Source organism: Orbicella faveolata, unplaced genomic scaffold (assembly GCF_042242905.1).
Source record: "Orbicella faveolata isolate gen_17 unplaced genomic scaffold, um_ofav_v1 contig_24, whole genome shotgun sequence".
Lineage (NCBI taxonomy): Eukaryota > Metazoa > Cnidaria > Anthozoa > Scleractinia > Merulinidae > Orbicella > Orbicella faveolata.
The window spans coordinates 6,004,591-6,146,155 of NW_028301552.1; the positions used below are offsets into that span (position 1 = coordinate 6,004,591).

General features: G+C 39.2%; 12 protein-coding genes across 14 annotated transcripts; 9 read left to right on the top strand and 3 right to left on the bottom strand.

Moving 5' to 3' along the window:
* Nucleotides 1-2,286: 2,286 nt before the first annotated feature.
* LOC149110102 (uncharacterized) lies at nt 2,287-11,587 on the bottom strand. Its single transcript, XM_089292105.1, has 6 exons — nt 11,435-11,587; nt 5,286-5,578; nt 5,057-5,171; nt 4,673-4,709; nt 3,290-3,416; nt 2,287-2,932 (listed from the first exon to the last, which is right to left on the bottom strand). Exons 1-6 carry the CDS (start codon nt 11,499-11,501, stop codon nt 2,408-2,410), a joined length of 1,164 nt encoding a protein of 387 aa, XP_089148231.1. The 5' UTR covers nt 11,502-11,587; the 3' UTR covers nt 2,287-2,407.
* Nucleotides 11,588-18,512: 6,925 nt separating this feature from the next.
* Nucleotides 18,513-28,373, top strand: LOC110056361 (TNF receptor-associated factor 4-like). Its single transcript, XM_089291716.1, has 7 exons — nt 18,513-18,742; nt 20,363-20,414; nt 21,101-21,199; nt 24,143-24,307; nt 24,752-24,826; nt 25,901-25,978; nt 26,368-28,373. Exons 1-7 carry the CDS (start codon nt 18,570-18,572, stop codon nt 27,034-27,036), a joined length of 1,311 nt encoding a protein of 436 aa, XP_089147842.1. The 5' UTR covers nt 18,513-18,569; the 3' UTR covers nt 27,037-28,373.
* Nucleotides 28,374-30,658: 2,285 nt separating this feature from the next.
* LOC110050601 (TNF receptor-associated factor 6-B-like) lies at nt 30,659-35,909 on the top strand. The gene is made up of 6 exons (XM_089291717.1): nt 30,659-31,074; nt 31,388-31,489; nt 32,008-32,172; nt 32,719-32,793; nt 33,000-33,077; nt 34,098-35,909. The coding sequence occupies exons 2-6, from the start codon at nt 31,409-31,411 to the stop codon at nt 34,872-34,874; spliced, it is 1,176 nt and encodes a 391-aa protein (XP_089147843.1). The 5' UTR covers nt 30,659-31,074; nt 31,388-31,408; the 3' UTR covers nt 34,875-35,909.
* Nucleotides 35,910-39,535: 3,626 nt separating this feature from the next.
* LOC149110103 (uncharacterized) lies at nt 39,536-46,356 on the bottom strand. Its single transcript, XM_089291539.1, has 4 exons — nt 46,113-46,356; nt 45,772-45,886; nt 40,389-40,523; nt 39,536-39,626 (listed from the first exon to the last, which is right to left on the bottom strand). Exons 1-4 carry the CDS (start codon nt 46,354-46,356, stop codon nt 39,536-39,538), a joined length of 585 nt encoding a protein of 194 aa, XP_089147665.1.
* An 8,511-nt stretch (nt 46,357-54,867) lies between these two features.
* On the top strand, nt 54,868-63,654 carry LOC110050561 (TNF receptor-associated factor 6-like). The gene is made up of 7 exons (XM_020756488.2): nt 54,868-55,103; nt 56,853-56,916; nt 58,065-58,166; nt 59,292-59,456; nt 59,782-59,856; nt 60,504-60,581; nt 62,772-63,654. The coding sequence occupies exons 1-7, from the start codon at nt 54,934-54,936 to the stop codon at nt 63,483-63,485; spliced, it is 1,368 nt and encodes a 455-aa protein (XP_020612147.2). The 5' UTR covers nt 54,868-54,933; the 3' UTR covers nt 63,486-63,654.
* Nucleotides 63,655-69,750: 6,096 nt separating this feature from the next.
* On the top strand, nt 69,751-78,160 carry LOC110050590 (TNF receptor-associated factor 6-like). 3 transcript variants are annotated; one of them, XM_089290987.1, is made up of 7 exons: nt 69,751-70,004; nt 72,043-72,106; nt 72,616-72,717; nt 73,757-73,921; nt 74,684-74,761; nt 75,817-75,894; nt 76,607-78,160. In XM_089290987.1, exons 1-7 carry the CDS (start codon nt 69,835-69,837, stop codon nt 77,324-77,326), a joined length of 1,377 nt encoding a protein of 458 aa, XP_089147113.1. In that variant the 5' UTR covers nt 69,751-69,834; the 3' UTR covers nt 77,327-78,160. The 3 variants fall into 3 exon arrangements, with proteins under 3 accessions (XP_089147113.1, XP_089147114.1, XP_089147115.1); XM_089290988.1 differs by lacking the exon at nt 75,817-75,894; XM_089290989.1 differs by lacking the exon at nt 72,043-72,106 and having other exon boundaries at nt 69,891-70,004.
* Nucleotides 78,161-79,591: 1,431 nt separating this feature from the next.
* On the top strand, nt 79,592-93,387 carry LOC110050602 (TNF receptor-associated factor 4-like). The gene is made up of 7 exons (XM_089290991.1): nt 79,592-79,931; nt 84,888-84,951; nt 85,972-86,073; nt 86,626-86,790; nt 88,469-88,543; nt 89,651-89,728; nt 90,464-93,387. The coding sequence occupies exons 1-7, from the start codon at nt 79,762-79,764 to the stop codon at nt 91,166-91,168; spliced, it is 1,359 nt and encodes a 452-aa protein (XP_089147117.1). The 5' UTR covers nt 79,592-79,761; the 3' UTR covers nt 91,169-93,387.
* A 298-nt stretch (nt 93,388-93,685) lies between these two features.
* LOC149110104 (TNF receptor-associated factor 6-A-like) lies at nt 93,686-95,775 on the top strand. The gene is made up of 2 exons (XM_089291563.1): nt 93,686-93,868; nt 95,682-95,775. Exons 1-2 carry the CDS (start codon nt 93,693-93,695, stop codon nt 95,773-95,775), a joined length of 270 nt encoding a protein of 89 aa, XP_089147689.1. The 5' UTR covers nt 93,686-93,692.
* Nucleotides 95,776-100,757: 4,982 nt separating this feature from the next.
* Nucleotides 100,758-114,247, top strand: LOC110050535 (TNF receptor-associated factor 4-like). The gene is made up of 7 exons (XM_089290990.1): nt 100,758-101,113; nt 103,317-103,380; nt 103,672-103,773; nt 104,704-104,868; nt 107,046-107,120; nt 110,112-110,189; nt 111,170-114,247. The coding sequence occupies exons 1-7, from the start codon at nt 100,944-100,946 to the stop codon at nt 111,875-111,877; spliced, it is 1,362 nt and encodes a 453-aa protein (XP_089147116.1). The 5' UTR covers nt 100,758-100,943; the 3' UTR covers nt 111,878-114,247.
* Nucleotides 107,201-109,628, top strand: LOC149110105 (uncharacterized). Its single transcript, XM_089290993.1, has one exon. The coding sequence runs from the start codon at nt 107,889-107,891 to the stop codon at nt 108,687-108,689; it is 801 nt and encodes a 266-aa protein (XP_089147119.1). The 5' UTR covers nt 107,201-107,888; the 3' UTR covers nt 108,690-109,628.
* A 728-nt stretch (nt 114,248-114,975) lies between the features above and the next one.
* LOC110050538 (TNF receptor-associated factor 4-like) lies at nt 114,976-130,574 on the bottom strand. Its single transcript, XM_089290992.1, has 7 exons — nt 130,374-130,574; nt 128,814-128,877; nt 125,769-125,870; nt 121,508-121,672; nt 120,155-120,229; nt 119,021-119,098; nt 114,976-117,996 (listed from the first exon to the last, which is right to left on the bottom strand). Exons 1-7 carry the CDS (start codon nt 130,544-130,546, stop codon nt 117,442-117,444), a joined length of 1,212 nt encoding a protein of 403 aa, XP_089147118.1. The 5' UTR covers nt 130,547-130,574; the 3' UTR covers nt 114,976-117,441.
* Nucleotides 130,575-132,288: 1,714 nt separating this feature from the next.
* Nucleotides 132,289-141,101, top strand: LOC110050536 (TNF receptor-associated factor 4-like). Its single transcript, XM_089291965.1, has 7 exons — nt 132,289-132,494; nt 134,389-134,452; nt 134,999-135,100; nt 135,381-135,545; nt 138,309-138,383; nt 139,460-139,537; nt 140,042-141,101. Exons 1-7 carry the CDS (start codon nt 132,325-132,327, stop codon nt 140,729-140,731), a joined length of 1,344 nt encoding a protein of 447 aa, XP_089148091.1. The 5' UTR covers nt 132,289-132,324; the 3' UTR covers nt 140,732-141,101.
* The last annotated feature ends 464 nt before the right edge of the window (nt 141,102-141,565 follow it).

Consider the following 141,565-nt stretch of genomic DNA (forward strand, 5'->3'; position numbering starts at 1 on the left):
TAACTCTTACTGTGGATTGAACTGCTTTATTGTTTTAACAAACTCTTGGATTGTAATCGTCAGTAGCATTCACAATTTTGACCCAGAAACTCAGCTCGCGTTGCTTTATGATGAACAGATTGAAACCATCTATCAACTGTCAAACCATCACGAGCTAGAAAACCATGTCCACGCAAAGACTTGCGCAGTTCACTATATGTGGAATCACGCATGCGCACAAGTCTCATTTGCCTTATTTCTCTCAATCGAAGAAACAGAGTCGAAACCATTTACTTTCCAAATTTTTGCTATGGTTCCAAAATTAACTGGCCAAAATATAACAACAGGAGCAATATAGAAAAATTTCTCAGGTCATAAATTACAACAGCATTTATACAGAAAAACTTAGACCGAAGGTAGTTATGTAACAAGTACAAGCATAGATTGTTCAAATAAAAGGGAAACTCTGGATCTCTGGAGTCAGCCTTTTTCCTTAAATTATGTTATAGAATTATCAAAAGATGATATCTTGAGATAGTTCAACCAACCTGACTGCTCCATTTGTGAAACTTAGTGTACAAGTAGAATTCTACTACAACTCGATAAAACACGGAAAATGTTTTTTATTTCGTTAATATCAATCAAATGCTCTTCGCACTGCTTTTAATTATTTGTTGCAGTTGAATACTGATTATAAAGCACAAGCAGTTTTCATCGCACATCAAGGTTGTGAACTCGATCTTTCATAGTCGTATGGTAACACATATTCCACTAAATATACTGCTATGAATTACAAATAACTGAAGGTATATATAAGTATTTCCCTAACATATATAGAAGTATTTCTCTCACATACAATGACTATTTGGGTATACTTATTTTTTGTCGTAGTCTTTCTCCACATGGGGGACATCATGTCTGTTTTTCCAGTTCCTGTTGAAATGGTAACTATGGCTAACACTATGATAGAAATGTCAAATATACAAGGTATTCATCTTGTGTTTTAGTCAGTCAAAGAAACCAACAAATGAATAGCTAATCTAGAAAATGAAAACCTCCTTACTTCAACTGCGGTTTATGTCTTAAGACGGACAATAATAAGGTTATTTTCTTTACTAAAAAAGGTGAACGTTTCATAAGTCAGCCCATAAACTGTTCAGTCTTCTTAGCTTATCTACAGGATTCAAGGTGGTTTGCAACAGTTTCCAGCATTTTCAGCACTTCTACTTTGTTGGATCAATACTACAATTCTTTTTCAACAATTAAGGTAGGCAGGTAGGTAGGCATGTAGGTAGGTAGGTAGGTAGGTAGGTAGGTAGGTAGGTAGGTAAAGCCACGTGGCTCATCAGGCCGGAGCTTATCTCCTGTTTCAGTAGCATGAAGCGACTAGGAGTATTTCTACTCCCCCCTGGATGGGATGCTAGTCCATTGCAGGGTTTCCACCAGCAATAAAATTCGCCGGTACTCATTTATACACCTGGGTGGAGAGAGGCACTGTGAGAGTAAAGTGTTTTCATCAAGAACACAACACAATGCCCCCGGCTAGGGTTCGAACCCGGACCGCTCGATCCGGAGACAAGCGCACTAACCATGAGGCCACCGCGACTCCCACAACAACAATGGCAGCAAATAACGCCCACAAATTTGTTTTTAAATTGTTTGGCCAATCCTCTTGTAACCTGATGTGTCTATGGTAAGCAGTGTTGTATTCAAGTTTAGTGTTTCAAAATTTTAAATTTATGTTCTGGAGAGATCTTAGATTTTGTAGCGATTTTAATGATCAAATCTTTCCAGTTTGTTGAATTTTCATATTCTTTTTGGATTTTTCTATATCAGTTTTTTAGTTGTTCTTGCATTTCTGAAAAAAAGTATTGAAATCTAACATTTTTTAAAATCTAACAATTTACCTATTTCTTTAGTGTAGAAATAAAGAAGTAAAAAAGAATTGAAATCTAACATGGCGGATCCAAGATGTCGGATATTTTTAAAGATGACATCATTAAGGTGTATGAGAAGGTAGTGGATATTGACTTCATATCATCAGTTCCTTCTTACTGCACTAATATGTAACCAATAGCTCTGATGTGTTTGTCGCCATTATCTGGTAACCATAAAGCCTCGTTTCCACAGGTGTTGGAGTCATCACGATACTCTCCTGTACCAAACCCGATTCTGGAGTTACAACTGGAGCAGTGATTCTGCTGGTCACTAATGATACCTATTCTTTCTTTGGAGTAAATTTCGGCAGGCACAGCATTGAACCCCTCCTTGCCACAGTTGAGCTGCAATGAGGCCTGAGAACCAATCAGCGTCTTCCACGTGTTATTACTTTTTATTTCATATTTGGTCTACAGTACACTTATTCTCTAAAAATGGAAGTTTTTATGCGAACGATTCTTTGATAGGACGTCATCATACAAAGTTCTCATCACTGGACTAAGATATAACCCATGGCTTTGATGTGTTTGCCTCCATTATCTGAACTCGGGTGATCTACAGCCTCGTTTCCACACGTGTTGGAGTCATCATGATATCCTCCTGTACCAAACCCGATTCTCGAGTCAGGGGTGTTGCACACGTCTCCATTGTTACCTAGGAAGCCGATTCTTGCTTTAGAATAGCCCTGAACGCTACCTGCAGCATTGAATCCTTCCTTGTTACAGTCGTTCTGTAAGGAGGCTTGTGAACCAATCAGTGACCTCCACATGTTACGACCCAGTGAGGTGGCGCGGTATTGCCCGTCAGCGATCAATGAGTACAGAGAGATGGCCTTCTTGTTGATGACAATGAACTTGATCTGATTGCCGATCTTCATACCAAGACAGATCTTGGAGAAGGATGTGTTCCAGTAGGTCGGTAACTTGGTCTCTTGTGAGTCAAACCCAGTCTCCCCTCCAGGAAGGTTGTATTCAGTTTTATTACTCCAGTACCCCGAGTCGTAATGAAATGTACTCTGAGCAGAAAAAGTATAGATGTTTTGTTCATTTTAAAATATAAAATGCCTCTCGTATATAAAGAATGATGCTCATTTAATCATCTAACTTTGGAATTCTTACAGAGTACTGTTTTGATGACTTCGTAAACATAACATTTTGTTGTAAACAATTTTCTTGTCTAGACGAATCCGCAAAACCAAAGGATTGCGAGAAACGTCAAACATTATGTTGAGAATCTCGACTAACTGAGCTGAGTTACTCCTGCTAAATCCCATCAAGAATAGTGAGTTCATTGCATTCCACCTGTAAGCAGCCATTTTACTTTTGCAGATCATGATTCTTGGCGTGTACGAGTAGAGAGGTGAATGTGATACCTTGTTGCCGTCAATCTTCATGACCAGCGTCCATCCTCCATCTCCACATCCAAAATCTCCCATGTGACAGAGAACAGAAATTGGTTTTGAGTCTATGTGGAGCGTGACCAGCTGACTCACGCTGGACCTGTTGGATGTGAATAATAACAACAGCTATTGAATTGAAGAAACCTGAGATTGAGTTTCAACACTGCTTACTTCTTAATATAATATTTAGAGCTTAAATAGATAGTTTGCTTGTTTTGCCTGAGAACTCGTCTAAATATGACGGCGGCAGTACAAATTTAAAGTTCATTTATCTGAACTTGAAGTTGATAAAGGGAGCGAGTTAGTTACGCTGATGTTTAAATCGTTAGTCCTTCCGTAGCTAACAGAGGGGAATGGTTATGAAAAACGACAAAATTCTTTGTTGTATGTTTTTGTTCACTTTTTTGGCTTTGACCGTGCACAAGACACAATAGTTGTTTACTCTGTACCGAGGAACTAACCAACAGAAACGTATTGGTTACGTAATTCATACATAGAGCACGAGCGCAAAACAAAAGATTGGGCACGGTCGAGGACCTTCCAACATAAATCTTGGCATATTTGTTTTTTCCTTTGATGTTTGCTGCGCTTCATAACCAGTCCTCTCTATTAACTATGGTCCTTCGTCTCAAAAAAAAACGTACTATTATCATATGGCTGTGTCTCCCAAGGACTGGAAACTATCAAATTCACGCGGTGCGAATATGATTGGCTTAAATCGATAGTGACCGCAGTCTAGATTTTCCCTTCTAGACCGGTATCTAGATCAATCTATCTTTTGCTTTCGTCCTGAGAAAGTTGCAAACAATAAATACAAAATCATTTGCTTGATAGGTGGCCACATTTTGTGAAATCTGGTTTGTTTTTAGGGCTGTTTTCAAAGTTTACCTCAACGCTCTAATTAGGAACAGTTAACAGTTAGGTTTAAAACGTAGTGCTTAACAACCACTTTCAATTTCCATCGTCGTTACTTGACTAGAAAATTACCTAATCGTGATTGGCTGAGAGCAGGCCAATTTATCGAAAACTTTTAATTTGCCCCGCAGGAGTGCAAATCCCTGAAACGCGCGCGAGTTAGAAATTTTCTTAGTCAGATAATAAATAAGTAATCGTATGATTCACTCTAGCTACTCGTGACATATTTCAAAATTCTTACAAACTGCATTCGCCTAAAGGCTCGCACAATTTTGAGAGAATTTCCAATATCACTTGTAGTGTAAATGCTTAACTGAACACGCATTCATACGATTACCTAGAATGGAAATAAGGAAAATAAGAACTAAAATAAGGATTCTTAACTAATGGTAATCATGAGAACTTCTTTAAAATGTCTAACATTTGAAATTATTGACTTACTTGTGTACGTTGTACAGTTCTTTGCATGACGTCACAGCTGCAAACAGAAAAAATATTTAATTTTTAGAACCACTGATGGTTAATAGTTGGTTTCCATATCAGGCAAATGATTGCTACGATCACTGAATAACGTTCAGCTGATCATTGCGCGGACCATATGGAAACAATTCTCTGACAAACGTAGCGATCGTTGGTTGATCCAGGTCCTCTCAGACAGTATTTTTATTCTGCAGCGATTGAAGCGGTCATATGCACACTGGTAGTCGGATGTAGTCGTTCAACCAATTCTGGAGCAATGTCAACATTCGTAGCTACCGTATGGAGATGACCACGTTAAAACAGTTCAAATGAAACAAATCTAATTGAATAAAGTTTGCAGTCTACCTTTCTCACAATATTCACCAATGAATCCTTTGTCACAATGGCATTCAAAACTGTCATACTTGTAACTCGTCACACAGGTACCTCCATTTTGACACGGCATGGAAGAACAGGGCGACTGAAATAAGAAGAAATGATTCATGGTTATAAACGAAACTTGGTTTGATGATTTGGAGTAAAGTAGCAATATCAGTGTGGTAAAGAAACGTATGTATCAGAAACCAGGCCCTACCTTAGTGAAAAAGTGATGCGAAGTCATGTTTTCATTGTACTCTCTGAAGTTTCTGTACCTATCAGAAGACAGCAGATCGCACCAAAGTTTTCCATCTTCTCCTTTGGAGGCAGCCAAGTTAAAAGAAAGGCACGAGGGACTGCTGAGGCATTCAAAGATGCAATCAAAGATGTCGTACACGGTGAATGTTCCAACTCGAGTCACATTCAGATAATGGAACTCGTCCTTTGAGAACTGACGCTGTTTAAAAGTCTGACTGAAAGAAGAGTCATCTGGTTGAAAAGCATTTGTTCCTGGGGAAAGAACAATAATATATGTGCATTGTTAAGAGCAAACAAGTGAATAGAGCTCACATCTCGTTCGTTGTTTTACCCGGCCCTAAAAGAGCGCTATTAGAAAACTATCATAACCGCAGATTACCTGAGTAATTCGTCTACAAAAAATTAACATTGAGGACAAATTTGTTACAAGTTTGAGCGGATTAAAGCTTTCAAGTATATAAAAAGCATCTTGCTGTTGAATTTTAAAACATTCACGACAGTGCCAAAATAGAAATCATTTAGGTTTTAATGACAAATTAGTAAACTTAATTATTTTAATAGCAGATAACTGGCTGAAGAAAAGTCGACTCACGTGAAAAATATTAACTGCTATGGAATGCTCTGGTCAACATGTATTTATCTTGGAAAACAATATTTTAGTCGCTTGTGGATTTTTTCCCCAATTTTTAAAAGAATGTGTTTCCTACAAACAGTGCACATAAGTTTTGGCTATTATCAGGATTCATCCATGGTTCAGAGTTTTTAGGTTACAATATTACACTCACCTTCTCTTGTTTTGCAGTTGGCAAGTAAAAATGTAACAATGAAATGTTGTTGTAATTTGTGTTCTTTCTCAACTTAGCCGTATTAAGTCTGATGCGGTCTTAGCTTTAAAGTGCCGCCTGCCCAGCTGCCTGCCTACCTGTCGAAGCGCAGTTTCAAAACCCGAAACGCTAGCTGCTTTAAGGATTCTTCCTATCGTGCGCTTCGAAACATTTAGTTCAGATTTAATTCTGTAGCATTTTGCTTTCGTCCGAGTAAAAAGAAAAGTTACCTAAAAACTAAGGGAAGTCTTCAACTTGTAAGCAGATGTGGAGTAGTAACCCCACAAGAAAAGTAAACTGAAGACACTTCGGCAGATGGAAGGTAGCAGAATCTTTATGAATGTAGTTTTAACGTAGCATGAAGTCGTTAATTTGTTTCACGAATAACCTTGTTAGCTGAGTCATTTTGTACCCCGCGAATCCAACAGAGCTTGTCGGCAGGCGAGTCACCCTGCCTCGAAGCATGCATGGCATGGTTCTGGCAAACGTAAATCCCGAATGTTTCGACGCGCGATGGTCTGTATTTAGTTTGCACTGAAAGTCGAGCGTTTGAACGGCGGAGAGTGGCCTCGTGATTGTTTAGTTTTAGGCAGAACAGTTTACTCTAGATCTCATGAAATACAACTGTCAATCATTCGTAAGCGAAACTGCAGCGATAGCAATGCTCATTCGATTTCAACTTTATGAAAGACCTTAACAGTCGCTTATACATCGGAAATCGTAATCAAGCGTCAACATTGCATGCTCCGAAAGACTCGGCTGACACAGCATGCAAAGTAAGATTGCTTTTCCTCTCTGAGGACGGTTTGTTAAGAGAAGAGGTTTAAGAAGAAATCAAACCTCCGAAAAAAGAATTCTTTCATTAATCATATCTTAATCAGTGGCGGATCTATAGAGGGGCCCGGTGGCCCGGCCCTCCCCTTATTTTGGGTATAAAAAGAAAAAACCACAGAACGAAGAAAAGCCGGCAGGGCAAACAAAACAACAACGCCTCCCCCCCTCTTTTAGCTCAAGGTATGGATTCGCCACAGTTCATGAATTGTGTAACACCTCAACTGTCTTTGAGCATTTGTTTTTAATTAAGCAACTAGCGAGAATCTAACCCGTGTATTTTTTTTGTAGACAAGATACTTTACTCTCACAGTAACGGTGGAGATCACTTCGTAGTAGAAAACATACAAAAGTCACACAGGTTGGTGACAGTCTTCTTTGAACCACAAAAAAACAGATTAATAATGCATCGCACTTTGACAAAAGGACTGATTAACTGCGTCTGCCGAAGGATTCTGAGAGACTTCACCGACTCAACAGACAAGTGTATAGCGTCGAAGTCTCGTCATAATTAAGACAAAGCAAAGCATGTTCTCTTGTAGAAAAGGTTAATATTCTTTGCCACATATATAACTTGACTTTAAAGGGTACTGAACACAACATCTGTCTTCAAACATAAGAGTTTTATTAAGCGACTAAAGATCTAGCATCTAAACTGAGGAACAATTGGCCCTTGTTATCAGAGAAGACAGAAAGAGAAAAACACAATAGATGGAAACAGTGGACATGATCAATAAGACGATTCATTTCGTAGGCTTTAAAATTTTAAGCCAATAGTTATAATTGAATATGATAATGTTTCGTTATTATTAATAATTTATACAAAGAACTGTCTAGTGTCACGGCTGGTTAGTTAAATAAAACAAAATGAGCGAGTTTTTATAAACAGGCCTTTGAAAATTCATTAAATATCAAGGGATGTACCGTTAATATAGAACCAATTTGGTAAAATGTGTTATTGATATTGAGGTGATGTTCATAAATTTCTGTTCGTCAGTTTGCCTAATCGGGTGTCAGTGAAGACAAATGCGCCGCCATGGCTTATTTCTAGCGTTATTCCTTGACCTGAAGTTAAAATTTGGTCAGAGTTGGTTTGTTATGTTATCGTAACTTTTATTCAACCCTGGAATAACATTCGAAATGAACATTCCTCTTGAATTTCTGTAGTCGTCCTGTGATGTGTTTTATGATTGTTTTCCCAAAATAATTCCATAATCGCATCCCTAACACGAGAAAAGTTCACGAATCGTAACTTTTCAATAAAAACCCGATGTGTTTGTAGTTTTCATTTGCAAAACAGTTCTGCGCCAATTTTTAACTCGTTGGTGAATGAATATTTTCCAGTTCCGTAGGTTTTACTTCGCCAATAATTATCATTTAGCTGATGATATTTCGATCATCATTAATAATTTAGACAAAGAGCTGTTTCTAGCGTTGTGGCTGGTTTGCTATATAAAACAAAATAAATGTCTTTATAAGCAAATGATAATTCATTAAATATCAAGAGGTACACTGTTATTTGACCAACTTTGGTAAAATGTGTTTTTAATATGCAGTGATGAAGTGCTTCAGAGGATGTAAATTTCTGTTCTTTAGTTTATCTCAATAGGCGTGAAGCAAAATGTACCGCCATAGCGTAATTCCAGCGTTATCCCTTGGTCAGACCTTAAAATCCTGCTGGGTCAGAGTCGCTTTTAAATGTTATCTGAACTTATAATCAACCCTGAAATCACGTACTATCACATTCGCACTCAACGTTCCTCTTGGAGTTCTGTAGTCTTCTAAAAAACCGTCTCACGATGTTTGTTGTGATGGTTTCTTCAAAGTAATTCCATAAACGCTCGCTCGGATACCCTTGTTCCAGGCCATCACTCTTTTTTTAAAGTGAGCTATTGCGAGTGTTTCGGAAGCTGTAAGTCTTCTTATTTTCCATGCGGGGAAGTTACATTTAGCAGGACGTTGTTTAATACGGCTGATGGGCATTTTTTTTCGCTTGTAAGTTTATAATTTTCGAGCCTGGCGAGTGAGAAAATGGAAGCTTATGTTATTATACAAAATTGTTAAACAATGCTATATCAGCGGTATAATAAAATGATTTTACGGTATTTTATTTTCGATGGAAATTAAAAAAAAATAAAGCGCTTTTCAGTTAATCCCAGCCTTGCAGTATATCGTTAGCTCGCTCAAATTAGCTTTCAATGGAAAGCGGAACTTTTTCTTATACAGGTGACTTCGATTGTTAACGTCGGTTTTCAAAGTTGTCTTAAAGCACCAGGTTCTTCCTACTCCTTTGAACGGCAGGGACGGTATTTACCAGATAAATCGCTATCCAGTGAGATAAGTGTTAACAAAACAACCCGCGCTATCTACCGCATAGTGAACTATCTGGTGGATAGCGTTATCCACCTTTCGAGCAACCCAGGCCAGGAGACTTACTTTGTAGCTTGCAAGGAAAGCTTGTTGGCAGGCGAGTCACCTATCCTCCAAATAAACGGAATATTGATCACGGTGGTATGGTTCTTTTAGACGTACATGTATGTACGTAACGTTTGGCTCGTGAAAGCTAATGGAGTGTTAAGAGAGGAATCGTTCGACCACACGACCAAGCTAAGGTTTTTTTAAATTAATAAGATTGCTACAATCTTTGTATTGCGCGGGAACTGAAAGGTGAGACTTTAAGCGAGAGTGGCCTCGCTCGTGATTGTTTCTTTAGGTTGTTTCTGCAGCGGTAGCAATACTTACTCACCTTTATAAAGATTTTAATAGTCGCTTACACATCGTAAATCGTAATCAAGCGCCAGCATTGCATGTTCCGAAAGAGTCGACGGACATGGCATGTAAAATATGATTGCTTTTTCTCTCTGAGGTTTTCGAAAGAGAAGAGGAAAAAGAAGAAAACAAACTTCTTCGAAAAGGGATTCTCTCTCAGTGAATTATGCTTAAAAGTATTGTCTGACATATGTTTGCTTTTTTTTTTTATACAGTTGAATGCTATGAAACAACTAGCAAGAATGTGGTCCGCGTTTTCTATTGTAAACAAGGCACTTTTAACACTTTTCTCTCACACTAACGGCGGAACACTTGTAGTACAAATCATACAAGATGTTTGGGTGTGTAGCAGGATTCTTTAAACTAGAAAAGGGGATTAAAAATGCTAACTAAAGCTCCTCTCAATTTACTTCATTTCCTTCAAGCTTTGAAACAGGACCGATTCAAGGCGCCCGCCAAGGGACAACTCCGAAAAAACTCAGTCCACGGAATCAACAGACAAGTGTATAGCATTGATAATTTCCCTCGTCGAAGCCTCGTCATAATTAAGACAAAATAGGACATTCTCTCGTGGAAAAGAGATTTATCCCTAACCATTTCTATATAACTTGTTTTTAAAGTGTGCCGGACACAACACCTGCCTAAAAGCATTAAGAGCTAAACATTATCAAGCAACTAAAGTTTTAGAATCTTACCTGAAGAACAATAGGTCCTTGCTATCAGAGGAGACAGCAAGAGGAAAACACAAAAAAAGGTAGACATGTTCGTTTCCTGATGAAAGTCGACAAATTGCTACAATGGACGGAACTGCGATAAGTTTGTGTTTTCCAGTTTCAAACAGATCAGTGTCAATTTTAACGTGTTTGAGAATAAGCTTCCGCTTACATAGGTTTTACTGAGCCAATAATCATCATTTAGCTGATAATGTTTCGATTATCACTGGTAATTTATATCTGTCTGTAGTGTTGTGGCTGGTTAGTCAAATGAGACAACATATGTCTTTATAAACAGGTGAAAACTCACTAATTAGATAGCATTGCATGTTCCCCAAGAGTCGACCGACATGGCGTGCAAACTGTAAGATTGCTTTTTGTCTCTGAGGTTTTGGAAAGAGAAGAGGAAAAAGAAGAAAACTAAGGAATTCTCTCTCAGTGAATTGTGCTTTAAAGTATTTTCTAACATACAGTTGAATGCTATCAAACAACTAGCAAGAATTAATGTGGCCCGCGCTTTCTATTGTAAACAAGATACTTTTGACACTTTTCTCTCACACTAACGGCAGAACACTTGTGGTACAAATCATAACAAGATGCATGCTTGGGTATGTAGCAGGATTCTTGAAACCAGACAAAGAAATTAAAAATGCTTGCTAAAGCTCCTCTTAATTAACTTCATTTCCTTCAAGCTTTGAAACAGGACGGATTAAAGGCGCCCGCCAAGGGACAACTCCGAAAAAACTCCACTGAATGAATACGGACAAGTGTATAGCATTGATAATTTCCTTCGTCGAAGCCTCGTCATAATTAAGACAAAATAGGACATTCTCTCGTGGAAAAGAGATTTATCCTTAACCATTTCTACATAACTTGTTTTTTTAAAACAAGTTATATGTGCTGGATACATCACCTGCCTAAAATCATTAAGAGCTAAACATTATCAAGCAACTAAAGTTTTAGAATCTTACCTAATGAACAATAGGTCCTTGCTATCAGAGAAGACAGTAAGAGGAAAACACAAAAATAGGTACACATGATCGTTTCTTGAGGAAACACGAGAAAAGTCGGCAAATTGCTGCGTTGGAAGGAACTGCGATAAGTTTGTGTTTTCCAATTTCAAACAGATCAGTGTCAATTTTAACGCGTTCGTGAATAAGCTTCCGCTTACGTAGGTTTTACTTAGCCAATTATCATTTAGCTGATGATGTTTCGATTATCATTGGTAATTTATATCTGTCTGTAGTGTTGTGGCTGGTTATTTGAATAAGGCAGCATATGTCTTTATAAACCGGTGAAAACTCACTAATTAGATATCATGGGCTGTAGCTTTATATGACCAGATTTAGTAAAATATGTTATTACTCACCGGGTATGAATTGCCTGAGGTGATGTTCATCAATGTCTGTTCTTCAGTTAATCTTATCGGGCGTGAAGACAAATGTACCGTCATGGGGTATTCATAGCGTTATTTTGAGACTGAGAGAATTGCTTCAATTAAGTGGCTGTGAGCAGGCCTATTAATCGTTAATTTTTAATTTGCCCTGCAGTGCAAATTGGCGCGCGCACATTTGCAATTTTTTTTTATTTATCATACAACTAAGATATGGTGCAAAAGTACCGAATTATGATTGGCCGAGACAAAAGAGATTTGTTTCTTAAGTTTTTGTACCTCGAGGGCAAAATTGACTGAAAATGATTGGCCATCAGGTTGCTAGGCAACGATAAAAACCTGCTTTGATATTGTTTTGCAACAATGGCGTCTCTTTTCGAGAAAGTTGAGCCGGGATTAATTTATTGAAGAACTAATGGAAGTGAGCGAAAATGTAAACACTAAAACGAAAACATGCAGACTGAAAGAACATTTCTATGAAGTGGAGAAGTTGAAAACTGACGGAAAAAAGATAAAAACGAACAGCCAGTTACCTTTGCGTAATCGATCATTTGTCCCGCCTCCCCAGGGGGAAGCTTATAAATAAAAAAATATATGCACGGATATTTGTCCGCGGACATTATCTGTTCCGAGAAGCGAACAGTTTCCCGAGAGCGTAGCTCGAGGACAACTATGAGCAGTTGAGGAACAAATAATGTCTAAGGACAAATAGCCGAGCATATTTTCGCGCCAAATGGAGGCTATTGCGTTTATTATCCTTCAAATAATTTCCACAACACGAGCGGTTTTGAAAATTGGGGAATATCACCCAGATATTCCCCAGTTTTAGCTGGGGAATGCTCAGTCACGTGACGCGTTTAGACCAATCGGGGGCGAGCAAAAATATTTGATGGATTATAATGTTGGTTAACCTCATTCCAGCAGTGTTCTTAAGTAGGTATGTCAAAGGGGTATCTTTTTTAAAAAATGAAAGGTAAAGGGGTCGCTTTTCTGTCAAAATGGTGAACAAAGGGGGTAGAGGTTGAACCTCGGGGTGGAGATTCCCGACATGAAACTTTCCAGAGTACCTCATAGGTCATTTGTTGATCTGGTACAAGAAACCTCAAATGAGCATAACCACTAAAATTACCATCGGCACTACCAGCCTGATAGGGCACTTGGCTCGTATGCAGGCTGTAATACCATGTTTACAATTCGTCATGCATGTACGGGAATTTACTTGTGGCGCTATTTTAATGCCGCTTTACCTGAGATTCGGAACCAATTACATCTTTTACAAAATTGCATGTAGCTATCGGTTTTCCTTCGAGTGGAAATAATTTAGTGTTCAGTCGGCTTGCAGCTGGTTGAGTACGTTACACCAAGAGAAAATGAGGGTCCCTCATTTTCTCTTGGTTACACTTATATTTAAGCGTGTGCTGCAACAATATTCAACTTACATTTTATTACAGCCTGATTGTTGCAACACGTTAAAAAGAAATTACGGCATTTGCGACATTTACAGTGGCGATGAATTAGGGCTTGAAATGTTAATTGTTTTAAAAAATTTTACGGCCATTACCCTCATTTACTTTATCCTTTTCAAGTTAATTATGAGTTAAAATTTCTCTTTAACACGGCTCAGCACAGTAAAATGGCGTGATGTAACACTTAATTTTTTTTAAACTGCAAGACGCGTGTCTTAAAGAATTAAAGGAGACGTATGGCCAAACTCGTGGATTAAGTAATCTAGAGATGAAACATGTTGGCGAACTTGCAATTATTGGTGTATTATTAAAGGTGGTTAAAACATGTTGGGTCGCACTTATCTCACAAAGCATAGGCTTTTTTCGTTGGCTTTTGTTGCACACATACTACAAACACATACGTCCAGAATAGCTAGGGTGGCAAAACTGCAGCTGAACATGGAATGGTAAAGGTTAAGGGTTCTTGGGTCACAGAGGACACTCCTACCAAAACATTCATAGAGTACTCTTTGTCTACCTGCCTACTTTCCACGTATTCAGGCCGTACGAGCTTACAGACCTTTTTCATTGCATTTCACTCAAGGCTATAGGTAAGGTTTCTTATGAGACAGCACTTCTTTTCCAATGTGGGACTGCTTGTCTCTATATATATTGCATGTAAAATACATCAAAATAAGTAGCCTCTTTTCCAAGCATTTTCAGTGTTGATCCAAAAAATCTGTCGACACATAAATATGTGTTCCAACAAGCTCACAGGGGGTTTCTTTCCCTTTGTTATCTTTTCAATCAGGAAGCAAAAGTGTAATCAAAAGAAAGGGTAAAAATAATTTGAGCTTACCAAAATCAAGTATTTGTTTATGTGCATTTCACATCCCACTCAGAGTTCAGATCAATAACAGCAGCGACAGTGTAGCGACATGGTTAAACAGATATATCAAAGTTACCTCCAGTTTACCGTAAACTAAACGTTAGCACCAAATTTGGTCAAAAGTACGATAAATGAACTGACTTTACTTCGTTTTTAAAATCTCCCGCGCCGTCAGCAACATCCTTCATCTTTTCTGCTACCCAGCGTGCCCCGCGTGAATGCGTGCTCAGTCTCATTTGTCAGCGGTTTGCCTAAAGGCAAGAAAAATAGGCGCACTTTGTTCCTCTTTACATGACGCAATTTTTTTTCCCGCTTTGTTCGAAAACTGTTTGCGTCAGTTCCGATCTGGCGCGCGTTGCTCGTTTACAAATCTTGAATTTGCTTGTTTTTCTTTCTTTCTTTCTTTCTTTTTTTTTTTTTAGCTCTGGGCCTGCTATATTATAATTTCTGGTGGAAAAATGCAGCAGGAAAGGCAGGGGGAAATTGAACAGATTGAACATGAGGTCTCGATGGAAGAAAATTCTGGACCAGTGCTTTTATTTATTTTATTTTTATTTATTTACTACAATTTATGGCATACAAAAACAGAGGCCAAGGGATAAAATGCAAAAGAGTCAAAGACCGGTAGATTACCAATGGTGCTAAAATGAAAAATTATGTAAATTAAAACATGGTAGTAATAAATATTAAATATTAAATATTATGATAAGAAAAACATTTAAAGAATATATTAATCCAAAAAAACTTTTTGACCAAAGCTTTAAAAGAATTTACACGTGAGTTCACTTGCCTTGCGTTCAGCCGTTCGAACAGATACCGCGAGGAACGTTTTCGCGTGAGAGGTCAAATATTTGGCGATGCGTTTTTGTGTTGAATCGGCAGCGTTCTTCTTTTAACGACGCTTTTAAGGTCGAGAAAGTGAAATTGGCGATGTACTTTCTTCTTTTTACTAGTGAGGTGGCTTAGGGAAAACATCGTTACCGACTGGAAGAAAGCATAAAATTTGGCACAGAAACTCATTTTGGTCCTGCGAACAAATTTAGGCTGGGCGCCACATGATCCGATTACCCGGGGGGGGGGGGGGGGGGCGTGACACGCAATTCAATTTGCGACATTCTTTGCCAGCATGAAAACGAGGCTTTTATATTAAAATGTTGTAAAATAATCAGTTAATATTTGTTTAAGAACATTAGAAATAATCATTTGGGTACTCTATTTATTTCAGAAAGATTTAATAGTAATTATGATGTAATCACCTGACAATCACACCTCGAGATTTTTGTTTTCTCACACATACTGAATACATAACAAGAATGTCATTACAGAATGGAGTAAACTAAGAAAAGCACACACATCCCGTGCTTATATTTATATCGTAAACTGCAAGTCGTACTACGAAAATATTATTTATGACAAGCTTGAAAAAACTCAAATCGCGGAGATGTGTCGCGGGGGGGGGGGGGGGGGGGCGTCTGAGGTTACCAGCTATCAAGAAAACTTTGAAAACTGGCTGGCAACACGTAATTTGAAACACATTCTAGTAAGATCAGGTTAATGTTAATTATTATTGCATTCTCCTGAACACTGACATAACCCTGTGCAAGGGAGGTTAGCTTTGATACATTTACATCTGCCAGCACATTCTTGTTTCAGGAAGGGTCCAGACAGGTTTCCACGTGCCATCCATGTCACACCAACCCCATCCCTCGGATGAAGGAACCATCTGAACGGCCTGCAGGCTTGTGTACCAGATGCTACTTTGGTAAACTGCTTTTAAAGCGTGCTGTAATAGCGAGTCCTACATACAGTAAGCAAAATTAGAATTCAGTTTTGCTACTTTTGTCCCTGTCGTTACACATTTATTACTACAGAAACGCGGCATGAAATAAATAAGAACATTAGAATAAGTCGAAAGCCTGAATTTCACTCCTTACAAAATGTTGCGAACTCAATTTACCTGTGTGGGAGGGATGTTCTCTAGGGTCCTGTTCCCTTTGGTGAAAATTTCTTTGCGGGCTTCATTTACATTGATCACATTGCTGGCCTTGTCGTAGAGAACTACGATAAATCGCTCCAGAAGTTTGAAGATGGAATCATCCTTGTCCAGCTGGTAATAAGGGTGATCTTGCAGGAACTTTAATGCCTCTGTCACGTCAGGGAGTGACTTCCATGCGTCCTAGGCGGAATTCTTACCCTTGCCAAAGAAACAGGAGGTCGTGTCGCATCTAGTGAATGAATGAAACATAGGGAGTGCCCGAGACGTTTCAGGGCCAGGAAATTCGCAGGTGGCATTCACACTGATGTATTGCACATATTTCCCCATGCCCAAACAAATCCAGATGGCTGTAGACGGATACAAAGTGATCAAGTCATGAAAAATCCCTATCATTATGATAAGAACATCCGTATCCACTGTGCGGACAAAAACCTGACTGCATCCTTTGTTCAGCGCGTGTTGAACATGTACAGTAATTCTTGTGTCGGCTTCCTCGTGGTCACATCTCTGTATATCGGTAGAACCTTTGCCTGAGACTACAGATTCGTCTGAGGTGATGTTTACTTCCTTGTTCTCGGGAAACTGGAAGTTTTAAACTCTGCTTGTCAGGAGGGCAAAGAGAACTTTCTTGTCGTTATTGTCTTGAAGAAATGCCTTCCAGTTTGGAGGAATCTTGGTGTCACCTGTTACTTTTCTTCTCTGATCCTTACCTCTCTTTCGGTTGAATCCTTGATACTGTTCGCCTTGTACGTATCTCAAACAATGTCCACTCGTTTACTTGATTGGAGATGATTCAGAATGAACGGGATAAAGACGTTTTCAGCTTAGCTATCAAAGGCGGAAACAGTTGTGGATGGAAGGGCGTGAACAACAGCTGGTCCATCAAAGATCTTACAATCGTAGAGTGGAGGTGGATCAGGCTGCTTTGTACTGGCAGGCTTAACACCTGTCAAGAGGTCTGACTTCTTCCCGAATATTAGCTTTCCAAACTCAGAGAGAGAGATGGTGGGTAGGGCTGGTTTTCGTGCATAAAAAATTCGTCTAGGTCTCCGCTTCGATGCTGGGTGGCAATGTACAAACGGCTGAAAAGGTTGCAATCGCTTCCCAGTGCACTTACTTGCTGCTTTGACTTTGTTTTTGGCTTGGACTTTTGTCGTTTAAACAGCGGCAGAGAATTTTTCTTGATGGTATCATGAATCGATACAGTTCTATCTTCGATCACCGTCTTTTCAAAATTCTTGTACTGATTCTGGCCCACTCTCTCGATAGACGATAGGCATTTCCAGTACTTGATTGTTGGGAACTTAAAGCTGGTGAAGTTTCATCGTCGCTTGGTAGTCAGGTTCTGAACTTCGTTTAAAATACCGTTCGGAAATTATTCTTTTTTGCCGTAATAATCAGTTAACAGTAGCCCGAAGAATCTGAATTGAATTAAATAACTATCTACACAAAGTAGAAACCAAGCATTCTGTTCATTCTGTTCAATATAAATAGAAAGTTGGCCTCTTAAAATTAATCTATTTCGCCGGCCATCTCAAGCTCAGATTGCATCGTCAGGTAATCAAATATTCTGTCTGTCTTACCTCGTGTTCCCTGAACGAAGTTAGCTCAAGACTAAAGGTAGTTTACAGATCACACTTTCGACATAAACCCAAAACTGATCCTCAGCTGAATTCCTGGACTCGCGTTTCCCGTATTTGGCGCCTTTTGCATATTTTCCCACGCTCGGCACCGGTTGTATATTATCCTTTGCATACGCGGCAGCGATTGCATATTTTTCTATTTCCTCAGTTTTTCATTCGCTTAATGAAAAACCAAAGTAAAACTATGTTAAAAAAAAAAAAAAAAACGATTTCAAACTCAACTGCATGCTCTGAAGTCAGATCATTTAACATGAGCGAAAAAGCAAGAAACATGCTATTTTCACTTGACATAAACACGTTAAGGCTATCTAAGTGAACCACACAACCTAATTTACAAGCTGTTGACGTATTTTGGTTTAATTTGGTGATCAAAAGCATAAAAGCTATGGATTGATTTATCAGCCTCGTTTTCATGCTAACGAAGCTTATCGAGAATTGAAATGACATGTGTTCTCCCCCCGATCATCGAATCAAGTGGCACCCAGGCTAAATTTGTTTCTTATACCAACAAGATTCTTTGTGCCAAATTTCATGCTTTCTTCCACTCTGTAACGATCTAGCCTTAAAATCAAGCTAAGCCACCTCACTATACGTGACGCGTGATCAATGAAGAAAAAAAACAAAAAAAAAACGCTAGCCTCGTAATCGCCCATGTTCGATACATGGTATCGAGGCTCCATGCAAAACTGGTCCTCTTTCAGCCGAGAGAAACTGGGTCAGGGCACAGGTCGAAGAACAACATGGCTGAGGAAATTGGCGACTCTGCCGTTCCTTCTGGGTACGACTATGATTTTATTTCGCTCATAGACGATGATTTCATTTGTCAGATATGCCACCTGCCTCTGAAAAAGGCCGTATTAACAAGATGTGGTCACAGATTTTGCAATGAGTGCCTCAGCGAATATTTCAGGAGGTAAGGTTTTATAAATTCTTGTTCTCTGCTCCAAGACTGAAGGTTGAGCTGTAGTTGTTTCCATTTATGCTGCTCCCAAAATAGAGTGTAATAAATAGAAATGCAGAATGTCTTTTCCTGTGTGTCTTGCCAACTCAATGGGGATGATGGTGATGACTTAAGTGCAACAAGGCCTGTTTTTAAATAAAAAGCAACCAGAGAACCTCCACATTCCTGTAGAAATATTACGAATTTAGTATGATTTTACTTACTTATTTGTTTTATTATGCTCTCAAATGTGTACCGCAGTCCGGTAATGTTATGTATTTTTGAAAGAGTTTGTTTATGGTGGTATTGATAGATCTACATTATTTCTCCGATGATTATTGTTTGGTCAATGAATTGCACGTTACACTGTATGTATAAGTTTACATGCATATCAATTGCGGTTGCCTTTAGTGCTGACAGTGCTTAGAGAGTCGTTCCCATATTTTGGAGTTCCTCTATGTAACTACAACACTGTGGCAATCCATAACCTATTTCAGTTTTAATTTTGAGCCTTATTTTCAGGTGTAGTCAATCGATAAACCAATATTAATTGATGACAATCAATAAATATATTAAGTGATATCAATTGATAACAACTGACTGCTGATAGCAATCGATGAAAATCGATGAAAAAAAGTTGTGGGTTTGATTGTTGTCGATTACCAATAGTAATCAATAACAGTTGATTCATTGATTGGTATTGATTGTTAATGATTGTTATTGGAGATTATTGTTGTCCTTTTACAAGTTACACTCATCTGATAAAATGTTTGAAAAAATTTGTCTGTAATGGTTTTGATGAGTCATTTTATCATAGCCTGTGTATCTTTTACAATCATCGACAAAATAACAAGTCAGAAACAACTTACAGAAACATTTTGGGCTTTACATCTTTCTTCACTACAATGTAGTTTACAACACTGGAAGTGGTTTACAACACCAGAAGTTGATTGCACGTTACCAAACCAAATAATTTACTTTTGGGGGCTATTAAAATACTACATGGCTTGCGTATTTGTAAACTGCGCATGCTAAATACATCTGTGAACTCCAAACATGATGAAAATGGTGGAAATGAATTTGCAGTTGTCTTCTTGAAACCACAGCTGATCCAAGTGTAATGGATTTCCTTTTGAGCTGCACTTTACATTGTTATTTGTTGTTGTTTTTTTTCAATTATTATTTGTTGTATCACTTTGACCATGCTGGGATTTGAATTTGTGACCTACCTTTAGGAATTAACTTTGTTGCCCTACTTAAGTACAGTGAAGTCAAATTTTTTAGGGACTTGCATCACTGGTTGGTGAGAGTTGAAACCTGTTTCTCATAGTCCCTCACATGCCTAGTTTGCAGGTATTTGAAAGGTTAATTAATACAAGTTCATGAACCAGAAAAAATTGCCTAATGGCCAAAATAAGTTATCAAAGCTGACTTGGTACACAGCTCAAGTATTATTGTTTAATAATTATTTTTTGTAACCCAAGTTCAAGCTGCCTATAAATTTGCAACAGATCTAGATCTGTTGAATAGATACGGTATGGTGCTATTGCATGAATTTTCTATGTGTTTTTTATAGTTCTTGTTTTTCAACAGGAGACGTAATCCTGACTGCCCATGTGACAGAGAAAAATTGGACAAAGAAAAGGTGCAGATGAGTGTAAAAATTTAATTTGTACATAGCCCTAATGATTGTAACTCTTTCTAGGTATCCCCAATTAGCAGCAATGCTAAATCTCATTGACACGTAAATAAAGTTATTGTTACCAACAGTTTCACCTTGTGTGCAATGATTTTAATTCATTTTTTTCTCCCTACCGTGCCTTGCAATGTCTTTAAAACTGCAAAGCTGGGGATTTCTCTAGGAGCCAGCTGCTCTACTAATTCACCAGCTGAAAGAGAGCTTAGAACTGGCTGAAAGTCCACTGATCTGGAGAATTTTGAAGTTTGAACTGATATTTTCATTTTTTTTTCTTAAATGTCAGTGAAATTTGAAACAATAATTCTGTTTCTCCATTTCATTTCTTAATTTGGGTGTGTCAAAATTAAATCAAATTGGGAACTTTCAATAAATTTGTTTTCCAATGTCTGAGAAATATCAGTGAATCCAGCAGTGTTCTCCTAGATCCAAGTAACATAACTATTATACTAGTAATTACACACGTTGTAACATAACGACTGTATGATGTTAATCACAGCAAGATGACCAGTATATACATGTATTAAAATTTAAGTAGGGAGTGTCCTTGATAAGGGATAACCTGTGAAGTTTCCTGTCATGTTTTCTTACATATTTATCAATTTTGATTGTCTGATATTATATTGCTTTTGCAGGACATTTTTCCAGATAAAGCAAGTGAAAGGAGAATTCTTTCTTACAATGTCAGATGTCCTTGTGGTTGTCCGTGGACTGGAGAGCTCCGTGATGTAGAGGTACGTGCTGAGATCATGCAGAAAAACGTAATGGTTATTTTGCAGAATGTACCCGTATAAAGCTTAACATATGAGTTACCGCATTAATATAGGATTGATCAAAATGTAATGGAATAGGGATTAAGAGTTCTTGAAATAACAATCATTCACTGGACATTGTTGAACAAAATTTTCAAGTATCTACATGCACTAACTAATTTTACCTTAAAAATTTCCCAAAAGACAACAGTAACTCTAACCCATTATTATGATTATTATGATTATTATTATGATGATGATGATTATTATTTATAGTCATATCTATAACAAAATTCTCGATCGTGATTGGTTCCCCGTGTCTATTTGTCATGTGAACGGCCCGCGATAATTTGGTTGTCCAATTACAGGTATCCAATTTGACCTTTTTGTAATTGGATACCATTAATTGGATACCCATGTGATTTGCATGTCAACTACCCACGCTTTAATGGCTTCCTTCGCAATGTTTCCTACGGTTATCAAAACTCACGAAAAGTGCTACTAACGCTTTCGCTCAAAAGTACAGTTCTCAGAAGACATTTTTAATTCTGAAATTTGTTATAGATATGATTAATTAGCAATTGAACCTTGTGTTGTGCAATTCAGTCAGTAATTTTGCTCGTAATTTCAAATCGGCCTCGTGCTTCACGCTTGTCCTATTTTGAAATTACTTACGCGATTACTCCCTGAATTGTACTTCACTCGCACTAATTATTATTACAAATTATGATTATTATGATTATGATGTAAATGTACAATGTAAACTTTTTTCTTTGTGGTTGGACATCATGTCTGAGTGCCAAAATGACTCAGCTTATACATGTAGTTGTGAAGAGCTTGTTTATAGACCATGTTTGTTTTGAAACAAGTTAAAATTCATAAATCGTATGGATCTATGTTCTCTGCCTCTTTAATAGCCTCTTCAGACTTGCATAAGCAATCCTTCTATTAATAGCATTGATTTACACATGATGATTAATGTGCAGCTAATATGCCCATGTGGATCTGTTATCGAGAAATTAAATGCAATTTTGATCAAAATAACAATAACAAATATGATAAAACAACACCAAAAGCCATTTACATAAAAACTACAGTGAAATTTTCTGTGCTGAAAAATACAGTTTACATCAAGAAAATCATCAGTAAAAGATGGACTAGTCTTTGCTCTTAAGCTTGGTATTTGTTTTTGATCTTTAAAGCTATTAAAATCTTTGCTTTTACATGTATTAAGTGAATCAGCTGTTTAAGAGCCACTCGCCCTAACCACCGCGTGAGGGGCGGCACAAGTTCGGAAAAATGGACCCCTTGATATTTGGTCCAGAGATAACCTAGGGTATGCTAAGAATCGTGATATAAGTTTTAGGTTCTAGAGTTTTTACATTTTTGAGAAAATTACAAAAAACCCTTGACAACCCGTGAAGCCGAAAAATCACAGAAATGAGGTCCAATTTCACGATCAGATAATCGAACTCGTGTGAAGGCACATTAGCAATTATGGTTTTCCTTGGTTTAGCATAGGAGGTATTGCTAAGCAAAAGAATTTCTAGACTTTGAAAATCAAGAATTCCATACCGTTTTCAAACATCTCAAAACATACTCGGTATTAAGTAGAATTCTTTCAAAATTAAATTCTAGCAAGTACAAGAGCTGTTTTTGAACGTGATACAATTTTTTTTTTGGCAAAAGTTATTTCTGAGGCAAGCGGTTTCATGCAAGTTTACCCAATTTGACCTTTCAAAGAGATTTTGTTTAATCAGGAAATGTAAGCAACTCGACTAGCCTAAACTTGCTTTCTGAGCAAACCGTTGAAAAACCCTGCCATTTCTCATTAAAACTACCCACAAACCTGAGATAATACTTCGATGACAGCTTACCTTCCAAATGGGTGTTTGAAGGCAAATAATTTTGATGTTCTCAGTTAATTTTTCCATTGCTCTCTTGTTGCTGTGCTTTATAATTTAGGGTCATATCTTGATATCGAGCTTGCTGATAGGTGTGTGGACGAAATATCAAGGGGTCCATTTTTTTGTGCCACATTTCTTCAGTCTCACTTGGTCCCTATAGAGAGTCGCTCTTAAGTGGTTCAAAGGTGACTGCCTGTGAAGGCAATATTGATGTTTTTATTTTGGAACCTCTATATAAGGAAGGGCCAAGGGTCTGGCAAAATCAAGGTTCTTTTCTATGTGTTTAGTATTACTTGGGTGAGGAATATTGTTTGTTTTACAGAGGACTTTTATATAGAGGTTTGTTGAATCAAGGTTCCCCTGTATTTCAGTTTGTGGTGCAGGAAAATTTTATTTTCACCCCTAATGGATAACAAAATGTCTTACCTTTGAAAGATCAAGCAGAGGGAGTAACAGATGTAGTAGGTCTGTGCGCTGTGAATGCAAGTTTATATTTGTTATGCCAGTCTAACAGATGTCACTTCACCTCACCAACATGTACTTTGAAAACTGCCCCATAATGCAGTGATAAACATTCTTATTAATTCATGTATACAAGTCATGCTAATGGAATGAGCCATCAGTTTTTTTGTGCAGACCAAATGTGTAATAATATGTCTGACCAAAACAGAGATTTGAAAGGACACCTCTAAGTACATGCAAGACAAATTTTTTCCTGCCTTGGCTCTACATGATCTGTTTTTCCTCTGCATTCAGTGCAGATGGTAGCGGTGAGAAATCTGCTGGAGTTGCTTCTGTGTTTTGGAGACTGGGGTCAGCGTCATTTTGGTATTAAAACCAATAAGCTTGTAGAAAGACTTCAGCTAGAGTTTCATGATCACTTTGATCAGCTGTTGCACTTGTTTTGGGGAAATTGTTTTAAATTTTAGAATTTTGGATTCTTAATTGACATTGCATTATCATTTTAGAAATAAACTCTGAATTTTTGAACATGTTGAGATCACTTATTGCCTTTCAGAACCATCAAGAGAGGTGTCCTTACAAGATTGTCCAGTGCCCAAGTCTAAACTGTGGTGTTAAACTGGCCAGGAACCTGATTGAGGAGCATTTATCGACTGCCTGCCTGTGGAAAATTGTTACTTGTCAATTCTGCAATGACAATCATCCAAAATCCCAAGAACATGTAAGGAAATGAATTTAGCATTTAAGCTTCTTCTTTAAAAACAGACACCCCCTTCTTCCTTCTTTCCTTTTTCTTTGCAATCCTTCCTTCTGTTTTTCCTCCTTTGCACTGTGTGTGTGAATCCATCACTCTTGCTACCTCCCACCTTCTCTTGTCTCCTCCCCATCCATCCTTCCCTCTTTCTGCCCTTCCCCCATTCCTTCTGCCCTTCCGTCTATGTGTTCTTCCGTCCCTCTGTCTTGATCAGTACTTCCATTCAACAGGCTTCAAAAATTTCTTTGCTGATGCAATACATCCAAAAACTGAAAAAAAAAAAATGAAATTACTAGAAAGAATACTGGATACTGTTCAAAAAAAAAAAACAAAAAAAAAAAACTGCATACCTTGTGGACACTTTTGAGATGAAGATTGTGTTTTGATGTTGTAATTCTTGTTACTTGTCAGATGCACAATGAAAGCTGCCCCATGTTCCCTGTCAGTTGCATCAATGGCTGCGAAAAAATAGTCCCAAGAGGACAGGTGAGACAATTTGCTATCCCAGTAATGTATGTTAGGTGTGCAGGGGCAGAAATTAAGCATGCAAAAAAAAAACAAAAAACAAAAAAAAAAACAGTCAGGCTTGAATGAGATTCAAACCCAGGACTGGCCATTTGCTAGGCAGGTACATGTTCAGTGCTCTATCAACTGAGCTATCAAGCCAGCTGGGAGCTAGAATTATTATTTTTTTTTTTCAGAAGAGTAAAGAATGTTAACCTCTTGTATGTGGATGATGTGGAAGGCATGGTTGCCTCATGGTTAGTGTGCTCGACTCTGGATCCAGTGGTCTGGGTTTGAGTCCTGGCCAGGGACATAGTGTTGTGGTCTTGGGCAAGACACTTTACTCTCACAGTGCCTCTCTCTACCCAGGTGTATAAATAGGTACCAGCAAACTTATTGCTTGGGGCGGGGGGGGGGGGGGGGGAGAGGAACCCTGTGATGGACAAGCAGCCTGTCCATGGGGGAGTAGAAATACTCCTACCTGTAGTTAAAAAGGTAAAGGTAAAATCTTTATTTAGACACGGTAATTCCTTCAGGACTATACACTATTTAATTTAAATAAATCTAACTACCTAACTAATTTAATATTGTAAATAACTACTAGAATAAGAGAAATGATAAAAAAAAACCTGCTTTACAAGGAAGCCGTGTATAAAAACAAAATAAAATTTATATAAGACCACTGTCAAAATCATAGTTCTTCAACTTAGATTTAAATTGATTAAGGGAGAGCGATTGTCTAATATTCAAGGGCAGACTATTCCATAGTACAACTCCGCTGTAAGAAAGACTTCTTTTACAGTAATTAGTGTGGGGCTGTGGGATAGCAAGCGTACCATCACTATCTCTTAGCTTATAAGTCAAAGTATCGGAACGGAAGACAAAGCGTGAACAAAGAGTTGCTTCATGCTACAGAAACTGGAGATAAGCATCAGCCTGATGGGCCACTTGGCTCGTACGCAGACCACCTTTTACCCACATGTACGTGGATGAACCTTGTTAAATTCCTCTCAGCCCTCAGTTAGTATGTAAAATAAAATTGCTTTGCTTTATCAGATGCTACAACACGTGGACGCGGACTGTCTCCTCACGCCTTTGTCATGTCCTTATCATGACCTGGGATGCAATGGCAAGGTATACTCTTGCATTATTTCCTTGTTTATTTTATTTCTCTGCCATGTTTACTTTTGAGGAGCAGGGAAGCAGGGATTCAGGGCAGCAGGGTTGGTGCAGTGGTGAGAGCGCTCGCCTCCCACCAATGTGGCGCGGGTTTGACTTGGGCTCGGTGCTCTCAGGGTTGTCCGATTTTCCTGCCTCGACAAAAACCAACACTCCAAATTCCAATTCGACCAGGATGGAAGACCCGCATGAAAACCAGCCAAGGCTGATGTGGCTTCCTCTCTAAATATTGTATTTTTTTTTTTACCTAAAACTGAATATTAACCTGTGGGGTTATATTCAGGCTCTTTTTGGAAAGAGTTTTGGGTCTAAAATTTGACGACTGAATTGTGTTGTGTTGGTAGGTAGAGAGAAGGCATCTGGAAAGGCATATTGAGGATCAAACCACAGTTCATCTGGGCCTTGCCTGCAAGAAAATCGTCCAGCTTAACCGAGAATTTGATCACGAGAAAACCAACCTCAGGAAACAGCTTGAAGACCTGAAGAAAGAAAACGACAACCTCGTCCTTAAGGTATCTGTTCAAGAGAAAGAAATGCAAAAGACGAAGACTGAATCGCCGATATTTTTATGGAAGATAACGGGCTTCAGCGAAATGTTACGTCAAGCCAAGAGTGGCAGAAACAACAAAATGGACAGCGAACCTTTTTACACAGGGCCATATGGTTATAAACTGAAATTGTCAGTCAACCCCAATGGTGACGGCTCTGGAAAGAATACACATCTCTCAGCATTTGTTATCGTCATGAAAGGTGAATACGACGCTGTATTGTCCTGGCCTTTCCACCAGAAGGTCACTTTCACGCTGATTGACCAGCAAGATAACACAGACGAGCGTGAGAACATTGTCATGCACTTCAGAGCGAACCCTAAACTGGAGAACTTTGCGAGGCCCACCGCGGAAGAGAATCCCGGTCGTGGATACGCGAGGTTCGTGTCACACGAGAGACTGCGGTCACGTCGCTACCTCGTGGATGACTCGTTATTCATTCGAGTTGATGTAGACTCACCGTGAGGTTAGGTCCAGAGTATTGAAACTAATCCTACTTAGACGCTATTTGGGCTCGTCATGCGAAGGATTGGGAATGGAGGGAATGCGTGACAAGCCCAAAGAGCGCATGCGTGTGAGGCTTACGAAGTTTCTGATTTTTTATGAAAAAAAAAACAAACAAATATTTAAGCACCTTAGCACCCCTTGATATGGTAAGAGCATATTCCCGAGTTAAAGGTTCGAAAAGAACCCGGGAATCTTGAAGAAAGCATACAAATTTTCTGACTAGTTTAATGCATAGTGCACAATTGGGATGGCTTAGAGGCCGCCGTCCGCTAAACGGCTTAAGTTTTAAGCATTTAAAATAAATTGCTAATGTGTTAACTCTGATATCTGTTTAATTTATTGATCTCAGATAATTAGGAATAAAGTATGGAGAAAATCATGAACTAAAAAGTATCGTAATAGTTCCATTTTCTTTTAGAATTAATGTCAAAACAATGCTTAGCAGTAGCTAAAATAGCTAGCAAATAGAACCCTCTTTTATCTGCTCTTTTTCACGTCTGAGACTGGACCCGAAAAATTCCATACTGATAACATAGTTTTACAGCGATCCACGCAGTGTCTCTGATTGGCTGTTACACGGTTTTGAATTTTCGCGCACAATTAAAAACCAATCAGCATCACAAAGGAGCCAACATGTGACAGCAGACGCTCGGATTACACATGATTTCTCTGACGGTAAAATAGAAGCAAATTTATTTATACAGTACTAGCTAGGATTAAAAGCTTTGACCTGAGACATCAGTGTCTCATAGTGCTCTTAAATGAAGAATTCGCTTTAGGGGTGGAAGCAGTGTGCTAAATAATTGGTGGACGTAGGGTTGCTTCAGCCTGCGTGCAGATTTCTATGTTTTCCCAGCTTCACGTCTGCAGGCAAGCTGGCCTTACTCATAGTATTGAACATTTTGTAATTAGTCTTTGATATGTTTCAGTCGATGTTACCGTAAAAGGTGATTTGTGAAATGGTTCGCCTGAACCTAATTGTCAAAGCTTCTACCAGGCTTGTTTAGTTGGTAGCCTATACCCAAACTTCGTTAGGATACTCCTCAGATTTCGCTACACGCGATGTACGTTGGATGACCTCATTTCAGAATGAATTTCACGTTATCTAGCTCAAAGTGTCGGTGGGTGTTTATGATAAATTCACTCCTAAAAACACTTATGTAAATAAAGCTAGATTATTGTTGCATAGCAAATGGTTGGAAGCTTATACGTTGTAATATGAAAATGTGCAAATAAGAATTAATAACTTTCTCTAAACCAGTGAACACTTAAATAAATAAACTGAAATATAAAAATTTTGGCTTGTCTCTTACTACAAAGGGCAGCAAGTGTGGAATGAGAAGTCCATAACGATTTCACAGGAACATTTTTTTTCTATAAAGCGCGGTGATAACATTCAGTGCTTCAGTAAGAAATGCCGCTCCCCTGCCACCCTTGTAGTGGAGAACCTTCGGTACTTATTGTTCGCTAACTGTTGGGTATACGAAAGGTCCTAAAATGTCTTTGCAAAACGCCGAGTGTATACTTAAGGCATAGTGGCCTTGTGGTTCGCGCGGATCAAGACGTTTGGGCTCGAGTATTAGCCGGGCAAGACTCTACTCTCAGTGCCTCTTCCCTATGCTGGTAGTCCAAGTGTATGAATGGGTAGCAGCAGATGAAATGGTGAGATAAGATAAGGGGAACCTTGTGATGGACCAGCTTTATAGCATCTACCCCAGGGGGGGGGGGGGGGAGGTAAAGATACTCTTAGTCGCCTCTTGCTAGGGAAACCGGGATCTGACGGACCACTAGGCTCGAATGAAGCTTGACTATGTGTATGCAGTATTTGCTTAATATGTCTCAGAAGGATAATGGTCTTCCCAGGTAATTAAAATGAAAATTATTTTGATGAACATGGCCTTGTTACGACCATATAATATTGATATTCACGAATCTTGCATACATATCTCAGGAGTCAAATGACATGTCACCTACATTCATACATTCACGAACCGTGTTCCCGTTTTAGTAAGTTTTATTTCTGTCACTCCTCTGCTGGTTACTCTGGTTTACTTTGACGAAATTTGTGGCCTCATCCGTAGGCTCCAATGACAATGTAGCTCAAATGGGGTGACTCCAAAACGAGTTTGATCGCAAGCTGTTCAGCTCTCGCCCTCATCACCCCACAATAACACAATATAAACCCTTTACTACTCTACATAAAACTTATGTGACGATAAATTTCTTCGTGAAATACGCTAACGTCAAATCCGCCTCCTACGTCAGGCAGACATGACACTGTTTGGCTCATCACGCATTCTCCCTCCGTCAATGTTTGGGAGGAATACGTGACGAGTTAAAGGCTAGAAATCCTTGCGCGAGTCTCTTACCATGTGATTAGGCAAGGAGCCCGTGGCCGCCCGGAGAAACGCCAGTTAACAGACCGAGTCGACTCCAGTCCTTAAGTAGTGCCCATCCCCCATCCCCCATCCCCCGGGCATTAGCATTTTTTTTAAACCTAATCCCTGGGGTGGGGACAAAGTGAGACGGTAAATGCCCCGACCCCAGTATTGTCACCTTCCAACACCTCTGCAGTTTTTTTGTTAATGAATAAAATGTTCCACTTTTCAGTATTTTAATGCAAATTATGGTAAGACTTCAAGGACAACAGTATATGGTAGTTGATTCTGATTATATTTCTTTATATTTTGTTTTTAACAATTTGCTAGGGGATAGCGATAGGATACCAAGATCTGTCTTAAAGATGGCATCACTTGAATTTGCAAACCTTAAGTAGTTTAAAGTGCTTTCCAAGTTGACTTTCATGAATTTAAAAAATGCGAGGCTAGTTTTGAATGTGAAATAGTCGTGTTGTTTCCGATCTCTCAATATGTGATAAACAAAATATAGTTCAAGTGGCTGCTTTTATTTATATGCGTACAAGTAATAAAGTAATATCTAAAACTGAGAAAAATTGACTGCTTCAGAAGAAGCATGAAACTCTGAGTGGCAAGTAAATAATGTCTTGGACCACCTAATCCAGCTCTTTACTTCTGTTGTTATATAATTGAGAAAACATACCTTTAAAAACATCCACAAGTTTGTCCAGTCCCTGACGGACTAGCCAATCTTCAACAAACGCCTCGTCTTTGCTGATGAATTTGTCTATGGCACTTTCGAAAACACGTGTGTCAAATGCCTGTGGGTTGCCCAGGGGTATGCAGGCTATGAGGCGGTGGGGAGGGGGGGGGGGGGGGCGATGGTCACTGCTGGAATTGAGTGATGCATAAAGCTTGAGCCATGCCCAGATTGATCTTCTTTAGTGGGTTAATTCAAATGTTACAACAATGTTTACAAGCATCCTGACCTTTTTACGTACACCAGACTCCCTTCCGGGCTACAACCCTTGCCTGGAAGGGAGACTGGTGTGCAGGATTTTATACAATGTGTTTCCAGAAAATATCCATACCCACCGCATGGAAATTGGAAATTCTAAAGGTGAGGGAATTTTAAGAGGGATTTGAGGGGGCTCAAACCAAAGAACCCTCTGTGGGAGGGGTATGGATATTTACTGGAACAGCTATTATTATATATATTTTTTTCTTTTTCTTTAACCATAGTTAATAGAGGGGAATGGTTATGAAACGCAACAAAGTTCTTTGTTGTATGTTTTTGTTCTCTTTTTGGGCTTGACCATGCACAAAACACAATAGATGTTTACTACTGACCAAGGAACTAACCAGTAGAAATGTTTTGATTATGTAATTCATGCATAGCGTATGAACGCTTAACAAAAGATTGTGCATGGTGGTGGACCTTCCAACATAAATATTGGCATCTTTGCTTACTCCTTTGATGTTTGCTGGGCTTCATAACCATTCCCCTCTATTCACTATGCTTTAACCTTTGTGCTATTTAATCTCTTTGGCTTTTTTTGATTTTGTTGTAAACAGGCAGGAGAGACAGACTGGGTCTTGTGCTTGTCCTTTGGACAGAGAGAACCTGGTCCGTAATGAGGTGAGTGTACAAATTATTATACTGAAGGGCATGATATAAACTGCCAAAATCAGTTGGAGCATCTGAAGACTGCAAATAATTATTGCATAAGACTGAAAATTCTGGTCTGTAGAATTTAGTAACGTACTTGTGTGTGCAACAATTACTGCTAACTTACATATTCAATTTGTAATCAAACTAATGATTTCGTTTATTTCAAAACTGCATTTTTAAATTTATACGATTTTACTTGCGATTCATCATGTCCTTTTCCCTACAAGGGAAATAGGGCCTAATGGGGCCTTGTTTGCGATTGTCAATGATTATTTTGCAGGATATTTTTCCAGACAAAGCAATGGAAAGGAAGATCCTTTCTCTTGCTGTTAAATGCCCAAGTGATGGTTGTGAATGGACTGGTGAACTGAGGTACAAAGAGGTAAAGCTAATACAAGCTATTCACAGTACAAAGTAAATCATCTAGTAGTGAAAACAGGAGCTAACATTGGAAATAACTGGACTCAAAATATATATGTCAGCATTTTACTAAAAGCTGCTTAGTGATTGCAGTCAGTAGGTAAAAAAGGTAGAGTCTGCATGCAAGCCAAGTGGTGCATTAGGCTGGCATTTATCTTCGGTTTCTGTAGCATTAAGTGACTAGGAGTATTTCTACTCCCCCCTAGATAGGATGCTGGTTCATCACAGGGTTACCCCCAGCATTATATTTGCCAGTACCCATTTATAATAAACCTGGGTGGAGAGAGCCACTGTGAAAGTACTGAGTGTCTTGCCCAAGAACTCAACGCAATGTCCCCAGCCTGAACTCGAACCCGGACTGTTCGATCTGGAGGTGAGCGCTCTAACCACGAGGCCACCGTGCCTCCACTGTTGTAATCAGTTAGGATATGTATATTATCTTTTGGACTTGTGACTGAAAGGCTTTCTTCTCTGAAACAGAGTCACTTGCGCTCTTGTTCTTTCAAACGTGTTTCCTGCGCCTATGAAAACTGTGAAGCAATTGTGCCAAGAAAAGATCTTGAGGAACACATTACTGCTTTGTGCGAATGGAGGATTGTAGAGTGTGGTCACTGTAGTGAGGCACATCCAAAATGCCTTGACGAGGTACAGTGCTTTAACAATGTAGATAAATTTGTTTTAAAATTATACTGAGGTGACTGAATTTTATTAGTTAGGTCACAATAAATTGAGAAATTGATGTGCAAGCAATATCCTACTGTTGAAAATTATTTTAAATAAACATACAGCAATAATATTTTAAGCAATGAATTATTTTGTGAGTCAGTGTGTTTTTATCTTCAGAGATTTTAGTGAACATTGAAAATACATGCAGTCTCTAAGAGAGATGCTGTGACACTGACAAGATTTTAAAATGCACACATCAGGTAATTTATGCCAAGAATTACCATTGGCTACACACTGCTACCCTCTCTGATTTTTTTTTTGAAAAGAGTAGGCAGCTGTATAAACAAACAAATTGAATATTAAGCTGATTTATGCAGTGTTCCTATTATCTGTGGATGATCCATCAAAGAAGGTCAAAAAAAAAAACCCACTACAAATTTCTCACAAAATTTATGCAGTGAATCTACTTTGACAATGCTTAAAATGTGTGCACATTTAATTTTTTTTTTTCTGTTCCTGTTTCAGAAACATTTGGAAATATGTAAAAAGTTACCTGTGGAATGCCCAGATGGATGTGGCTCAATTGTTGTGAGGGAAAAGGTAGAAGATGTCATAAAAATTGACACAAACTGTCCTCAAATTTTAACGTCCACAAGGGCAATCAAGTCACCAATATATGACCATCGTGAACAGAAACAAAAATCTCAGAAGACAATACTTTGGAAATACTATTAAAAATTCTATTCGGTACATACCATGTATGTTGGGATGCCAAAGTTTTTATTTAAGTATTTTGTGTCTTTCAGATTTCGGACCATTCAAGTAAGGACTGTCCACTGACAGAAATATTTTGTCCATATTCTGAGATGGGTTGTAACAAAAAGGTATTTTACATGTACATGTGGTATTTGTGAAGAGATGACGTGCCAATCTGTTATAATCTATTATTTTTTAAATAGTCCATTCCAAGTAATCCTTGAGACTGAATCCTTTAAAATCTTCTTGATCAATCCACTGACAGACTAGCCTCCTACGCAGACACTCTTTGGGGTTCCTACCCCACGTGGGGGAGAAAGATTGTGTGACGAGCCGTAAGAATGTCTGCGTTGGAGGCTACTGACAGACTGATTGACTAACTGATTGACTAATTGACTGATAAATTGATTGATGGATTGATAAATTGATTGATTGGTTGATTAATGGGTTGGTGGGTTAGTGGGTTGGGTCGAGTGGGCTGGATCGTGGGGAGGAAGATTGTGTGATGAGCCCAAAGAATGTCTGTGTTGGAGGTCAAGGACAGACTGATTGACTGACTGATTGACTGATTGACTGATAAATTGATTGATTGGTTGATTGGTTGATTGATGGGTTGGCGGGTTAGGCAGTTGGGTTGAGTGGGCTGGGTTGTGGGGAGGAAGATTGCTTGATGAGCCCAAACAACGTCTGTGTTGGAGGCTATGGACAGACTGAATGACTGACTGATGGACTGATAAATTGATCCATTGGTTGACTGATGGGTTGGTGGGTTAGTGGGTTGGGTCGAGTGGGTTGGGTTGGGTGGGATTTCATGGGTACCGAGTATAGAAAGGGTTATAGAAACTCTCATTTAACTTTAATTCATCCTATTATTCTAAAGGACTACTCATTTTAAGGGTATAGATAGGAATGGCACAATGTACACCCTGTAAATGTGTGAAAGAGGTACCATACTCTATGAAAGGTGTTTTTTTTAAAAAAACCTTTCCTTGCAAAATGGTAGATTAAAGGGTAAGGGTTTAGACCATGGGGTGGGGTGAACCTATTAAATAACTTTGTGGAGCACTCTCCTACAGCTGCTTTTTTGATTTGTTACAAAAGGGTAAAAGTATGAATTAGTATATACTGAGACAGGTTTCTTCCTTTAGATAGAGAGACAGCTACTTGAAACACATTTGGAGTCTGCAGCAAGACTTCATCTTGACTTGGCTTGTGTGAAGTTGTACAGAACACAGGAAGAGTTCAAAGAAACAACAAGAAAACTTGAAGAAAAGGTGGATGCCTTGGAAAAGAAACTTCAAGAGACAGTGGATGAAAGAGTTAATACTCTTCAGAAGAAAGTTGAAGCGAAAATAGATGGAGTTCAGGCAAGCCTAACTTCAAGAATTGAAATCAATGATTACCTCTATGACTTAAGGCTTGAGAGAGAAGCCGCCAGAGTTTCTGATGACAAGAGGGAATCACCATCTTTTATCTGGAAGATAAATGGCATGCATAAGATTTTAAGGGAAGCCAGGAGGAGCACAGACGTTGAGAGTGAACCATTTTTCTCTGGGGTAAATGGCTACAAGTTGAAAGTACTCATGGAACCGAGTGGTGATTTGTCAAGGTCGGGCAAAAATGGTTATGTTTCCCTCTTCCTTGTGATCATGAAAGGTAAATACGACGCTATATTGCCCTGGCCTTTTAGACGTACCGTGACATTTAGATTAATCGATCAGCAAGAAAACCCAGATTACAGAGAAGACGTTGTGATGAAGCTTGATCCCAGTGACGACGATAGTGAGTCATTCCTCCGGCCCAGAGCAGAGGAGAATAACGGTTACGGCTTTGCAAAGTTCATTTGTCATGACAAAATACGAAGGAGGCGATACATTGTAAATGATACTGCATTTCTTGAAGTTCAGGTCAGTGCCCCATCTTGATTTTAGCCAATCCACTTAGATGTTGTGCAACATTTTGCATTGGCTTGTCTCTGCTTGTCTTAGCTTTATAATGACCCAGGCTGGCTTTGACCTTTGTGATTTAGAGCTTAGGTCGTCTCTTAGTTAAAAGTTAAACAACACATAAACTGTAACTATTGTTATTAACATTGTTAAAATCAATGTAATGTACACTTTTTGTTATGTACTACTATTGGTAACAGCCCCGTGGGGGACTCCCTGATAAAAAGGACGGGGGTGCTCGTTGGAAACTTTGAAAAGAACCCCTTAGAGGTACCAATGTTTTTTGGGCGTGGCACTAACTGACACTTCTATATTTTTTTAATGGCAAGAAAGGTGATTAGCTACTCGTGAAGTTAATCGTCAAATACAGTGTATCTCCTTTCATATTCTTTTCGGCTCAATACCCTAAAAGCTTATGGTACCATGAAAACTCCCGCTGTGGACCTGTTGAGGCTTAACAACCCAAGAGGTACATGTACCAAAATCCTTTTTCAACCCCTGAAAGGCACGACAAGGCCCCCCCTTCCCCCCCTCCCCCGTCCTTTTATATGGAAGACCCTCCAGCGCTTGTTTGGTTTTTGCTCTTCCGAGCGCTAAACACACTAGCAACTCCCTAGCAACGTAACCTACTGACTTTCCCGCCATTTTAGGCGCCGGTTATACGTTTTTCCGTAATTGGCACCCGCCTCATGTTCCGCCCAGGATTCGTTCATTTCGCTATATCCGTTTGCTGTTATTGGCCAGATTTGTTTCTTTGGGTTTAGATTTATTCGAGTTGTTAAAGCTAATTTGCTACGATTTGTCGACCCGACTTGGCTCACATTTGATAAGAAAATGTGAGGGTAACAAAAAATCGGCTCGATTTTCTCACACACGATTTGAATACACGGCAAAAAACTCGGGCCGACAATTCGTAGTTTGCAAATTGTCTTGATATAGGCTGATCTAGGTTTTGTTCTTGGAAGAAAAGAAAAGGCAAACAAAATTAAACAAAGTTATTGTTTGTAAATGTGACGCAGTTCAAGTTTGGTTGATTTGCAGACGAGTGGCGTTTCTATTGTAAAGGGGAGGAGGGGGTGGGGGTGGGGGGGGGGGGGGGGCACGGGGTTACAAGGTGTTCTCTTAACGATGAGCAGAAGATTCTCTGCGGTGAATGAGTTTTGCAGAACCGGTTTCATACCGTGTCATCTAGAAACGGTTTGGACTTGTTACTCGAGGTTCGTTGGGTAAAAGGAGAAAAGAAGAGATAACACATCAAACGTCCAATGTATATCGTGAACTTCTACCTCGAAATACTGTAAGATCACATCAACACTCTGGTAGACCTTGTGGTCCACACAATAGGAGCTTAGCTTGTCACGAATTCTGTGTGAAGATGTGAGTGGGGTCATTGCTACACTTCTTATGCCTCTGCCAAAAGGTCATCTTCGAGTTGCCTTTTGCCTCTGGGCCAAAACGAGTGTTTGTGCGATACCATTCATATGAAAATGTGTTCCACCTACACGTTCATTTTCACGGAAATCACTCATTTTCGTACGAAAGGTTTTGCGCGAGGACTCGTTTCAAAACAGAGGTACAAGGAAACTCCGGTTCATTCTGCAGGTACACATTTTTCCCATCCCACTCCTATCGGGCGTTTGTCGGACATACTTATGAGGGGCGGACTGGGTCTGAATCAGGCGGAGAGCTGGTCACGAGCTACGAATTACACAGGAGATCATCGTTGCTCTCTCGAGTCTTCGTCAGTTTGTTTAAGGTAGCCAGACTCACATCGACGTATTGGGGCTTTTAACTCGGACTGATTCAAATTGACACTAGACATTTCAGTTGAAGGTGCGCAGTATATGAAAGAGTTCTAGTCTGTTTTTTTTTTCTCCCCTATTACATCGATCTTGAAAGACTTGATAGATGATATATAGACAACAATAAAAAGAAAACGTTGGCCACATTGGTATATGTTTTTGCAACTTTGACACTCGTGTAACAGTGTCTAAGCGACAGTTTGATGCAAAACCTTTGTAACGTTTTTGTAGAACTGGACAGACCTGGACAGCGATTACGATTATTTTTGGACTCAATTTTCCCCAACACAGGCTAAAATGAAAGTGAACAACAACAACAAGAACAAACAAAGGTTTAGGTACCTTAACGTGACTATATACCGATTTAGCCGCGTTGGAATCCCATAAAATAAAAAAAAAATATTCAAATCTTTGTGACTTGAATGAAATGAGAGCAACACAAAACGTACACAAGTAAGGAAGCGACTCCCTTTATTTCTACTTAACTTACGTACGATAAATTGTTCTCTAGTTTCTTTCTCAGTTTTGTACAAGATTGATAAAGAAACTCGTGTTTTGGTAGAATAAAACTTCAGCTAAGTACATCGGTTAATCTGTAAACACGACAACTAATGTTCGAACACTTGTTTGCTCACGTCAATAGCTGTATAATTAAGGGTGCTAAGACCGTACCAGTTCTTCATGTGTCTACAGCAGACGTCGCCGATTCAGTTGGCGCTTACCGGCTGTTGGAAAGTTTGTAATCAAGAAATTCTCTCAGAAGAAACTGACAGCAAAGTGTCTTCGAAATGAAAACAACTAGAATACCGTAAAGTCTCTGTTTATCCCTTGAGGGACTTTAAGTTTAGAACTTAATAGGGGGTTAGTAGTGAAGGGGATGGGGATAAACTGAGGTTTCTTGGGGACGGTGGAGTGGGACAACAGAGCTTTTACGGTATTCACAGTAACAAATGCTTTCATCACTCAAACACTAACGGGATCATCTGAGCACTGACCAATTGAAGAACTAGTACGTGTAGCCAATGGCAACCTTAATCAGCCACTGTTGGGCTTTAGTCGATGAAAGTACTATCGTGAACAATCTACCGTAGGAAAAAAAGATGGCGGCTGTACATTTTACCGCAATGCCTTGCGAGCCTAACACAGCCTACAGGGCACAAAGAAAGACAAAGTTTTACAATATTTCTCCCTGTACCAAGGACATTGAGCAGCTTTGGTTTGAAGATTTTGTAACGTTTCTGTACGTTTTTATGAACGTTGTTACGGTTTTCGTGAGCTAAGAATTATGGGTAAATGTACCAGTCGCCATCATTTTTTCCTACAGAGGATTTTGGAACGGAAAAGATCTCAAAAAAACACTTCGTGATGTCATCTTTACAGCTTAACCCTGAACATTAGATTCTTGTTTGACGGTTGTTTAAAAAAACAGGCGTCTCTTACTTAATTACTTATTTCTGAAGATGAATAGAACTGATATATACAAAACAAGAAAAGGATAGTAAAATATCGGAACAGTGAAAATAAATAGATATTCTGTGTGCATTATATTAATAAGTTACAGGTAAAAATTCCCTTTCCCTCCCCCCTCCCCCCCAAAAAAGTGAATGCTTTACAAGCATTGTGTCACGGCTTCTGGGATGCCTGAAAAATAAAAATATAAAACAACGAAAGTTGTTAGTTTCCTAAGGAAATCTTCTAGATCCTTACTTAATTAGGTAAACAACTAAATTTTGGCGAGGTTTGTGGCAAATTTAAGTTCATTTCTTTGCCCTTGTTGTGTTTTCTCAGAGGTAGCTATCGTCTCCATGATCTAATAAAAAATCCAGAGGCTACATAATTACATGCATACATTTTTATTCAAATTCATAAATTAAGAGAATATATAAACTGAAAAAAGGGAGTCTCGAAGTGAATTATCTCTATGTGAAAGAAATTCCCCTAAGAAAGTTACAATAATGCTAACTAAAAAAAAGGATAAAACTCTACATCATAATCAAAATACTAATTAAGGCTTGTTCATGAGTGAGTTCAAATTTATCGTCTTGCAGCAAGCTGGATTTGTCCTCGGTGGACATCGAGGGAACCATATGCATGGACCTAATAGCCCTTTTCACGGTTAATTTTTCTCATTTGCATTACAATGTAATCCAACGTGGATGCGAGGCATTTTGGGGCTAAAACTACAAAATAACCCGAAATTGCCTCACATGCATGCTAGATTTTATTGTTTTGCAAATGAGCAAAGGTAACCGTGAAAAGGGCTATTGATTTCGCAAATCCCTTCCGCGCGTGCGCAGTATTAGTGACTACTCTACTGCTACAACTTTGCTACAATCTTGGATAACCCCACTAAATTTTTCTTTTGCTGATTTTTGCGCCAGAGAGTCCATAATTGAAGTTACCAGCTGTTTTCGGGTTTTATCGATCACAGTTCTGCTAGCTTACAAGCGCTGTTTTCGTTTCCAAAGAGCCATATTCGTATTCTCCGAATAAAACCTATTGTAAATCAGTAATTGTAAGCCGTCCCAGAAATTACTAACAAAATGTACGAATAACACTGTTCTCTACATCCGCCTTTAAGTCTTACCGTATTTTTCTTCCAGATTAAACCGCGATTTGGCCACGACAATCTTTTGCCTCATTTCTCTTCTAGAAAATGTACAACACAGAAAATAGGTTTCACTCGGGAGAAAAAAATGCGGTTGTTTTTGTGATGCAAAAATGTTCATGTAAAGTTGTTTTCAACAAAATTGTTCAATTCCAAAACAGAACTTGAAGTTCAGTTATGAAACATAATGATCTTTGTTGAATTTCAACAATTCTAACAAGTCAGTATACTTACTTCATAAATGGGCGCCGGAGATTAAGAACAGCTCTCAGTTTAAACTGAGGTTTGTAGATAATGCAGTTTGCAAGTCGATCTGAGAAGCTGTAAACAGAAAACAACGTTTTACATGCACGTTTTAGGAATATACAAAGAGCAGTGTTGATGTTCATTTTGGTGACCACATCGGGCAATTGGTAGCTGTTCGATAGCAACAGGATAAGAAAAATAAAATTTCTTAAAGGGATCGATACTATCGCAGTGATTTGCAGTATTTTTAGTCAACGCTAAATCATGACTGAGTAACTTTTCTAGAACGTGAAATGCTAAGTTTAAAGAAAAAAGATGAACATATTTTCAAGTCTACGTACAAAACGTTTTCAATATGACATCACAACCTTGTGAATGCGTAATAAATATCCCTCTTCTTAGCACATCAACACACGTGTATCGTTCTTTTAAAGAAATCTAGACTACTGAATTAAAGTTTTTCTATCAATAAAAAATATATGTCTTTTAGGTTTTGATTGTTTTGAAGTCACAGCCATAATAGTGATATATATGGCCCGATTTTTTGAAATTTCGATATACGTATATAAAAAGAATATTTAATCGTACGTTAACTGGTACGCTTTCATGTTATCAGGCTCTTTTGGTTTTGCCATGGTTACCATGGTTACTTCGGCTCGATGGCGACTCGCGAAAATACGAACCACGGCTTAACCAAACTCACCTGGTAAGGCGCCTGACTGTACCGAAAAGGTTCGATTAGGTGTAATTGTATTATAACAAATGCCCTGTTGGTCGATATCCTTTCAATGAATAACTAACTGACACATCGGGAGCCGGGAAAGTTTCATTACTTACCTTTCCTTCAACAACTTGTAAATCTTTTTGCCCATCTGTGAGCTTTTCGTCCTGCATCTGGTGTCATCACCAGGATGTACAATGAACACAAAGTGATGTGTATCAACATACGCATTTATGAAAATGCCGATGTACCTATGACAAAATGATAAACGGAAGGACTTACTTGTTATGATTGAAAATGAACTAAAGAGAATTGCCGCATTTTCCTAGGCTGTTACTGATAATACGTCCAACATTAAAGTCTTCTAAGTAAACACGAGACGTTATACCTTGTTGAGTTGACAAATTGAGCTCTTGAGAGAAAGACCAAATAAAAATTCACCTTTATGGATTCGTCGAATTTGCCGAATTTGGTCATTTCACGTTGTTGTTTGCAGAAGGAAGATATAAGAGTTACACAAATTTATCGTCACAGGTGCATGATGACAAAATAAATATTGGGAAAAAGAAACAGTTTGAAAAAATATTCACAGTAAAACTATTTAAAATGTCTAATAATGCTAGAAAATTTAATTAAGAGCCAGTGCTCATAATTATGGACCAAACAACGGCACAAGTCGAAAAATCGATTTTGCTCATTTTTTGCCCATAGATTGGCCCTAGCTAGTAAACAAACGGACGATAGTTAGTTTCTGCTAATGCAGCTTTTTTGGGGAGAAATTTGCGAAAAACGATTTTTTTCCGATTAGGCTCAAAATCTACTTCCGGTTTTGCTGAATTTTCCGAATATTTGTTTGCTTCGCGCTCCGCAGAACAGCTGCTTGAGAATCTTTCAATGGTCTTTACATTCAGCTCAGGTCTTCATGGTATGACTGAGCGAAAAATAAAATAAATCGAGGCTTCGTTTCAGCCTGAAACGAGATCGAACACGAACGGAAAATATTACGATGTGTTTCAAACGAATTATAGCACTAAAATATCGCCATATTTTTCTATGGGCTATAACTTTAAATGCCATAAAAACACTTTATACGGGTTAACTGTACACCCACCTGTTTGAAAATCAAAAAATATCTCTGGGCAAATGGTTTTAAGTGGCCCGCCTTGGCCTGTGCTTCTCATGAATTTTTCCCTGAACCGCCGTGAGAATGTAAACAATTGCGTGACTCTGGCGGTCACCCTGAATACATAATTCGTTTCCAACAAACCGCAGATGGCTATCTTAGAACATTTGGGTGAAAAAAGGAAAACATAATGGACCACTTTCAACTTTTATATTTTGAAAGTCATCGCTTTGGAAATTTCGTTAATTAAAAACGCCAATTAAAAGCAATTTACTCGGAGTTCGGGTGTTACTGCTATGTCGTTTTAGGCTGTCGTTCTTTCTCTGATCATTTTAATTACAAGAACGAGTTCTAGAAAGAAAATCGTTCTAAGTTCATTTGTTAAGCGTAATGAAAAGTTGATATTGTTGGTTTGTAGCCTTACGTCATCTGAAGGAACGCTACAGTGATTAAATTTGCATTTGTTGATTTCGACGGATCGATTTTCGGTTAAACCTTTTTATTTGTGCCAGCACATTTAGTGCTTTTTCTCCTGCTAAAAAGTCGGAAAAAGTAAAGTAAACAAATCCTAAAAGTCATAAATAAGAGGCATCGACAGTGCGAGTGTCTCGGTAAGCTGTTAATTTGAACAATTACTGTGCTGGACGGATTGCTTTCCTGGTTACCCACGTACTATACATAGTTCATTGTGCGCGAATGTTTCTGTTTCAAACAACTGAAATGCTCAGTGCTTTTTCCTTTTTTTCTTCAGTCTTAAAACTTAAGGTTAAAGTTAGGCTAAACCCTAAACTGTTTTGGCGGCCAACCTATTTTGGCTAATTGCTTAATCACATTATATATATATTTCATTGAAATTCGCTCCTCTGTGACCGACTTCCGCGAACAAAACAAGATGGATGTTCGCTGTTCATTTAAGACTACAATCCTGGTCAAAAGTGTTGGGACAGTTACGGCAGATGACTTCACAGGCAGCCTCTCTTAAGACCAAAACCGCGCAAGGCCGCCTACCCCCTCCCCCTGTCAATGTTGATAAAAATCTTGAAGAAAAAAAATCCTTGACAATAGCCTCAGAATAGCCTCGTTTCAAGAGTTGTTCGCCTCCTAGAACAGTATTCTCGAACTAAAGAGACGATAAGATAGATATTCACGTCTTATTCCAATAATAGCGATTTTTCAGCAATCGCGTTTGGTTCCAACACAACTGTGTAACCACTTTCTATTGTCCCTTTTTCCTTTTTTCCCACATCCAATCTAGTCTTCAGAATAGCTTCATTTTCATGCAACATTGCTAGGGGAGAGGGGGGGGGGGGGTCAATTGTACTTGCTTCCATTCATCTTTTGTTCTAAAACGTTAAGGACGTAGTTGAAATCGTGGGTTTCAGCGCGCAAAAATGGGAGGTGTCCCAACAACTTATGGCCAGGATTGCAGGTTTACACTAGAGGAAATTGTTCCGGATTCGTGATGAATCCAGAATGTTTTAGTGCCGGATTGATTTTGCCATTTACACAAAAGTGGACGAAACCGAAATAAAAACCCCCCGGTTTGGTCGTGTCTCCGGAGATTTTGAATCCGGAATTTAAAGTGGGAACTTTGAATCCGAAAACTTTTGAATCCGGAGAGTTTTGTCGTGTGAACGATTTTCTCTCGAATCCAGATATTTTTCCGCCTGTGATCTTTTGAGTTTGCGGTGGAACGAAAATGGCGGATTACATGATCCAGTCGTAGTCGAGTCGTAGGCGCATTGATGGCCATTTGATGGCGGTCGCTGGGTGATTACCTCATGCTGTTTCAGGTGTAGGTAATCACTTTTATAATGGGTAATGCCATACTCCTCAGAAACCGTGCCCAATTTATACTTTACTGCGCAGATGACGACGATGGCACGATCGAAAACCTCGACGGTTTTCGACCCTAAACCCTAAGTAAATACCTGGAGGAACCTGGCATGATGGACAACAGTACCGTGGTCAGCGAGTTGAAAGAAAACTTCAGACTGTCTCAACCTACCCCTAGCCTTATTTTCGGAGGCATTTTGTTTCTCGTTGTCGATGCAACAAACTGCTTGTTAACCATTCCATCATGAATGTTCCCGGAGTTATCGTCGTGTGTAAGCGATTAAGAATCCGAATATCCTTTCACTGTAAACCCCTACTAATCCGAATACTCTAAAATTGATGAATTCGGGAACTCCTTTATTGTAAACCTAGTCCTAGATCGACCACTGTAATGTTTATTTGTCTACCAGTGTTTTGATCTGCAAATTTCAGTTAATTGATCAAACAACCAAAGTAGAAAAGATGGATTTTTTTCCCAGTATGATTGCAACTTAAACGCAATTTCTTCCTCGGCTAATTCAATTCAAGAAATTCCGGGTTTTCTAGCTGAGTTTGAGCATATTGTGTAGGTACAAATTTTCTACACAGCTAGAAGAGCTGACATGCCGTCACGCAGTTAGTAGTCTATAGAAATTATGGTATTTCCACTTGACTTTATTTGTCAGTCAATGATTCAGTTGCCATAAATCATAGAGGATTGGTTAAGTGTATCTCTGAAACTGCTACTGTGTTGTAAGTTATCAGTGAAATCAATAAAATAAACAAGTGTTAAAATCATTTCCCGGAGTACTGTAGTAACGTTCTTTATCATGGATGTCGTGGGTGTCGCAATGCAAATGAAAAAACATATATATTTATACTAAGTTAAACAAAAAAAAAACAAAAACAAAAAACAACAACAAAAAACATTTTCCATTATTTTATCCACACAACGTTTCAAAAATTGCTTTCATCGGATTGCTGGAAACGAATATTTTACTCGAGAGTGGCTATCCGCGTCACGCAATTGCTTACATTCCAACGGCGGATTTTGGGCAAAATCTATGAGAAACACAGGCCAAGGCGGGCGACTTGAAACCATTTGCCCAGAGATATTTTTTGATATCCTAACAGGTGGGTGTATATTTAACCCGTAGAAAGTGTTTTTATGGTATTTAAAGTTATAGCCCATAGAAAAATATGGCGATGTTTTTAAGCAATAATTCTCTTGCGACATACTGTAAAATTTTGCGTTTCAGTTTTACCTCTTTTCGGGCTCAAAACTAACTTTGATTTATTTTATTTTTCGCTCAGTCATACTACCAAGACCTGAACTGAATATAAAATCCATTGAAAGATTCTCAAGTAGTTGTTCTGCGGAGCGCGAAGCAATCAAATATTCGGAAAATTCAGCAAAACCGGAAGTAGATTTTGAGCCCAGTCGGGTCGAAATCGTTTCTGGCGTATTTCTACCAAAGAAAGCTGTATTAGCAGAAACTAACTATGGTCCGTTTCTATTCTTACTAGGACCTATCTATGGACAAAATACAAGCGAAATCAATTTTTCGACCTGTGCCATTGATAGGCGATTTAGGTCCATTTTTATAGGCATTCACTCTTAACAAATAAAGATGCCTCGTCTGTGCTCTGTTCTGTTGTAAAGCACGCAGGAAGCGGTAGAACACGAAAGAAGTGTGTGGAGAAACACGCGATGTTCCCTCCTTGAGTGCTCTACCGCTTCCTAAGCTATTATTGTCTATATTAGGCAATTATAAATTGTATCCAGTCCTAATTGGTTTTGGCCATTTCTGATTGGTTGACAAAGTGGCAAGTTGGCTGTCAGGGGTTACTAAATCAAAGAAACGTTTTGGAAGCCAATTACAGAGTTCGAAGCGGCAATTTAACACAAAACAAAAAGTGGCACATGTTTGCTAATAAATTGCTGGGCATGAAAATATAAATCGAAAATGTAAATGAAAATTATCAGTGCCAACTGCACGATGAAGTTATGTGTTCTCTGTTTCTAGATAATGAACTTGAAATTTAGGACTCTCGGCTTGTGTGGAGGGAGGAAACCCACATAGAGAAAAACCCTCGCTTCAAGGACGAGAATCAACAACAAACTCAAGCCACCTATGACGTCAAATTCAAGATTCATGGGAGTTCTTTTTCCTCAGGGTCCAACTCCTTAAACTTGTATTTTATTTTATTAACTCCTGAATAAATCTTGTATGTATGTATGTATCTTCAAACCCAGGCCAAATTTAATTTGTGAGAGGTGAGTGCTCTCGCCACTGCGCTCTAGGAAACCGCGAAATACTTACGAAATCAAATTCTTTGCTGCCCCGTCAAATTCTTTCTTGTTTCTGAAATTTTCCTTCCGTGGAAGCTTCACTGCATCCAACATAATTATGTCATTTCCGTTGGACGCAGGAAACCAACTCAACCCACTTATGACGTCAAATCCCTAGATTCAAATCCAGGCCACATTTGTGAGAGGGGAGTGCTCTCTCCACTGCGCTATCGCTCCCTTGCTCCCCAGGAAACAGCGAAATACTTACGAAATCAAATTTCGTGCTTCGTTGTCAAAATCTTTCTTCTTATCGAAATTCTCCCTCTGTGGAAGCTTTCCAGCGTCTAACAAAATTATGTCATTATCGTCGGCATCTCGGGCACCTTTAGAAGTATAAAATGTTTATATAAGGACCTACAAACAGCCATGTCATTTCTGAGACACTATTTAAACAAACTTATTGCTCCATCCCTTTGGCGTCCGTATTAGAGAGGTTCAGCTGTTAGGGTTAAACGATCCACTAATTCAAGTAAGAGAGTACGAAGTCCTCTGAATCTAAAGTCTCTCCTCCCCTCATCTACCTGTTTTTACATACTTGTTACACCTTACCTATACGGAAAATGGCATCCTTGTACGGATGGTCGTCTGTTTCGTCAGGAAATTTTACGTGACTTTTATTGGTGTCGTGGTTGTTAGTCACAGTTGATTTGCTCCTATTTCCTTTCGCCCAGGCTGGCTCGGCATCAGTTTTGTCCTCAACGGATTCAAGCATTATGGTTTTCGACGGGGAGGAGTTACCTTTATAGTCTAAAAATTGAAGGAAAAAATATCTACTTGCATTGTCAATGCGCATCGAAAAGGTTATTTCAGACTTTGATTATACAACACCATTATTTGTTTCGCTCCTCCCACCTTATGACCCGTACTGGTCAATGGTCAGCCAAACAGACTGATTGACAGAATGATAACCGACCAACCAAGCCACTGATCTAACGACCAACTGAGCTACAGACCGAGCAACTGGGCATGACAAACAGACCGAGCAAATGACCAACTAAACAACTGAGTAATTAATTAAGTAACGCACAAACTTAGTGACCGACTGACCGAGAAACTCCAAATAAGCTGAATGAGTGACAAACCGAACGACTCACGCATGGACTGACCGACCGACCAAACAAGCTTTGTAACATACCGACATGCAACTGGCAAAGGCCCCCCGGAGAAATTTGAAAACGCAGCTAAATAATTCTAAACATGTAATGTCAATCCAGGACTTACAAATGGGGCCGTTCATGTTGGCGCAGCCATAATGAGCAAGAGGTTTCTTGCCTTTAGATACTAGGAATGATAAAGAGTAAAATAGTCAGATATTCTGTTTTTAATATGTCTTTCCAATGGCTTTAAAAATGGGAGTTGTCTTCACGTTCACTCTAACCGTAATATTTGAGAGTAGACTAAGAGTATAGTGATCTAAACTGTTATAAGGTCATAAACTGACTAACTGACCGACCGACGGGCTGATTGACGGACTGACTTTCTGAGTGACTGAATGACTGACTGACTGACTGACTGACTGAGTGTTTCGGTCTGTCTTGGTGACAGACTGGATGACCATCCGACCGACTGACTGTTGACTAGGCAATGTAGGGAGCAAATTATTTATTGGCTCTGTAGTTTCTCTAATTATTTGCATGTTTCGATGAATGATACATTGCATTGTAGTTCACTGATAAACAAAACACTTACTAAGTCCATCTGCGTCAGGCACAATAAAGGAACCACCCAAACCCAGCAAGTCCAAAGCTCTCTGTAACTTGTCCTGTAAAAACAATGACCGTGATAAGTATCCTGAGACATCGACCCGATGTCTAATCAAGTTTCACCGAATGAAGAGTTTTTACGATGGCATCTGTGTTTTCAAGACCAGTCTGCAAAGAACCTTAGACAATAAGTGTAAAGACCTTTGCAGATGGTCCTGTAAAAACAATAATGATGACAAGTATTCCAGAGATATCGTCTCATCACACAATAAAGTTTCATATGATCTGTTGTTACATAGAGTATATTACACGGCGGCATGAAGATATGAATTTTATCTTCGAGTGGTAAAATATTTTTTTTTACACGAGAAAACAAAATTTATATCTTCAAGTTACCGTGTGATTTTCCTTTTTGTTATATAGGCAAACTGACTGTTTGCGCAAAAAAAAAAAAAACAATAAAAAGCGGGAAATGACGTCATCAATATCCTCACTACACATTTATAGTCAAGTTTCAGAGGTACGCCGAAGGGGGGCGGGGGATATTCCCAGCAATATTGGGTTGGGGTGTGTGGCCCGCTTCCCAAAACCCTTGCGCTAGCTATGACTAAAATCTGCTATTTTCCCTACCCTATTTATGACCTTAAAAACTGCCTTCTTTTAAAAAAAAAAAACATACCGAGCTCAAAACTAGAGTGCAAAAACCCTATTTATGACCAATATGGCCAAAATCGATACTCAATTATGGTCAAAACGGCTGAAAAATCATACCCTTTGGGGCCATACATACTTATATGATAATCCAAATAAGGGAGTACACCTCCCTGGGGCGGGGGGGGGGGGGGGAATCGAGAAAATGGATGTTGGCAGGCAAAAACTTAAAGCAGTTTTCTTGACCACGAGCCCCACAGTAGCTCAGACTGATTACTTCAAATCTCTAACCCAATGTATTGCATTTTTTTCCTGTGCATCACTCTCTACCAGAACACAGCTAAACGACGGTACACTGTTTACATTTGTATTTTAGTTCCGCGCTGTGACTCGAAGAAGTGGTCTCATGCAGTCGATATTCGTTTTACTCTCTACAGAAAGTGTCTTGAAAAACATTTTTAAGCTCAGTCAATGTTTCAGACAAAGATTTGTTTTCGACGAAGCGCGTTAACCGAAACCTTGATTCGTTGCTCTATGTAATATAATAGGCGGTAGCTTTTGGCATCCATCCATCCAGGAATAAAGATAAGCCAAACAATAGAATGACCTTCACCCTGTAGATTAGCCTTCGGCCTTCGTCCAACTCACCTCATCTATCTTCATGTACTGTAATTTGTTCTCCTGGGTAGGCCCCTCCTCAGCAGCTGGCGTGGGATCTTCGTCGTCGCTAGTATCGTCACTGTAAGTTTCCCATCTCACCTGGCTGATATTCTTCTCTTCAACTGTAAGTTGCTTCACAGCAGCTTCGGCGCCAGTTTTACAGTCCTCCTCTTGATTACTGACTTTAGGTGTTTTACTCAGTTCTTCACCTTCGGCGCCAAAACCAGTTTTACAGTTCTCCTCTTGATTGTTGACTTGAGTACTTTCCTCAGCTGGTAATTTTATTCCAACAGCTTGGGTCTCGAGGTCTTCTGTCAAAGGTACATTTTTTAATTTTTTTCTTTTTTGTTTACAAATAACTGAATTAAAGAAAAACACGTTTAAAATAAAAAAGAACATAGGATGCATCAAGTTGCAAAACAAGAGCCACATATATAGCAAAAACGTTGTACCAAAAAGTTTTTAATAGATTTGTAATTTGCTAGCGGGAAGTCTCTATCAAGAAAAACTGACCATGTCCATCAAAATCATTTCCTACAATAGCTGGCAAATTTATTTCGTGATATTGACTATTTTTTCCTTTCGATTTAAGAAATTGACTTATCGAGCAGTTAAATTCGTGTACTCTTTTACGATCTTGTTAAACCTGGTAAATACTTTACTTAAACGTAACAGCAAACAGCATCTGTGTACGAACCTTGATTTGTTGTGTCAGAGGAATTCTCGTGATTTCTCGTTGTAGCGTCATTGTTAATCACATCAAATGTGGCCCAGGCTTGCTCGGCATTACTGTTGTCATGGACGGATTCAGGCATTGGCGCTACAGTGGCTGCTGATTTTCCTCTAAATTCTAGAAACCGTGGACAATGATGTTCAAAAGATTGTAAGTTAGTCTAGCATGTTTTAGTCCACTTAAGTAGTGTGTGGCCTTGAGTGACCGTCACGGTATTTTAGCTTATTCTGTTTACTTCGGTTAGCTATGAGTCCTAAACTTCAGATTAGCAGAGCAACAGTCTTAATGGGTAATTTAACGACCACATAGCAAACAAGGATGATATCTATCTGTCCATTATAGTTCGAACTTTTATTCAAATTGAGACTCATATAAACTTGAAAAACGTCGGCCCGATGGTTTTCAAGTTTGCTCGAATGCAATCCGTCTCAACCTTTTCCAAATTTACCCAGCCATGTGCTTTTTTTTTAGGTTTTCAGTGTTTATTTTGAAGTCTTTATTGTGATGTTGCAGTTATTCTGTGACTGGTTCATGAGCTCTAAAATTCCATGACCTAGCTATAGCAGCCCCTTTCATGTATGCTTTAGATATAAAATTAAGATTGTTGTAGAAGTTGGTCTATTACCAGACACTATGAAATTAAAACACCCCGGGCCACTTACAATATAAAAGTTAAATCGGTGAACCTCTTTCTTCTAAAATTTCAAACAAGGCCATTTTTTGGTCCTAAAACCACTTGTTTACAGACTAATCAGACAACCAGATTGACCGACCGAACGACAACTGACCAACCGTGCGACTGACCCACCGATCAACTGCGGAACAAACCGAACAAGTGGATAATTGACTGACCGAGTGACGTAACGTGACCTTAACGTGAACAAACCGAAGAGCCGAAAAACTGTTAGACCGCTGACCAACTGAAGGGTAACAAAAAGCTAAAGATCAGCTGTGCTCGATCAACTAACTGAGCGCTTGTAAAACTGAATGAATGGTAGACTTACTTGTGGACTGTCTTACTGTTCGGACTCTCGAAGAATCTGCCGGTGTTTTCTAAAAAGATAAATAATATCATTCGGTGGCTGTGAGACTACCTTGATACACCTCTAAGGTTAGAAGTGTCTCACTAGTTTCAAAAATCCACATAATCCAGAAAAATAGAATTGCCTTCGCCCTGTAAAGTGGCCTTTAATTCGTTATGTTCTCAACTTACTTCCGTTTTCTTCTTCTTCTGCTTCAATTCGTTCTCCTGGGTAGACCCCTCTTCAGCAGCTTGCTTTGAATCCTCTTCCTGAGTATCGCCATCGGGCGCTTCCTTCCCCGCCTGGCGGACTGTTTTTTCTTCAGCCTTCAGTTGTTCCGTAGTAGCACCGACGGGTTCAAGGCTGCCTTGAGCAACATTTCTCTCATCGGCTGTTAACTGGCCACTATCAGCTTGGATGTCGAGGTTTTCTGCGTCATCCATACAGTCCAAGTGTGATGGAGGGTTTTTCAGTTCTGACTTCTTTTGTGGCTGCTCAGGTGAAAAAGAACAGAATAGAAATGAATACAATAAAATGAAATGGAATGGGACAAAATTAAGTAGAAAATAAAAGATAAACACGCAGTAGAAAAATATGTCCTATCGGCTTTCTTGATAAAAAGCTGTGGCTAGTCTCATCTCGCAATTACCTGGAGGATTGCTACCGTAGGAACAAAGCTATATTGCCGTCCCCAATAACGATCCCACAAGGCACTGCGAGATAAGACTCGCCCAGTTTTTTTCTCATTTCAATTCTAAAGTGGGGAATAACAAGACACTACATCCATTTGAAGTCCGCACAGGGCATAATGAATGTTTTTTGGCGAGAATAATTCTTTTAAACTTAATTTTTTTTTGTATAGGGCGCTAAACCAATGGTGAAGAACTTTGGGCGTTGGACATTGCCTCTTGATAACAGCGTGTACTGATTACATGGAAAATCTTCTTTGATTATCGAGCCAGGCAATGTGATATTGTCTCAATTTTTCGTTCATAGGTAGACGCTAATTAAAAAAATAACTGTGTTTTCTTCTTGATCTGGATTGGCTTTATTCTGCAGGGAAAAAAGTCACTCCAGAGGCCCTGAAGACCACGAAACGAAGAGGGCGGTGTTCAAGATTTGAAGAACTTTCATTCTGGCTTAAAATTTGGGCAAATTTTTGCGTGTGTTAGGTTTTGTTAGGAACGAACAAATAACTTTAAAAATAAGTTTTGGATATCAAATTTGTAACAAATCGAGAACTCAGCCGTACGAAACGAATACGATTTTGAAGCAGTCGTCAGTTTTCAACAGCCGAAACTCGAATGCACATACGTTGTTCAAATTCAACTGTGCAGCTGTTTGTGCTAGAACGAAAGAGAAACAACAACAAAAACAACAAAAACCACTTACCTCCATGATTTTGTCTAAGCTTTGATTTCGTTTAAGGATAAAAAGAGCGCGTTTATCTCAGTTATAAGACGTCTTGCTATCAGTACGACCGCACGATTGCAAAGTGACGAAAACTATTTTCCTTCCAATTAGTTACGTCACATTGTCGTAACAATGCGAGCAGCAATGATGACTTAATTACTTAATTATCAGTTCGCCATTGATAATATGATGAATGGCCTTATGTTGGTTTATTTTACTGCGTTTTAAAAGAGTCCTTTCAAATTGGTTATATGAACGAGGATAAAATAAGCAAGCAAAATGGAACCCGAAAGACGCACACAGAAAATGTGCACTGACAACAGACCTGAGCGTGCCATAGCACGCGCGCGAATTTTGACCTAGAAATGATCAACCTCATTCCCATGACTTATTCTCGGGGTGGGAAAAGACCATGGGAACGAGGTTGAGAAATGATGATCTTTAGAAAAACAGAGCAGTTATTGTTACAGGAGTTTAGACCAGGGAAAATAACAATTAATTTCTCAGTTAGTTTCGCAAACTTGCAGAGGTCCGTCAAGGAAAACGTTATTGATAATGCGAGGTAAAGTTGGTCATGAAAATGTCAAATCCAGTTACACATAGCAAATCTGGTTCGCACAAAACTCAAATTTTGAAGATTTTAATTTTCTTTTACTGCTTTTGTGGATGTATCGATTGCCGGCCCTGAAAATGTTTGTACTTTCATTTTCGATCTAATTCTTTTTGTGAATTGAATAACGCGCATCCAACATGAAATCATGAAAACATGAAATCCTTTTGCTTAGCCCATTATGACCATTATCAATATGGCTCCAGTTCAATAACATTTACCATCTTACCTATCCAGCTATGAGAAGCTATCAGAATCGTTCAGAAACAAGTAGACAACGAATATCCTAACTAGTGCATTTGAAGGTAAATTGTAATGGATATTTACCGAGCCGCGAACTTTCTGGCGATCAACAGATATCTTACCTCGCCATCAAGGCTACCTTTCTAAAACGGCCACTTTCCTCTGTCCTCAAGGTGGCCGTTGTGGAGACGTTCCACTGTAATTGATCATGAAATCATTAGAACACTTCCTCTGTTGCTATTTTGCTTCATCTAAATGCCGATGCTACAATGAGACCGGAGGTTTTTACCCTGCTACTCTGGGCTGAATTCTTCCGGTGTCCTAAACTAGAAAAGAATGAAGTAAAGGCTTATTAAATGTTTCTATTAGTTGTGCTCTGTTCTTGTTATTTTGTTAGTAATTGTAAAAGATACCCAGGCTATGAAGATAAAATGACTCAATAAACCGTTTACAGACAACTTTTGTCGATCATTTTATTAGTGTAACTTGAAAATGGACAAAAATTAAAAATGATTTGCAATAATAATCGATACCAATCGATGAATGAATCGTTATCGATTATTATCAGCAATCGATAACAATCGAACTCACAACTTTTTTCTCAGTATCGATTTTCATCGATCGCTATCTGGGCAATCAATCTTCGATTGATATCTATTGTTATCGATTGATATCGATTATCAGATTTACGATTGACTACACCTGGTTTACCCAAATGGCAGCCATTTTTGGTTAGTTGTGGTCATATCCAGAGCCGTGAACTAATTTTAGAGGTGTCAAATGAGGTATCAATTTTTAGCTCGGTCCTGAAATAGGGTATGGAAAATCACTTTTTTTGTGTGAAATTGGTTTAATAAAGGGTTCAAGATTAGGGAGTACTTCCCCGGGCACCTTCTGGACTTTTGCGCGCCCAGTTCCAGCGGCGGGGCGAGGAATTCCTATTTGAAAGGGCCTGGGTTGCTCGTCGTCCGCTTTGCGGTATAAATCAAGGATTCTGGTCTCATTAAGAGTGTTGATGACGAAACGCCACTTTCTTCACCCGTGAAAGTTTCTTTTTGAGCGTGCCCGAAAAAAATATTAATTAAAGAAACGCTGTTATTTCCTTTTTTAGGCTCGATTTCCGGTGGTCTCTCCAGTCCGGTCTACTAGCATGGGCTCCTGCTTGAACCACGCCCATATTGGTCTCCAAATTTATTTCTGATGAGCATCCCCGACCTTTCATTTGGGAATCCCCCCCGGGTCCAGTTATTGGTGTCCGCATTATAAAAGCTAAATCCTGGTTCTTGTATAGATATGAAGTAAATTGGAGCATTGTTAGTTTCGCAGGTTTAATTAAGCCCTCCAGGTAGCATTTCACATGAGTCACATCTCATCACAGTCACCCCAACTCAAGCTGTGAGCGCTGGTCATCTTGCGTAATAGAGTGTGTTCACGTGACGTCATCAAATTCTCAAATCCAAAACTAAAGAGCCCCTAAAGGTTTTATCCTCATCAGGCATAAGAAGTACTAAATTTATATCTCTTTACAACTTTCCAGCTCAATAGCATCCTTCGTTTGGAAACCAGCGCATTTTGAATTTCGTAGTTATAGCATTGCGTGGCTAGTCTCTTCCAGGCGTTCAGTTAGTTGGGGCGAAGCGCGGAAAACAGCGCGCGAAAAAAAAAAAAACAAAAAACAAAAAACGCGCCGAGAGGAAGCGAAAGAAGTTCTTTCGCTTCCTCTCACCACGGTTTTCTTTCGCTTCCTCTCGGCGCGCTTTTTTTTTTTATTTCTTTGCGCCCTGATTTTCGCGCTGCGACCCAACTAACTGAACGCCTGGAAGAGGCTGGGGATCGCGTTTGTCGAAAAAACATACACTTATCTCGTGATTTTTAGCCATTCTAGGACTTAAAGTATTAGGAAAAGTGCTTGTGTAAATGTTTTTTGGTTCGGTTCAGATGATCAGTTGTCTAGATAGCCAAAGTAAGTTCCAGATGTCTACACTATTTTCCGGCCACCATATTGGAGGACTAAGGAGGTCCTCCAACATGGCGGCTTCATACCAGGCCCTATCATTTTGCGTGAAACATTTCGACGAATATCTCAACTTTGGGACAACGCACACACCTTAAACTTGGAGAACTATCTTCTTTATTTATCGCCTATAATATCACACTTTTTTGACTCATTCATTGAATGGGCTTTGATTTTATTTTTTAATGCGTGACAATGAACACAGCGGCAAAACACTTTTGAGCTTGGGCGAGCTTGCGTAACCTGTGGTGACATCCGGTTGGTGGCGCGAAAACGTCGCGCAACACGCAGCACCCTCGCAGCAGTCTCGCAGCAGCAAAGATGGCGCAACGAATAATTGGACCTCTTTCTGTTGGTTACGACGAGGAGTTTGTAAATCCACTTGAGGACGATTTTACGTGTTTAATTTGCCAAGTAGCATTACGAGAGCCAGTTCTCACAAGATGTGGCCATAGATTCTGCAGACCGTGCCTCGAACAATGTTTTTCCTGGTGAGTGTCACGATTCATTTCAACGAAACTACAAGTAGTATAAGCTTCGAACGGTAACAGTAACATTTTTTCGTCGCGGTTGTTAGTCACTAGAAAACGAAATATTGCGAAAGGAAGCTGAACAATATAGTAAGCTTTGGATAAACGTTTCGGCGCGTTCAAGCCTCACTGATTTGAGGACTTGCGCAAGCTGCCGTTTTGTTTACTGAGAGTTACTGACCGAGGTGAGACAAAAAAATCATAGTTATATAGCGCTTTTCACCTTCAATAATGCCACTGTTGGTAAAATAAAGGTGTGGGAAATGTAGCTAAAGTGACAATTTCAAAGGAACTTTTTTGACTTTTAGCACGAAATCACTCGAAAAGTTGAAAGTGGAAAATTAACAACACATGTCTTCGGCGTCACGGCAGCCACGTTGGTGTCCAAAACAATGAAACGGCGGCCATATTGGTGTCCCAAACCAATTCTTGGGGAGTTGAACTCCATTCTTATGTAAAGACTGTCTTTTGGTCTAGCTTTCTTATTTGCATCAAACGGGAATGCAAGGCAATTTCAGGACTGCCCAAAATGCTTGCATGCAAGTTTAGAATGGATTATGAGAAATGTCAAAAATAAAGTTAATAGTAAAGGGTATTATTAATTTTTATGAACCAGAAAATTCTTGAATAAGAGAGGTCAGAAACCAGTTCACTAAATTTTGATTAAGTGCGTGTGGCTGGCAGCCTCTCATTGTCATCAAACTGATACTAAAATGGCCAGCAGTCTGAGTTGTTATTCTGTGAAGAAGGGTGCTGCCGTAGATCTCATGTTTATGTTCGTATGTGCCGGGCATATTAATACAAAGCCATGAGTTGTGACACTTAGACAAACATTTTGTTAACATCAAATGCTTCCACCAGAATTCATAATTGCGTATGTAAGACCTTTTGGGGTAGGCAAAAATTCTAGGGATTTCATTAAGTGTGGGCACCGGGGAAATTAAACCAGCTGTGAGGATAATTTTGCCCATGTGGTTTGACCATCTAGGGGAACGTTTCTCTCATAAAGAAGTTCAGCTCGAAATGTTTTGCCTGGCTGTGAAAATAGGTTGTACTCCTGCTGAAAAACCCCGTGCAAAAATACCAATAGTCACCGCCTTCAAATAAGCACTTCACTCCTTCACAACAAATGCCAGCTTATTCAAAGCACCTGAGCTTGATCTAGAGCAAATGCAGCTTCTATGTTTTGTTCAAAGTATGCTGTTTCTAACGAGTTTTCTAACTATAGCATGATTGGTGTGACTACATGTACCTCCCCTGAAAAAAGGGCTGCCCTCAAATATACAATGCAGCAGACTGGCTTCAAGCAGTCTTGATAATTCTAGCCTATAGCAGTCCGCAATTTACCAGTAATTTATTGTAATTTATTATTGGACTCCGACGTGTGCATGTACATGTAAGCTCTTGGCACACCAATCATGTCACAGATCAGGGAAATGAAGAACCAAATATGGCAATCAAGAACTTGGATTTGATTACACCCTGTAATATTTATATAATAATGTTCATTGTTGCTATCAGTTGAACAAATTAGAAATTAAGGGTTGATTGTTGTGGTATCATTAAATGAGCTCTGAAATGAGTTCTTTTCCAGGATGTATTGGCTGATTATAAAAATAAGAGAGAATGGCAAAAGTAGTTGTGAGTTAACAGAGCCTTTAAATTTGACAAATGTAATGCTACATTATTCTGGTATTTTGTTGCAAATAGGCAGAATGGTCAGCGTTGCCCTTACCCTTGTCCCGTAGACAGAGCAGAACTTGTGTATGAAAAGGTAAGCAAAATAAAATGTTCGTTTTGTCAGTGAATTTCGTGATCTCCACTTAACACATTCTTATGTTGACATGATGTAGTTGATGTTTTGCTAGTTGGATTTGTAACTGACTTTTGTCTGAGGGCATTAAAGGACCCTAGTCGGCCTCGGGCATTTTCGATGCCATCAAAATGATTGATATTGCGCGGTAGAGCAAAATCTTATTACTTTATTGTAAGTTGTGTTCCTGAAAGTATATTCAATTATCTTAAGTAGTTTGATGGGGATTTCCCTCATTTTGACATGCTCCGAATAAAATATAATAGCCAAATTCGTGAATGTAAACAAAAACAAAGGTGTGGCTGCCTAGGGTCCTTTAAATGTATTTTTTTCCCTGTGTAAACAGACTTGTAAGAATATGCTCTTTGACAATATATTTCAGATGTAACATATTAATGACATCAGTGCCATCGTCAAAATCAATGAACAATCAATGGATAATCAATGGGTACTCAGTGTATTAATGTATATAAATGTAATTGATAGGCCACAAAATTCTTATTTATTTCATCAATTAACTACTGATGGCATTTCATAGGACATTGATGTGATTGATTTCTCATTGATACAATCCAGTAGCTACATGGAAACAGTAGCTGGTTAATTTGCGATTGCTCATTGATCATCTCCAACTTTCAATGACTAATCTGACTGGTCGAAAACCCATGTTTTATCAGAGTATAAAACATAGAAAAAGCGTGTTTTACTGTTTTTTGCCACATTACTTCTATATCATAAAGCAAACGAAGAAGCCTAAGCCGTGTATTACGCTGTGATAAAACACTCCGGACTTTTGAGAACACTTGAGAAATGTAGAAAACACTTGTCTGCAGCTCATGTTTTCTACATGTCCCTCGTGTTCTCAAATGCCTGTCGTGCTTTATCACAGTGTAACACATGGCTTAAGCTTCTTTATTTGTTAACTCATTTATGTCACTGATCATTGATTTGTTGCACCTGTTAACTTGTAAAAAAATGTGATCAAGATTATGAAGACTAAAAATAATGTTGTACTGTAGTCTAAAGAAAACTGGGGGCTGTTAAATGGAAAAAAAATATTCATAAAAGTCCTCTTGTGTTTTGAATGCTTTATTATTTTTCTCCTGTAGGATGTGTTTCCTGACAAAGCAACAGAAAGGAAGATCCTTTCTTTCGCCATCAAATGTCCAACTGAGGGCTGTGCCTGGACAGGGGAACTAAGACAGAAACAGGTAAGACAGGGTCGGAAATTAACTTTTTTCGGCAGGCGCCAACTGGCAACTGAAATTTTTTTTTTTCAGTTGCCATATGGAAAAATGTGATCACCAAAAAGTGTTAATAAAATTTTTCCTTTGCAGCCAAACAAAAACCAAAATTTTTGGTTGCCACGGGCTTGCCAGCAAAATATTTGCAATCGATGTACTCGGGAATCAAACAGTGCTGAAGTCATCATTTGACCACTTTGACAGATCTACATTTCCACCTTTTGACGCCCACAGAATGTAAAAATCTTCATCTAATTTCTTCGCGGATGTTCCGTCTCCACTTTGTAATAAATTACGGAAAGATTCCAGAACATCTTTGGACACCACATCGCCTGATAAATATTCATGGCGCCTCTTGCGCCCGCAATACGTATGTTATGGGACACCGCTGAAAAAACATGGCGGGGAAGCTTCGCACTGGTCGTAGCTGTAAAACGTTGTGGGAGATTTATAATAACAGGAAAATCGATTTTATACTTCAAAAGCAGCGGAAAGATAAAAAGGAAGTGACCACTTGGCTGGCGGCTTTGAAATTGAATTTTATTTTAATTGATTTGGCTGAAAATCAAAGTTATTGCATGTTTGTGTAATTATCGTGGCATGAAATAGTTAATCACCCGCTGGCGAGCAGTTGTGAAATTCTGGTCGCCAGTGCAAAATGTTTAGTCGCACTGGTGACCAGGAAAGTGCAATTTTGGACCCTGTAAGAGTACCCCTTTGATAACAGTACTCATGTACTGAAGGGTTATCCTGTATAAATACATGTATTTGTTATTATTATTTCAATTATCACTACCACTACCACTACCACTACCACTGCCACTGCCACTGCCACTGCCGCTACCACTGCCACTGCCACTGCCACTGCCACTGCCGCTACCACTGCCACTGCCACTGCCACTGCCACTGCCACTGCCACTGCCACTGCCACTGCCACTGCCACTGCCACTGCCACTGCCACTGCCACTGCCACTGCCACTGCCACTGCCACTGCCACTGCCACTACCACTACCATCTTTATTTAACAATTACATGCACAGATAGTTCCGATTTTGTGCAATCTAAGTAAGTTGAAATGTATTTGCTCAACAGAACCACTTGTTATCTTGTCGTTACAAAGCTGTCTCTTGTACCAATCAAAACTGTAAGGTGACTGTGTTAAGGAAAGATCTGGATGAACATGTGGGTTTCCTGTGTCCGTGGCGGTTTACGATGTGTACATACTGCAATACACCACTTCCGAAGTGTCAGGAAGAGGTCAGTTTATGCTGAGATATTTAAGGCTAGAAACCTCCCAGGGTGAAGTCTCAAGTGATGTGGTGCAACTGTTTGGGCCAGTTTACACGAAAGGAACTGTTGTTGGTGACTGACGTTTCAACTGAACTACATGTACTGGTGCACCTGGTTTCAAACCATTTACTATGTTTAATGATGGTTTTTTTCACTTTTTCTAGTTTAGGGCTCCCTACAAGCATCTTACTAGAGTAGTTACTTGGATTGCAAAAATTCCACCATTTTATCATTAGGCTTCCAGCTGAAGTTCTGAATACTAGATACTCAATACTTGCTCTTTATTATTCAGGAACATTACAGAGAATGTAAGAAGTTCCAAGTGGAATGTCCGCATGGTTGTGGTGCCAAGATGCAACGAGAAAAGGTGAATTGTGACATGCTTTGTGTTTTATCCCTCAATGGTTATTTTTACTATTTTTTTTTCTAATTTAATATGTTTTGAGACCATATGTTATTTTTTTGATTATCTTTTTCCTCAATTCTTGTTGAAAAATCACTGGCAGATTATAAATGGAATCAGAGAGTTAAAAAAAATGACATCAACTGGTATTTATTTAAGTTACATGTAAAAACAACCTTATTACAGTGTAGGTTAGGTGTACCTCATTAATTCCATAATCACTTGGTGTGCACTCATTTTCTCAACCCAGGATTGGAAAGGGTAATTCATGTTTCAGGTGGGATTTTATAGGACCTGTACTCCTGTAGAATGATATCAACACAGGGCTGTTGATATAGTTTTGATTCAACTGTAGTCTTGATCTTTATACCCGCAACAAACTTGTTACCTTTTCAGTGAACTGTATCAGCTGTAGTATGTTCACCTGTAATATCAAGGGCCCATCAGACACAATCAGCTGTAGCAGGTGTTACAGGTTACGGTCCTTATTAATAGCCCTGCACCATCACTGTATCATTACTGAGTCTCTTTCATTCCCGTTTAAAGCAATTGTTTGCCTCTGATTTATGTGCTTGTTTATTGAACGTGTATGCTGTTGATTTTTGTTGCAGTTGTCACATCATACTGGAGGGGAATGTCCACATGCACAAGTCCAGTGCCCATATCATCCAATGGGGTGTGAAGTGATGGTAAAAATTATTATTTTTGATTGTTTCTGTTTTGATACAGCACAGGCATTTCAGTGTTATTTAGTATATACCACATAAGTGAATAGTGCTTTTCGTGCGCTCTGATTGATAACTCGGAGGTGATTAGCAAGTACTATTCACCTTCAAGCAGCCAGCGTGAAAGATTTTAAAATTTCCAACCACTTGTCACGCATAAAATAATATTTCGGTCCGCTAATTATTCAGCTTGTGTGGTATATACTAAAAGAATTATTCACCTCAGTGTCGGTGAAAGTGATGGATATTTACCTCCACTTCGGTGAATAATTGTTAATTATTGCGATGTACATGTTACTTACCGCAGAATAACAAGGGAAGAGGTTTGCATGAAGCAAACTCACATCTGTGTTTTGACTCAATTCAATTGGACATTGTTAATCTGAATTTGGACTATTCATTTCAAACTGAAGTGGAGAATGAAATCAAGTTCCTGTTAGTGAATTCATTTCTTTGTTTTTGGCAGGAACTTGTAACCTGTTTTGACTGTAAAACCAAATGATAGATGAGTAGTGTGTGTTTGAGCACTGGCCAGCCCAGGGTCACTGTTTTTGTCCAATTGTGTTCTTGGGCAGGGCACTTTGCTCTTACAGTATCCACCCAGGTGTACAATGTATGTCTGGGTACTGGAACCCAGAGATTACCAGTGGTCGACTATCATATCATCCAGGGGGAGTAATGATAATCCATGTCACTTCTTACGGCAGAAACTGGCGTGAAGCCCAGCCTGATAAGCCTTCTAAGGCTTGTAGTCATAGATGTACATGTACTTTAGTACCCATAACCTCTGCCCTTCGCTGTGAAATACTCGTGAGTCTCTGTCTTAAGGTGGTTCCCTATAGTTTAACGATCGCACGCGCGCCAAGAACGAAAGCTCAGGTAATCTGCCCACGCTCAAGGGAAAACGGCGGTGTTTTTCGATATTTTATGACGTCAACAAGGGCACAAAAAGCAAAACTGACAGTCAATTTTCTCGCGTTTCCTTCGGTGAAATTCCGTAAAATTTGGCAGACTGGTAGTCAATATTTTATTTTAGTCGGAGCTCGCTTTTCAGGGAAAACTATAAGACCAGTTTTTTCGCAGCGGTAAAAGACATGAATTTGCAAAAACTGAAAAAACTACCTTTACAAGCCCTACTTTTTTCCTGTTTAAAATTCGTATTCCGCTAAATGCGATTTGCTGTGAAAATTTTGGAAGATTTCACCGAAGGAAATTCAAGAAAATCACAAATAAAGCCATAAAAACGGCAAAAAAAACGTATTTGTTTGGGCCTTTATAATTCAAGACTAAAGCCCAAAATTTTAACAGAGATGATAGTAAAATACTATTTAATCATTGGTTATTACATGTAATAAGTTTTAGAGGACTGGGTGTAAAAATGAATGCAAAAACAGCATTCAAAACATAACACTTGCGCGCGGAACGCCATAAATGAATACCCTGTGGAGCCACCTTAACCTACTCTGGGGCCCGTTTCTCGAAGGTCCCGAAAAGTTTCCGCACCCAGAAAGCCGCAGCAAAATCTCAAACCTTATGATTACGGAGCTGTTTTATTCACATATTCTTAATATAAACAGAGGTTCCATTCAGTACAAAAAATTTTTGGGCGTACACATCCCTCTGTCTTTAAGTAGCGATTAACTAAAAATGGCGTTTCGGGCCCGAAAAGTTTCCGGGGCTCTCGAGAAACAGGCCCCTGGTGAGGTGATTTATTGTGGGCAGGTCTTTGCTCTCTGGTATCTTTAGCAGGGCTGCCACCTCAAGAAATGGCCTTAAAAAAATTTGTTGAATGGCAGAGAAATGAAAAAACAAGAGAAAATTGAAATTTTAAAGAAAAGTTATGGAAAATTGAAGTAATTTAACATGGCTAATTTAATGTCATTGAAGGCTGGAAGGAAAAGTTGGGATCACTGTGAGCTCAACGGTGTTTTTCGTTAACGAAGAAGGAAAATTTGTTGAAAACTGATTAGTCTTGATGAATGGGTAGAGAGGACGGCTGTGAGGGGAGGCTCGGAAGCTGATATCTGACATTTTGTATTTATTTGGTCAGGGAAATTGTATTTTTTTTTTTCAGGAAAAAGTCAGGGTATTTTTATGTGGCAACCATGTTCGCAAAGGAGAAAGCGTCATTCTGACACTGATTTTTCTTTCCAGGTACAGAGAGAACAACTTGAATCACATTTAGACTCTTCTGCAAGACGCCATCTTGACTTGGCTTGTGCGAAACTAAACACCAATCAAGAACAGTATAAAGAAACAACCAGAAAACTCGAGAGTAAAATCGAGGCACTTGAGAAGCAGTTCAAGGAGAAATTCCAGTTATTCGAATTGCAAATACAGTTAACAACAAATCTGGGTACAAGGCGAGATAACGAGATTTCGAAGCTAAAGGAAGAATCACAACCTTTTATATGGAAAATCGAGCATTTCAGAGAAATTTCAAAGGACGCCAAGAGGGGAAGAAACACCGTTATATCTAGTGGTAATTTTTACACAGGACCAAATGGCTACAGATTAGTCTTGGATATGTACCCAAATGGTAATGGTGTGGGTAAGAACACACACATTTCTGTTTATGTTAAAATACTAAAGGGGAAATACGATGCTGTATTGCCCTGGCCCTTTCGAAAAACTGTGACTTTTACTCTAATTGATCAAGAAGAAAATCGAATGCTCAAGGAGAATCATGTCATGACACTTTCCTACAACCAGCGTTATTCTGACGCGTATGCTCGGCCCGTAACAGATTCTAACATTGCAAATGGGTTTTCCACCTTCATATCGCACCAAGAGCTTCGAAGGAGACGCTACATTGATGACGACACACTGTTTCTGCAAGTGCAGACTGGTCCTCCATGGTATTGTTGAATTCTCACATCATGTAATGTTACTTTACTTTTCTTTTCTGGCTAGTTTTCTTAGCAAAACGTAGATATTGTGCATTCCTGTTTATTGCGGACACTGAGTGTTGTAAGATTTTGTCCAGAAAAGATTTTTTATGGGAAAATAAAAAGGTTTTGTTTAAGAAAAAAAAAAAGATTTTGTATGAGAAAAGAAAAATATTTTGTACGAGAAAAACAGGTTTTGTTTGCTCTTCTTAAAAATAAACTTTTTTAAAACTTTTATAAGCACTTTTGTTGGTGTTCATTAATTATTTCAATCTGGTTTAGACTAGCGAAATTTGGTAACAAACAGGCTTATTAAGCGTAAAGAAAATATCAGCTTTTTGCTGATGTCGTCACTAGGGTCCTGTGTTGTCCATATTGGTGAATACGGGTTCGGCAAGAGGTACACGTTTCCCATGTTCAGGGTTTCCACAGGTCAGGAATTGGTTAGGGAAAAAAGAAATTCTTCAAGGTCAGGGAATAGTCGGGAAATTTTATTTTGAGTCGGGGAAAATTGACATTTTGAAGAAAAGTCAAGAACAACTGAAATAATTTAGCACGGCTACCGTCGAAGTCTGGAAGGAACATTTGGGGTCACCGTGATCTCAACGATATTGTTGAAAACGTATCAGTCCGTTAATGAACGAGTAGGGAGGACGGCTGTAAGTTGAGGCCAGAAGCCGCTACTAGATGTGACATTTTAAATTTATTTGGTCAGGGAAATATTAATTTTTTCAGGGAAAAGTCGGAGAGTTTTGAAAAGTGACGTTTGTGGCAACAACGCCGGTTGTTTGCGTAATACGTGATACTTATCAAGGACTGACAGATCAGGGTACGAAGACGAGATCGAGTTAACGAGTAGGAATCTTGGATTTTTTACATTCAAGTGACGTTCGCAGAGTTCTCACTCCGCCCTCATTCTGAGCAGTTGATTTGAAGATCATTGCGGGATACAAGTTTGGATGAAAACCTTGTAATCGAAAGCATAGCTAGAAAGTTTGAAAGTCACTCACACCTCGATCTGAAGGTCCCTAGTTCGTCAGTGTGAACCAGGCTTTGAAGTTGACCAATGCAATTATAGACTGTTCACAGCCTCTATTCACGGGCGCGAAAGAAAAAGCGAGCGAAGAGAGCGTGAAGCACGCGTTTTGGGCTGGCGTCTAGTTCTCTCGCGATTCTATCCGTGCGTTCAACGATGGAATAAAAATACAGTCGAGCCTCCCCATACGTTTCCTGTGTACCGACAATATTCTCATATTACGGACACTTCGGGGACACTTCGGGGACCAGGTTACAGGAGCTATTGTTGTTGTTTAAGAGTGAAGTTAGGTCTTTTTTTCCTCATGTTCTTTTTAAGACTCAATATTCGAGGAGCCTTTCAATTTATTATCTAGTTTCGACCATATATGAGGTCCTTGATATCTAACTTTTAATACGCAACCGTCCAAGACTGATGGATTGATTAACGTTGTTTTTGGAAGAAAAGAAAAGGGAAAAAAGTCAAATGAAAGCCGGCAACTGCAAATGTAGAGTAGTTAAAGTCTGTTCAGTTACTAATTAAACAAGTGGAGTTTCCAGATAGTCGTCCTGTCATCTAAAAAACGTTTAAATTTTGTACTTGAGGTTCAAGCGGTTGCGTACAATTTAGAGACTGAAGAGGAGAGACATGTCAAAAATTCCGATGTTTCAGTCGTTAACTTCGTTTTTCTTTTCAAAATCGCATGAGAAAACCTTAGCACTACGGCAGACCTCGGAGGAACCTATCCCGAGTTCTGTAACTGCATGTGGTTATTGCTACACTGGCTTCTTATCGCTCCGTAGTTCCAAGAGCGAATTCCCCCCCCCCCCCGCTCCCCTCTCCTTGGGCCGGGCATTTGTCTGGCATCAGGCAGGGGACATTTTAGAGAAGGAAATCAGCGTTGAATTAGTGTAACATTCTCTCCTGGGTATTGTTATTAATGACATGGTAATAAGTTAGGGACCGTTCATTTTTTATGAGGGAGGGGGGGGGGGGGCTGGTGGGATTTGGGAAGCACCATTTAAAAATCGCATGACCCCCCCCTCAGCTTACCAATTTTTTCACATGGCCCCCCCTTATAGCGGTCATTTTTTGGGATGACCCCCCCCCCCAAAAAAGAAATTGAAAACCAATATTTAGATTCAACTTTTTTAATATTTCTCTTTTATCCCCCTACTTCACGTTATTGTGCTCACTATGAAGACAACATTTACAATCCCTATACTACAGAGAGCTGTTGTTTAAAAAACAAATCAAAAGAAAGAGAAGTCAATTTCGGATCTCCTAGTTATGGCTCGCCCTGAGCGTGTGGCATTTGGCCTCTCATTGGCACCTTCCTCATCTGAATCGATGAATGCAAGAATGACGTCACTTGAGTCATCTTCTCCCCCAGAGTCAATGGCATCACTGTCATACTCATCATTGTCACTTTCATCCGTTTCACTGTTGTCAGCACTTGCCCTGTTGTCATTTTGTGTCAATGTCCTGGCATTTCTCAGTGTTGGCTGGCCAGCTCTGAGAGGACTCTTCTGCTGCAAGCATGAACGTCTTACATTTGCCTTTACTTTCTCACTCTTGCTGCTTTTCAAATGCTGCTTTAGCCCGTGGTGGTTCAAGTACTTGTTTAGTTCTGGAACACGTGGCTTTTTAAGCTTGGTTAGATCTTCGCACAACTCAGTCCAAGGATAATCCTCATATGATTTATCTTTTGCGTCCCTACTTAACTTTGCCTTTTCTTCTGCTCTCTTTTCCCTTTTAAATTCCAGCACTTCAAGATGCTGAAGATAATCCACCACAAACTTTGATTTGACAATAAACTTATCTGCAAATAGAACAACGCTCTTTGGGTCAGATAAAACCAGCCTGTCACTTCCATGCTCCTCCTTCGCTTGGACCCTTGGCTGCCAGTCATCTGGATCACGCCCTTCTTTTGGGGTCTTCTGGTAGGAGAGGTAGTGGTATTCCGGTAGGCAGGAATGGTCAGGAACTGGTTTAGGGTATCTTTCTATGGGTGGTCCAGTCCATTCACAACAAAAAGAACAAATTTCTCCTTCCTTTTCTTGACAGGACAACTTTAGAAACTCCCTGTAGTTCTCCCCCTCATAGTGCTCATTCATAAACTTCTCAATCTTACGGAAGTAACAGTGGCCTGGAACAGAGTCTTTCCTTGCTCCTGCATTGTGATACTGAACCAAGTACAAAGTGTTGTGAAAAAACTGGAAATCTGTTGATGTGTTGTGTGAAACACATTGTTACATTTAATTTACAGATGTATTGATTTGGAAGGTTTTTACCTCTACTCTAGTGATAGGCATGTATAAATGTTGCCCTGTGCAGGTAAAACAAAAAGCTATGAGTGTTCTCAAATCTTGCAAATAGTGGATTACTTTTTATAAATTTTAGCATACTTGTTGTGGTTTAAATTTATCTATGGTTTAAAATTTCTTAATTTTCAATGTCTCAAGTTCATTGTCATAATTCAGAACAAAGAGAAATGAAAATCCAATTGGTTTAAAAATTTTAGCCAAAACTAGATTTAAACCACAACATACCCATGAAGGGCTTTTCCAATCGGGAAAAGAGCGCATTACTACATGAGCATCATGAAAGAGGCTCATTCCAAAATGCGCAATAACGGCGAAAGCGACGAGTCGTTTAAGAAAAGGTTTACAGCTGAACGATCCAGGCAGTTCGACATCTTACAAGCAAAAGAAACAATCTTTCTAAGTGCGGATGGCTGTTCAGAAAGGGCGAGTGAGTTTTCCATGCCAGGGTACCAGTTGAAGCCCAGTGATGGAAGAAAACTGAACTTCTCCATCAAAGAGCACAGAGCAATGGTGGAAAAGTTGAATGTCATATTGAAAGATGTAAAGGAACACGATTCCACACTCTTTCAGTCCACTGGGCTTGCTTTAAAGCAGGGCGAAGAATTTGCCCACAGTTTTAATGTAAAACAGATCAAATGTATGGAAGCTAAGTTGACGAAGGTCACGCAGAACATGGAAGCACTAGAAAATAAGAAGAGCAATTATAACAGCATATTCAAGGGCATACTCAAACAGCACATCAACAAAAGGAGAAGGAAAAAAGAAAACCGCAGAAAGTCAAATGAAAGAAAGAGGAAGCGGACTGAAAACAACGTCCAACGAGTTTATGGAATCTGTGTTGGAAACCCGCTAGGAAATGATTTTCCACAATGCCTTGTGTACCCTCCTAGAACGGCCGTCCCGGAAGAGTGTATTAAAGTTGAGGATGTTGCCACGTCGTTATTTAGAAGAGATGGGCCATACATTGCACAGCTCTTGGAAGGGAATTATTTCACCAATGCTGCAAGAAGCAGAATCACCACAAACCTTGAGCAGGAAGTCAGAGATTATGTTTACACCTTCATGTACCCTGAAGAGTACACTCTGACGGAAAGCATTGCTGCTTCTTGCAGCATTGGTGGAAGAGACTCCCACAGCAGCACAAGCGGTTACGAAGAACTCGACGACAGCGAAGATGAAGATGAGTGCCAGTGAAAGTTGCATTCGAAAATAACAGTGTTAAATACTTCTTTTCAGTAGCTACAAATGCTTTTTGTCGCCAAACGTTTTTTTAAAACAGAAGGAAAGTTTGTAATAAATTTGTATCCTGCCTTCTATGTTTATTCTATAGCAATTTTTTTGATATTCAAACATTATGCCATTTTAAAGTTTTGCTAAAATATTTCACACGACCCCCCCTTTTTCCCTTATTTTTTTGGGATGGATCCCCTCGAAAGCCATTTTTTTTCGCATGGCCCCCCCCCCAAATCCAACCAGCCCCCCCTACCTTATAAAAAATGAACGGTCCCTTATGGGGGAATCGCTATGGCCTGGGACAAGCCCAATTGCAAGACCAGGTGAAAATTGAAGCGGACAGCTAGATCAAGCCCGACTTACTCGTTGGCGGGAGGGTGGGTCGCCAAACTTCTCTCTTTCGCGGCCTAAATTAGAGTGATGGGGTGGAACACGTATAAATTCTTTTATACTTTGCCCAATCCCCGGGTGACAATTACCAATGCAAATGGAGTTTGCATAGTGACAATTTTAATGCAGCCACCATTTATTTCTTACCAAGCCTCCGCCGGCTAAGTTGGGACAGGCGGCTCTGGGGCTTAGCTTGATCCCAGTCCTCTCAGTCAATGAACAACAAAGGTAACGCATTGCAACCTATTTGTTTAAGGTGGCTCGTACCAGTTTCCAGGTTTTTGACGGCTCATAACTTCCAAAAGAATTTTCAAGACCTGATTTTTCGCTTATGCCACTAATAACTAAAAAATTAACCCGGTGATCCCGAGTTTTTTTTAATCAATAGTTTTTGGCATCTGAAAATGAAAATGCACGACAATTTTAAAACAATTTTACGAAGCCGATTTCTTGTAAACCTGGAAAAACGACAATTTGAACAAAGTGCAAATTTCCTTATGTAGAATTTTTTATTTTTTTTTCTGACGCTTCCTCTCAATAATAATATTATATTAAAACAATAAAACGAAGGGGTCACCGGGCTTGTTTTCATGTAATAGCCTTCGCGAGTTCCGTTATTCCCACGCACGTAGACACGCATTCAAAAATCCAGACTTTACAAGATCAGCAGTTGCTCATGAGCTGTTTTGACTACCGCTGACTGCTTCGTATGCCCACGCGGGCGAGCTGGCTCTGACAGGCGTTTTGTTTTGTTTGCTGTCGTTTGCTACTAAAACATCATTTTCAGTTGTAGTTGTCGTTAAAGAAAACCTCCTGGGCTTACTTTGTAGGATTTTTAAACAAATTCTGGGTAGATTTGCTATGTCTTACGAGTCCTTTATAGGCACTCGGTGGCTGCACGATCGATCGAGTTTCCTTTGAAACTTGGGAAACAGTGGATTCCCGAAACAATTTTTCTTAAATACACAGAATTGACATAAGTTGTTGTAGCAGGTGAAGCCTCCTCTATATGCGAATTTCGTCTCCAACAGTACAAAAGTGACCTTGCGCGAAAAAAACCGCGCGCCGCCATATTTGTTTTGGTCTTTCGGGTTTTAAATCTCGCGCCTCTATCGTGCGTGTTTCTCACGCGTGAAGCACAATGGTGATCTACTCCCTGCGCGAGAAAACTGGTACCAGCCACCTTAAATAGCGTGATGGTGGTGCCACTGGCGCTATCAGAGGTCAATCACATGACGTCCGTGCATGTTGACCACACGTCATTTTCCTAGAATATTTAGTACATTATTTCTAGAATCGTTATCCTTCTGGGGAAGTTCATCTGTTACCAACTGAATCACGTTGGACGTACACTTCCGTTCTGAATGCTAGAAATGGAAAGCGATAAATTGCCCTGTGGTTATGATGAGGTCTTCTTAACTGTATTCGATGAAGATTTGCAATGTCTAATTTGTCACCTGCCGTTGCGAGAGCCGGTTCTGACACGATGTGGCCACAGGTTTTGCCGACAGTGCCTCGTGCAACATATGTCAAGGTTTGTGTTATATTTTTTTCGAATTTTTAGTCCCGTTCGCTATGAGAAAAACTTGGAAAACTATTAGACGATCGCAATACATTTCCCAAATCAGTGAGAACTGCTTAGATTTTCCGCTTTTCATCACGCAAGTTGTTAGTTTCTAAAGCATTTCACTGGGGAGTTTTTAAGTTATATTAAAGTAACATAGGATTTGTGACGAGAATTATCAAATACTCGGAAGGCAAGACTAACACTGTTATCACGGTTGTCTTTCGAGCCTGTGGGCTCAAAGTTTTTAAGGCCAAACTACATCTGATTTTACGTGCACCGAGAATTGAATCTGTAGAAAAATAAGCTCCATCTTCGCCTATCTCAGTTATCTCCTCCCGTCTATGATAGCGTCGGGCATAGTTGCTATAAATAGATTACATCACCAGAGGCCCCCACATGATCAGTAGAAGGTTTTGTAGGGGCGCGTTGTATTCTAGACCAGAAAATCGGGCAAAAAAAGGAAAGACTGGTGGCTCAGGTTTTTGATGAGCTTAAATAGTGTTAGAAAGCAAACAATGCTGCCGAAGGTAATGTAAAATGGATTCAAGGTGTCCAGAAAGGAGCCTAAATAGACTAAATATCTGTCGAACCTCACCATCAACGTACCTTATTTTATTTATTTTTACTTTCTAAAGTCAAACAGTGCGTCAACGAAACAGGCGGAAAATATGCAAGGCGTGACATATTTTAAGCGTGACATGATTATTCGGGCCCACAGTTTTAGAACTGTTTAATAGTGCAGACTACAAACTTAGCGAAACTTGCGTAATGGTTAACAACGCGGGGCGTTGTGGTTTTCGGTTTTACGGTTTTGGCCAATTTTACATCGGTCTTTCGATTTTTGCACTCGAAATATCCACTACGTTTTGCGGTTTTGGTATCTATTACGGTTTTCAGTTTTATTACATAAGTGCATTCGGTTTTTGGTAATAAGAAGAGCAGTCTTCGGTTTTATTTATTTGCGTCGGTAGTTCCTAGGCCTCATTAGTTCAAACCGTGTGAGTTCACGTTGTGTGCCATATTGATGTAGCAAATGGACCTTTTCGGCTATACGGTGGCCATTTTGAATTATATTGTTTCAAATAGCTATTATGGGATGCTTAGGGGGCAAATGAGTATGTATTTTCCCCCTGAGCATCCCGGAGAGGTCCATTAAATTATCGCAAGAGACGAGGGTCGTCTTTTAATTAACGAGAGACCGTACTTTAATAATTGATGCCTCTAGTCCTCTAGCAAGTCCCTGCGTGACAACCAGATTTGGTACAGATGTGTTCTATGCAAATAATAATAATAATAATTAAAAAAGAGGAGTGTTTATTGTGACAAAAACTAGAGCTAAGCTTTACAAAAATTTAATATTAATAATAATAATAATAATAATAATAATAATAATAATAATAATAATAATAAAACAACAACAAATCCATTTGGAGATCAGCGTCATCCTGAGTAGAATCATCTTCTCTATGTCACGAAGTGGAAAGAAATTAATGTTAATTTGCATGCTCAAGTGAGGTTTTTGCTGAGACAGCCGTTTGTAGCATTTAATTGCTCTTTTATCGAAAAGCTATTATTCAAGGGTTAAAAGTAATCCAAAAAGGCAATGATTTTAAATGAAAATGTCTTGATCCCTCAAAAGAGGAGGAATACACGTCTCTCGCTGTTGCAGCAAGCTTGGTAGATTCACGTATGTGAATTTTCAGTTTTAATCATTTTGAACGATTTTGATGGCGGTTTTTCGGCTTTCAGACATTTTGATCGGTTTTCGGTTTCTAGTAGGGCCCTCCTCTAAAACAGCAAACTGGTCCAAGATGAAAAGGAGACTATTGATTGGTTGTCTGAGCGCTCCAAACTTTGTAGTACAGATCATTAATGAACCGCTCACTAATTAGGTTGTGCAATGTTTTGAAAAGCAATTCGTCCTATACGGACAAAATAAGTTAGTTCAATAATATATATTTCTTATACTCGAACATTCTAACAAGTCTTAACTGTCTATGAACAGGGAAGCAGGCCAGCATGAATTATGCACTTGTCCTGTTGACAGCGAGGAACTTGACCGCCATAAGGTAACAACAACAACGACTTCAAGAACAAAAATACAGCAAAAACGTTTAAATTAATAAGAATAATGAGCTTAATAATTTTGAAAAAACTGAAAGATCACACTCTGGCAAAATATAGAAGTTTCTCTGAATGTCTTCATACCTACTAATCAAGCCAAGTAATGATTAAAAAGACAGATATCTTTGTTAAAACCAGAAATGATTAATTATAGATATATTTAAAAAAGATTTATTTCTTCAAATGCTTCAACACGATTCAACTTGGTCGTCACAAACATTCATAGTTAGAAATCGTCCCTGCGAAAAGTGTTGGGTGGGGTGGGAGTTGAAAAGGACGCCTTTTAGCTATTCTCCTGTAGTAAACCTACTATGAAGATACCATATGCCTCTGATTCCATTTTATTCCTACCTCCGTATGACCTCATCACTGGGCATCACTCCATGATACAGGCAGCTATACATCTGTTTCGTCACTGTTAAAAAAATGTGACAATTTACATATTTTTTCAAAGGACATATTTCCAGACAAAGCTACTGAAAGGAAGATTCTCTCGTTTACCATAAAATGCTCCAGCGATGGCTGCGAGTGGACTGGTAAACTGAAGGAGAAACAGGTACGGTATACGTTGTGCTCTATGACGTGTTCTTGATTGACTGTTTGTCGCGCATATTACTGGTTGGCAGCGAGTATCTCGTGTTCCAAGTTAAACGTTTGCCGTTTAGTCAGCTTCGTCAAAGATTAACTTATTTTATTTCATTTTACTGAATGAGTTCCTCACCACAATACAAGAACAAACAAATTCAGATATAGACAAACAACTAACTTCAAATAAGCAAATAAATTCAAAATAGTAGGGGATGTGACGGAGGGAAGAACTTAAAGAAGCTCTGTCGTGGTATTTTGAGTTATTTTGGCCACATACAAAATTACCTTTAAATGGTAGGAAACCTGAAAATAACAGTTTAATAAGATAGAAAAACACTAAAGACAAAATGATAAACCATAAAGGAACAAGGATGGCTAAGGATGGAGAAGATTGACACGGATTGCAAACGACACATTTGAAAAATTGAGGCTAAACTTTTCAGTATGCTCAAACCGTGACCGAGCTCCTTTAAACGTAATGAATGAATTAATTGCTTTAGTACCGGATGGAAACGAGTTTAACTACTTAAAATTAGATGATTCAGTTTAGTTGAGTCCATGATCAGATGAACATGGATTTTCAGCTTCTGCGAAATAAACTATCTACTATGATATTGTCTAGCAAAGAAATAAAGGAAGACAAGTCAGTCTATCAGTTATCTTCTATTTAAGGCAGTTAATGGACTTGTAACCGTCTTGTGAGAATGTCTTTACGCGACGTCGAAGCCTTGGTCGCTGATGGAGTGAGAGATCGATAGAAAACGTTTCACCAGAAAATTTTTCCCGAACTATTTATTTTTAAAGCGATACATGAAGAAAATGAAATCGCAAATTTGTGTTAAGAATTATTTATCTCTAAAGTGAACACAACTCAAACCCAACACGAACGCCATGTCTTGAAAATTACCAAACGAAGGGAGAATGGGACATCATTCCTTTATACTCTGTCCTTGCGTTGTTAGTTGTATGACGGTATTGATTATATATTAACTTAATTGCTTTAACAGGATCACCTATCATCTTGCAATTTCAAACTTGTTTATTGTACCAACGAAAAGTGTCAAGTTATAATTCAAAGAAAAGAACTAGAAGAACACGTGATAATTGCATGCCAGTGGAGGATTGTAGTCTGTGATCACTGTAATGAGCCACACCCAAAGTGTTTGATTCAAGTAAGTTACAACTAGTTTGATAAGATTGACACTAGCTTCCTCAAGACCACGCAACTTAATTCTTGCAACTGTCAATACTGCATGGGGAGCTAGTCTATCGAAGCTTTCTTCACCGCAGTCAGTTTGCCTCAACAAGTTGCTGGTACCGATTTACAATTCTGGTTGGATAGAGGCTCCCTGGTACTTAATTCCAGGGTGAAATCTGTTTCACTTTCACCTATCTAGACCATTAAAAGAGACAAAAACGTTGAGTAGATAAATAAAAGAGGAATAGGAGATCTTGTGGAACCCCCATTAAGCGGGGCCCCTTCTTTATTTTATGAGGAAATCCGCTTCAGTGAAGTCTAACACTAACTTAAGTTTCGCGGGTGTCCGATGTTGTGTAGATTATTATGTAATACAGAAAGGGTAAAAGTAGTCCTTGTCACTTCTAGCAACAATTACACCCTGAGATGCGCAGATGTGTTATCTGGCTTCTTGATTGCCTTGATTGGAAATGACTTCTTATTAACTTTTTGGTGCGCGCATTTTGTGGCTCAAAGTTTTGAATGTAAATACACTTTAAAACTTCCCTTGGAGACCGACTGTGAGCTGTGGACCGGAAATTAAACAAAAGCAAATGGTCCATAACGAAGAGGACTTAGTTATATCAAGATTAAGTTAAAGTAACTCCAAACATCGCACGGTTATGATTTCCTTTGTTTAACTTGATAAATTATTAATGAGTTCGAGAATTAAATGTATTTCTATTCACTTCCGTAGGATCATGTTGATAATAAGTGTAAGAAGAAGCCAGTGGAATGTCCAAATACCTGTGGCAAGATTATTGTTCGAGAAGAGGTAGGTCCCAGGTGGCACCCCCCCTATGAAGATGACGGGGTTGCCTGTCGGAACTTGTGAAAAGAACCCAAATGTCGTTTTGTAGGGGTGGCAGTCAATTTCATTTTTATGCTGAAATGTACCAATTGACTCTAGAACAACTAATAAACGTTATTTATTTCTGAACCCCATGTTGAATGAAAACTTTCACAGTAAAATAACTGAGTCGAGTAACTTATATCCTAACTAGGGTCATTTCAGATGCAAACATCCCAAACATCCCATCCTAAAAGGGCAACGTGACTGCGCCGCGAACTGACTCAGGCAAATTTCAATACACGTTCTTTGCTCTTTTGAGGTGTGCTTTTAGCTTTAGTTTTAACTAAACCTCTTGGGATGAAATTGGGAAAATTTCAAGAACGACAAACTAATTATAGCTCCTTACGACTGAGGCCAAAAAAAATTGAACATTTTCGTATTTTCGGTATCGGACTGGAACTAGCTTGCAAGTGAGGCTAATGCGGGGAGTCTTTTCAAATGCAAATGACATTAATCTCTTTTTAATGATATTCACCCGCATGAGCCTCCATTGCAAGCTAGTTCCAGTCCAATACCGAGAATACAAATATGGCCTATCGTTCCTAGGTATAACAACCCTCTAGTACTTAACATTGGTGACTCTAGGAAAGAGATAAGCGGGCACGATTCTTCTTCTTTTGTTCACACGAAATATAAGTAATCCGAATTCTTTTCGGGTCGCAAGTCCAGTTTTTCAGACAAGTCAGTGCCTCTTCTTTTTTGTTTTACTGAGTTGAATTAGGGGAAAAGTCCCGCTGGACTCACTCTAAGCACCTGTGGATCTGTCACTGCAAGTACACAACGCTACAACTGATGTAACTGCCTCTGACAGACACTCAAGATTTTGACGGTACACGATATGGAACTGATCAGGAGAAAATTGCATGACGTTAGACTTAATATATACCTTTTTTTAAATTTATACCTTTATCAACATGCTAGGAAAAACCTGGAGCTTAAATGAAAGTTAGATAATAAAATCTTGTTATTTAAACTAGATTGCGTCTCACACCAACAACGACTGTCCTCTGTCCATGGTCTCCTGTCCTTATGTTCAGATGGGTTGCAATTCAAAGGTCAGCAATCTAAAATAGTTTATAGCACTGAGAGAAATCCATTTCGGTTTGTGACCATATCAGGAATTGAAGAATTTTTTTATTTATAGCGAGTGTAAAAAGTAACGACGCAGAATGAAGCATAGGTCACGTAGCAATCGGCTAATTTTATGATGGCAGGAACGGCGCAGTAGAGTAACGCCTGGTTTACACTAGCACAAGCGCAAGCATAAGTGTTTATGCTAAGCCTCGAACGTCGACCGACATAAGAATAAGCACAAGCAGAAGCGAACTTAAAATTCACTTTTTCGTTTTCAAACGGCATAAAGCGAATGTAAGCACAAGCGCAAGCACAAGAAAAGGAAGTGTTTTGATGCTTGTGCTTGTGCTTGCGTCGAGGCCGTTTTCACAGTGCAAAAAAGAGCTGTTATGCTTGCGCTTGTGCTTAAACCAGGCTTAAGGGACTGAAAAGTATCAGTATGGGTCGGACGTAAGATACGTACGGCGAGGATAGTCAAATTTAGGTTGCTGGTGTTTTTATAAAGAGAAGTTGTTTTATCAGTCAATTTTGTTCGAAAATTGAAGGGTGAAGCCTGTTTCCCCTTTCCCGAGTCCCGCCATCATCGCTTCGCTGGGTCTCATTGGGCGCACCTTTGTTAAATTCTGCGTTTACACGCGCACCTTTGTTAAATTCTGCGTTTACACGTGCACCTTTGTTAAATTCTGCCTTTAGATTCAGAGAAAGAAAGTCCAATCCCATCTCCAGTCCAAGATGCAACGCCATCTTGACTTAGCATCTACAACGTTTAAAGAAACTACTGGAAAGCTTGAGGAAAAGATGAACGCGCTCGAGCTGAAGCAAGAAGAACTTGACCAGGAAAGAATAACACTAAGGGAGCAAGTGAAAGAGTTGACAGCGGCAAACGTCGCTCTTGATGCGAAGGTGGCCGCTCAAGAGAAGGAAGCGTCAGAACTAAAAAGTGAATCCTCTGGATTTGTGTGGAAGATAGGTGGCTTCACTGAGGTCTTACAGCAAGCCATGAAAGACGGCAACAAGAAAATATACAGTAGCCCATTCTCCACAGGACCACATGGCTACAAACTCATAGTTGGTATGAAACCACTCGGCGACCGGACATCGAATAACAGGTACGTTTCTGTATTCCTTGGTCTCGTGAATGGTAATTACGACGCTATATTGGCCTGGCCTTTTCATCGTAAAGTAACATTTACCTTAATCGATCAACAAGATGATCCAAAAAAGAGGCAAAACGTGGTCTGCGCTTTGCTCACAAGCACAAGTGATTCCTGCTGTGCCAGGCCCGGACCCACTTCATGTATTACTGAATTGCCAGGCATTGCCAGGTTTGTATCTCACAAGAATCTGAAGACGAAACGATACATTGTTGACGACACATTATTTCTTCAAGTTGAGATTGGCCTTCCACAGTAAACGTGATGGTTTGTGTCTAAGCTGACATAGTCTTTCTGTATGACGAAGTAATACTGTTAAGCTCTGACGAGTTAACTGAGTACAAAATGTCGAGAAAATCGTTTCTTAGTAATGCGAAAAATAAAGAATTTCACTGTAAAAATATTACAATTACGGATCACTTAACTCGAATGATAAGTTTACTCGACTTTTAGGACTTTTTTTCCTGGTAATATTTATTGTAATTTACAATAAGTCCATAGGGCTTTGATTTTTATCGTTAATTTAGTAGACTGTGACCCTGCGATGAAGAAGCACCCCACCCGGGGAGATAAGGGCGGGTAGAAATACAGCTGTACTCTAGTCTCCTCATGCCACTAATACTGGAGATAAGCGCTGGTGTGTCAGGTTACCGGCTTGGATATAGACTTCACCTTTTACTTTATAGTGATTTGAGCTTGCAAAGCCGTTAGTTGATGTTTTCAGGTCCAATTCTTTTGATTGTAATAGCGAATAATTCATCACAATTTATTTTCCCAACACACGTTAGCAGCTATATGGTAAGCCATATCTCTAATGAAAGGGCATGAAGTAAGCTTACAAGAATTGCGTTATGTTTTGAAATCTTTATAAAATTTCATTAATGTTCAAAAACTAGAGCGAAAGTTCCACAAAATGTTGATAATAAAGAGACTTATTTCAGAGTGATAAAGGGTTGTGAGAAATAGTTAAAAACAGAAATGTTACTTGTTATGTTGGCAATGTTTCCAGCAGATGTGGCTGGAAAGAAGTTAATTAATACTGAATTTACTAGAATTTATTTTGTGACACTGTAATAAAAAGACCAAAAACATGTTTAATTGACCACATCTTTTCTTCCCTATTTTCTCAACGGATATATACGGATATGTAGTTTTTAGTGACTGCTCGCGGATTTGAAACCCACAATGTTTAGCACAACAACAATCAGAACACTCAGCCACCCCTCCCGCCCAACAGATTTTTTACCACCAGATTCTGGGTGGTCACGTGACCAGCCACAGCTAGGGTGGAGGCAGAGGAGAGAGAGCCTGGGAAGGACCATTAATTTTCCTAGAATCTAGGACGTTTTAGCATATTTACTGTGAAAGTCAAAAGCCGTAAACACTTTGAATTGATTTTGACATGACGATTGTGTAGCCACCAATCAAATGCGAGATAAAACGACAAAAAAAGAAACACATAATTAACGGTCTCTCTCGATCAGACACGAAACTACGCTTCGATCATTTTGTCTTCCAAAAACCATCGTTTCCCCGTAGTTTTGACATTACAAAATCTCAACCACTTTGCAACCTCTCGACTGACTGACTCTTCGTAAATAAACCTCGCCTGGATACCGCCACATCAAAACGGCGCGAAAAATCGAGAGCCTTAAATTTGCATACTAATAATTCGCATCAACAGGTTTTCAGTGTCACTCTTTTGATTGAAGGAGCGGATCTGCTGTCACGAGTTCGAGAAAAATTTCGCTTTTTCATCACATAGACGGCCGAATTCATTGCGTTGAAGATGAGCAAAATTACCATACACGACTGCGTTTATATGAAAGGAAATCGTATCTTAATGGTGCCGGTCTTGCCTTCGAATTTTGCGAAGTCGTTAGAAAATGCGTAACTTGCATAAATTAGATTCTGCTTGCCGCAGTCGCTTTCCAGACTTCAGTCTCTCCCTGCTGCATTTCTGCCAGATCCTTGAATATTTTTTCTTCCCCTGGAACTCTCATTGAAAGCTTCTTTTTTACCTAACATATCGGTTTATTTACAGAAACCCATAATTCTGGTGCACAATACAATAATCTTTAATAAATTAGGAAATTATCACGTATGGTCGGCAGCGCGCATTGTCACATGTAGTTGCGTATTATTTACAAGAGATAATATTCTGCTCTTTATTTATTTTGCTCCTTACCCTCGTTTCTTCCCAAATCTTTTCACTTTCTATAGAAATTGATCTTTTTAGTTTGGAGTTATTAGGGTTCTTTATAATTTTTATCGCCAAATATAGCAACGGATGAAGTTGAATATAGAAGAGCTGTCTGGTTTTGTAGCCTTAGGCTGCAAGTTCGCGCGTGCAGGTTTGAGCCACACGTCATTTAAAGTCGCTCGAATTTCCAGTTTGCTTACTCAAATAGAACAGGTTAAATTAGTAATTATAAAACTACAGGGTAACAGCCATTCTTTGGAAGGAAAAACGATCGAAGTGTGGTTTCATAACTGATGGAGCCACCGTTAGTTTGCTTTTTTGCGGTTTTATCTCGCATCTGATTGGTGGCTACACAATCGACATGTCAAAATCAAATCAAAGTGTTCACGGTTTTTTGACTTTCACAGTAATATTTCTAAGAGTCGTAATATTCTCGTAGTAGCTCGTCTGTTTTCACGTTAGACTGAAGATTTCATACCGTTAGATCCAACATGCTGGAAACGGAGAGCATTAAATTACCTTGTGGCTACGAGGAAGACTTCACGAGTCCAGTTGACGATGACTTGCTATGTTTAATTTGTCAACTACCCTTGCGAGAGCCAGTTCTGACGAGATGTGGTCACAGATTTTGTCGGCAGTGCCTCGAGAAACACATGGCAAGGTTAGTTTTATTATTATTATTTGTACGTGTGCATCTTATCCAAACTAATTTGCTGTAAACCGTGAAGAAAACGGATATACGGCGAAGATGTGCTGTTCAATGATTGTTCCACTCGTATTTATTTCTGGCTAGGAACACGAGGAAAAAACAAAACTATCAATTTGTATTGTTACAAGTGTGAACTACATGGTAGATTAATTTAGAGGAAAACAGTCTTTTACTTGAATCATTTTGCAATTGTCGCCAGTATGAGCCTGGCTTGAGATTGATTACGCCTTTGTGGAAAGTTGTTTCTATGGAAATCCATTTGCAGCGAGGCCCTCGCTCACTTTATCAACTAACTCAATATTGTAGATGGCGATTATGATTCAAAAACAGTTTTATTCAATAAAACATACTCGCAGTGTTTCAAAATAATCAAACAAGTGTTTATGACTGAAAACACTGTGGATAGGTACGTTCGTTGCTGTGTCTTGAGCGCTTTAGGGCCTCTTCATATGAGCCCGGCCGGTAAACGGGCTGGCTCCGTTACCGGGACGAATTTTGTTGTCTGTTCATATGGCAAATTTCGGTCCGGTAGACCGGGATGAAATCCAAGAAACACAAGCAAAATGGTGAACCATAAACTTGTGTCGTTCGCGGCTGTCGTAGCTTTCTGGACTCCCTTAACTTTACTAATAAAGCTAATTCGCATACTCCTAATGTGGAAATACATACAAGACGAAAGTTAAGTCAGTTTGGCCGCTATGTTGCGAAAGCGAAGCTATTTTGTCGAAAAAGTTTCGTCCCGGTTAACCGGGCTGGAGTGTTCATCGGGAAAAATTTTCATCCCGGTTACCGAGATCTCGGTTGCAAAAACCGGGATCTCGGTAACTGGGCCAGCCCGGCTTCTCATATGAACACATCGAAATTTTTACGGAGGAAAGAGTGGCGAGGCGAGATCTCGGAAACCGAGCCAGCCAAGTTGACCGGGCTCATATGAGGAGGCCCTTAGTTTCAACTTGTCTGATCAAATTTGCATTTACGAGATTATTCGGCGAGTCACAATAGGCTTGAATGAAAATCCTCTAGACTTTCTGTTAATTCGTCTAAAACAAAGTTGTATTTTTCCTTGATTGAGCGTGTGCTTTTAAAGTCAAAACTTTTGATATAATATTGCGCCCTGTATAACCGAAAGACACTTGATTAGCATGTTAAAACACAGGTCCTTGCTTGAATAAACACACCAGGGTAGACAAAAAAAGTTATCAGCCGAAACATTAATTTAAATAAATTACGTATTTGATGTCTGAATCGAAAGAGCAGAGGTGCTTTTAAAGCGGAGTTCTAGTTATAAGATCCGAGCAAAGCCCCACTTGGCTCAGTATACATGCGTTACAATCCAGTGATGCACTCTTGTGGTGTGAACAAAGTTAACTTTGCTTCGACATTTCCATTAGCAGTGATACAAAACAATTGGTTCATGTTTTTTCAGCCGTGCATCATCGAGTTACGATTCACTTGGAAAGCTCACGAAGGAAGCTAGAGTTGCCCAGTCTCTCTGCGCTTCGAGAAATTGCACACTACTTCTTTCGGCTCTCCAAACTTGTCGCTGACGTCATCACGCGATGACGCACGCTAAAGCCTGAATCAAATGTTAAGAGCGGAGCTCCGACGTCCCGAAGTGCCGTTAAGCGGAGCACCATAACTATAGGAACAGAACCGCATGCATGTATAGAAATAATAAAAAAAAAACATGCAACTCTTTTTCGCATGGTCAACATGGCTAGCGGCATGGATTGCGGGCGCGTGCGCCCAACGACGAAAAACGACGACGACGTCGCGCAACATGGCGCACATCTTATATATTGGACATCCATATTATGGTCAATTAACACCTGTTAAAACAAGGTATCCGCTGACTAATATCATGTGGCCATATGCGGGCTCTGGATTAGACAAACAATAGACAGCAAGGCTGATACTACATGATATACGCTTCGAGGCCTCACCCCGGCTCCGCCTCCCTGGTTCAGTTTGGCACGTGCATGGCAAGAGCACGCCGTTCGAAGTCAAGTCGCGCTATTGCCGTGCGGAACGGCATTAGGCCTGCCGTGCTATAAGTAGTCGCGCCGACTTTGATTCAGCCTGCCGAACTGAGTGCATGCATGGTTTCAAATGTCGTGCTATTGCCGCGCTTGAGTCGAAGTTCTCGGTACTCGTACTGAAACAATTTACAAGACTAGAACACCCGATAAACTAAGCATATTGAAAGCTTTATATTAAAGTAAATTTTGAGGGATTCCGTCGACTGTCGAAGAATTCAAGCCCCTATGGAAACGGCAAAAATTGCGTAATTTTACGGGCTTAAGAGGCGTTTTAGTTTGCCCAATATCGGATCGAAATAAATACTTTGATTAAGTTTTGGTCTTCTTCAATCAGTATTTGGAACAAAAAATCTGGGCAGTGAGAACACGCACCAGCAAACAAACGCTTTTAAGGCTAGGTGAACGTTTTTGCATAATTGACGAAAATTGAAGTCTCTTCATAGAATGACTACTGGATATATTTCTAACAGCGTTTTTTTTTGTCGTTGTTGGTGTCTTCAATTACTTAGCCTTAATAGTTTCCAAATAATAAAGAAAGAGGGAAAATCGATGGTTAAACTGACAACCGTTTACATAACACATTATCCCCTGTCATATTTTTCGGCTCAATCCCCGTAAAAGATACCGCAAAAGCTCTCGCGGTGGACCTTCTAAAGATTAACCCCTAAAATGTACGACGAGCACCCCCGTTACTTTATATGAGTGTCCCTCCCACCTCCCACGGGGGGAGAATGAATAAAGTTTGCATGGCGTGTAGCGCGACTTGGCTTCGGCGTGCTCTTACGTACCGTGCCGAACTGAATTCATAACCTGCTGCATCAGCTGCCGTTGCTAATATTTGTAGCATTTAAAATGGCCTTCAGCAAAGTAAGCGTCTTCCAATCTTCTGCGCGACTGATTGAACTCGACGTTTGAAATCACCGCTGTTCTCTTGTCATTGCCACTGCCGGGACAAATTTATTTGAGATCGGAACGGCAGAAACGCGACGTTTGGAATAGGCCGAATTCCAACCGAGGTCAGATCGCGGGATCGATTTCACACAGTCATACTCTATTTTTCAAGAAAACTTGCTTCCTTGGTCTGGCTGGATCACGTTAATAAAACCTCTTCGTTTCATTTGGTGTATTTAATTAATTCGTTTTCCATCAAGATCAAAATCGAGACACATGCTAAAATTTATTATAAAAAACCCAGTCTCCTTTCGAATATTTGCAGACTAATCGAGTGTATATGAACGTGAAAGACAAACCCTGATATGTCTCTATTATAAGCAAGTGTCTAAACCTCAATAATCTAGTAATTCCAATTAGAGCTAACTGAAAATATATCTTACGTGACGGCAGTCACGGAATACATGTAGCTTGTTTAGTCCAGGTGACTTTGAACTTATATTTTGGGCTTTTTTCTGTAGTTTTATATACCTTGCGTGAAATAATGAAACAATGTTGTAATAACGACACGGATCAACTCTCTTTTTGTATATTTCCCACAAAGCATGGCCCACAAATGGAACAAAAACAGACTAGAGTGATCAACAACAGAGTTCTCTGAACATACCGTATTATGCAAATTTGAGAAGAGACTGTCGCGAACTTTTGCATTTTACCTGTGTGAACCAGCTCGATTGCCCAGAAATGTTTTTCCATATTATTATAGTAGAAACGACTCTTTTGCACAGTACTTGTGTTAGTTCCATATCGGACATACCAAGATGCGTTTTAAGCCCGTAAGTTTTGTAAATTGTTTCAATGCGAATACCGAGAACTTTGTCAATTTTCCAGATATTTTTTGCATATTTAATGAGGCAAAAAGCTATATTTTCGTTTTTTGCGAATTTCTCGAAGATTTTAAATTCTAAGAAAATCGGAATAATATTTTCGAAAGTGGCTCCCTAAAAGCGTTCTTTAGGCAAAGTTTCAGGATTTTCGATTTTTCTAACCTGGCCAGCCATTCTCGATATTTCCAGTCAGTGACTCTTAACATTCAACCGCATGGCCAGTACCATGCTTTAAAAACGCAGCATATTGGATCTGAAATGACCTACGGTCCGAAAATACAGATGTGAGAAACCAGAAACTGCAAGGGACCGCATACGATAAACGCTGCCAAAGTAGGATCTACAAGAGAACTGATCAGCCAAAAAAATGTATGAAGACAAACAATAGACTGCAAGGCTGATACTACGTGAAAAACGTTTCGAGACACCAACATGGCAAGTGCCGATAATGGTACTGGCCATGCGGTTGAATGTTTAAATGTTTAGGCTGGCCTTGTCCTTTTCCTTGCAATTTATGTACGTTGGCTGTTGGGCTGGCGTTACATGTCTTCGCTACACAGTGCCGACGAGCCCCAAGAAGGGCGAAACAGCTGTCCACTCTTGCGATCCTACTTTATCGGTTCTTGTCATGTTGGTGTCTCGAAACGTTTTTCACGTAGTACCAGCTTTGCAGTCTATTGTTTGTCTTCATACAGTGTTTTTTTGGCTGATCAGATCTCTTGTAGATCCTACGTTGGCAGCGTTTGTCGTATGCGGTCTCTTGCAGTTTCTGGTTTCTGGATTAGAGCTCATGAGGTCACGTGTTTTTTGAAGTTGGCCGCTGACCAGATCGCAGGTTCAAGCCATATTACTTTATTATAATCAGGAGCTCCGCTCTTAGGCTTGGCTAAATTTAGATATTATGATATATTATTTTACGTTGCCAAAGCCTTCGTACAAGTTTTCAAAAATTCTTTTGAAGCCTGGTTGCCCTTTCCCATGAAATACTCCGTTTCCCATCACCTGCTCTCTCGTAAACAAGTAACACGTCATAAATATAGTCGCTCGGTCAGTTAAAAAACGTCATAGCAATTCTTAATGTTCGTTCACAGCCAAGAAAGCCAGCAGAAAGAGTGTAGTTGTCCTGTTGACAGAGAGGAACTTGACCGCCAAAAGGTAACAATGTCATTATCAACAAGTTAAAACCAGTCGGAGAAAAAAAAAAACAAAAAAACAAAAAAAACTAGTTTGCACTGAGTCGTTTAAATCCTTGCGAACTTAACTGACTAAAAACGTCGACGTGGGAGGGTAACTCCCTACGAGACATTGGGGAAGAACATTGATAGGGTTATGGAAAAGGAGAAAAGAGGAAATGCCTGCAGTTGTTACCAGTGATTTTGCAGAAAAACTCAACGAGTCTCCTGTCATGGGGCGCGACCTAGCTATAGTCCAGGAAACCCCAATATTTAAAACCTCTTTACTGTACTACCACCCAGTCGGGCAATTGGATTAATGGTTTCACTCAAACGTCGTGTTTGTCGAGTCCCGCAGCGAAACGGTATTTTGCGGTCGGGGAAAATATTGATGACCCCAGATAATTGCCGAGTTTGAATTCGTAAAAAGCAAAGATATCTATCATGAGAAAATGTATTCCAGCCATTCCATCAGAAAAGAGAGAAACATAAACTGAACGCAAACAGTCAATACGCTCGCGAGAGTTTTTGTAAAGGCTTCTGGACACGTTTTCTTTCATCTACATCTACATTTTTACATGGCAAAGGTTGCCCATCCAGCCACGGAAAGGTGAAGTTTTCTCTGTCCATTTCATGCACGTCTCTTTCGTTCAGTTCTTTCACAAACAGTGCAATTGCTAGTTTATCATTCAATATCATTATACAAAAGTAAATCAGCTTTTGTTCACTTATACGTATGGTTTTGCGCATAGCAAAACCAAAGCTGGCGTTCCCGAATTCACGCGGCCAAGTTACGGTGGAGATGAAAAAAAATTCTAATTCTTACGGGAACGCTTAGTAAGCTAGTGTCCTACGAAGCCGTTATATGGGCTGTCACGTTGACCCTCCTCCAGGCGGCTGTGAGGCTCACTATAAACAAGCATTAGCAGGCCCATAACACAAATGCAGTTAAATATTTTAAATGTATATGTGATAATTTATCATTTATGTTTTTAAATTAAAGGACATATTTCCCGACAAAGCCACCGGAAGAAAGATTCTCTCGTTTACCATAAAATGCTCCAGCGATTGCTGCGAGTGGACTGGTGAACTGAGGGAGAAAGAGGTAAACCTGTAACGCATGCGCTATTACGTACGCCACTGAGTGAGATAGCTCAGTTATTAGAACACTAGCACTGCACCGGTATTGCAATGGCCATAAAAGAAAATAAATAAATGTTCAAATATTTAAGGTCGCTCTGAATCCACAATACAGAATTTTTTAAACTTTGCACAAATTTGCATCTCACCATGCTTATCACAATTCGATAATAAAAAATGGAGGTCACCGAACTTGTTTTTTGAGTTATAAGCACTTAAAGCTAAAATTAAGGGTATTTTTAGCTGGTCATTCTGTTGCTGTGGTAACCTATTATGCCATAAAGATTACCATTATCAGTTCACCAATGGCTGGGCATTTACGTGATCCCAATATTGTAGTATTACTTAATAAACAGAAGTAGTATTCATCATTCAAAGTATAACTGTTGGAAAAGTGCTGGAAACTGTTGCCAGCCTTCTTAAATGAGAGTAATATTGAATCAGCCGAGTAACTGAAGAAGAGAATTGTCTTTCTATTTTTAAGGCATACTAATAATACATTAACTTACTTTAACAGCATCATCTAGCGTCTTGCAGTTTCAAAATTGTTTCTTGCACCAACGAAAAATGTCAAGTGACGATTCAAAGGAAGGAACTTGAAGAGCACGTGACAAACTCGTGCCAGTGGAGGATTGTAGTTTGTGATCACTGTAATAAGTCGCACCCAAAGTGTGTGATTGAAGTACGTCATTAGTAGGGTGCTCTGTTTCACAATAAACCATATTCGTATTATCGGCGTTGGACTGGAACTAGCTTGCAGTGGAGGCTCATGCGGAGAAAAAGAAAAAAATTAAGAAGGAATCCACCTGAAGTTCGAGTAACAACTGGACAAAAACTTTGTACCGAGATTATTTGCATCATTCAATGAAAACTTCCGTGCGACTGTTTTAAATATCTTCTCATAAAAAATCATTTCGAAGAACGTCAAATGTCGAAAACTAATTTGAAGTTCATATGAAGCACTTGAAAGTCCTGGTGAAATGAAACTGATGATGAAATTTTACCTGTGTTACGTTTGCGTAATTTCTCTGAACTTTGAAATTTATTTTCTCGAGTTCCTATGGGAAATTGCTTTTGGTTTTATTTCAGGCAATTATTTATAGCTTTCGGAAAACGCAAAAAGAACTGTAATGTACTTACCAGGTTCTGGTACCAGGTCTTTGTCCACTAAAAACTGAAATTGCTCGATTTCCCATCGGATTTTGTCTTATACATACATACATACATACATACATAAACGTCATTTACATTTGAAGAGATCCCCCGCATTAGCCTCAGTTGCAAGCTGACTTCAGTCCAATAACGAGAATACAAATATGGTCCATTGTTAATAATTTTTTAAATAATAGGGTTGGCTGAAGCAACTTGGCCTGAAACCAAGCGTCCACAGTGCTGCCATTAACCTCAAGTCTCCCTCCCCCTCCCCCTCCCCACACACCATTAAGTGTCAATTGAGACATAAAAATTCACCAATTAGTTAGAAGACAACCTCGGGAGCTATACCTAAATTTTCGAAAATTTTTACCTGGAATTTCTGTTCCATTTCATTTCCAGCCCAGAATTTTCGGTTGAATGGTGCACTTTTCGGAAATTTAAAGTGTATGTCACGTCACAGCCTGACTCGTCGCAGGTTTTAACTTTGACCCAACCAAAAAGGAAATTGATTGTTTAGATGGCTAAAACGCGGTGAAAAGAAAACTATATCCATTTTTCTCCGATTTTCATGTCATGATCTCATGAAGATTCCATCAAGCAAATGCATAAATATCTGTCACATACACTTTAACAATTTTCGGATTTTCTGAAAAACTTTCCAAGGACATTTCCGTATCATTTGGTCTTATCTTTGCTTATATTTTCTTTAGGCTTTTTACAAAAGTTGTTTGTAACAGGCTTATTCTAAGAATATACCCCACCAAACCTATACCTAATTCATTAAACGTCCACCTTAATATCCTGGGCTATGATTTACACACTCGTAATTTTCTTTGTCTTAGTGCTAAAAAATGCTACAACCTCTTACCGAGATTCTTCGTTCTCCTTGACCAGCGATCAGGGAGTACATGACCCCGGAAAGTTCTGATTGGAAGTCCGAAAAGAACGGAATTACGTTCGAATTGCGCATGCCTAACTGACAATCACGTGGTGAATCGAGTAGCTGCTGCCGTATTCGATTCATTTCTATTGTAAAGAACACAAATCAAAATCGATCTTGTAACGGAACTCCTTCTAGAGTCGTTCGTTTCATCAAGCTTGCCCAGTAAGGAACGAAGAATCGAGAGCCGAGATTGGAAAGTACCGGTACTGCTGAAAATAAAAAGTACCAGACGTGAGATATGTGTTTTTATGCATGTTCGTAGGATCACGTTGAAAAGTGTGAGAAGAAGCCCGTGGAATGCCCAAATAACTGTGGTGAAATTATTGTTCAAGAAGAGGTAGGTGCCTTAATTTCGATCAACGCCTCTAAAAGTTTTTATTTCTAAACAGAAGGCAATGAAGGCAATGACACATTATTTCAAACAATTGTCACTTTAATCTGAAACATAAGCAATTTTTTGCCTTACAGATTTTTAGTTTTTCCCTGTTCTCGTTTGATTTTAACGACGTCGACTCTTTCCTTCCTCCATTGCCGCGATGTTGACTTTGTAACCACACCTTGTTGTTTCCAGGCTCCACGGATATTATGCTGAGGTACCGGGCCTCGTAGCTCCAGACTCCTTTTGCAATTTTATTTTATTTTTTTTCCTTTTCCGACCGACCGATCCAAAATAAGAAAACGCATTCGACAATAAACGGGAAAAAAAGGGGATGGCCTAAGGGACCGATCTCAATACAATACATGTACAATACTGGTTTATTAGTAGCTGGTTGGGTAAATCAAACATATGGGCCTAGTAGAGTTGGTTGAACAATGTAAGTCCTTGTTTCCTGAAGAATAGTTGAACCCTCTACGCTTTACTCGAGCGAGAAAAGGCATCTGGGTCCTCACAACTCCCTCTGTTAAGAGCGCCCGGATCCGCCACTGCTAGTACACAACGTTAGAGCACATGTAAATAATTAAAGTAAATACTACAGAGGCATTTTGGCTGTAGTGCGAGAGAAATGAAACCCGTTAAAAGAAAATTGAAAATTAAAAACACCTCCCCCTTAACATTTTCAAAAACAAAGTTAAACAAGCATATTGCCAACATTCACGAGTATTTCATCTGCGTTGCAATTACTAGTGACTTATTTATTACTAGTTTACTTTATTTCTAAATGTTTAGTGATTAACTGATTTATCCCGCTTACGAACTTACTTATTTTTTTCTTTTTTTGACTCCTTACTGCGCCCCCTTTAAGCTTTACTGCCAACCAACTTGTTTATATATTATTTATTGCAGTACCTATGTACTGCAAGAAGTTTGAATAAACATATTATTATTATTATTATTATTGTATATTATTATTATTAAATAATAATGTTTCATTTTAATATTCATAAGCATGCTGGGAAAAGGAAGGCAAGTTAATAATATTCAGTCAATTTTGACGCTTTTTAGATTGCACGTCATACTAACGACAGCTGTCCGCTGTCCATGGTTTCCTGTCCACATGCTCAGATGGGCTGCAATGCAAAGGTAATATGAAGTAATTTGAGATGGAAATATTAGTTCCGTGTGTAATAATGCAACGTATTGCCTATCGGAATCTATTTGTCAATCACGAAGTGTATGATTTATAAGGGTTTGTAACAGTAACTGGACGGACTCAGGGGCGGATCCAGGATTTTTCAAAAGGTGGGTGGGGGGTGGGCAGGAGGGTGGGCAGGTGGCTGGTACCTTGGGGTTGCAGAATCAATGGGGCGTGTTCCTAAAATGTTGCAATCTGAGAATTGGAACCTAAATGAAAACAGTTTCAATGAAAATACTAACAATGCCACAAAGCAGAAATTACAATGAGGTACCAGTTCAGAGAGTTTGCCTGTATCTCTGCGATAATATTCACGAGCTTTTTTCAATTTTTTTATGTTTCGCTTCTCTAAGAAGGGGTGGATAGAGGTCCAATCTACCCCCACCCCGTTAAATCCGCCCCTGCAGACTTAAGAACAATTCTTTGACTGTCCCATTGAGTTACGTTAAGACGTTAAGCGAACGACTTAACGTCTTTGCCCAAAAACGCAATCTCTGCCAAGCCAAATCCAGTGTGATCTTGTTCAAGACGGATAGACCCGTGGAGATTTGAACCCATTCGTTCCCTCTTTGAAGACGTGCTGCCAGCCAACTAAGCTATAGGTGGATCAAACTGAACCAGCCGATCCTTTTTTATTTCAGCTAAATTACTAGCGTGAGTAATTTGTTAAATTCTGCGTTTAGATTCAGAGGAAGGAAGTCGAAACCCATCTTCAGTCCACAGTGCAGCTGCATCTTGACTTAGCATGTACAACTTTTAAAGAAACTACTGGAAAGCTTGAAGAAAAGGTAAACGCGCTCCAACTGAAGCAAGAAGAACTTGACAAGGAAAGAATAACACTAAGGGAGCAAGTGAAAGAGTTGATAGCGGCAAACGTCGCTCTTGATGCAAAGGTGGCCGCTCAGGGGAAAGAGGTCTCTGTATTGAGAAGTGAATCCTCCACATTTGTGTGGAAGATAAATGGTTTCAGCGAGATTTTACAACGGGCCATCGATGGAACTGAGCGTGAAATATACAGTGAGCCATTCTTCACTGGAAAAACAGGTTACAAACTATCAGTCTGTATTCAACCCGATGGCAATCATTCATGGAAGCACAGGTATCTTTCAGTACACCTCCGTATCATGAAAGGTAACTACGACAACATACTGGCTTGGCCTTTTCATTGTAAGGTCACATTTACGTTGATTGATCAACAAAACATGCCTTGGTCATGGAGAGAAAATGTGACACAATCTCTGATAAGCCGAGGAAGTAAACCCACTTCAGATGTATCCCACAGCATGGAAGGCATCGCAAGATTTGTGTCCCACAAGGTCCTAAAGACGAGGGGCTACATTGTCAACAACACAGTGTTTCTTCAAGTAGAGATTGGCCCTCCGTCTTAGAAGAACGAAAAGGTGACTTGGAACAGTGACGACAAAATATTTCTTTTTGTTACGAACAAACGACCTTAATAGTGCTGAGATTATGACGAGCAACGTAGTTCATGCCCTCACTCAGCTGTGGTCACTTACGAAAATTCCCATTAGCCTAGCCTTAATTTAGTTTATATTTAACAATTATTCCACTCGCGCGCGTTGGATATGAGACGGGAGATTGCCAACGAAGCACATAGGGCAGAGTTGTCTATAACGATCTCATATCCAACAAGCATGAGGAGAATAATTTACTCATTAAAAACGCCCCCAAAATATATAGAATACTAAAATAATAATAAAATTATTTTTCTCAAGTATCTGAGCGGGCCGAAATTCTAAATCCTTAAATTTGATTGGCTGACATGCGCTCGTGACCGGTTACAAAAGTCTGATTTCAAGTGATTTTAATAGCAATGGCTGACAGAAATTGTTTTTGTAGTAAAACTTCAAACTTCGCACGAAATTTCACACCCAAAAACAATTTTTGAGAACTTAACCGGTGAAATAAATGCAACTAACATAAAGCAGGTCGAAAAAAAATCTGTTCTTTAATACATCTGTCTCTGTCTACTATGAGTTTCTTGCTCGTTGCCAGATTTTTTACAAATCGTTAGTAGACCTTACAAATCGTTAGTAGACCTCGGGCTTGAAAATGCTGCCCTCGGCCTACGGCCTCATTTCAAGACCTCGGTCAGAGTTTTTTCACTATACGGACCTCCCCCCCCCCCCCCCCTCCAAAATACGCACACGCTTACCATATTTCAAATATTTTCGTTCTCGCACGATTAATCTTAACGCTTCTCTCTTCACGTGGTTGAATAAGTCTCCGCTAAAACTGGGGAATACCCGAGAGATAAACTGCCTTGTTGCGAAAAACATATGAAGGATAATAAACACAATAGTCTCCATTTGGAGCGAAAATATTCTCAGATATTTCAACTTGGGCATAATCTGTTCCTCGAAGCTTATAGAGTTTTTCGAGCTACGCTCTTGGAAAACTGTTCGCTTCTCAGAACAGATGATATCCGCGGACAAATATCCGAGCATATTTTCGCGACAAATGGTGGTTATTGTTTATATATGCTAGGATGGCTAACCCAATGAAAACCCTTGAATTGCATTGTTCGATGATCCAAAGTTTTAAATAGAATTCTTTAATTTACATTTCCTTCCATTTTAAAGACGCAAGGGAAACTGTAGGGCGAACTGTATTTGTAAGAAGAACTGTGATAACTGTGCAAACGTATTGGAGGCAACATGGCCCAGGCGGCGTTATTAAGGGAGCTGATATAGTAATCCGGAGGTCTCGATCTTAAGCCCTCCGCACTGCTAGGTCCATGAGCAGGATTTGTTCTCGGTGGGTCCGAGTTCAATTCCGACCTCGGTTATGCTGTACTTTTAAATAGACAACTGGTCTGCCTCTTGCCAGTTGATTGATCCTTAAACCAGTTTACGTTCATTTTCAATATTTAGAACAGAATTTGCCGACATCGACCCGTTTAATCAGGTGCTAGTTGTAATAGTTTGGGATTCTTTGTTTATGTAATATTTGTCTCATTAGTTTTAGTCACCCATCAATTCTGCAGATTAAGCTACATATTAAGATATTCATTCTGAATATTGAGAGGACATTCCCGGCTAAACTGTTCCAAGGATTTTGAGCTCAATGTAAGGGGAAAAACTTTCCAAGTTACTGGAACTAAATAATGGAACAGTATCCTCGTTGAATTGAATTAATTGAAAAAGAGAAGCAAAAGAAATGACTCTCAAACTTTACAAATATGCACATTCTTATTACTAGTTTTATTATTATTATTATTATTATTACTATTATTAGTTTTTATTTTATATTTCTAAACTTTTGCTTTTTTCAACTCTTTGCATTGCAGCTAATTTTACCATTACATTTCATAAGAATTAAATCGAAGAGAAAATTCAAAGGGTAAATTATGTCAGATCAGTCAATCACCCTCAATGCCATAAATCTGAGTTTACTCAACTAGCCTGTAAGCAGAAAAGAAGGAGAGGAAAGGGAGAAGAAGAACCTGCCCGTACCGCTCTGAATTCTGAATGGTACTTCCAAATTTTGTAAAATACTGTTCGCAGGCTATTTACTCAACTAATACCTGTCTTATTTGTCTCACCTGCACGGCATACCCGAAATAAAAACTTAAAACACTCTGGAACCTGGGTACTCTTGTCATCGATGCTAAAGTCAGTAGCCAAAAGAAACCCTTTGATTGGGAAGTAGATTTCACATATCTGCCTCTACGCCAGTCAATTTTAATTAATATGCATGCACACATTGCAGACCTATTTTTCTATCTATACCCGGCATGCTTCTCGTGAATACGTATACTGCCTCACTTGTTCCCATGGCCTTGCTTAGGCTAGGAGCACGCTTTAGATGGAACGCGAAGGGACTGACAGAGCTTGTAAAAAAAGTTCATATTCAATGAGGCTTTCACTTTCGTATAACACCCAGAAGGAAATGGCGGAGGTTGCAAGGAACCATTCGTCGTTACCATTTGGTTATGACGAAGCGTTTGTGAATCCAGTGGATGAAGGTTTTCTCTGTCCAATACGGCATCTGCCTGCAAAGGAACCGATTCAAACCAGTTGTGACCATAGATTTTGCGAAGAATGCATTAACGAATATCTACAGAGGTACGTATTGAATGTACGTATTTTCAGCATGAACGTAACATGGGGCTTAAAGGACAAGTGTCGGTCCAATGTTACACCTAAAATTTAAGAGTCGGGTCAATTTCAATGGACATGTCATCAACTAAAAAATTGAATGTATAAGGAGAACTACCCAGTGTCATCGCATGAGTCTTAGCGGCGTTTACTTGCAGATAGTTCGCTGTGAACCAGTTGGTTAATTTCTTTATGTCTTGATTCAAGGTGGATTCGAGTATAGCAGGACACTCTCGAGCGATGTATCGCGTCGTTTAATTCTGAATTCATCTTAGCGAATATAGTAATTGTAAGTAGTAATGTTATTGCGTTCGACAGAACGCAGTTCTAATCGCGTAATGCATGAAAGTTCGAGACCTGTGTATCTATCTATTTATCGGGGACACCACTTTGGTCCCCCCAAAAAAATTCTTCAGGGGCGAATGACGTCATGTCCATGCTCGTCGCTTCTCCATGTTACCGGCAAGTTGCGTATTTGAAGTTTGAAGTTAGAGTTGTGGCGTTAAATGACCTTATAGCTAAGATTTATCGATGCCCACGAAATGTGTACGACTTTTGGGACAAACACAAAGGTGCAGTTCGGCTGCCTGTTGTCTACCGTCTTGTCTTCGACCAAAAAACAACACTGCTTTGTGCGGAATAAATCGATGGAGGAAATGTGTCGTTTCACTTTGCTGGCTTTGATTTCTGTGCTCAAAATATATTACTTTAACTTACCGAGTTGTGTAGCTCAGTAGATGGCTATGGTTCGTGGTTAAAGAATGATCTTACCGAGTTGTCTAGCTCGTGATAGCGGGTTAAATGAATGGAAACAGAAGCCGCCCATTTAACTAGAGAATGTTGGTATGTAAACAAACACCTAGAAAGAATGTTCAGCTTGTAAAACGGCTGAGTGAATAACAGTTTATTTATTTTACATGAATGGAAATGATTATGTTGTTCTGGTCCCCTTTAGTCTCAAGTCAATGAAAGTAAATTAAAAATAACAAACAAAACTTGGCATAGACGCAGAACCCGAATTATGAAATTATGCAAACCAAACCGAATTTCCTTTGAGGCAAACGAGAAGATTTTCATGAACGTAAATCGAATGGGAGCTTTAAAATTGTTTACAGGCCAGAGTTAATGTTTGTTCGTTTGTTTACGTTTTGAATTCATGCTGAGTTTACGTCAAAACATGAAATTTTGAAGGCCTACTATTTTTGCGAGTCTACGGAAACTGGCGCCGTCACGCAGCGTTTTGAACAACAAATATCGACCATCGTAATCTATACAGGGGACCTCTTCACTGGCATGGACTTTGACACTGTGATACATCTGTCTGTAAGTGACGGTGTCGAACGCTGTCATGATCTTTGATTACTACTAGTTGTAAATAGCCCTGCGTTTTTGTCATGAGTCCCTGGCTCGGGAGATTGGGCAACCACTCCCTACGTTTACGACTTAAAATAAAATTACCTTACATCACCTTAGACGTAATTACTTGATTTTCATATTGAATTACTTGATGTCGAGTTGCTTTGACCCTGGAGCTATAGCTACTTTTGCATTTGTGGCAAGTTTCAGAAACACAAGGCTCTAAGTGTATCATAGTTAATTCGCATGTAACTGTATTTTGGCGAAATTTTCAACGTTGCTGCCGTTCATTTAAAACAGTATTGTTCACTTGATATTTCCTTAGTATGAGTCTAGATCTTCAGTGACAAAACAAAATAGCGACGGAAATTTTCACTAGCTTATGGCATATGGGAAAGTTTCATTTGGTTATTATTTTATACAGGAACGAACGACAAGGGCAGTATTGTACTTGTCCCGTAGACAGAGGGGCGGTGTTGCACAAGGTAAATGTCGTTTTATTACTCGGGCTTTCGTAACAAAGCCCGAGTCATAAAATGGAAGCGTTTTGGTCGCCAAAAGTGGGGTCATGGTCCCAGACATTCCATGCGTAGACCATGGAAACTGGGGACGAGAAACGCGACATTGCTCGCTCTTCGTGACAGAATGCGGTGTTTTGCGAAGAAAGGTTTGGCAAGAATCGCGCCTTATACGTTCATCTCATATACAAAGATGTCGATCGTTTTCAGAAAGGGTCGGTCCACGAATTGTATTGTTTGAAAGCCAGCCAGGTAAGCAAAGTTCACGCTCGAAACGTTCTCGTGAGATGACAACTGAGCCGATTGGGGTATGAGTTCAATCTACGAAAACATTGGCAAAAAATTGACAGTCAATGACGGTATGTGGCTAGTGCTGTTATTATTTAGAACATTGCCGTAAAACAAATCATACTGCAATAAAACGAGCTAAATACGAAAACGTTTTTGGCCTCGTAGCTCATTAAAAACATGCGACTTGTTTCTTGCACCGCGCAAAATATGTCTCCAAAGTTATAAAGATAAGACATTCGGTAACTTGAATTAAATATCTTACCTCGAAGTTAGTTGACTTTCTAGTAGGGTGCAGGAAAAAAAAAATAACGTGTGAATTTGGAGGCACATTGTGCGGGAGAATTAAACCTTCTATTGTGGGGGGAATTGTGCGGGATTATTGGCGAACCAATGTTCTTGCCAAGTCCCAAGGAAAATCTGCATTGACGATAGTTTAGCCAGATATTTCACTAGTAGTTCAAATATATTTAGCAGTCTTAATTAGCAATCGCCAATTCTTTTATAAAACTGTGTCTGACTGCAAAAGAAAATCATGTTGCGTGCATGACATGAACTAGACGAGCATGAAACCAAAATAAATAGCCAAACAGAATGCCGCATCTTCCCTTATCATAAATGAGAGTCCTTTTTAAAAATACTCCTGCTTTGATTCAATAAAAACATATAGCTTGAATATTTCTTTATTAACTACGTTAAGGGTCGCAAATTCTTGGAAGTTATCCGGAAAATACACAACTTGAAAGTTTATGCAAATTATGTGCAATGCAATTTCAGCCCAGTCACAGGACTGTTGTTTTCGCGAAGGAGGTTATCATGATTCGTTTTAGCTCTCTCGAAAGGGATTATTCGCTCTCCAAAGAAGATATGACTATTGAAAAGGGTTTAAGATCGCAACACGGCAAAGATGCTCAGCTACACAATTTACTCGGATCGCCGCGACCAGTAAACAAACTTCGTAAAATTTCTGTTAGCATGTACAAAGTAATCGCCATAAGTTGTACAAAGACCTCGAAAATTCTTTGCAAGCAACTTCTCCATCAGTGCGTACACAATTGTGCTTCATTCTTGAACCAAAATATTTTAAACTCACAACTTGCGATAGGATGAGGTGGATACACAACGAAGCAACTTGAATAGTAAATATCTAAGCGGAACTCTTGTGCTAAAATATCCTGATTCTTTAATTTGGTTTTATTGTGTCCAATACGCGTTTTCGTAAAGCACGATTTGATACTGTGGTACGAAGCCCGAGTAAACGCTCTTAGAGCTTCTAGTTACTATATGTTAATTATTTTTTAAAATCCTTGATATCCAACAGTATTTTAGGCATTAATTATCACTTGTAAACGTTTTGGTAATTAGTTACATTTTTTCAAATATATTAAGGGAGATCAGAGTTTCAGTATTAAACATATTCCTCTGATTATGCGGCGTTCTCTATGAATACGTCTCTGTTGTACCTTCAGCCTAATGTCATGTGTTTACAATTAGCTAAAGTGAATTAGAAACCAACTTTGCAGTATGTAAAAATAGATTTGAATCACGCATCGAGCTTCACTTTACCCTTGTTTCTGGGATATTGAGATTTTTCTAGGCTAGGTTATTTTGAGCTAAAAAAAATTGTATTTCAAACATTTTTGCCAAGAAATTCTGCCAGAAAAACTCGGCTCATCCTTAAATTGGCTTCGCACACACTGTCTTTGGGTTTGTCACGCATTCTGTTAAGAAGGCGTGACTGTTGACGTGACTTTTTAATGCGACCACCCCGTTAACACAGTCAACGGCCACATTCTAAAATCCCAACCTGTATAATCCTTGATAATTTTACCCCGTTTATACGGCCTCTCGAACCGGTTAATATTTTACGTACTGATTGAAAGTTCTTTTTTTAAAAATTATACCGCATTTCGAATGCTTACGTAAGAACAGTTGTTTAGAAGTTCAATTGTGATATATCTGTTAAGACCACCCAGCGCGCGCGTGGCGCTTAAACCATGCCTTGCGTGATGCGCAGAACGTGTGCGCACTAACAAAAAGAGGCACGGTCCTAAGGAAGGTGCCTACTTTTGTTAGTGCGCACCGCTCTGCGCATCACGCAAGGCATGGTTTAAGCGCCACGCGCGCGCTGGGTTGACATGACGCAATCAACTACGCTACCAAGTACACGACTAAAATGAAAGCAAAATTTTCCCACTGTGACCAAATCAATTTTAATGAACCTGTACTTAAACCAGGAACATCAGAATAGCAGCATATTGCTAACCACTAACTGTTAACGTCTTCCAGCTGAAAACTAGCTGTTATCTGTCGAAAATTATAATGAAATCCAACTGCAAATATGTACCTACAGATGGCGTAGTGCGCGCGCAAAACAAGTGCGAGATACGCAATTGTTTTACTTACTGGGGAGGTGACAGGAAAAAATGTAACGGATACCGTAAAAAGTTTCAAAAAGGACCAATAACTTTAAAAAGCGCGTGGTTGCCCTACATTTTATGTTATGAATGGAAGTGGCAAGCCTATTCAGCACGTGATTAGTTTCTGGTTGCGAGCAAAAGATATTTAGACTGTATTTTAGCTGAACCAGAGGAAGGCTGTCAGAGACGCTAAAAGCGCTGTTGCAACGATTTTGTCATTAAAAACACACCAAAAATAGTTTTTATGTTACCATTTACCACGTAGTTTTAAGATATTTATTAATGTGTTTGCTTTATTGCATGTAAAGGCAAATTTTAAAGAAATCTGTGAAGAAATATCTTCTCCTTCTATTTGCAATTATCTCGAAAAAATGCACGGCTACCCCCTTTTTTCATTGTGGATTCCAATAGCCCTTACAAAGATCTACTTTTTCCGCATGGTCCTAACATGGCGCAAAAACCTTCGTATTTAGTAGGTACCGTCCTTAAATGCAAGCGAGTTGCATGAACCGAGGCCTTGGACATTAACACAGTAAAATGCTAAAAACAGCATGTCACAAATAGTTACAAATGCTTGAGCCCCCAAGGTCTGCATCCCAGTCCCCGTAACAAAAAATAAATATATAAATAAATAAATAAATAAATAAATAAATAATAAAAAATAATTAATTAAATAAATAAATAAATAAATAATAAAAAAATAATTAATTAAATAAATAAATAAATTAAGTGTCTTCAATCTGTACAGCGTGGTTGAAACTCGTATTTCCAAAATCAATAGCACCAAACGCTGTCAATTTATCGTCGGTGTTGTATCTGTCTTTCGAAGCCAAAATTGGTTAACCCACAAGTTGCCTGAACTGTATCTATCTACTAATCTATCTTCACAGGAGTCTTACATCAGGAACGCAAAGAATGGTTACACAGGAATGTCTTACACAGAAATATGCGAAAGCCAACATCTCCTAGTGTCCACGTGACTTTGGTCACGTAGACACGGTCCATGAGGCAAAAAAATGGAGGATCATGAGCAAAAAAATAAAAGAAATATATTCCAACAACAACAACAACAACAACAACAAAAACAGCTTTATTTATCCCTATCTTTTTTATAAATTAAATTACATAGTAGCATAATAATTAAATTAAAATAAGGGTAATTGACAACCAGAAATAACCTGAAATAGTTGAAAAAGTCAGGTTGCCAGTTAATTACAAATATATCACAATTTGTAGTCGGTAGCTAACTAACGTAAGTTAAACTAACAGAGAAACGTCAAATACAATAGATGAAAATAAGGAGATTAGCATTAAATAAATTATACGACTGTATTATCCTACAATTAACTGCGCCAAAAATACCGGTATTTGTTTGAAGTCACCAGCAAAATTCCTTAATAATTGTTAGTAAGATGCTCTTTCAGATTTGATTTAAATGAGGAGAGGGAGGGACATTTAAAATCTTCATCTATAGAATTCCACATCATAGAGCCTTGGAAACGAATACTGAATATTCCTTGTGATATTGGCAACGTATCCAGCAAATATCGCGGAAAAATAATAAATGTAGAGTACAGTGAGAATGTGTAGTGATCAAATTGACAGAGCTCGCCTTTGACATTTGATATCTACACGTTTCAACTCGCAAATCGATATCGGACATCGAAGCATATGATGCACTGCGGATTGACACGTTTAGAAGTTTTTCTTTATTTGTCTTCTTCACCAAGACCTTAATAGACCTCTAACATTCAGCATATCCTCTCCTAAAAGTTTATCTATTTTTTCCTAATACTCGAAATCACACCCAGAGATATTATTCTAAGCACTGAACTTCTTCGAATAATAATAACAAAAAAGCCAATGTCATGTTGCATGATATTGGTGTACCAGGCCGGGAGGTTAATGGTTAATACCAATACACTGGGCTCGTTTAATGTCAACCGCGTTCTTGAAAGACGAGAGACCCTGGGAACAAGGTTGTGTAAATGCGCGAAACATTCTCGTCCCCATAGCCCTTTTCGCTTCTCTTAGCCGGCTGGGGCCTTGGCACGAGAAGCGAAAAGGGTTATGTGCACGAGAATGATGTGAGAAACATTTCGACAAATATCTGAAGTTTGTGAGAGCACACAGACCTAAAAAAAAACCTTCTTTATCTATCCTCTATAAGACCGAATTTTTTTGACTTCATCCACCGAATAGTTTTTAATTCGTTTTTGTTTATTCCATGAGAGTGAAAAATGATCTATTAAGAGTTAGCGTGATTTAAAAGTAACGCAATCCAGAAACGTATGTCACTAACTCGGTGACTCCAGTGCAGTGTGGACTATTAGTTTCCTAGAAAGTAGGAAATTTAAGCATATCTAATGTTTCTTAGAATCGTAATATTCTCGAAGTAGTTCGTCTGTGGCCACGTGAGACCTAAAATTTCATACCGTGGAATTATAATTTAGATGCAAAATGATGGAAAGGGAAAGCATTAAATTGCCTTGTGGCTACGAGGAAAACTTCACGAGTCCGGTTGACGATGATTTACAATGTTTGATTTGTCAGCTGCCGTTGCGAGAGCCAGTGCTGACGAGATGTGGTCATAGATTTTGTCGGCAGTGCCTCGACAGACACATGGCAAGGTTCGTGTTATTGTTAGTTTTATGCGTGCGTCTTATTTAAACTAATTTGTGAAAAACAAAAAAACAAAAAACGAAAACGGTGGATATCCACGCCGAAGAGGTGCTGTTAATTCAGTGATCGTTCCCGTCGTATTTATTTATGACACGGGGAAAAAAAAACATTCAATATCAATTCTGTATTGTTATAAGTCTGAAGTGTCAACTACATAGTAGATTAATTTAGAAGGAGACCGGCAGTTTCTCAGTGTTCCTCTGTCATTTTGTCGCTAGTGCGAACCATCTTGAGATTTCATCCGCCATTGCGGACGTCTGTTTCGGTCGAAAGTAATTTGCAGCGGGAAGTGTGACTCCTTGCTCGCTTTTACTAGCTTAATATGAAAATATGCTACATATTTATGAATCAGTATTGCCAGGTTAATTCAGTGAAACATGCTCACAGTATTTCAAAGTGATCAAACAAGCTTTTATGGCTGCAGAGAGCACTGCGGATGGATACGTTCATGTTGTGTTTTGTTTTCAACTTGTTAGCTGTCTGATCGAATTTGCATTTACGAGATTAATCGGCAGGTCATAACAGGTTTGAATGAAATTCTTTTAGACTTTCTGTAAATTTTTCGCAAAAAGAAGGTCGTATTTATATCGGTGTTTTCTTGATTTAGCGTGTGCTGCGCATGGAATTCAAAACGTTTATAATTTTGTACCGTGTATAACCGAAAAGACACTTGGGAGGACTTGCTTGTACTCATGAATAAACATAGTAGGGTAGACAAAAAAAAGTTAGCCTAAACATTAATTTAAATAAATGACGCATTTGATTATCTTAAACGAAAGGACGAAGTTGCTTTTAAAGCTGAGTTCTAGTAACAAGATGCAAGAAAAGCAGCCCTAAACTATGTATCATAATCCTACGATGCAGGCGTATGGCAAATACAAGTGATACAAAACAATTGGTTCATATTTTTTCAGCTGAGCGTCATGGAGTTACGATTTATGCACCTATTAATGTTAAGCCGCGGGGGGTGGTGGGAGGCCGGGCAAAGGCGGGGGATTTGAACTCCGATCATCTTTTCAGTTCAAATGCGCGACCCCAGGGAAATTAACCTTGGTCAAGAGTGCAAATTCCCCATCCCAGGGATATTAGCGTTGTTCCAAAGAATGCAAATTCTCCACCTCTATCTAGAAAAAGGCATAGGTCTGTGAAAAAGAGAATTAAACATCAAAAAGTTGTAATTAAAATTAAGGCTACAAAGCAACAACTTGAAATGCAACATCTGTTTGATAGAAAAATGTCACCTAATTTATATTAAAGTTGTGACGACTCCCTAAACATATACGACTTAACAAGACAGAAAACATGGAAATTCTTATCACGAATAATGTCCTACACTATTGTGACATTTTAATTACTTACAATTTAAACAGAAACGATGGAAATAAAATGTTGAACTCTATCTGTAGTAGAGATATATGAAAAAGCCCCATAAGAGGACTCAAGATCTTAGATGTATTCACTAATTCATAATAATACACCGTACATGATAGGCTCATGAAGATGAAGTTCAATAATTCAATTTCGTTTAGTACTAAAGTTATAACCACGCTTAGAAACAACATGCATTGCAAATTGAATGTATGAAGGTGAATACAGAACGCTATCCTGTAAAATGTTTCATAATTTCAATTCATTTGAGCTTAAATTAGAAACAGTCTTATGTTATGTAGGATTCGGAAATTTGTTTCCGTACATAACTTTCAAAATACAAATCAACGATGTTCAGCAATGGAGTTAACCTTTAACTAAGGAAAAACTAAGATCTGTAACAAAGGCCTTGTTTACAGAATATCTGCAACAATGTTCAGTTCAACACCAAACTTCTGAGCATCTCCTGCACAGCCAGCGATCTGGAACATTGTTTTCTTCCAATTCTGTTCAGTTTGTTTCCAGTCATTCTCGGTCATCCAAGATGGTGTCGGTAGGGCTTAGTCTACTAACGGTTGAAGTCAAAACTTCCGACCCCCGGGACTCGGCGAAAGATCAAAAGTCCCAACCACGGGCAGACTTGTTACGTCAAAACCCCCGCCTATGCCCGGTCTCCCCCCCCCGCCCCCCCCAGCGGCTTAACATTGATAGGTGCATTACTTGGGAAGCCAGAGTAACAGTCCGTCAAAAAAGACCCTAACAATTCTTAATGTTCGTTCACAGCCAAGAAAGCCAGCAACAAGAGTGTAGTTGTCCCGTTGAAAGAGAGGAACTTGACCGCCAAATGGTAAAAACATCGTTATCAACAAGTTAAAAGAAGTCGGAGAAAACAAAAACTAGTTTGCAGTCATTTAATTCCTTACATATCGCAAGACGCCTTTCGTGACAGGGGAAAAAATAACTGATAGGGCTGTTGAAAAAGGGGGAAAAAGGAAATGCCTGCAGCTGTTGCTAGAGATTTTATGGAAAAACTTAACGCTGTGAGGCTTACTGTAAACAAACATTATCTGGCCCATAAATGCAGTTAAATTTTGCAAATGCACGTATATGTGATGATTTATCATTTGTTTTTATGAAGGATATATTTCCCGACAAAGCCACCGAAAGGAAGATTCTTTCGTTTAAAATAAAATGCTCCAGTGATGGTTGCGATTGGACCGGTGAACTAAGGGAAAAAGAGGTAAGGAAGCAAGCTGTCGCATCACTTTGTGAGTTAGCGAGTCAGTTGGTAAAACATTAGCACTGCGCCCACATTGCAGTGGACATGAATTAGAATCCAGTTCAAACTCGATTTGTTTGTTTTTTTTTTTTCAGAATTTTGAAACAAAATGAATTGTCAATTTTTTACGTCCTCCAATTAAAACGAGCCATCGAATTATCTTTTGAAAACTACAATTCAAAGCAAATTTTGTTTTTCACTTATTTAATTTGTCCCTCAGTTTTCGGACCCAAAGCGCTAAAAAAGATGTCTGCGATTTGCCATATTCATTTTGGGGTTAGGGTTAGAAAGTAGGATTAAAAAAATATGGAGTGATCGTAGAAAAATCGCTCTCGGAGAAAAAATAGTTAGAAATAAAAGATTCGCAGACATGTTTTTGTTGCTTACATGTCAAACTAGCTACTGCCCAAATTTGAGGGCAAACGAACAAATTCCCTTTGACTTGTAGCTTTTTAAAAGGGACCCAAAAGAAGATTCGGACGCTCACATTTAAAGGTCGAAAAACTCGACAATTCATTTTATTTCAAAATTCCTGGCATAGTGTATAGCCAGCTCTGTAAGCTTTAATTTGATATAGGGGTTAAGGTATTTACAGTTTAAACCGGACGCGCTACAACGCTTGGACGCGACACACCTTAATGGTGCTCTAAAGCATAAGGTAACCATAAGCAGTTATTACTGTGCCAACAAGAGATTTACTGTGGTTGGCATTAGTGAATACCAAATGGCAGTTGATGTTAATGCATCGAGTCGGTATCGCTTCAAAATCACTTTCAACGTACATTTCAGTGACGCTTGTAGTGAGAGTAACATTGAACCAACCGAGTAACTGTTGAAGAAAATTGTCATGTTATTTTTAAGCTATACTAATACATTAACTTACTTTAACAGGATCATCTAGCGTCTTGCAGTTTCAAGCTTGTTTCTTGCACCAACGAAATCTGTCAAGTGACGATTCAAAGAAAAGAACTTGAAGAACACGCGACCAACTCCTGCCAGTGGAGGATTGTAGTTTGTGACCACTGTAATGAGTCGCATCCAAAGTGTCTGATTCAAGTACTTTATAAGCAGGCTACTCTCTTTAAAAATTGTTAATCATTGATTTCCTAAATAGTTGGGCGGGTTGAAACATAAATAAGAGTACAGACGCATAAAAAACAGACGTCAATTTGTTTTTTACAATAACAAGACCCCAGAATTGTCAAATGCCGGGAATAAATGAGGGGAAAAGACGCCGTAAACTTGCCATAAACAAAGATAAGTGAATTTTACTCAAAATGACGCGAACATTGTCAATGGCTTTTAATTTCTCGCTTTTTGATTGGCTACTTCAAAAAGTCCATAAAATCTCATTGGTTAAAAAGTTGACAGTTTGACAGCTGAAAGTTGAACTTGAAAGCTTGCATAAATTAGAATCTTATTCCCCTGTACTCTTATTGATGATAAAAATGAGCCAATCATATCAGCGAGCGAGAAAGTAGATAGTTATTGTAAAAAACGATTTTGGGGAGAGATCAACGCCTTTTCGCCGTTGTTTTATCGCAAATGGATTTGGGCAATGTTGATACGTGGAAAATGTAAGTTTTGGTTTGAATAACAGTGAAATATGTGATAATATCTACCGATAAACTCCCTTGCTTGCGTAAGGGTTATTGGTGAAGTTTACATTGAAGTTTATCTCGAGAGGCTACGCGGAGCAAATGGTAGAAAAGACCCTCTGAGAAGTTAAATATAAAGACAGAAAAGAAGCTCTAAAACAGAAAACAAGAACGCACAAGAAACTTTACCCCTTGTCAAGATATTTCAAACGTCGACATTACCAAAATTTGAAAAGCATAACGGACAAATGGCATTTTTAAACACAAATACTCCGGGAGATATTCAAGGAGCCACTCTTGATCTCTTATAGAAAAGGCTTTACTGGGTTATTTCCTCTCGATTTATACCTAATTTTGTGATATTTTAAGACCTTTACACGATGTAAATTTCACAATAAACCTTACGCAAGCAAGGCAGTTTATCGGTATATTCCCAGGGTAGACTTTATCACATATTTCACTGTTATTTAAACAAAAACTTACATTATCCACGTGTCAACATTGCCCAAATCCATTTGCGATAAAACAACTGCGAAAATGTGTTGATCTCTCCCGAGAAACGTATTTGGGACTTCGAAACAACTTGTTGCTATACATTTCCTTCTAGTGACTTGCAATGTTTGCCTCCTGACAATCCCAGAGTTCTTTGCGCAAACACGGGTATCCGATTACTGGCTGGGCCCGATTTACTGGCAACTCCTTCATTAAGTCACCTAGCGTCAATCAAGGCATAAAAATTCATTAGTTTTATTGCAACGCCAAAAAAACGAAATGGTATTTCCATTCCATGTATATTGTTGGAGGGCCCTGTGCTGTGTTGCATTTTACTTTACAGGACAAGATTCTATTTCTACTCTGAGATGCAATTTTTGTTGGGCGCTTTCCATTCAACCAAACATTCTGGGTCACATTTCCATACATTTTCAGAGGTGAATGTAATAGAATTTTCCACAGAGAAGAGGACAACCGCGCGAGCTATATCCCAAATTTTCGAAAATTTCTTACCGGGAATTTCTGTTCTATTTCATTGTAATTCCAGAATTTCCGGAATTTTTAGTTGAATGGTGCGCATTTCGTAAATTTAGCAATGTCCGGATTTTCTGGAAAACTTTCCAAGGAAATCTCTGTACCATTTGCTCCCGTTTCGAAAGTTCCGGGATTTTTGGTTGGACGGAATGCGCCCATTGTCTCTTTACCTGTCCAATTTTTCCAGGTTTTTGTTTCTTGTGTTTTTTTTAGGCAGCATTGTCTCTTTTTAAACTCAAGTTGGTTAGTTTCTTTGTCTTAGTGCTCGAAAATGCTACAACCTCGTACCGGGAGGCTTCGTTCCCCTTGACCAGCGGTCAGGGAACGTGCGACTCTGGAGAGTTTTGATTGGAAGTCCTGCTTCCGATTGCATTGTGCATGCCAGACTGACAAACTTTAATCGAGTCGCTGGTGTTTTAATTTTGGTCCTGATTACCATTGTTTATAAAACCAGTTAAAATCGAACCTGTGACAGAACTCTCTAGAGTCGCTCGTTTCGTCAAGCTTGAGCAGCAGTGAGGAACGAAGACTCGGAGAACAAGATTGGAAAGAACTACTGAAAATAAAAGGTACTAGACGTGAGACATGTGTTTCCATGCATGTCCGTAGGATCATGTCGAGAGGTGTGAGAAGAAGCCTGTGGAATGCCCAAATAGTTGTGGCGAGATTATTGTTCAAGCAGAGGTAGGTGGCTCAATTTCGATCTACGCCTCGATAGGTTTAATTGTATTTCTTTCATGCTCAATGTTGTTTTAATATTAAAATTAAAAAAAAAAAGAGTTTAAAACAGGTCTAAAAAACGTTGAACGGATCGGAACGGAACGGAATTGAACGGAACGGAATTGAACGGAAACATGAGCAAGAGCTAAAGAGGCTACTAGCTCGCATGGATGTAAACGAATTAAAGAAGAAATGGGTCGTAAATATCTCCGGAAGAAGATTTCAAGGCAACGAAACATCGCTATAGCTACTGAGGAAAGGACTGAATTTTGCTATCACGCCACACACCGCACCCACGAAGGATGTACTCGATTATGTTGAAGCAGACATTTGCCACCTACCTCAAGAAAATGAGGATGTAACTAGAGCGGAGGTTTACAGAGCTCTAAAGCAGGCTAAACAACCAAAACAACGAAACCTGACGAAAGCACTCAAAGAACTAGAAAGTGAGGACAACATCGTAATCATCAGAGCGGACAAAGGGAATTGTACAGTCGTCATGGAGAAAACCGACTACCGTAACCAGATTCAAGAAAGAACGTCTATATACCAATCAGCAATAAGGGGCGCAATCCAACACCAAGAAAAGAGCTTGAGTTACAGAAAAAACTCTTGGACCTCAAGAAACTTGGGAGCCTCAACGAAACAGACGACTGGAAGCTCTGCCTCTCCGAATCCACACCCGCGTCGGTTTACGGTTTACCTAAGATTCACAAAGTGGAACTGCAGCAAATGGACGATCATCTCACTCTCCCGGAAGGCTCAGAAACGCGTATACCACTGAGAGCCATAAACAGCTGTATTGGCTCACCGACCTTTGAGCTTTCAAAGTACCTGGCTTCTGTACCTAAGCACCTTGCGAATGAATCCGAATATTCTGTCAAGAATGCTAAACAGTTTGCAGAGTTTATAAGTAACCAGAAGGTGTCCGAAGACGAACTGGTTGTGTCGTTTGACGTGATTTCACTTTTCACCTCCATACCGATCGTCATGGCTATAGACATTGTTCAGAGAAAACTCGAGGGATCTGATGATTGGAAAAATCACACGCAGTTGACCAAAGACCAACTCGTGGACTTACTCTCCTGTCTTTCGCACAACAACTATTTCATATTTGAGGGAACCCAGTACCATCAGGTATCGGGGTGTGCCATGAGATCTTCAGTCAGTGCGGTCATCGTAGAGCCAGTTGTAATGCAAGAAGTTGAGGAAAAAGCAATGGAAACTTCGCCCGTCAAACCAAAATGGTGGCTCCGCTATATCGACGATTCGAACGCGTACATCAAGAGAGATGGTGTTGAGGTTTTTTACGGTCACTTAAACTCGATAAATACCAATATTCAGTTTACAATAGAGATGCCTACATTAACCATGGGCAAGAGGAGCATAGCCTTCCTGGACACCAACAACACTGTGACTGAAGACGGAAAGATCGAGGTGGGTGTATACCGCGAGGCCACACATACGAGCAAGTATTTAGATTTCCATTCACGCAGCCCAGCGCAAAGCAAAAGAGCTGTTGTTAAACCTTAATGGATTGCGCTAAATGCATTCCATCAACAACTGCGCAAAGACAGAGAGAGAAACGACGTGTTATCAACCACCTAAAAGTTAATGGCTATCCTGAAAACTTCATTAAATAGGTCAATCAACCAAACAACGCACAACCAAAGCCTCCGGAGAAATCAAAAGCATATGCGTCGATTCCATCTCTCAGACGGGTGTCAGAGCGAATTAGACGGATTTTGAACCGCGAAAATATCAAGACAACTTTTAAACCACCAAAAACATTGGGTAATGTTTTCAAGAAATCCAAGGACCGGCCGACAAAAGAACAGTTGAAAGGAATCGTGTACAAAGTGAGTTGCAGAACATGTCATTTATATATGTTGGAGAGAGAGAAAGAAGTTGGAAGTATTGGGGGACTGAACACAAGCCTGGAATGAATGGGAATGTCGGCTCCGCTGTAAAACAGCATGCCGAAACCACTGGCCACGACATATACCCTAATTATGCGAGCATTTTCGAAACAGGCGTGAAAAAAAGGACAAAAGGCTTTTTCTAGGGTCATTACATTCATTCCTGTACAAGAACTCTGTTCATGAAAGAGCACCCTTCCCAAGTTTATGCATTACTGTTTTCCTCCCTAAGGGGCAACGAACAGTGACGTCTTAGCTACATATTTGCATTCCGTGGCTCTTGCACAGTACATTTCTGTGAAGAAGACCGCAGAAGGCGGTCCAAAACTCAGTTTTAACGTTTTTTAGATCTGTTTTAAGGTTCTTTTTTAAATTTTAATCATGGATACAGATCGCTCCAACAGTTTTATTGTCTTTATATGTTTCCCTCTATTATTCTAAATTTCCTTTGAACTTAGCATCTTCGGAAGTAATCGGGAAAATTTCTAGATCAACAAACTACAGTAATTCTGCATGGTTCAGTTTTCAAACGTCACGATTGAATTTTTGTCTGCTTTGAAGGACCGATGACAATACATTACAAATATACATGTTCAATACTGGTTTATTAGCTGGCTGGGTGAATCGAAGATATGAGCCATAAAGAGTCGCCCCCATTTTCGATTGAACAATATAACGCGTTGTGTCCTGAAGAATGGTTGAACCCTCTGCGCTTTACTCGAGCGGGAAAAGGCATTTGGGTCCTGACAACCTACTCTATTAAGAGCGCCCGGATCTGCCTCTGCCAGTGCACAAGGTTAGAGGACATGTATACTGAATTAAATACTACAGAGGCCTTTTGGCTGCAGTGCGCAAGAAATGAAACTGTTTACAAGGAAACTACTTTAACATGCAGTTCAACTAAAATGATACAATGTGCCTTTATCTCAACGAAACCTACTCTAATAACCCTGACAACGTTTCATTTTAATAGTTATAAGCATGTTGGGAAAAGGAAGACAAGTTAATAATATTCAGTCAATCTTGATACTTTTAGATTGCATCTCATACTAACGACCACTGTCCGCTGTCCGTGGTTTACTGTCCGTATGCTCAGATGGGCTGCAATGCAAAGGTAATATGAAGTTATTTAAGAAGGCAATGGTAGTTCTGTCTGTAATAATGGCACGGTAAGAGTTATAGAAATCGATTTGTTAATCACTAAGTATATGATTTATAAGGGTTTCTAATAGTAACTAGACAGACTCGTGGACGGATCCAGGGGAGGGGGTGGCTGGTAACTTGGGGTTGCAGAACCAATGGGGCATGTTCCCAAAATCTTGCAATTTGAGAATTGGAACCTAATTGAAAACCGTTTCTCTAGGAATACTAGCAATGCCACACATTAAAAATTACAGCTACCTGTCCAGAGAGTTTGCCGTTATTTCTGCCATAATACTCACAACCTTTTTCATTTTTTTGTTTCGTACCTCCAAAAGGGGGGTGATTAGCCACCTAATTCACCCTCACCCCCTAAATCCTCTCCTTCGGGCTGAAGAGCAATTCTTAAACGGTCTCACTGAGTTTATCTGTGAAGGTTAAGAAGAAGAATATTATTGTAATTCAACTATTCGCGTCTCTCATAATTTTAGGCTTTTAACTTATTATATTGTATATTGTATTCATAGTATTGTTCGTTTTTCATTAGGTTTGTAATTTTATTTTCTTAGGGCAACAAGTTTATTAGCCTTTGGTTATTAAGTGTTAACCCTTCTTAAATAAAGTCTTTGTTATTATTATTATTATTATTATTGTTATTATTGTTATTATTGTTATTATAAAAGGGGGTTACGTTAAGACGTTAAACCAACGACTTAATGTCCGATAACGCGAGCTAGGCCAAATCCAGTGTAATTTCATTCAAGAAGAATAGGCCCGCTGCGATTCTAACCCACTCCCTCCTTCTTTGAAGAGGGAGGGAGGTAGTGGGTTCGAATCCCTCTTTGAAAAAGGAGGGAGCCAAGTAAGCTATAGGCGGATCATTCTGAACCAACCGTTCCCTTGTTATGTCGGCTAAATTACTAGAGTAAATGATTTGTTAAATTCTGCTTTTAGATTCAGAGGAAGGAAGTCGAAACCCATCTCCAGTCCACAATGCAACTGCATCTTGACTTAGCATGCACAACCTTTAAAGAAACTACTGGAAAGCTTGAGGAAAAAATGAACTCGCTCCAGCTGAAGCAAGAAGAACTTGACAAGGAAAGAATAAGACTAAGGGAGCAAGTGAAAGAGTTGACAGCGAAAAATGTCGCTCTTGGTGCAAAGATGGCCGCTCAGGAGAAAGAAGTCTCTGTTTTGAGAAGTGAATCCTCCAAATTTGTGTGGAGGATAAATGGTTTCAGCGAGATTTTACAACGGGCCATCAGTGGAACCGAGCGTGAAATATACAGTGAGCCTTTCTTCACTGGAAAAATGGGTTACAAATTATCAGTCTGTATTCAACCAAATGGCAATCAGTCACACAAGTACAAGTATCTTTCAGTAAACCTCCGTCTTATGAAAGGCACTTACGACAACATACTGGCTTGGCCTTTTCATTATAAGGTCACATTTACGTTGATTGATCAACAAGATGATGTGTCTTGGCCATGGAGGGAAAATGTAACACAATCTCTGATAAGCCGAGGAAGTAAGCTCACTTCAGATGTATCATGCAGCATGGAAGGCATTGCAAGATTTGTGTCCCACAAGGTTCTGAAGACAAGGCGCTACATTGTCAACGACACAGTGTTTCTTCAAGTAGAGATTGGCCCTCCGACATAGAAGAACGAAAAGGTGACTTGGAACAATGAACACAGAATCTTCCCTTTTGTTTATTTTTTTATTATTATTTTTTTTTATGACAAGCAACGTTAATTTATGGCCTCACTCATGTGTGGTCTCTTACGAAAATTCCCATTAGCCTAGCTTTAATTTAGTTTATAGTGAGCAATTATTCCACTCATGCGCGTTGGATATGACACGGTAGATTGCCAACGAGGCGCATAGCGTGGAGTTGTCTATAACCATCTCGTATCCAACAAGCATTAGTGGAATAATTTATTAATTAAAAACGTCCCCCAAATATAGAAAACTAAACTAAAAAAAATGCACCCCTCCCCACCCCCCCCCCAAAAAAAACACGCACACGCTTACCATATTTCAAATATTTTCGCTCGTGCGCGATTGATCTAAACACTTCTTCACGTGATTAAATATGCCTCCGCTAACACTAGGGAATATCCGAGAGATATTTTCCAAGTTTCAAAACTGCGCTTGCTGCGAAAAATATTTGAAGGATAATAAACACCAGTCTCCATTTGGAGCGAAAATTGTACTAGCCGCGAGCTATTATGTAGAGAACTGGAGGCTCGTGGTGCTGCAGTAAACTTCGACAATGTTATGACGCAATTTATCATCAATGAGAGGACAGACGAGTTCGGGGGAGGAGCGCAGGCTCTTTTCCCGAACAGCGGCTGGTAATCGAGCCTATCTGTACTCTTATTAAGAAAAAAATGAGCCAATCAGCGCGCGAGAAGTTAGACATTACTAGTTATTGTAAAAAATGGTTTCGAATTATCTCTCGCGCGTGCCCCTGAGCATTAGGGCAGAATCTGAGCGCGCGTTATATCGGCTACAGACACCAGCCATATAATGTATAAGAAGAAAATAAATTCATGGATGTGAAAATATAACAGGATAAAAAGGTGTGAAAAAAACGACCACAAAAAAAAAAACAAAACAAAAAAAAACCCCACTATTTTCAAAGAATACAATGCAGTTGTGGTGAAGGCTTAGCACTATTGTTCAGGTCACTGGATGTCGCAATGTGCCATGACATGAGAGTTTATCGCACCTGGTAGTCACCTTTTCAATAACTCTTGGAAAGTCAATGAAGCAGTCATTCATTCAAGCCCTGAAATTTAAGACACTCAAAGAACCAACCTGGCCATTGAAAAAATCTTCAATTTATCATAAGCGAAAACAACAACAACAACAACAACAACAAAACAACCACGTACCAATAGCAGAAAACGGATGTTCTCTTTTAATGCTCTTCAATTGTGGAACAGTCATGATGTCTTTGTCTATTCGGGCGATCTAAAGAAGTTCAGAGAAAACTACTGCACGATGCGTAAATTCACGCCTGATAACTTCAAAATTGACAGACTTTTTAATTCCTTATTGAACTTGGGTTTAATTTTTAAAACTTAGCACTCTAAGTAATTTAATTCCTATTATTGTAACATTCTAGTAGCTTAGTATCCTATGTTGTAATGTTTAAACTTCCTGTAAGTAGTCATGTTCTAACTTAGTTTCATATATAGGGCAATCAGGAAGACTACAGTCTCGACTGTAATTTTGCACCCTTTTGAAATAAAGTCGCATTATCAGAAAAAAAACAAAAACCAAAAACAACAAGACAAGCAAACTGTCTTCCCCGCAGTTTTTATTGTTTTGTTCTTAAGTTTAAAACAAGTTTGAAAGATGCTGTAGAGCTGACAGAACCAGCAACTCTAAATTCACTGATCGACTGATCGATTGAAGTGTATCAGTGACAAAGGAATTGTTAAGTTCTGCCATGACTACATCTTTCGCCTGTCTTGAGAGCGGATCTATTTCAGTGATATCACCCGCATCACGTGACCCTAAATGACTTGACCAGGGTGATGGACTCCTGGGCCGGGTTGTTCGAAGCCCGATTTAGCTAACTCAGGATTAGCGAGAAGTTTGATTTGAGTTTTGCAACTTGTCGGTGCGGTTCTATTGTTTGCCCTTCAGTTTTGAGTCTGAATAATTCTAAACTACACAAAAAAGGTAGTGAAAAACATATTTATACAAGAAAAAACTAATACTTCGGTTAACTTTTAATCCTGGCCGGGTTTAGCGCTAAACCTGATTGGGTAAAATCTTTCGTCGGAACTAATACAATGAGCTTACTGAATAGATTAGACTTGAGAATCTCATGGTTCTAAAAATTAATCTTTGAAATAATTGAACTGAATCCGATTTAAACTTGCTTTAATCAAGAAAGTATTAATTTGCGTATATGATACTCAAAGCTGTTACATTAATAAAATTAAATTTTAGATCTTTGGTTAAGGCAGTTTAGATGTTGATTTAAGAAATAAAAAGGCGTATTATATTGTGGCATTCTGAGGTCGTCTCCATGCCCATATATTAAAGACTGCTGTTTACAATTTCTAATGGAAGTAGTAAAGACACATGCTTCGGTGGCTGATCTAAGGCCAGTTTGGTCGAACGATGGGTCGTATTTTGGTAAAACGTAGTCGAGCCAAATTACCCATGGCGAGACCAAACGAGCATGATATACTATCGAAGCGTATCAAGAAAGGTGCGATAAGGTATTTACCTTCAAGTGGTCTCAAGTGAGCATGATATCGTAGCCATATCAGGTCAGTGATTTGATATCTCAGAACATCAGGAGAGTAGAAACGGCTTGTCATTGGCTAACTGCGAATTTGGGCACACTTAAAATATTTCTAGCGTTGTGTTCTTGGGCAAGACGCTCCCACAGTACCTCTCTTCCCCTAGGTGTAGGACAACTGAAGTAGTAAACGAGGCGGAGGTACGAGGGCACTCCCTACCTCGTGTACCCACCTCGTTTACAACTAATGAAAATAACCGAGTCGAGAAATCTGGGTAGGATTCAAGTACTACGTTCCCAGCAGCCTATGTCCTACGAGCCTACTGCGAACCTATAAACATCGAAAAATGAAAATTCTAGCGAGTGGTGTTGACTTAGGAGGATTACATACCGATGCTGTAACCTCAAACCTAATGACGAATTCTAGGGAATTCTAGTTTATAATATAGCCGTGTTTCACACGTATTCGGAACTACCAAATTCACAAGAGACATCTCTATATCAGAGCTTTATTACCGCGAAGTTTTAATTAGAAGCTTGAATAACACAGCGTACTTTTATACTTAAAACGCGACGTTTTCTGCGCTAAACAACGTACATTTTCAAAAGTAACCTTCACAATTTTTTTTGACATTTTTTTGTATCATTATTTTTAGGGGTCTAGAACCGATACTAAGAAAAACGATTCACACTATTTTAATAGTAACTAGCACGGAATTTCACATAAAACCCATCAGATCTGACCTGACCTGACCTGAAGCTACAGCTATTAAAACATCAGCTTCTTGCTGCTCACGTAAACAAGGTCTTCACAATTTTAAGATGAAAGTCAGGTTTGCCGGACGCTTAAATGTTAAAATGATTCCATTTTATGTTGTGGCCAGTGGTTTTGACATATATCCTGGAAAATGCCTTACGTGGTCTGCAAATGACTTTTCTTTTTTAAACATTACCATAAAAACGTTCAACATCTAAAAGGGTTATCAAATCCATAACGATGGTTTTCATGTTATAATGCATATTAGCCATGTGGTCTGGCAGACAGTTTTATGCCAAAATCAATTATGGAAATGATTTCATTATCCTAGTGAGCTTGGAACAGTCAATCGATATCTTGACTTCTTAACTAGTGGCGCCCGAATACTCCTGATTGTTAATTTACTCAAAATAATAAAATAAAGCATCGAGAATGACGAAAGCAAGGTGGTATAATTGTGTGAAGGGATTTTTGTTTTGGAGGGGAGGGGGTGGACAGGTCACGTGACTATCCTATGTTACGTTAAAAGATACTAAAGACCAATAAAATAGTAATTGTCTCAAGACATAATGTCACGGTTTTCTTTTGGCTGTGGTTGAATACCTATGCTACTGGTTCAACGAAAATTCTGTCTAATATGTCATAGCTAAGAGGGGGTAGGTGGGACCCCATCTCATGACGTGAAAAAGAATAGGTTCTTGTGTGACTAGTATACTTATTGAACGATGTAAATAAAGTTTTCGTCATTTTACACAATGAAATTTGACTCAAACTATCCGTTTGACCATTGACTTTCTCAAGAGATGGGAGTAGGTTCTTTTGCCAGTCGTTTTGGGTATATCAAAGCAGGAGGGGTACCCCTCCTTTCTGGTGACGTCAAGTTAAATTTCCTTAAATTTAAAAATGTCACTGTGCGGCGTAATTTTTCGTTCTTGAGTGTGTGACACCCATGACGACATACTCTGGTATCCCAGGAATGCGTGACCGTTATAGTCATTCCACCGCTTACGTTGGGTTCTCTAGCAATCTTTTTTTTCTGACCAGATGGTTTTTCTTCAATAAAAGCAAGTCGGCCATTTGTTGGACACGTGTGCAAGTCCGGCGACTCGTAATCGGTACTTACCATGTTTCAGAGCGTTGGGAATTTTAATGCTAATCCGTCATGTGACCTAAACCTGGCTCTCTGATTAGTCCATTGAAAAAATGCTGCTCTCTGATTGGCTAGGGACCCAGATTGTCTTTGTGAGCATCTCCGTTCGACTACTTTTCACAGCAACCACTATAGGAGAATCTTTGAAAATATATGCCTCGTTAGCATAAGCGAGTTCTGAATATTGAAAGAGCGCAGCACGATTAACTGTCCAGAGGAATTTGAGTCCTATGTCCCTGTGCGACGCGGGATTAGACACTCAAAGTTTTACAAAGAATGTAAGAGCTTATCAGCGCTTGTGCCACCCAGGAATTTTGCAGTTTTTTGAAAGTCAGTTTCTCCTCGAATATTGCACCAAGGAGCCAAGCATTTAACTAATTACTACGTTTCACAAGCTCTTCAAATGTTTGTATTCAATTCGAGTCTAGCGTCATGTATTGATGAGGACAAATGCAAACAATGACGTCGGCAAAGAGTCGCCTGCACGGCAAAACCTTCCTTTTATACGAGTCTCACTCGAGCCCAATCTTTGCTAGTATAGGTAAGAAGAGGTTCAACCTGACGCCATCCGATGTTCGACACGCAACGAGCAGGGAGAAAAGGGAAAGGAGCGAAGGGAAGATTGACACGTGACGGTGACATGACAGTCCCAACCAGATGTAAACTGCTACTGCTATTTGAGCGACGATTCTTTAATTTGTCCTCAGCTGTTGTTTGCACTGACGTCAAATTGCATCTTGAAACTGTGAACAGGTTTCCAAGTGAAGTACAGGGCGATAAAGTCATAGCAATCCGACTGCTGTCTCCAAAAGAGGGAACGGGGGGCAAGTGGGGACCTATGCCCTCCGCGATTTCCTTTCATTTCATTTCATTCAGTTCCTTCCCCGAACTGCATTTGGTTTACTCCACTAGCCGATTTTCTGCAGCCCATCGGGGAGTCTGTTCACAGGCTTCAAATTGAAATGTCAAAGACCATAAAAGAAGTTGAGGAAGAAGGGGTCGAGTGGAACTGGATCAAAACCACCTGGCGAATAACGGAAATTCAAAAAGACTTAACTGGATGATGGGCTGATCTCAACCTGAAGAAACATCGTGTCTTCCACAATGTAGCATCTTGAATGAAGTTTCTTGTGAGATACAAACTCAGGAAACCCCCATCCCATATTGTTCTTCTTATTTTTAGGCCTTCCAAAGCTTTCTGAGTTTTTACCTGCTATAAAATGCCTGGTAATATTTTCCCGTTGGGCTGGATCTTCCTGTTGATCAATCAATGTAAACTGCACTTTCTTTTTGAAAGGCCAGGGTAATATAGCATCATATTCACCTTTCATAACGACAACGAACACCGACAGGTAAGCATTCTTAGCAGACCCCGAACCATTAGCTTCAACAGCTATTTTTAACTTGTACCCATAACTTTCTGTTCTGTCAGTGTAAAATGGAGAACTATCTATAGCTATCTTTTCCTCGGCCTTTGCTTGCCTCAAAACTTCAGTAAAGTGTTCAATCTTCCAAATAAAAGTCCGTGTTTCAAGTTTCACACAAGCTAAGTCAAGATGGGGTTTCACGTCAGATTCAAGATGCGATTCCATTTCTCGTCGTTGAACCTAGAAGAAAACGTAGAATTATTTAGCCGAATCTCGGAAAGAAATTGATACTTTTCATACGTTAGCTGGTGGCGAATGTTTTATACCAACCACGACACACACTACCAATGATGATGAGAATGAGAACAAAAGTGACGGTGACAATGACAATGATAGATTAACGCTGGCAAACCTCGTATTAACCTATGTGCAGTCATATACATGTAAGTTACATATATTTAGAAAATGACCCGAAGGAAATACGCGCGCTGATTGGTTTAAACCGTGTTCACCACGAGGTAATGACGTAATGATGGCGCGAGCAACGCAAATTTGCATTTTGATGATCGAAGTAAACGAATTGTTTTTCTTTTTTCGTCGCGGTATTTTCTAAAACGACCACCTAGGCTTGACATTCTGGGTAGTCGCTTACGGAAGGTTCAACTGTAATAAAGAAAAAACGAAATGAATTATGGTAGTTGTAGTAGAATGACGACATCGTGCAAATCTGCTATTCTCCTGTCCGTTTCTCCTCTGAAAATTTTAATCACGGCTTCAATCATTCGGGAATTCATAAAGCTCATCAGTTTGTGATTTTCAATATCTTCTTCTCGGCATTCAAGTACAGTCAACTCTGTATTAAGCGGACACCTTCACGAAATGCGCTATTATAATGATAAGTTCACGCGAAAACATAGATTATTTCAGCGGTGAGATATTGAGTACTTGGGAGTAAAATACAAATTTAATGAAAAACAATATCAGTAGTTAAGACATAGCAATAAAAAATGACACAAAATAGAGTAGAGTACTTTAAGCAACAACATAAGACAAATAAGGAAAACGCAACTCAAGATGAAGCGAGATGAGTTGAGGTAACGTAACATGTGAACATGATTCATCTTCCACATCTCACTGCTAATCTATTATCTTCATGGAATTTCACAGTACTGAAACTCGTGAAATTTCATTCTTTATGCGTGCATATATTTCACCCCTAAAACCTGAAAAAAAAAAAGCACGCTTTATATCGACTGGCGTTTACCTTTCTTTTGCAGCCTATCTGTTCATAAGGGCAGGGAATTAATGTCAATGGACAATCGTTTGTGGCGTGGTCTGGAATCTGAAAGACAGAAAGTCGATCTTGGGTTTTATCAAAGGAGCGACCGACCAACTGCGGAAATGAAGAATGAAAGAAAGAACTGAATGCAAGTTTATTTGAAATGCAAGAAGCCGATTAGATGGTTACCAATAAAAAAATAAATAAATAAATTACTTTATTCAAGTGTCATGGTATTTAGCGCTTCTGTGCTAATTGGGGATACTATAACTTCAGAGACATATCGCAACTAGAACTAAAAATCCCAGCTAGTCGGAGGCTGACCAGTTGGCTATTAGCAAGACGTGGAGGAGTTGAATTCCGGTCCACCGAACACAAATCCATCTAGTGGCAGGGAGAATTTGAACCTGGAACCTCCGGATTAAAAATCCGGTTTGTTAACCAATAGGCAACGCCTTCTCCACAATCAGCAGATGAAAACCTGTGACCAACCAAAAAAATCCTTTCTGGGAAAAATAGCAAAATTGCAGTAAAACTTTAACTAAAGAGAGTTATATCACGGGCATATATTGCGTATCTCCTCAAATTAGTAAGCCTACATTTGTGACAATTGCGACCGGTCTTAATCTTACTGGCACAATCTTAACAACCCTTTGCTTTTTATATTAGCTGCGACCACGAACCTTATGGCCTTGATATAAAAATAATACCAGATTTTACATGAGGCTAGCTGAATATTGGACTCGAACAGGTCTTCACTGAGATTCGTAGATTGTTCCAGTCTCTGACAACCCAACTGCAGAATTAATCTTAAAAGCATTTGACTTTGTTTCTTAGGTCTCTTAAATGTTTACATGCTCAAAGCTTCCTAATGGTAACGTATTTAACTTGATTCAGTCTGCAATGGCACAGGGTTGACTTACATGTATATCGTTTTCGTCCCAAAATGTTCGCGCGATGCAGAGAAAAGAGCATTTGCTGACCTAAGATCCAAAGTTCTACGGTTTGTTAACGAAAAAGACTTCGTGTTTTCATGAATGTGTTTCCACTGACCTGGGTAATCTTACTATAATAGTATTTCACACAATCATCGATAAATAACACTAACAAGTGCCTTACTTTTTCCCTGGGAACTGAAACACCGCAAATGTTCGGACACGGTAATGGAAACTTGAGGCATTGCCCAATATGATCCTGCAAGAGAAGAGGTAAGTATAACACAGCCTATAAAACATACATGTGCAAGTAGGCACATGATATTCACGAGCAATTTGGTATTTATAAGTTTTCATGTGCAGGCTGTAGTGCCTGTTATGTTGGTGAAACCAACAGAAACTTCGCCACTCGCTTCCGTGAGCATCTCTCCTCTGACAAACATTCCCACATCCTTAAACACCTGAGAAGTTCTGAAAATTGTCGCTCCCTTTGCTCAGAAGGTTGTTCTAATATTCTGACTCTGCTTCCACAAGCTTCCAATTGAAAATCAAGGAAGCCATGCACATCCTTTGGGAACAGCCGTCTTTAAATTCCCAGGTCAAACATCTTAATTTATCTCTTTGATACTAATTAGTCTCCTTTCTTAGCTTAAATAGTTTTACCCTTTCTTTGTGGTTTGCGCTTTCATCCTTAATTATTCTTGGTAATATCTCACTTTGTTATACTATTTATTGCATATTCTTTTTATATTTTTTCACTGTACAACTGACGATGGATGATGTCTCATTCGAAACATATATTGTTTTCATTAAATAATGAACTTCAAAAACATCGTGTGGTTCATCAAAACTATTATTATTATTATTTATTATTATTATTATTATTATTGTTATTATTATTATCATTATTATATTTTTCAGGCATTTCATTTTTCATTTGTTACTTCTATTTAAGGAAGCCAGTGACAGGTTTCAGAATAGGTAATGCAACGATATTGGTATCACATGCATGCCCAGCCATTGGTGAACCAATAATGGTAATCTTTCTGGCCTAATAGGCTGCCATAGCAAAGGTAAAACCTGTTAAAACCCCTAAATTTTTATAGCTCTAAGTACTCATTTATAACTCAGAAATGAGTTTGGTAACCCCCAATTATTATCAATATTATTATATTGTGATAAGCATGATAAGATGCAACTTTTGCGAAGTTTAAAAAAATTACACGGATGGAAGAATGAGAGATGCGAATGCAGCCATAACACTAATGGAAAAATGACCTGAAAAAATTTCAGGCTCTGAACGGGATTCGAACCCACGACCTTTGCGTTACCGGTGCAATGCTCTACCAACTGAGCTATCAAAGCCACATAACAGCGGTCGTGTGTAGGTTCGGCCCTATATGTTCAGAGCCACCTTAAATTTTAGAATTTTGCTTTTCTTGATTCTCAGGACCTTCACTGTGAATGTTCATGTAGGGCTCTCTGACACATGATTTTTTTTAGGATTCTTATCTCACTGAATTCGAATCATATTTACCTCCATCTGGCACTTTGGGTGCGGCTCGCTGCAGTGTTCACATTGAATGATCCTCCACTGACACGTTGTGGTCATGTGTAGTTTAAGATTTTTCCTTTGCATAGTGATGTCACAGTTTTTGTTTAGGCAGGAGACAATTTTGCAAGAGCAAGTTGCCAAGTGATCCTGTAACACAAATAAATCAACATCACGTTCAGTTTGCTTAAATAGTTTGACACCGTGAATATGAACACAACAAAGTTTATGTCGAGGAAAAGGTTGTTGTTGTTCATCGTGGTAGATGCAATAATAAAGTGTTTGTCTCACGATGTAGTCACTTGAGATGTAGATCGCGACGTTTCCACTGCTTACTGCTAGTCTTCCTCAGGCCATAAGGTCGACCGATTGAACAGTATCATTTATATCACAAAGGTCGGCTGTGATTGGTGCATTTCGATCCTCCTATTGTTCCACTGTTCCGGCGAGTAGCTGTTCCCTCAGTGGTCCGTTGTTGTACCGTTCTCCTGTTGTTGTGTATATGGATCGTGGGCATCCATGCTTCAGGAATTTCAATTCCACTATCCCTATTGATGTCATTAGGGTGAAGTCTTATGTGAATAGCTTCCTTGACCCTACGTGTGTACAAGTGAGAATCTCGATCAATAAACTTGACCTCATTCCAGATAGGATAGTGGCCGGTCTCGTAGGTGTGTTCAGAAACGGCGGAGGTCTGGGTACGGGCGAGTCGTATATCCCTGTCGTGTTCTTTGATCCTCTCGTGCATAGATCTCCCTGTTTCCCCGATGTAGACTTTGCCGCACTCACAGGGAATCCTGTAGACAACACCATCCTGTTTAGCCGGGTTGACGGTGTCCTTTGGTCACATTAAGTGTCACCGAAGTGTCGTGTCGGACTCAAAGACGGTGCGAATGCCTTGTTGTTCTAGGCAGCGGCGGAGAGACTCCGAAACTCCCTGGACATAAGGTAAAACGGCGGTGGATTTAAATTCCGCGACGGGCTCTCTTCTTGGGGTTGTTCGTGCCTTTGTGATCTTCTGTACAAAAGAGGAGGGATATCCGTTAGAAACAAGTACAGATGACAGATGTTTCTTCTCTCCAGCGATTACTGATGGTTTGGTCACGAGACGTTTAGCCCGGTCCTACAGACACTTCACAATACCGCGCTTTACTGATGGAGGCTGGTGTGAATCATACGCTAAGTACTGATCAGTATGTGTTGGTTTCCGGTAGACACTGGTGGTAAGGCGGACATCAGGTTCTCTATAAACTGACGTGTCGAGAAAGGCGATCTTGCTGTTATTCTCGATCTCCATGGTGAAACGGATTGATGGTTGTTGACTGTTTAGGTGTTGCAGGAAGACGTCAACTCTATCCCGATCCAGGATGGTGAAAGTATCATCTACGTAGCGTTTCCAGATCTTAGGCTTGCAAGGTGCGGACTCTATTGCTTGTTCTTCAAATATCTCCATGTAGAAATTGGCAATAACCGCGGATACAGGGCTCCCCATGGCTGCGCCGTCTCGTTGTTCATAAATCGATCCGTTGTACTGGAAGTACGTAGATCTTAATACGAAATCCAAGAGGTCCGCGATTTGAACTGGTGTAAGTGTCGTGCGGTCAGCCAGGCCTGCGTCGTTCTCCATTTTTTGCAGTGCGGCTTGTACGGCGCCCTCAATCGGTACGTTGGTAAACAGACTCTACGTCGAAAGCCACCATGATCTCGTGGTCCTGGATCTCTTCACTGGCGATGGTGGAGGCGAAGTCAGTTGAGTTTTTCACAGTGAAGCTCGAGCTACCTGCAAGAGGAGATACTACGTTAGCCAAGAAAACAGACAGGTCGTATGCAATGGTGTTGACACACGACACAATTGGCCTAAGCGGTGTGTCGGCCTTGTGGATCTTCGGCAAACCATAGATCCTAGGTGGTTGTTTGTGTCGGGGTCTGATCTTATTATAAACCGCCTCTGATATGTGTCCATTCCGTTTCAGGGTTAGCAGCTTCTCAGATAGTTTCCGGGTCAAGCGGTCTATCGGATCTTTGTTGAGCAGCTGGTACGGTCCGGAATCAATTAGCGCTGAAATTTTTGCGTGGTATGTGTCAGCGTCCAGGATTACGCTGGCGCGACCTTTATCACCCGGAAGGACCATGATCGAGTTGTCCTCTTTTAGGCTTTTAAGAGCCTCCTGCTGTTCCTTCGTGATGTTGGGCGTGGATGGTTGTGCCTGTTGAAGGATGGTGTTGACAGATCTCCTGACTGTGTCTGCTCGCGGATATCCCTCCTCTTTTGTACAGAAGATCACAAAGGCACGAACAACCCCAAGAAGAGAGCCCGTCGCGGAATTTAAATCCACCGCCGTTTTACCTTATGTCCAGGGAGTTTCGGAGTCTCTCCGCCGCTGCCTAGAACAACAAGGCATTCGCACCGTCTTTAAGTCCGACACGACACTTCGGTCACACTTAGTGCGACCAAAGGACACTGTCAACCCGGCTAAACAGGATGGTGTTGTCTACAGGATTCCCTGTGAGTGCGGCAAAGTCTACATCGGGGAAACAGGGAGATCTATGCACGAGAGGATCAAAGAACACGACAGGGATATACGACTCGCCCGTACCCAGACCTCCGCCGTTTCTGAACACACCTACGAGACCGGCCACTATGCTATCTGGAATGAGGTCAAGTTTATTGATCGAGATTCTCACTGGTACACACGTAGGGTCAAGGAAGCTATTCACATAAGACTTCACCCTAATGACATCAACAGATATGGTGGAATTGAAATTCCTGAAGCATGGATGCCCACGATCCAAATACACAATAACAGGAGAACGGTACAACAGCGGACCACTGAGGGAACAGCTACTCGCCGGAACAGTGGAACAATAGGAGGATCGAAATGCACCAATCACAGCCGACCTTTGTGATATAAATGATACCGTACAATCAGTCGACCTTATCACCTGAAGAAGACTAGCAGTAAGCAGTCGAAACGTCGCGATCTACATCTCAAGTGACTACATCGTGAGACAAACGATAATACACTTTATTAATAAAGTTTATGTTTTAATACGCCTCCATTTTTAAGGGGACACCTGTAGTAAGGGGAGAAGGACACTAAAAATCTCAAATGCTATTTCAACCACTACTAAGGGGACGACCTACCTATTATGTGAACACCTAACAAAGGGGAATGAAAAGGTTAATTCTTTTCTACTGATCATAATGACAGGTTTCAAATCTCGCGTTGCCCGTAATTCATTCTAAATGAAAGATAAATTGAGTTCCATGTAAAAATCTTGTTATAAAATTATAAAGTCGTGTTATTTTCAAATCATGGCAAATTTTATGTCATGTTCTGGTCATGCTTTACATGTAGGTACCTAATATTTGGGGTGTTTAACTTCTTAAGACTAATATCTTCATCATTTATACGGCAACCAATATTGCTGGCCAAGATTCACGACTGAGTAGTAAATACATGTAGTGCTGCTGAATTAGTACACAGTTCTACTTACGTGATTATAAACAATTATTGGATGAGGTTTTTGTGATGTCTAGAATAATCAAGGTTGAGGCAGGGGTTATCAGCCTCAGCCTTTGGCTTCGGCTGACAATCCCTGCCTCAACCTTGATTATTCCTTACCGAGACCTTGATTATTGTGGATATCACAAAAACCGAATCTAATAATTGTTTTATTATACATTGAACGAAAAAAAAAATGGAAGTCATGTTTTTGCTTCTCTTCACTGACGACAAGCAACACCAAGCGCGCGAACTTGACATGATAACCTTTAGAAATCATGCACCGCAGTCATACATAACATGATGACCCGTGACCTTGAGTGTCCTTGACATGATTATTGTATAATCTGCAGCTAGATGACGTCACAGGCGCTGATTTCGAAAATTCACTGTATGCTTTTGGCCAATCAGAAAAGAGAAAGTGAGTTCAATGTACAATAATGATTATAATTCTCCTAATGATGGTCTATTCAGTGAAGTCAGTTGAAGTCACCATTGTTATTTTTCTGTTAAAGTCATCATATAATTTAACATATTCCTGATTTTTACTCTGTCAAGGGATTATACTAAACATTGCATTTCATATATAGTATAATTCCTTTGTGTGTGTGTGTGTTTATTTTTTATTTCTGCTCATTTGGTTAATTGTTAACATTACACCAATCAAGCCTCCATTAACTGGGACACTTCTACATGTACTTTTTCTGATGGTTATCTCCTTAATGGAAGTTTCCCCCTACCGTTTTGTTCCTCAGTTCACCAGTCCAGTCACACCCTTCACTTGGACATTTGATGGCAAATGAAAGAATCTTCCTTTCTGTTGCTTTATCTGGAAAGATATCCTGAGAGAAAGAAAAAAGATAAAAACAAAGATTATGAAGACCAGTTACTTGCATGGAGAAAGACTGTGGCCAGAAGACATTTAAATAAAAGCAAATGAATTAATAAAAGCATAAATGAATGCATAAATTTATTGAAATGAGTGAGGGTTTGTTATAAAGATGTATTTTTGAAGTCTTAGTCTTTTCACAAATATTAGATTTTTATCTTTTTATTACATATGTATCCCTACAAGATGGTCAGTCTTACATGTATACATAGGGTCTATGACTCTTTTATAGATCATCCTTATGGCTAAATTTTGACATATTACACTATGCATTATTTTTTCTTTTTCTTATCTTAATCCTGTGAATAATTTTTTATAAATCTCATCATCTGTAAATAATGTCATTAAACTGTTATTTATAAATTTATGGATAAATAAATTAGGAAAATCACAGTCGTAAGTAACTTGCACTAAAGAAGAAGAAACCTAATTCTCAAAACTCATTTAATAATTCATCAAGTTGAAACAAAGGAAATCATGAGCCTGATCCTGTTTGGATATCTGATCTTAATTAGCAGAGCTTTTAAGTACAATTTTATTTCAACCTTTTCTCTATAGTTTTAGTTTTGACTGAGAAGATGTATCAAACACTCCAAACAGTGTTCCACCACATTCAAACTCCTTGAAGCTCGTCATAGAATACCCTGCTTTGTATAATATTTTAAACTCTCTTCAGTGTTTGAAAATATGGTAAAACTTAATCTCTGATTGTGACTAAAATGTCCCTTATTATTATCTGGCAAGGAGTTTTGTTTTGAGGTATTAAATCCAAGCATTCTGATTAGTGCTTCTTAAACCCAAAAATAATAATAATAATAATAATAATAATAATAATAATAATAATAATATTTTTTTATTTAATACTAATACTTAAAGTTTATTAGTGGCTTATAAAAAATTACAACTGTAAAAATTCTTAGGACAATATATATGTCAGGGAAATACTAACTTACAAATGAATTACAAATTACACTCATTCTCTACAACCCTTATAAATTTGTCTATTATCATTTGTCGAAAAAATTTAAATAATAGTAAAAAATACTACTACTACTACTACTACTAATTATTATTATTATTATTATTATTATTATTATTATTATTATTATTATTATTCTGATTGATTCTTTCTTGGTCTGGATTTTCTTGAAAGCCAGCAAATTCAATAAACATGTACTGGTCTGAGTGCCATATAATAAACTACTGAATACTAAGTAATCCTATAGCTTGCCCAAGCTGTACTGGGGAAATATTGGCTCTTGGTTGTTTCTTTACCGACTTTGCTGATGGGCCAATGTCTTGAATGCAGACCTGACTTACCAGTATCTCAAAATGTTTTCTACCTTATTTCTAAAGAGTTTACAAATTTACAAGATTATGAGTTCACCCTTACCATTAGAATCACAAAAAATGAAACCCTGTTAGTGCTTCTTAACCCCAAATTTATTTGGCACAAATGAGACAATATACCAACAGACTTCAGTAAAAGTAGTTAATTAATGATGGCTGATTTGGTGGCCCATCAATGCCAAATTGATCTTTGGCTTGCCAGGAACATCAGAAATGAAAGAAATATCAAGTAAGGTTAAAAATATGTTACAAGCACATGTGAAGTGTTGCCTTAATAGTCTGACTTGACATCATAATTCAATTTTAATTAACAATTTCACTGGAATCCTGATTTTTTCAAATCACCTATGTACCTAGTAGGGGACTGGAAATTGGTCCGAAGAATTGGGAGGTTCAGAAAATTGGGGGGAAATAACTCCTTTTTTTTTTGCAAAGGGAGCAGAAAATTGCTTCACATAATAGGGTAGTTGGAGGATTGAGGGTTGATGGACTGGGTTTACAAAATTGGCCAAGTCTTTGCTGTAATTGTTATAACGATTGATTTCCCAGGAATTTCACCGTGTAAAAACATTAGCACCACCCCAGGACATCACCTCCATTGCACCAAAATGACTTAGCTTTTTATCATCAAGACATTGCAGACCATGTTTCTTTAAAACATATGTCAGACTGAAATCATAACTCAATCATACAGATCAAGTGATGTTTTGTTTTGCTCAATACTTAATAATAGCCTCTCCAGACTTAATTGTTAAAACATATTAAATGAACAAGTGCTTTGAAAATATCCTTATTACTCTGTGTATGGCTATATATTGAGTTGTCAAATTATCTGTGTATGCAAATTGCCAGCCAAATTTGTATACCCCTGGCCAAACTTGCATAGGCGTACACCAGGCACCTTTGGACTTGGGGGTATGGTGACCTTATTGCCCAAATAAAATTACGCAATGCCCGAAAGCATGAGTGCTGTTCAAACGCACTCGCATCGCAGTACAAACGAAAACGTTCACAACTCTCATGTATAATGAAACTGTTATCATTCCAAAAATAGTTATTTTGAAACCTTGCATACTCTGATCTATGACCTCAATCAACAGCCTAGTGAAATCAGAAACTTATACAAGAAACAGTTAATTCTTCCTCAACCTTCCTTGTATGAGAAGTTCAAGAAAATGAAAACCAAAAGTCTCGGTCTTCATTTGCTTTGATTCTTTTGTCATTGTTTTGTTGATGGAAATAATATCCATCTCATGGATTTTGACAATACACATTTAAACAATATATGGCTTTTTCAAAACAAGCTAAAACTGAATACTGTGACCTTAACTCTGTTTTTACAAGGCAGACGTCAGAGAGAATAGCCTACAAGCCTGGCTTTGAATTTTTTCTCCCCACTACTTTTAGCCCGAATCATCAGCATTTTGGCCAAAAAATTTCAAAAATTTCTGGAACTAGCGGGATGGGGGGGGGGGGGGGGGATTTGAAAGGATAAATGACCTATAAGCAAGTAGGGAAACTGTTTCCAGCAATGAGTATCATTTACCCGGTCTTGGTCCAGGTCCCTTCTATCTGCAGGGCAGTTGCAAGGTTTGCCTTTATCCCTCTGCCTGTGTAATAAAGTGTTGATAGAAAGAAAAATAAATTAATAGGGTTTATACTAATAATACAGGGGTCTTTTATGGACGAATAAAATTAAATCACAATGACTTACATGTAACATTCTTTTAATTGTGCCACTGCATCTAGATAAATCACTAAGGGAAGATAATATCATTTATGTTTTGTTGTTCAAATTTCCAGGCCATGAAACGAAAGAGTCTTTTGTTTCAGCAGCCAATTGAGTAATCTTTGGTTGGCACATTCATAGCAACAGGTGACACATCACTGATACCTTGGCTATTGCGGCAGGGCTCATTAAATTAAAATAGAAATTGCCATGATAAGTAAAGCTATTTTAGTGAAAATCAGGCAGAAATTCGATTACTTTTTTGTGATTTTGTCAGGTCTGGAATGCAATTAGCCTGAATAATCCTGTTTACAGTCAGCACTCAATTATGGATATAACATGACATATACTTAAAACGTCTGTAGTCTAGATCTGCAGTCTGCATTTTACCCTCAGTCTGCATAATTTACCCCTGCATTATTTGTCTGCATAGTTTTGACGAGGAGTGTTCACCACTTTTTGCTTTAGGAGATTGGATAAATCTACGACTGGCATTTTTGATTATCAATTTTCATCACCTGTATCAAAAAAATGTGATTTTTGATTTCAATAATATTGATTAAAATTACTACTCAGTTGAAAAATATTGAGCATTATAATTCATCAAATATTTTTGCTTGTGCGCGATTGGTCTTAACGCGTCACATGACCAAATATTCCCCAGCTGAAACGGGGGAATATCCAAGAATATTCCCCAATTTTCAAAACTGCGTGCATAGCGAAAAAGATTTGAAGAATAATAAACACAATAGCCTTCATTTGGGCGAAAATATGCTCGGATATTTGTCCTTGGATATTATCTGTTCCTCGAAGCTCACAGTTTTACTCGAGCTACGCTCTCGGAAAACTGTTCACTTCTCGGAACAGATAGTGTCCGCGGACAAATATCTGAGCATATTTCCTCGCCAAATGGAGGCTATTGTTTATCTATCGAGTATTATCGATTAGCTTTCCGATGATCGATTTCCATAGATTAGATACGTCTGGCACTTTTCCTGTTTTCTCCTCTGTTTTAAAACGAGTCACTGTCTACTTGCAAAGCTTTTCAAATGAAAATGAGTTTGAGTTGAAACATGCAGGTGAATTACATTTTCGTTCTGACACAGAGGAAGAAGAATTAATGGCTTAGATTGTGAACATCCGACCCCCGGAAGCATCGTTACTGAAAACAGTGACCGATCCTCTTTACTTTACTCAGTGGTTGTAAGGACTCACGCATGGCTTGCATTTGTGCCTTCCAGGGCTACTCATTTGCATCCCACTGAATTTGAATAGTTCTTTTTGTTGTTTTCTGCCTCGTTCTTAGAAACGTTAATTCAGAGATACGTTACTAAGTGGCCCGGTATTGAAAAATTACTGTGTTTTAATAAACCTCACCTTCTAAAATGTTCTTCGAGGCATTCTTTGCAAAATCTGTGGCCGCATATAGTCAGTATAGGCTCCTTTAGCCCCAACTGACATATTGAACATTGAAAATCTTCCTCAACAGCATTCACAAAGTCCTCGTCATAACCTGAAGGCAGACGCGTATTTCTCAAGGCTTCCGCCATTTTGCTAGCAGGTGTTGTGACGCGGTAAGATCGGAGGACGGCGGATGTCTACGACGGCGAGCGGAAGTTGAAGTATTTGCTTGCACATTTCCGGTAGCCGTCGCGCGAGGTTTCTAGCCGTAGCTGTATTGTCTGCGACGTCAAAACGAAGCGTTTGCCGTTTTGTCCAAAACGTGGGTAAATTTCTCTTATTTGAAGGTCATTTGAAAGGAATTTATCGAACATTTTCAATATATAATGAAGTGACAACATTTGTCTTAGCTTGTAACAAATGTAAATTGGTTGTAGGACTCATTTAAAGTCGAAAATTGACTGAAGTTTCTTTCTCCTCCTAAACAGCGTCGAACGTTCCTGTTTGCAAATAAGCTTTAATGGAAACGAGTTCAAAGAAAACAGTCCAGTAAGTTGTTCTCAATTCATTTTTCCTTCTTAATGAAAGCTAAACCAGAAATTTAACTAAGTAATTTACCCAAGTTTTTGGTTGAAGCTATATCTCATTATGATTTTTCAGATCAAACATGGAGTGGACGGAGGAACATAACAAATGCTTGTGTCAAGAAATTTTAGTACTTGAACCCTTTAAAAAGGAAGCATTTCTAGAGGCCAAATCTGGGAAAAAATTGTAAACAATCTGAATGGCCTCAGGTTTTCCCGATTCAAAGTCAGTAAGCGGGTTGTTAGAGAGAGATACACACTGCTGAGCGAGAAATTTAAAGCAAAGATGAACGACGAAGAGAAGACAAGTGGAATCGAATAAGTGTAAACACCATTTATTTGTATTGTTTAGTAGGGCAACTGTATTGTAATTAGTGTAAGTGTAGGTTATTGTAATTCAATCATTGTAAGTAATGTTAGTTTTCTTTTTTTTTTTTTCTTCTGTTTAGTTTATCTTTGTATGTTGTTACCATTCCAATAAAATAAAAATAATAATAATAGATAAATAAATAAATAAGGGAAAGGAGGGTGTTTTGAGGTGTTTGCATCGTCAAAGAGAAGAAATTCGTCCTCGGAAATATCGTGATCAAAAATTTCCACCATGACTGTGAGCCTGCGCAGAGTGACGGGAAGTCCGTGAATCGCGGACTTTTGGTGTTGAACCTTCCCAAAGGTCCCAGTGGTCGCGATTCTTGGTGCTGGCCAAAAGGAGTGCGGCCTCTGGGGACGAGAATGAGAGAGTCCAGGGACCCGTTTCTCGAAGGTCCCGAAAAGTTTTCGCACCCGGAAAGCCATGGCAAAATCTCGAACCTTTCGATTACAGAGCTATTTCATTTACATATTCTTAATATGAATAGAGGTTCCCTTCAGACAAGAAGTTTCATGCGTATACACTGCTCCGTTTTTAGATACAGATGAACTAAAAATGGCTTTACGGGCCCGAAACGTTTCCGAGGCTTTCGAGAAACGGGCCTCAGGAATCAGTCCAGGATACTATGCATGCGCATGCTCAGAACGCCGCCATCTATCCCAAACCGGGAGAAAATCCATATGGAAGCACTTTTGGAAACGCGCGCGCATTGCTCGTGACATATGACGAATTCAACTGCTTTCCATGGTATCGAGCAATACATGTAAGAGTAAGTATTTTGGTTTTAAGTAAGATTATTCCTTTTAGTCCTTCTGGTCAAACAAAAACAAGGGGACAGTTTTTATAGCAGTTTACCCACACTTGAGAAACAACTTGCGTGAGACGGTCACACAATCCCAGGTATATTTTAAGATAAGACTTAAGGTTTAGTTTGACCCCAGGAAGCTTTCACTTTCGAGTGCTAATTTACAACATGGCGGAAGCTCCAAGAAATCGATTACCTTCGGGTTTTGACGAGGACTTTGTGAATGCAGTTGAAGATGAGAATCTCTGTTTGATATGTTATTTGCCGCTCAAGGAACCTGTTTTAACGAGATGCGGACACAGATTTTGCAAAGAATGCCTCAAGGAACATTTTAGAAGGTGCGGAGTTAAACGCATTATTACATTGATAGGCTGCAATTTCATTATACTTTAACATCTGAATAGCTTTCGTCTGACCTTGTTTTCACTAGTGGTGCAAGCATAAGCTTTAACACGATAAAGAGTATGCAAAAGTCTGAGAAATGTAAACGAAAGTACGGACTTGGATGGCTTTTGATCCAGTGCTTGCGCTTGCAATTCTGAGCAGATTGTGCGGACTCAAATTGTCCGTTTATCCCGACACTAGCTATAATGGATCACTGTATGAGCAAGTTAAAACCGGGCTTACTTAGCCTACCATGTCAATTTTGATCAACAGAATGATGAGAAAGATCTCAATTAGATATATTTACATTCATCCCTGAGTCTGTGATTTATTAATGTTCAGTCTTTTGGTTCACCAAATGTTTTCGTTTGATGAGCTCGATCACATGCCGGATCAGCTCATAATTAGTCCAGTTCCTGAACTCTCCTTTCTTCCCGCCCTATATAGGGGCTGAACTTTTCGCCCGCCCGGGTTCAGCCCCTACATGGGGCGGGAAGAAAGGAGAGTTCAGGAACTGGACTAGCTCATAATTAATTAATGTCTGGCTGCCTGCTTTAAACGACCCTTTTCATTGCGTTGAGCTTCAATTCTTTAGATCGATTATGTGTTTTCTGCGTTCACTAACAAACAAAAAGTAACCTAAAGCCGAAGCTTTAGGTGACTTTTAGGTTATTTAATTCAATATTGTTTCTTTGTTTACTGAAGTTTTGAACCGTGCAAACGGCTAGTATTCAATTTCATGTCCGCTCAAGATGAGAGACGGCCGAAATAAATCAGTTAATCAAAACACTTACTAGGACTCCCATATTATTATATTGGATTAAAGGGTCAGCCACACATTGCACCCCCGTGATTCATAATGAGTATTTGAAACTCACAGTTTCAATTCAACTTGTTCTCAAGGCAAAGTCATCTTTATCAAAAAAAGCAAACTTTGATCAATTCATGAATGCCAAGATTTTTGGCTACCTCACTGAGGGAGGTAACAGGCGGTTTCAACTGAGGCAATGTCCACGATTAATTCTCTTCTTAGCTTTTTTTTTCAGGGTGTTTATGATGACTCTAAACAACAAAAACGAAAAAAAAAAAATGGCTGGGCGGGGCAAGTACCCCGGTTTGCCTTTTACTATCTACGGCCCTGCGTCAAATAAACAAATATTATGTTTTTCTGGATTTCTGAAGGAACACCCGTCTATGCGTGTATATACGGTCATTACGCCCTATCATTATAGGTGTGGATTATTATTTCTGTCCAAATAATTCTTGAGCCCCTAGTTTGTATAAGCACGCCGCTGAATCAAGCAAATTTTCTCTCAGTTCTCGAGATGCAGTTATTTAAACTTCCATTGTTTTCCTTTCTAGAAACGGGTAAACGGCAGCAGGAATATTAATGGCCACATGACTAGTTTTCCCACCATTTAATACGTTTTCTGTTTTCTCTTGAAAAAAAAAGGTAAAAGAAAGATGGAAAAGCACTGAATTTTTATTTCCATTTGTTCCCCAATTTCATTTTGGATGAAAATGGGAAGTGTAGTCTACTACTGACCTCATTCGTAGCAGTGGAGCTTGGAGCCTTAAAGTAGGTGCTGAGAAGCCTCAGAGTCCCACGTCGTTGGCTTCGGAGCCCTGGAACCCTAAAACCCCTTAAGACCTTGCTTACAGCGGCTACTTAAGCAATTATTTCTCATGCCGGTAAGGTCGTTAAACTTGATTTGTTAAAACCACTAAGCAGCTATTATCGGTAGTAATCAAGGTTATGAGCCAGGACGAAAGTTTATTAAGACCTTTATCTTACTTGGAAAGTTTGTACATGTAACTTATTTCCTATTTATAAATCGTTTGTTTTAGGCAGGGAGTTCAAGACCAGCCTTTAAGTTGTCCTGCCGACTGGGAGGGTCTGGACCGAGATCGGGTAAATAAGAAACAAGATTCAGAGGAGAAAAACAATCACTTTACATTGAACTTGAAGCATGTTGGCATGTGACCCAGGGTCAGATACGGAAATGTCTGTTATGGACTTTTGCCCCTTCTTGATATCTCTTTGACATATACCTAGCTCTAAAAAGAGGGGGTTGTCAAAAAGAGGGGGATGTCACGGTATGTCCAGCGTGACACATCATATACGGGCATGCGCGCCCCATGCATCATGTAATCTCTTGTCGGGCCAAGCACATGGCGATTAAAATAAGACTTTAAGCAAATCTATATTCGTGTCTACGTTCCATTCTACTGCACATATACCTAGATCTAAAATAAGTACTTGCAAACTTTCATTGTTTGCAAATAGTTTGTGTCTTACCCTTTCTGTTCTCCTAGCTCAGTAGCTCAAATAAAGCATGATTCGTTCTTTGTCTTTTCAGTTATAGAGCTTTATAGCATAGGAAATCCCCGGTTGAAACTTTTTCTAAGACGTCTTGAGTGCTCGAGTGCGTTATGGTTATTTCTCCTCGTATTTCAGGATGTTTTCCCTGACAAAGCGACAGAACGGAAGATACTTTCTTTATCCATCAGATGTCCACGTGAAGGTTGTGACTGGACTGGTGAACTGAGAAACAAAGAGGTAAAAAGCGTTTTGTAATTAATAGCTCCGTGATAGACGAGTTTCAAAGTGACCACTAAATAAAAATAAGACTTACCCTGTACAATATTTGTCTCAATGCGAAGTAAACTATTCGCAGATGTACTATCGGCAATTCTGTGAATCAATGAACTTGGTCAATATTTCACATCATTTTGAGGAGGTCTTTAGTCTAGTGATCTACTGAACTATTCGTAAACTGAATGCTCTGGTCTAAAAATAAACTGAAACAGCTGAAGCGCATATTTCATTCGTGTAACAGGTTCACTTGGCATCTTGTCTTTTTTATCTGGTCATCTGTTCCAACGAAAACTGTCTCTGGATGGTGCAAAGAATAAATCGTGAGAAACACGTGACGATAACTTGCCCATGGAGAATCCTAGAATGTGATCATTGCAGTGAGCTACACCCAGAATGCAAGATGACGGTAAAATATGATATGATAAGATAATAGGCGTTATTGTCGTAATACAAAATAATGCATTGTTAACGAAAGAAGAGTGAAGCACGCATTTTCTAGCTATCAGCCGCTTGCTGCATCAAAAAAATTAGGAAAAATCTTTTTTTTTAAATTTCGTCACGAAACGGTTCCATGTTATTCAATACGAAACAACTTTTACGCCACCGAGCTTAGCCGTTGTTATGGTTTGCGTAAATCATACCTGCCCTCTGGTAGATTGTGGACACGTTTGTCATTATATGATACTTATTGAAAGTTACATTCATTACATCACGAAGGATAGTGTAGAAAGATACTCTGGAATCCGAACAGAACGAACGAGGCCAGGGCAGCAGTCAACTAAGGTACGGACCATCAGAAAAGTAATCGGGGTGGGAAAAAACAAAAAAAATCGAGCAAGGGAAAATGACAGGAAAAAAATTTCTGCAAAGAGAAACCCAAAGAGAAAAAAATCATGCGGAAGAAGGGTCGCATTTTTGCCATCAAACTGGTCTATTTATAACTCAGCCAAATTACAAATTAAAGTGCTCAAAACGGTGGTGTTATTGACAAATTTTCCAGTGTTTTGTCACCGAATCCTATTTATATAAAGCCACTGTGTTTGTTTTAAATCTCATACTTTTGTTAACTCTTCGACCTAAAATATATATAAAAATATATATATAAAATATATATATAAAACGGTTATAAAATGCCTCAAGCCAACAAAAAATGCCACTGCGTCCGGAGGATCAATGAAGATTCACAGTCCAAGCCTCACCGCAAAAATGAATTTAAAAACGTTTGATAAAGCAAGGACGGACAACTTCTGACGGTAAAAAAAGTTAAAAAGTTAAAAATTTAATAGAAAAACGTTTCGGTCTTAGACCTTCATCAGTTACCGATAAACTGATGAAGGTCTAAGACCGAAACGTTTTTCTATTAAATTTTTAACTTTTTAACTTTTTTTACCGTCAGAAGTTGTCCGTCCTTGCTTTATCAAACGTTTATATATATATATATATATATATATATATATATATATATATATATACATATATATATACATATATATATACATATATATATATATATATACATATATATGATGAATTGAAGTCTTGCTACCATTGTTTATTATCTACACTGCTCCTCTCAGAGTCGAGCGCTCTATAAATTTATTCTGTTCAAGTTCAAGAAGTTTATATATATATATATATATTTCAGGTGTTATAGCATTATGCAATCATATTTACATTTTTCTGATCTTATATATATACATGCAAATCTGTAAACTTACTAGGATTTTTAACGTTTTATTATTTAACTTGTAAATATTGTTCCAATCTGAAGAAGGCCGAAGGCCGAAACGTCACATTAAAAGCCGGAACAGTTAGAAGTTTGCTTCATGACGCCTCATCTTACACCCCAATATATATATATATATATATATATATATATATATATATATATAACTAACTGCAGACAGTACTGTTTCGGCCTTCTGGGCCTCATCAGTGCAGTGCTGAAGACTAGGATGGAGGCTAAGCTTAAAAAGCCGCCCCAAATACTACACAAGTGGTAGTATCTAAGCCATTACCAGAGTGCTCAAACTAGCGAGCTAGTGAGCATGCGCAATTGCAACAGTAACGACTCATCCCAGCTGAGTCGTCTTGCCTCATGCTAGTTACGGTCCTGGACCTGTTTCAATTCTAGTTCCCCATACGTAGTCCTTTCATCACTGTCTTCATCTTCTGGAACTGGTCCTTCCTCTTTCTCAGTGGACTGGGTGGACTGCGTTGGTATTGATTTCTTGTCCTATTATACTTTCTTTTTTATTTCTTTTCGTGAATTTCTTTTTCTTTTTCCTTTACACTGCTGTTCAGCACTGCTACCAAACGTCGTCACTACATTGATCGACAGGATACTCATATGAAGTGAAAACTTCCTTGATCTATTCTGCAGCACTCTTGACTCGTGGCGAGATATCCGAGAAAAATCTGTTCGAGACGTACGTACGAAAAGTCTGTTCGAGACGTACGTTAAGAATGCAATTATAAAGAGTAAATTACACTGACGATAAAACCAATACTTCTGTAAACAGCTCAGTGGGATCATTCTCACCTTCCACTCCAAATGGCTTCCTCCTCTCCCACTGTACATTTTGGAAAAGCTGTTCTATTAACCCTTGCATTAATTCAAAAGGCACGCTAAACAGCTTAACAACTTTCCCTTGAGCTGCCTCCGCAGACTCCCCCACAACAGGTGGCTGGATAAAATCCTAGACACGGAGGTTCTGTAACGGATCAACATCCTGTGTGCACCACCTCCTGAAGTACAAGCGAAATGGGCTGAGCATGTCTGAATGTCAGACAGTCGACTGCCTAAACGGCTGCTGTACGGAGAATTGTGACAGAGCAAGTGCTCAGTTGCGAAGAATTCCTCAAAGACCTAGGCGCAGGCATAAAGGTCAACACGAGGGAAGATCACCGCATAGAGGCCCAGAGCAAACGCGCCACACGTAGGTAAATATGGCAGGAAACAGACTAAAAAAAAAAAAAGAAAGAAAAACAAACGGAGGGCTTGCAGCTGAAAAGAAAATATCTTGCGCATTCAACAGGCTAAAAAAAAAAAAAAACCAGTCATGCGAGCGAAAAATCCTTCACCCCCCGATCACTTTTCTAATGGTCCGTCCCTAACTAAGTTAACGCTAAATTTATTTGAGAAGTCGTTAGCAATGTTCTCTTGCAGGAGCATATTGGACAGTGCAGCAAGTTCCCAGTAACGTGTCCTAACAGTTGTGGGGTCTCAGTTCCAAGGGAAATGGTAAGACTTTCAATGTTTCCTTTCCGGTTAATTGACTTCCGTTATCAGTCTAACCTACTGTTACAGTTTTAGGCTTACGGCTTGAAGTGCTTGATGAGCTGAATAGCTAATTCCCTCTATGAGATGCGCCTGCAGAGCGTCTGCATGGTGGCTGTATTCATCACCTTGGACTGCATATTTGTTTTGATGACAACAACTACCATGCAGACGCTCTGAAGGCGTGTCTCACATAGGAAATTGAGACGTCCCGGTATGGGATTGGATGAGGCCGGCGAACTCCTTTATGCAAATCACTGTAACAGGTCTGTAATTTATGTGACATCATTGTTCAATAGTGTGACATTTGTATAGTACGGAACTGAGAAAGTTCAAAGAGCTGCCCTTTGTAGCTGGAGTCATCTCAGCTTGTCAATCCAAGGAATAGGTCCTAGCAATAACTTTGACCCAGAAATGAACCGCAAGTGAGCTTTTCGGTGATACGGCGGCCATTTTGAAATTCTATTGTTTCAGATAGGTATTATGGGATGTTTCAGGGGAAAAATTAGTTCGTATTTGCCCCCTAATAGATATTTGAGACAATAGAATTGAAAATGGTTGCGGCATCGCCGAAAAGGTCCGTTGTCGTCAGATATTAAATTTTTTAGCAGTGTCGCTGCGATGTTGGGGCGTTGCTATAAGGGTTGGTATAGGATTTATAAAAGTCAAGAGATTATCAAATCCAGCGATGGCGGAGCGTGTTTTGAATGGGGGGGGGGGGGGGACGGGGGTGGAGCTTACAAGCGACTTGTGGGGTGTCTGGAGATATTTGTAAAATTGTCATTTTATGTATTTTTGGTTTGAAATTGGAGGGAGGTGGGGGCTAAGGCCCTTAGCCCCTCCGGCTCCGCCTACCCTGTAATCTCTTGTCAAAGTAAGGTAATATTTGTTTATCATTTTAAAAGTGGCACGCGGCATGCTCTATCTTGATTAGAGAAGTCTTCATGCAGTATATGCTCGTTCCTTAGCTCTCGTGATGGTTTGTTCGACTGTGCGTTAATTCTTTTTATGCTAAAAAATATGATGGGTTTTTTTTTCAGACTCTAAATCACACTGAACACGATTGTCCATTGACCATAATCTCCTGCCCTTATGAAAAGATGGGACGTGAAACAAAGGTGTGTACTCAATGAAAACAGGTCACTTCGCAGCTGCTATGTATACTGCTATTTTCCCATTTATCAGTATATAATAAACTGTTCCCATCGCGTAGTTTTATTCGATCGTTAAACGCGCAGATAGAATTGCGAAAGAACTGGACGGCAGCGCAGAAGACTCACACAACGCTCCACGGGGAGCGTTGTGTGACTCCCTCTGAGTCCGGCGTGAGCGGCAGCAAAGAAGACTAATCATTAACAGACTAACAGACTGGGATTAGAAAGCGAAAAGGGCGATATATTATCTTTTGAATTTAACTGATCACATTATTGTATGGATAGATTTGTTTAAGCTCGTTTGTAACTAGAGAAATGAAATTCTTTTATGTGCATGGTATGGGTATGAACAAGAGATTATCGCGAAGGTCTCTTGGTATGAAATATTCATTGCTAGCTTGTAATCTCTGCACTCCTTGGCTTATTTTGTAAGATTGTTCAGAAACGAATGTTCAGCTTTCCTTATAGGTTCAACGAAGGCAAGTGGAATTCCATGTTCAGTCTGCTATGAAACTCCATCTTGACTTAGCCTGTGTTAAGTTAAATGATACAGAAGTAAAATTAAATACAACACAGGCTAAGCTAAATGACACGCAAGAGACGACAACACGACTGATGGAGAAACTCGACAACCTCCAGAGACGGTTTGAAGAAAGAAATATCAATGAGGAAATAGTGATGGCAAGAAATGAATCGTTGGAATTCCCAAGGGCGTTTCTTTGGAAGGTTGACAATTTTATCGAAAATTTGCGACAAGCAACTGCTGGTAGACACCGACTAGCTTCTACTCCATTCTACACAGAAAGGTATGGCTACAAGCTAAGACTGTCAATTGTTCCCAACGGTGATGGGCGCGGAAAGAATACTCACCTATCAGTGTTCATCATTGTCATGAAATGTGAATATGACACCATATTAACCTGGCCTTTCAAAAAGGAAGTGAAGTTTACATTGATCGATCAACAAGAAGATCCAGTCGAACGGCAGAACGTTATCAGGAAGTTAACAGGCAATTCACTAAAAAGTAACTATGACAGACCTATAGGAGGAGAGAACAAAGGGCGGGGATTTCCTGAATTCATAACTCACGAGAAACTTCATTCAAGGCGCTATATTCTGGATGACACACTGTTTCTTCAGGTTGAGGTCGGCCCTTAACCCTTTTTAACTTCCCTCGCTTCCATCTCTGAGCGGGTCTCGGCCGAAGAAACAGAGAAATTACGTTTAAGAGCATTTGCCCAAAATGGGTTTTGTTTCATTTACAGTCAGTTTCTTGTCTTGTTGCCTTGGTTCAGACCAAACAAACCTTTTGTGCGTACCCGCGCTCCGTTCCCACGAAATAATTCACTCTATCGTAGGATAAGGGTGGAGGAAAACAAGCTAACAAAGCGTATGTTAATTATAAATGAAAAAAGCAAGGTTTGTTCAATGACTTTGCAAATCGCTATCCACCAATTAAGAGCTTTTTTCCTGGTATGAGGCTTTGAAAAGTGAATTGTGGAGAATAAAACACTCGATGATTAAGTTATACGTTTCCCGTTGCTGTTGTCTACATCCTTAAAACGTGTACGTCCGCTCTACCATTTGCCTTTTTTATCGCTACTTAACAATTAGATTATGAGCTCGAGATTTCCATGAGGTGATAGTTGCTGAGGCCGAGGACCGAATGAATTATCGTAAACTACCGCTTATAAGCCCTCCGGTTATAGGTCCATCTTCTTGTGAACAAAAAAATACATCTGCTCATAAGCCCCCCGGTTATAAGTCCCCCTCTAGCTTTCCTTGTTTTGAATTCGTTTTATTATGAATTTTTGATGTTTTAAAGCTGTAGTTACGCGGTAAATGAAAAACCTATTTCAATCAACATGTGCAACTATAACTCGTTTCGAAACGATATACTTATTCCGGTTATAAGCCCTCTCGGATGTAAGCCCCTCCGTTTATAAGGCCATTTAAATGCCCTCACGAAGTTGTTGAAGCCCCGGGCTTATG

Bases quoted from the DNA above. Each gene is read 5' to 3' on its own strand.
- LOC149110102 (XM_089292105.1), bottom strand. From the start codon at position 11,501: ATGTGTACCTATTTTTGTGTTTTCCTCTTACTGTCTTCTCTGATAGCA. The intron at 4,710-5,056 runs GTAGACTGCAAA...TTCTGTTTGCAG, and splicing joins TGGTGAATATTGTGAGAAAG to CTGTGACGTCATGCAAAGAA. The intron at 2,933-3,289 runs GTATCACATTCA...TTTTCTGCTCAG, and splicing joins TGAAGATTGACGGCAACAAG to AGTACATTTCATTACGACTC.
- LOC110056361 (XM_089291716.1), top strand. From the start codon at position 18,570: ATGGCTGAGGAAATTGGCGACTCTGCCGTTCCTTCTGGGTACGACTAT. The intron at 18,743-20,362 runs GTAAGGTTTTAT...GTTTTTCAACAG, and splicing joins CTCAGCGAATATTTCAGGAG to GAGACGTAATCCTGACTGCC. The intron at 25,979-26,367 runs GTATACTCTTGC...TTGTGTTGGTAG, and splicing joins ACCTGGGATGCAATGGCAAG to GTAGAGAGAAGGCATCTGGA.
- LOC110050601 (XM_089291717.1), top strand. From the start codon at position 31,409: ATGGAAAGGAAGATCCTTTCTCTTGCTGTTAAATGCCCAAGTGATGGT. The intron at 32,173-32,718 runs GTACAGTGCTTT...TTCCTGTTTCAG, and splicing joins ATCCAAAATGCCTTGACGAG to AAACATTTGGAAATATGTAA. The intron at 32,794-32,999 runs GTAGAAGATGTC...TGTGTCTTTCAG, and splicing joins CAATTGTTGTGAGGGAAAAG to ATTTCGGACCATTCAAGTAA.
- LOC149110103 (XM_089291539.1), bottom strand. From the start codon at position 46,356: ATGCGCATTGACAATGCAAGTAGATATTTTTTCCTTCAATTTTTAGAC. The intron at 45,887-46,112 runs GTAAGGTGTAAC...ATACTTCTAAAG, and splicing joins GGATGCCATTTTCCGTATAG to GTGCCCGAGATGCCGACGAT. The intron at 39,627-40,388 runs GTAAGTAATGAA...TTCTGTTTACAG, and splicing joins TACAAGTTGTTGAAGGAAAG to CTTCTCAGATCGACTTGCAA.
- LOC110050561 (XM_020756488.2), top strand. From the start codon at position 54,934: ATGGCGCAACGAATAATTGGACCTCTTTCTGTTGGTTACGACGAGGAG. The intron at 55,104-56,852 runs GTGAGTGTCACG...TGTTGCAAATAG, and splicing joins CTCGAACAATGTTTTTCCTG to GCAGAATGGTCAGCGTTGCC. The intron at 59,457-59,781 runs GTCAGTTTATGC...TTTATTATTCAG, and splicing joins TTCCGAAGTGTCAGGAAGAG to GAACATTACAGAGAATGTAA.
- LOC110050590 (XM_089290987.1), top strand. From the start codon at position 69,835: ATGCTAGAAATGGAAAGCGATAAATTGCCCTGTGGTTATGATGAGGTC. The intron at 72,718-73,756 runs GTACGGTATACG...TTGCTTTAACAG, and splicing joins GTAAACTGAAGGAGAAACAG to GATCACCTATCATCTTGCAA. The intron at 73,922-74,683 runs GTAAGTTACAAC...TCACTTCCGTAG, and splicing joins ACCCAAAGTGTTTGATTCAA to GATCATGTTGATAATAAGTG.
- LOC110050602 (XM_089290991.1), top strand. From the start codon at position 79,762: ATGCTGGAAACGGAGAGCATTAAATTACCTTGTGGCTACGAGGAAGAC. The intron at 79,932-84,887 runs GTTAGTTTTATT...GTTCGTTCACAG, and splicing joins CTCGAGAAACACATGGCAAG to CCAAGAAAGCCAGCAGAAAG. The intron at 86,074-86,625 runs GTAAACCTGTAA...TTACTTTAACAG, and splicing joins GTGAACTGAGGGAGAAAGAG to CATCATCTAGCGTCTTGCAG.
- LOC149110104 (XM_089291563.1), top strand. From the start codon at position 93,693: ATGGCGGAGGTTGCAAGGAACCATTCGTCGTTACCATTTGGTTATGAC. The intron at 93,869-95,681 runs GTACGTATTGAA...TATTTTATACAG, and splicing joins ATTAACGAATATCTACAGAG to GAACGAACGACAAGGGCAGT.
- LOC110050535 (XM_089290990.1), top strand. From the start codon at position 100,944: ATGATGGAAAGGGAAAGCATTAAATTGCCTTGTGGCTACGAGGAAAAC. The intron at 103,774-104,703 runs GTAAGGAAGCAA...TTACTTTAACAG, and splicing joins GTGAACTAAGGGAAAAAGAG to GATCATCTAGCGTCTTGCAG. The intron at 107,121-110,111 runs GTAGGTGGCTCA...TGATACTTTTAG, and splicing joins AGATTATTGTTCAAGCAGAG to ATTGCATCTCATACTAACGA.
- LOC149110105 (XM_089290993.1), top strand. From the start codon at position 107,889: ATGGACGATCATCTCACTCTCCCGGAAGGCTCAGAAACGCGTATACCA.
- LOC110050538 (XM_089290992.1), bottom strand. From the start codon at position 130,546: ATGGCGGAAGCCTTGAGAAATACGCGTCTGCCTTCAGGTTATGACGAG. The intron at 119,099-120,154 runs GTAAGGCACTTG...TCTGTCTTTCAG, and splicing joins TTTCAGTTCCCAGGGAAAAA to ATTCCAGACCACGCCACAAA. The intron at 117,997-119,020 runs GTAAACGCCAGT...GTTTTCTTCTAG, and splicing joins AGATAGGCTGCAAAAGAAAG to GTTCAACGACGAGAAATGGA.
- LOC110050536 (XM_089291965.1), top strand. From the start codon at position 132,325: ATGGCGGAAGCTCCAAGAAATCGATTACCTTCGGGTTTTGACGAGGAC. The intron at 132,495-134,388 runs GTGCGGAGTTAA...CGTTTGTTTTAG, and splicing joins CTCAAGGAACATTTTAGAAG to GCAGGGAGTTCAAGACCAGC. The intron at 139,538-140,041 runs GTGTGTACTCAA...CTTTCCTTATAG, and splicing joins AGATGGGACGTGAAACAAAG to GTTCAACGAAGGCAAGTGGA.